Source organism: Phoca vitulina, unplaced genomic scaffold (assembly GCF_004348235.1).
Source record: "Phoca vitulina isolate PV1807 unplaced genomic scaffold, GSC_HSeal_1.0 scaffold9, whole genome shotgun sequence".
Taxonomy (NCBI): domain Eukaryota; kingdom Metazoa; phylum Chordata; class Mammalia; order Carnivora; family Phocidae; genus Phoca; species Phoca vitulina.
The window spans coordinates 51414997-51559175 of NW_022589712.1; the positions used below are offsets into that span (position 1 = coordinate 51414997).

Genomic DNA, 144179 nt, shown 5'->3' on the forward strand with positions numbered 1-144179 from the left:
CCTGCTTGTGTTCCCTCTCTCGCTCTCTCTCTCTCAAATAAAATCTTTTTTAAAAAAAGTTATGTATAAGGGAAATCCCATAAGGTGATCAGCTGCTTTTTCAGCAGACACTTTGCAGGCCAAAAGAGAGTGAGTGGCATGATACATTTAGTGCTAAAAGAAAAAACCTATAGCCAAGAATACTCTACCTGGCAAGGTTATCATTCAAAATTGAAGGAGATAAAGAGTTTCCCAGACAAAAGTTAGAGGAGTTCATCCCACTAAACATTAGAAGAAATGTTAAAAGGATGCTTTTAAATGGAAAAGAAAAGGCTATAACTAGAAGTTAGAAAATTATGGAAGGAAAAAATTCACTGGTAAAAGCAAATATAAAAAGATATAGATGAGGGGCACCTGGGTGGCTCAGGCGTTAAGCATCTGCCTTCGGCTCAGGTCATGATCCCAGGGTCCTGGGATCGAGCCCCACATCGAGCTCCCTGCTCAGTGGAGAGCCTGCTTCTCCCTCTCCCATTTCCCCTACTTGGGTTCCCTCTCTAGCTGTCTCTCTGTCAAATAATAAATAAAATCTTTAAAAAAAAAAATAAAGATATAGATGAATCACTTATTAAACTAGCATGAAGGTGAAAAGACAAAAAGTAGTAGTAAAATCAATTATATTTATAAAAATTAGTTAAGGGATACACAAAATAAAAATATGTGAAATATGACATCATATACATAAAACATGCAGGGAGTAAACATGTAGTGCTTTTAAAATGTGTTTGAACTTCAGCAACCATTCACTTAATATAGACTGCTATATACAGAGGATGTTCTATCTGAGCCTCATGATAACCACAAACCAAAAGCCTATAATAGATACACAAATAATAAAGAGAAAGGAATCCAACCACAAGACTAAAGAAAGTCATCAAATCACAAGAGACAAGAACAAAAGAAAAAAGGAACAGAACTACAAAAACAATGAGAAAATAATTATTGATAAGTATGTACCTATTGCCATGTTAATTAACTGTAAATGAGCTAAATATTCCAATCAAAAGAATGAATGGATTAAAAAAACAAGATCCATTTATATGCTGCCTACAAGAGACTCATGTCAGATCTAAGGACCCATAAAAACTGAACGTAAAGGGCTTGAGAAAGATATTCCATGTAAATGGAAGTGGAAAACAAAAGCAAGGGTAGCAATACTTACATCAAAATAGACTTTAAAACAAAGACTATAACAAAAGACAAAGAAGGGCATTACATAATGATGAAGGGATCAATCCAACAAGAAGATAAAACAATTTAAATATCTATTCAATTGTAACATATCTAAAACAATTGTAAATATCTAAATATTTAGGAGCACATAAATAAAGCAGATATTAACAGATATAAAGAAAGAAATTGACAGCAATACAATAACGGTAGGGGACTTTCATGCTCTACTTATATCAATAGATAGAGGATCCAGACAGAAAAGTCAATAAGGAAACAGTGGCTTTGAATGACACAGACCAGAACGACTTCACAGATATATACAGAACATTCCATCCAAATACCGAATACACATTCTCTAGGACAGATCACATGGTAGGCCACAAAACAAATCTCAGCAAATTTAACATTTAAATCCCATTAAGCATCTTTTCTGACCATAATATTATGAAACTAGAAATCAATTACGAGAAAAAAACTGGAAAACACACATATAAGGGGAGGCTAAACATTCTACTAAATAACCAGTGGATCAATGAAGAAGTCAAAAGGAAAAAAAAAAAATGCCTGGAGACAAATAAAAATGGGAAACAATGGTTCAAAATCTTCGGGATGCACTAAAAACATTTCTTTTTTTTTTTTTTTTTTTTTTAAGATTTTATTTATTTATTTGACAGAGAGAGACACAGCAAGAGAGGGAACACAAGCAGGGGGAGTGGGAGAGGGAGAAGCAGGCTTCCTGCCGAGTAGGGAGCCCGATGCGGGGCTCGATCCCAGGATCCTGGGAGCATGACCTGAGCCGAAGACAGACGCTTAACGACTGAGCCACCCAGGTGCCCCCCAAAAAACATTTCTAAGAGCGAAGTTTATAGCAATTCAGGCCTACCTCAAGAAACAAGAAAAACTTCAAATAAACCATCTAGCCTCACACCTAAAGGAATCAGAAAAAGAACAGAGCCCAAAGTTAATAGAAGGAAGGAAATAATAAAGATCAGAGTGGAAATAAGTAGAGACTTAAAAAAATAGAAAAGATCAATTAAACTAACAGCTGATTCTTTGAAAAGATAAAATTGATAAACCTTTAGCCAAACTCATCAGTTAAAAAAGAGAGGACTCAAAAATAAAATCAGAAATAAAAAAGAAGTTACAACTGACAGCACAGAAATACAAAAGATAATTAGAAACTATTAGGAAAAACTCTATGTCAACAGATTGGACGAACTAGTAGAAATGGATAAATTCCTCGAAACACAATATTCCAAGACAGAATCAAGGAGAAATAGATAATTTGAACAGACTGATTACTAGTTACTAGTCAGTAATCAGATAACTCCCAACAAAAAGAAATCCAGAACCAAATGGCTTCACAGGTGAATTCTACCAAACATTTAAAGATGAGCTAATACCTATCCTCAATCTATTCCAAAAAACACAAGAAGGAATGCTTCAGATTCAGTCTATAAGGCCAGCACAACCTGATACCAAAACCAAAGACACCACAAAAAAAGAAAATCATAGACCAATATCCCTGATGAACATAGATACAAACGTCCTCAGCAAAATCTTAGCAAAATCTTAGCATTTAAAGGGTCACTTATCACCATCAAGTGTACTTTATCTCAGGGATGCAAGGATACTCAATATCTGCAAATCAACATGATACATCACATTAAGAAAATGAAGGATAAAAAACATTTGACAAAATTCAACATCTGTTCATGATTAAAAACTCTCAACAAGAGGGTGTAGAGGGAACATACCTCAAGATAATAAAGGCCATATATGACAAACCCACAGCTAATATACTCAATGGTGAAAAACTGAATATTTTCCTCTAAGATCAGGAACAAGACAAGGATTTTCACTTTCACCACTTTCTTTCAATATAATACCAGAAGTCCCAGCCACAGCAATCAGACAACAAATAAAAGGCACCCACATTGGTGAGGAAGAAGTAAAACTCTCACTATTTGCAGATGACATGATACCATATGTAGAAAACCCTAAAGACTTCACCAAAAACCTATTAGAACTAATAAATGAGTTCAGTAAAGCTTCAAGATATAAAATATGCAAAAATCTATTGCATTGCTATGCACTAATAACAACAAGCAGAAAGAAAATTGAAGAAAACAATCCTATTTACAATTGCATCAAAAAGAATAAAATACCTAGGTGAAAGATACGTGCTTTGAAAACTATAAGACATTGATGAAATAAACTTCAGACAACACAAATAAATGGAAAGATATACCATGCTCAATGACTGGAAAAATATTAAAATGCCCACACTACCCAAAGTAATCTACTGATTCAGTGCAATTTCTATCAAAATACCATTAGTATTTTCACACACCTAGAAGAAATAATCTTAAAATTGTGTGGAACCACAAAAGATCCCAAATAGCCAAATCAATCTTGAGGAGAACAAAGCTATCACAACCTCAGATTCAAACTATACTATAAAGTAATCAAAACAGTATGGGACTGGCACAAAAACAGACACATAGATCAATAGAAAAGAATAGAGAGCCCAGAAATAAACCCACACTTATATGGTCAATTAACCTATGACAAAGGAGGCAAGAATATACAATGGGGAAACAACAGTCTCTTCAATAAATGGTGTTGGGAAAACTGGACAGCAACATGCAAAAGAATGAAACTGGATCATTTTCTTACACCATACAGAAAAAATAAACTCAAAATGGATCAAAGACCTAAATGTAAGATCTGAAACCATAAAACTCCTAAAAGAAAATATAGGCAGTGAACTCATGGACATCAGTCTTAGTAATATTTTTTTGGATCGGTCTCCTCAGGCAAGAGAAACAAAAGCAAAAATAAACTGCTGGACTGCATCAAACTAAAAAGCTTTTGCACAGTGAAGGCAACCATGAACAAAATGAAAAGGCAGCCTACTGATTGGGGAAGATACTTGCAAATGATAGATCCAAAAAGGAGTTAATATCCAAAATACATAAAGAACTCGTTCACCTCAACACCAAAAAAACCCAAAGAATCTAATTTAAAAATGGGCAGAAGACCTGAATAGACATTTTTCCAAAGAATGGACATACAGACACATGAAAAGATGCTCAATATCACTAATCAGGGAAATGCAAATCAAAACCACAATGAGAGATCACCTCACACCACTCAGAATGGCTATTATCAAAAGGACAAGAACTAACAAGTGTTGGCAAAGATGGGGAGAAAAGGAAACCCTCCTGCACTGTTGGTGGGAATGTAAATTGGGGCAGCCACTATGGAAAGCAGTATGCAGGTTCCTTAAAAAATTAAAAATAGAAATACCATATAATCAAGTAATTTCACTACTGGGTATTTACTCAAAGAAAAGGAAAACACTAAAAAAAAAAAGAAAGAAAGAAAAGGAAAACATATATGCACCCCTATGTTAGTTGCAGCATTTTTCACAACAGCCAAGTTATGGAAGCAACCTAAGCATCCACTGATAGATGAATGGATAAAGAAGATGTGGTATATATACGCACACTGGAATATTATGCAGCAATAAAAAAAATGAAATCTTGCTATTTGCAACAACATGGATGGACCTACAGGGTATTATGCTAAGTGAAATAAATCAGAGAAAGACAAATATTGTATGATTTCACTTACATATGGAATCTTAAAAACAAATGAATAAGCAAACAAAAAAACAGAAGCAGACCAATAAATACAGAGAATAATCTGGTACTTGCCAGAGTTGAGGACATGGGGTGATGGGCAAAATAGATGAAAGGGATTAAGAGGAGGGCGCCTGGGTAGCTTGGTTGGTTAAGCATTCCCACTCTCAGTTTCAGCTCAGGTCATGATCTCAGGGTTGGGAGATCAAGCCCCATGTTAGGCTCTGTGCTCAGCAGAGTCCGCTTGAGATTCTCTTCCTCTCCCTCTCTGCCCCTCCCCCCACACACACACGTGTTCTCTAATAAATCTTTTAAAAAGGGGGATTAAGAGGCACAAACTAGTTATAAAGGAATCATGGGAATGAAAAGTACAGCATAGGGAATATAGTCAATGTTATAATAACTTTGTATGGTGACAGATAACTACACTTACTTTGGTGAGTATTTTCATAATGTAAATTGTTGAATCATTATGTTGTATACCTGAAACTAATATTGTAGGTCAACTATATTCCATTAAAAAAAAAAAAAAAAAAAAAAAGGGTGGAGGTCTCACATGGCCTGATTTCAAAACATATTACAAAGCTACAGTAATCAAAACAGTGTGGTACTGCCATAAAGACGGACATATAGAGCAATGGAACAGAACAGAAAGCCCGGAAATCAACCTTCACACATATAGCCAAATGATGGACAAGGGTACCAGGAATGTTCAGTGAGGAAGTGACTGCACTTCAACAAATGATGCTGGGAAAACTAGGTATCCACATGCAAAAGAATGAAGTTAGACCCTTACCTTACATCATACACAAAAATTAAAATGGATTAAAGACCTAAATGTAAGAATTGAAACAATAAAATTCCTAGGAGAAAACGGGAAAAGCCTCAGGACATTGGATTTGTCAATGATTTATTGGATGTAACACCAAAAGCAAAGGTTAAAAAAAAAAAACTAGACAAACAGAACACATCAAACTTAAAAACTTCTGTGCATCAATGGGGTGCCTGGCTGGCTCAGTTGGCAGAACATGCAACTCTTGATCTCGGGGTCATGAGTTTGAGCCCCACGTTGGGCGCAGAGATTATTTAAAAAAAAAAAAAAAAAAGCAAAAAACTTCTGTGCATCGAAGGGTACAATCAACAGAGTGAAAAGGCAACCTATGGAATGGGAGAAAATATTTACAAATCATATACCTACCTGATAAGGGGTTAATACCCTGAATATATAAAGAACTCCTTCAACTCAACAACAACAAAAAACCCAAATAGACCAACTAAAAAATGGGCCAAGGACTTGAATAGATATTAATCCAGGGATGATATACAAACGGTCAACAAATGTATGAAGAGATATTCAACATCACTAATTATTAGAGAAATGCAAATCAAAACCACAATGAGATATCACTTTACACCCCTTATGATGGCTACTATAAAAAAAAATAACAGGTGTTGGCAAAGATGTGAAGAAATTCGAACCTTTGTGTACTGTTGGTGGTAATGTAAGACAGTGCAGCCTAAGTGGAAAGCAGTATAAATATTCCCCCCAAAATTAAAAATAGAACTACTATATGATCCAGTAATTCCACTTCTGGATGTATACCCAAAAGAACTGAAAGCAGGATCTCAAAGAGCTATTTATACACCCATGTTCAAAACAGCATGATTCACAATAGCCATGAGGTAGAAGCAACCCAAATGCCCACTGATCGAGGACTGGATAAACAAAATATGGGATCTACATACGAGGAAATATTATTCAGCTTTAAAAAGAACATCTTGTCACATGCTTCAACATGGACAGACTTGGAGGACATTATGCTAAGTGAAATAAGCCAGTACAAAAAGACAAATACTGTATGATTCCACTTATGTGAAGTATCTGAACTAAGCAAATTCATAGAAACAAAGTAGAATGGAGGTTGCTAGGAGCTGGGGGGGGGGGGGGGGGAAGAGGAAATGGAGATTTTTTTTTTTTTTAACAGATACAGAGTTTTAGTTTTGCAAGATGAAAAAGTTCTAGAGTTCTGTTGCAGAGCAATGTGATATACCTAACGCTACTGAACTGTACACTTAAAAATAGTACGGTCAATTTTATGTTACGTGTTTTTTATCACTTTTTTAAAAAGGCAGGGGCGCCTGGCTGGCTCAGTCAGTAGAACATGCGACTCTTGATCCCAGGGTTGGGAGTTCGAGTCTCATGTTCAATGTAGAGCTCACTTAAAAAATAAAATCTTAAGAAGGGGGGGGGGCAGATAGATGGCTCCAAAAGGTCCAGCTTGCCTATGAGTCTGACCATGAGGAGTTTATATGAAGGAGAACAGGTATAGTAGTATTCCACCATGAATTATATTAGTTATAAATACTGAGGGGGCTCTTTTAGGGGGGGAAATAGTTTAATCTTTTTTTTTTTTTTTTAAAGATTTTATTTATTTATTTGACAGAGAGAGAGACAGCGAGAGCAGGAACACAAGCAGGGGGAGTGGGAGAGGGAGAAGCAGGCTTCCCGCTGAGCAGGGAGCCTGATGTGGGAATCGATCCCAGGACCCTGGGATCATGACCTAAGCCCAAGGCAGACACTTAATGACTGAGCCACCCAGGCGCCCCTAGTTTAATCTTTTTCACTGAAAGTAGAATATATAGCCTGCCATGGATAAAAAAAAAATTTAAAAATTGTAAAAACACTTAGATCCTTAAATGGTTTTGAGAGATGAGCCCATCACGCTATACAATAAGGCGTGTCCCCAGGGGATTTTGCTGAGTCCTCACCAGAGACAAGCCCCAGACTAGAAGGGCCCTACGAAAGTCTATTTCTTCCTGGAAATTTAGGTATTTTCTACTGGTCTTTGAGAGCCATCCAGTCTGGGGTACCTGCATGCCTGCCTTCTTCCCATCAGTCTTGGCATTTTGCAGGGTGAAGAGCCATTAATAACAGCTTTTCTCCGAGCAGAGTAGTATATCTACTTTTATTTCCAAATCTTCACTTGGCTAATATAGGATAATGTCAGTTTCTTTGGTTTTTATCATTTATTCAATGGCCAAACTTACCCTGCAAAGAATGGCAAACTAATAAACTAATCACCATCATAATGTTATTTATTGAGCACCTACTAACCACATCAGACACTGTGCTAGGCAATTTGCCCATTTAATGTTTTTTTTTTTTCCAAACTAAACTATAATAAAATATTCCCATTTTACAGTTGAAGCTAAAGAAATTAAGTTGTTTGCCCAAGGCCGAAGCAGGAGATAGCTAAGATTCAAACGGAGATCTGCCATATACCTAAGCCTAGACCCTTTCTAGGACATTATATCACCTCCCTAGTCACAGAAAATTACAATTAGGAAGGACGGTCTGGTCTGGTCATTTTATTTCAAATGAGAAGAAAGAGGTAAGATACTCCCTTTTCCATTTATTTTACTTATTTAATAAAGAGTAGATTGCCCAAAGTAGTCTTTTCTAAATGTTTCTGCTTACTCTTGCTCTTAATAAAACCAGAAAAATACTAGTACCTAACCAGAAAATTATTATTGGAGGATGTAAGAATTAGTACAGATGTTTATGCAGGAATGTGTTCCTCATAGTGTTGACCACCATTCTTCCTATATACAAAAATCTAATTTCTTCATCGCATAGTTCATTTAACTACTGAACTGAGAAACACTTAAATTCCAGAATTGTTAAATTGGGATTTTAAGATTAGAACTGAAGTATTGACTAGAGAATAGAAGAAAAAGTCATTTACTTAGAAAAACCATGGATATATTTTCATCTTACATTTCTCGTAGCAGAAAGTACATTTATATTCATTTTTCCATAATACCTAATGAGAAAAAAATGCTTATTTCTTTTAAAATCCTTAGACTACTCCCTAAAATCAGTATCTGAAAAACTTTCAATATTTGCCAATACAGAAAAACAAATGTTCGTGTTTGTTACCACTGCTCAAGAATGAAGGAGACCTGACTTCCTGTTTCTGTTGTTAAGCTGCATCTGTTAGAAAGAAGGAATAGGCAGGGGTTCCAGGAAGGTGTGATGACTCTGAATTCTGTTTAGAAGCTGCTGTGCCACAGGTTTGAATTCTGTTTCCCACTGGAGTTTGTGATAGTTTTTTAGGTCTTGGTCAAAACTGCCATCCAGTGCTAGGTCTTCATCTATATCGGAAAAATTAAAATTACAGCGATTATTCAGAAATGTAATCCTATTGGATAAAGTTTAATTTTTGTTGGCGTAAGTTAAACTTATCCTGGGTCATCTCTGATTCCAATAGGACACAGATATGATTTGGGGGTTAAAATGTTGTGTTATAGAAGGAGTTCTTTACTCTCTTTGGCGCTTTAGACTATACTTATTTTAAAATATTCATAATCTCTTAATAAAAAAGGACAATAATCTTCTCAAAAGAAAAAAATCCTAGATGGAATTGAGCTCTTATTTCAGCTAATCCCTAAGTGTTTCTATGTAAGTGCACATCCAAAAGTCAGATCACAATTTCTCAGAAGAGACAAAATATTAATAGTTACTTCCTTATCTGCACATTAGAAAAGTTAATTACTTTAACGATTGACAGATATAAAAGAAGTCAGGAAATCTTTTGGGAAAGTAGCACAGTTGAATTTGGCACTGTAAACTTGACTTGAAAATCAATTTTGCTGGCTTCAAAGTAGCCCCAACGTGCTGCTTGGAAAAGGCAATCCCCCGCGCTCTTGCCAATAACAGTGAATAGTAGGAGACTCTGAGAATCCCAGGAGTATTAGAATCCCAGGGACTCTACGCATAATTCAAAAAACACTAGTAAAAAAAAAAAAAAAAAGCAGCAAAATTACAACCTTAGCTTGCTTCTTAGTCCAAGGGCACCCTGAGTTCTGCAAACACCGTAAGTATGTCCAACCCAAATAGGAAGATAAATGGCCACAAAGGTCTCTGTGCCAACCTGCCACGGCATTTTTACTTGTTTATATTGGGCTTCACGCCCCATGTGAAGGACTTCAGGAAAATGCACCGGCCTGCCACTCAGAAAATCGGCTCCACCACTTCCAAGGTCTGTGGCAGAGGCCGACTTTCTAAGTGGGAACCACGAAGCCCGAAAGTGACCACAAATATGGCTCCTTACAGAACGAGCAAACTTTTTTTTTTTCCATGGGGCCAATTAAAATCCCATTATAAAATGCTTTATTACTGTCTACATCAAATTTTCTACACTATTTTCCTTGATCCTGTGTACTTTGGCACTGCTGGTGTTAGTGGAGGCACTCAGCACGAGATAAGGGGGCCTGGAATCCCCCGTTTGTCCCCTCCCCTCCCCCAAGCGAGAGGACAGCTACGTAGTGCTGAGAGAAGTTCTGCACAAACACTCCAGCAAGGTGCTCCACGGAGGCCCGGCGAGCAAGCCTGGATCCCCCCAGCCACGCGCTAACCAGGCCTTGACAGGAGGATGCAGGTGGCATTTGGCGCCTTCAAAGCCCTTCCCACCGGGCTACCTGCAGACAAGAGGAGCCTGAGAGACACAGCACTTTCGGATTTCTAGATCATCTTCTGGCTCACTCTTTTCCAGGTTTTCTGAGCACAGACTTCTAGGAGACAATGAATTCTCTTATTCAAGAGGCTTGGCTTGGCACTTCCTTCCTCTGCCGGGGCTTTGGTTGGATTTAGTAGGTTTAGCAAATCTCGATTTGGCCGTTTTGGGGCTTTTTTCAATCTAAGGTCAAGACTATTACTTTTCTTGAGGTTTGGCCTCGAGTTAGTTAATCCACACTCGGACCCTATTAATTTGTAAATCAGGTTAGACAAGATAACAAAAGTGGCCAAATAGCTACAGCTAAGAGAAAAGCAGTCTGCAGTTTCAAAGTAAATAGGCAAATACTTAAGAAAGTATTACATTTTGGAACTTGACTGCCAAGAATGGCAGAGGTGAATTGAGATCTGTGATTTTCAAACTCTTGACTGTGACCTAAAAAACACGTAGGTCATGACTGTACATTGTTACTTACAAACTTATGTACAAATAACAACTTTTTCACAATAGAATACTTCGCCTTGCTACATGTGATATATTCTGGTATTTTCTTTCTTTGCTACCTCATTTTTTTAAAGATGCTGGAAACAGCGTGAAGAGCACTGATTTAGTAACCAAACATTCTTAAGCTTTCTTCGTGCACAGCATACTTCTAATACTAAAATTTAAAGCAAGGGATTAGAAAGGTATAGAAAGGGGTAAAGAACTCAAAACAAATTTCTCAGTGATCATTATATCACAATCTCTATTATAGCTTAAGTATCCTGCAGCATCAATAAAAGCTTCTCCTACTCACTACACTATCTTGCAGCTTGCGGTCAGCACCAGGTAGCTCTTGAGGGTTTAATTATTGCCCTATTATAAGGCACAGTCTTCATGGTCCATGCTGTTTGGAATGGGCTTATTAATGCGATTTTTAAAAAATTTATTTAAGTAATCTCTACACCGAGTGTGGGGCTCGAACTCACAACCCTGAGATCAAGAGTTGGCTATCTTTGTGCAAGAACTGCAATTCAAGCCCACTCTCACCCCTCATATCCATAGGACTTGCTGCTGCCCAACTGGTCAGACGCAGCTACAGCCCTGTCAGAAACAAGGGTCTGTGGAGGGAGAAACCAGGAAACAGCCAGTCCTTAGGGTTGTAAGGAGGGCCTTGTGATCACCCGGGAAATCCCTGACACACACACAGTGCCGGTTGCTTGGCTCCCTGATCAACTGGCTTTATTTTTGTTACCCATGCCACAGTCCCCTTCCAGGGGTTGGGGGTGGGGGGGGGGGGGAGGGTGGATTTAGAAAGTTAGCCAGTCCACAGGCATCTATCAAGGACCTTCGCATGAGGCAATATTCTTTCCCTAACGTGGCTCAACTAGAGTGGGGAAACAAGATAAAAGTTACAAAACAATAATACAGGAGAAGTTACAGCGTTCATGATTGCTATTTAAGAAGTACAAATTTCCTACGACTAGACCATGGGCTTGAAAAGGGATGTGGAAAGGGTCCGCCGGGACAGCAGCACCTGGCTAGGCGGGTAAGGGGTACGGCACACGCAAAGGCTCAGAGGTTGGGGAAGCACAAGGAGAGGCCCAACCTGGTTCTAAGGGAAGGTTGATGGAGGGGGAGCAGGCACTGGGCCTACTAGAATGAAGCACCTGCCAGGTTCTGTACCTGCCGATGAGCTGGCCGTGCCCACACCCGCTTCAAAGGGGCCCTTGTGTCCCACGCCCCGCCATTTTGCTATTATGGTTGACTGCCCTGGACCTAAGTGCAAAAGGAAGCCAGGGACAGCCTGTGGTGGAGGCAGCTGCTGCCTAAGCCCTGAAGGCCCTATAGCCCCAGGGAGTGAGGCACGGAACCAATCACACCTCTTCCCCAAATGGGAGACAAATAGAAGGTGAGCCAACAGCGGGGGAGACTCCTGCCGTGGGCAGCAAGCAGCAGCCTTGAGCTACTCGGAGCCAGGCCCGAGCGGGAGCCTACAGGGACTTTGTGCAGACCAGCAGACACAGAGCAGAGTTGCGTCTCCAGCAGGGCGGAGCAGCTGACGGCCTGCTACTGTAGGGGTCAGTCGCGGACTCTGGTTTCATCCAGAACGACCTTCCAGTGCCTCTCCAGCAGGCTTTGGGCAAGGTGCATCCTTCCCTTAAAGTCCTTCATTAACCGGGGAGGGGTTCTCAAGCCTGGCTGCAGAGCAAACTCACCTGTGGGACTTTGAAAAAAAAAAAAAATGCAGACAATGGGCCTCACCCCAGAGTTCCTAAATCAGAATTTCTGGGGATGGGGTCAGGACAAGTGTGTGTTCTTTAAATTCCACACCTGATTCCAATGTTCTGCCACACCTGAGAACTGAATTAAGGCAAGTTGAGCACGGACTTCTGTTCCTGGCAACCTAAGAAAGCTCAGCGGTCACAGAGCACACTGTGAACCTCAATGATTTAAAATCATGTTCATTTTTTCTCACTCCTACACACACACAATTATTTTTACCGGGGAAAAAGCAAATTTCACATCAATTTAGCAATCCCAAGTCTTTCAGATAACTTCTGGTTCTGAGCTCCTGTTTAATAACATTGTTACAACACGTAGAATTTACAAAGCACCTTCACGGTCAGGCTGTGGGGCCCGGACTCTATCAGGCTCTCTGCGTACATCTCCTGTACCAGTCCAAAAACTCTGCAAAGTGCCCATCGATTGTCCCTAGCTTGGAGATGAGAAAATATAAATTTAGGGAGGTTAAGCCCAACGTCAAAAACTTAGGAGTGACTAAAGCAAGGTTTTAAACTCAGAATTGTCCGGCTATGGTCCTCTGGTCTTTTCCTGATGCGCTCTATATGATCCTCACTACTCCCTGGAGCGAGGCAGGAATTACCATGTCCCCATCGTAGATATGAAAAGACCGGTCCTGAAATTCTCTGGTCGAATCACACCACAGGAGAGCACGAGGGTTTGAATCCAGGACTGCTAAGTCACACTGAGCCTCTCCACTTAGCCTTGCTGATCCAACACAGTGCCTGGGCAATGGTAGGGACATTGCCCCCATTTGGGGGAAAGGATTATAGAAAACGCTCATTTACTTACTCAAACCATTGTTTTTAGACCTAACCCAGGATGAAAAAAAATTCTCCTAAAAAACCTTCTTTTTTTTAGTGTAAGAAATTATTCTCTTACCTTTGCTTTGTATCAGTGATTTCCTGCCTTTCAATGGTCTGAACCCCACTGTAATATCAAAATTGTTTCACAGATGCTCCTCCACATTATAATTAATATAGCTGCTAATTAAAATGTATGGATCTGGAGGCACCTGGGTGGCTCAGTCAGTTAAGCTTCTGACTCTTGGTTTCAGCTCAGGTCATGATCTCAGGGTTGTGAGATTGAGCCCCACATGAGGCTCTATGCTCAGGGGGGAGTCTGCTTAAGATTCTCTCTCTCCCTCTGTCCCTCCTCACCCCCCATGCTCACTCTCTCATTCTGTTTCTCTCAAAATAAAGAATTCTTTAAAAAAAAATAAAATGCATAGATACATTAAAAGCATGACTTAATTCAGAGTAGCTTTTAGCCATATTTTCTCAATTGCAACATCTATATGTTTTTAAACAGTAGCAATAATTTATGCTGAAATCTTGGAATTAGGCAGTCTATAAAAATGCAAAAAAAAAAAAGCGACAGAAATCATGACAGTATCCAATGAGTTAAACGTCCTTGTGTCCCCACTGTAAATAATATTCAGCCTCTTCCAGATATGTCCAAATTTACACAGCTACTCAAACACATACCAATCTTTATTCATGCAGGTCACAGAAAAAAAAATTCTCTTACTCTGATAAAACTCACAGACTCACAGTCAGGAGTCTTACCTAAAAATGATGGCAGCAGGACTAAGAGCGTGTTGGTGTCTTCATCTCCAAAACACGATGAAGCATTGGTGATATTTTCACTGAAGTTCCATAAAGTTTTGCAAACCAAGCAGGCCAGCTGCCAATCGGTAGGACCAAAATGTCTTAAACAATCCACCAACCTGAGTTTTAAAAAAGTCAAATTGAGAAGTCATTAGGTCAGAATCTCTTTTTTGTATTTTTAGCATAATGATTATCCTTCTGCATTATTTAATATGTATTATATGTAATTCAGTGATTATTTTTAAAATTTTCACATCTACAAATTTAAGTAGCTACAAAGTAATAATAACCTACTTCTGAATTATTTTAAGAGGCCAGTGGAACTTAAATTCCCTCTTTAGCCGTAGCTTGGCGGTTCCAAACATTGAAATACCTCCACCCTGGGAGAATGACAAGAGGGACCCAAGCTCCCTGGGAAACTATGAGAGAGTCAGGACTCCACACCTTGAAACTTACTTTTTAATGCCGCCTCCTTCTTTCAGGATGACACGCTTGTCTTTATCCACAGTGAGATTTAGGAGAACACCACAGGCAGAAAAGCAAATATCCTGATGCTTGGCATCCAGCAGTGCAATCATGAACTTATGTACTGGGAGGGTAGAGAATAAATGCAGACTAGTAAAGCTCAGGGTTCCCAGATGTGCCTTATTTTACAAATGGCAAAGGGGGAAATGGGGAGTGGCTCACAAAACTGGAAACTCTGCTAGGGGACTTAATCCATTCTTCCTAAGGCTTTCGCCATGCCCAGCCTCGGGTTTGCCAACATCCACTGCATCTAGAACCTGCTCCCCATCCTCCAGGTCCTCGGTCCCCAAGTAATGCTGTATCTGACCCAGACAGCAGCTCCCTCTCCAGGGCAATGATACAGTCCCTTCTGGTAGAAAAGGGGGAAAAAAAAAAATCTTGGGTCCAACCACACGGGTGGCATTCATCTCTAACATCTGATTCTTCTTAAGGGCCTTTTTGAACCTTCACCAGCAATTTTCTTTAAATACACAACCCCGGGGGAGGATTGTAGGCTCCCGTTGAGATCTTCTCTAAAGTTTTCCAGGGTTTGTAAGAGAAGACTTGCTCAGGGGGCTGGAAACCGGCCCGTAGCAAGGCAGGGCTTCCAGGGTAGAGCGCAGCTCAGGTCAAGACAGGCCCCCCACCTTTGGGAACCACTTCCCTTTACTTCTAGGAAATGGAACTCTTTGTCCTGTTTTCTTAACACCCCCAGCAGGGGCCGGGCAAAAGTTTGGGGGAGGTTGGATAAAGTGTGTCCTCTGCCTCCTCCTGTTCTCCGCCACACCTGACATGTGGCCATCCTGCTCTGACTTTGGCCCCATGGATCGGTCAGACACATATATGTGTGTGTTTCAGAGTCTAAAGAATGGGGGCGCCTGGGTGGCTCAGTCGGTGAAGTGTCTGCCTTTGGCTCAAGTCATGATCCTGGGGGTCCTGGCCTTCGGCTCAGGGCGTGATCCCCGGCGCGGGCGGGGGTCCAGGGATCGAGCCCCGCGTTAGGCTCCCTGCTCAGTGGGGAGTCTGCTTCTCCCTCTCCCTCTGCCCCTCCCCCCACTCATGCACATGTGCGCTCTTGTCTCTCTCAAATAAATAATCTTAAAAAAAAAAACAAGATCTAAAAATGTACACCGAAACGTTAACAGTTTATACTCTCTGGGGGAGTGAGATGATGAGTGACAGTGTACTGCTGCTGCTTCCCCCCCTAATATTGGTATTATCTAAATTTGCTATCGTGGATAATTAGGAATTTTTAGTTATTCTTACATGAAATATTTAAGACATATAGAGGATGGTTATTTGGGTACCCACCACCTAGTTTAAGAAATAAAAAGTTATGAACCCAATTTTATATCTTTGGGCATCCCTTCCCCTCCAAAGGTGACTTCTGTCTTATTTCCAAATGCCATTTGTACCTTATACCATTACTACGTAAGTACCTTACATAAACAATACTCATGATTGTTATGCATGTTCTAAAACCTACTTAATGGCATTATTCTTTTTTTTTTTTAAAGATTTTTATTTATTTATTTGAGAGAGAGAGAATGAGAGAGAGCGAGTACATGAGAGGGGGGAGGGTCAGAGGGAGAAGCAGACTCCCTGCCGAGCAGGGAGCCCGATGCGGGACTCGATCCAGGGACTCCAGGATCATGACCTGAGCCGAAGGCAGTCGCTTAACCAACTGAGCCACCCAGGCGCCCCGGCATTATTCTTTATCTACCCTGCTATCATTAGCTTTTTCGCTCCTGTATTACATGTTTGAGGCTGATTCATGTTGATCCGTGAACCTCTAGTTCATTTATTTTAATTGATGTAGAACTTTTTGTTTTGGTAAGTAGACTCCACTGCCCAGTGTGGAGCTCAAGGCAGGGCTTGAACTCACGACCCTGAGATCAAGAGCTGAGCTGAGATCAAGAGTTGGACGCTTAACCAACTGAGCCACCCAGGCCCCCCGATATAGAACTTTTTGTTGTGTGAATGTCATAATGTATTTACACTTAGGCTTTTTCCATTTTTTGCTATTACAAGCTGTACTGTTATGGACATTCTAGTACATGAAGGAGAATGTCTCTTGAGTCTGTTCTCAAGGACAGTAATGGTGACTGTAGATTACTTGTTTCCCTTACACACACACACACACACACACACACACACACATGCCGTCTCAGAGCTCTGAAGACCACTCACAGATGAGAGAGGAACAGGGAGAACACTGTCCAGGTCTATCTCGGCATGTGGAGCTGAAGGCCGTAAGCACGGGTGGAGGGGAAGGTAAAGCACTGCTCGTCCGAGGGCGGAGACAAGTTGTCATGACCCACGCTCAAAACTGCTTATCTGCTTACTGGCAAGAAGAACATGCTTATGAACATTAAGTGTCATCAACTCACCATTTTTCTGCACAATGAAATCGCAGATGTCCTGGTCCTGGGAGAGGTTTCCAAAAACACGCACAGCCTCTAGGATTCCATCCATGTTATTACTCACAAGAAGCTTTATGAGCACTGGGTTTGGGGACCAGAGACATAAAATCAGTGAATTTAACTTTTAATTTCAAGGCTGTTAGACATCAGATCATACTAAATATCAGTAACTCAAAATTTTAAAGTGACAATAACACACAAACTATAAGGGACTTTAGCAAGAACTAAGACCCTACCTTTCCCCCATATTCTGATTTCTTAGAATCAAATCGGGCTCTTTGATATTGTACAAGAAATCAGAAAATATGAATGACACCAGTTCTGCGTTTCGTTAATAAAGTCGAAATCTTAAACATTCATCTACACAAACCCAATTCTGAAGCTTACATTCAGCAATATATAGCTTTTTGTCTTGAATTATGGAATTCTTCACTTGGTAGTAAGATAAGTTGTTGATTGTGGCCGTAGTATTGATCACCAGCTCCTCACAATCCTCAATTGACTTGTGTTCTGAAAGAAAGTTAGGAAAAATGTATGAAGACTCATCGCTGGGGCAGAAACATGACCTCCTAACTGTCCCAGCAGCAGCGCCAGTGTCAAGCTGTTGTCCCCGACGAAGTCCGTGCAGGGACATTGTTTCCTGCTTTACTTCCCAGGACTCTCCCTACAGGGAAATGCACCAAACACAGGGGACCACTCCTGACCAGGTTCTAGAACACTCTAAGCTCAATCCCTCCACAGGGGGTCTGGAAAAATTGGGCTGATCTAGGTTCTGTGATTATAGTCAAGTGAAGGTGCCAACACACCGGCAAGCCAAGCTGTGTCTCATCCCCACTGGTTTGCAGTGTTCCTGAGCTCTCCTGCGTGGTTGGGTTCTGGTGAGAACCCTTCCTGGCTTACAGATGGCCACCTTCTCGCTGTGTCCTCACATGGTGGAGAGAAAGCAAGAACAAGCTCTCTGGCGTCTCTTCTTATAAGGACGCTAATCCCACCACGAGCACCCTAGCTTCATGACCTTGTCTACACCTAATGATCTCCCAAAGGCTCCATCTCCAAATACTACCACACTGAGGGTTAGGGCTTCAACATATGAAGCTGAGGAGTGGCGGATACAATTCAGTCCACATTAACCTCCTAATATCCCATTCTACATATGAGACCACTGAGGCTGAGCGGCGTTAAATAGAGGCCTGACTTCATAGAACCCACATCTGAATCTGGGTGTTTCTGACTCAACCATCTGCTCTTTCCGTTGCATCTTCCTGAGTGCCCACTAGAGCCGCCTTGGGCAATCATTTGCTGCCAGAGGGCTGGAGAGAATCACACAGCCCTGTGCAGCTGGCTCACGGATGTAAGTCAGTCTAGAATTTGGAGCTTGCCGCTAAGGCGGCAAATGTCTAAATCTGGGAGCTTGCTGGAAGGGCTAGTCCTTATTAGAAACATTTTTTAAAATTTTCTTTTTTCTTTTTATTATTTTTTTAAAGATTTCTTATTTATTTGACAGAGAGAGACTCAGTGAGAGCAGGAACACAAGCAGAGGGGAGTGGGAGAGGGAGAAGCAGGCTTCCCACCAAGCAGGGAGCCCGATGCGGGGCTCAATCCCAGGACCCCGGGATCACGACCTGAGCGGAAGGCAGACTCTTAATGACTGAGCCACCCAGGCGCCTTTTTTTTTTTTTTTTAAATACCCTCTGCAATGAGACTGGCCTCTAGAGACAAGTCCTGGGGTTCCAACTCCTCGGGCCTCATGTCCTGTGTACGCCTTGCTGTTGGTGCTTATCATCAGTTTCCTGTCCAAGCACCTGCCATGCCTCCACCATAGACTTGGAGCTCCTAGAAAGCAGACACTACATGTTTTTAAACCTTGTTATGCACTGAATGTTGGCGTTCCTCTCCAAATTCATATGGAGAAGCTCCAACGTGAAGTCACCCCCAGTGTGACTGGATCTGGGGCGAGGGCCTGCAAGGAGGCGGTGAAGGGTTAAATGCATCATCAGGACGGGGCCCTCATCCAATAGGGCTCCTACCCTTACAAGAGGAGGAAAGTAGCATCTGCTAGCCAGAAGGAGCATCGTCGCCAGACGCCAACCCTGCTGGCACCTTGACCTTGGGCTTCCAGCCTCCAGAACTGTGAGAAAATAGATGTCTGTTGTTCAAGCCCCCCGTCTCTGGTAGTTATACGGAGCCTGAGCAGGCTAAGATAAACCTCCTTTAGCATAGGACTCACTGCGCACTCAGGACTCAATACGGATCTTAATGAAGAGCAGGGGCATAGTTCAAAGGCTACCCCAAAACATCATTTTCATCAGGCAGTAATGTTTCTTACAGCAAGAGAATCTTCCAGAGCTTGGTAAGTCATAGCTAAGTTGATCACTCTGTGCGGCAATTTCCCTGCTCACTGGTGGCCAGGGATGCCTGCGGGAAATGACAAAGCCTAAAAAGTGGAAGGGGGTGCTATAGACTGAATTATGCCCCCTCCCCAAAATTCATATGTTGAAGCCCTAATGCAACTGTATTTGGAAATACAGCTTTTAAGGGGTAATTAAGATTAAATGAGGTCATAAGAGTGGAACCCTTATCCAGTAGGGCTGGTGGCTTTTATAAGAAGAGGAAGGGGGACACCAGGCTGGCTCAGTCGTTAAGCGTCTGTCTTCGGCTCAGGTCATGATCCCGGGATCCTGGGATCGAGCCCCACATTGGGCTTCCTGCTCAGTGGGGAGCCTGCTCCTCCCTCTCCCTCTGCCTGCCGCCCCCCCCCCACTTGTGTGTGTGCCCTCTCTCTCTCTCTCTCTGACAAATAAATAAATTTAATTTAATTTAAAAAACAGAAAAGGAGGAAGAGAGCGAGAGCGCATGCTCTCCGAGGGCGCACGCCAGCAGAGGCCGTGTGAGGCCACAGTGAGAAGGCAGCCATCCCCAGGCCAGGATGACAGACCTCACCGGAACGCAGCCATGATGTCAGCCTGATCTCAGACTTCTGGGCTCCAGAGTGTGAGGACACGCATCTGTTGCTGCAGTCACCCAGTCTATGCTGTTTCGTTGTAGCAGCCTAGCAGACTGGGATGGGTGTTGGTACCAAGAAAAGGGGTGCTGCTGTAACAAGTTCCTCAAAGTGTGGCATCAGCTCTGCAGCTGGGGATGAGGGAGGCTGGAGGAGTCCGAGGTGCATGCTAGAAATGGGAAATGTTAAAGGCAGTTCGGGTGAGGGCTCAGAAAGAAAAGAGGAGAGCTGGAGAGAAAGCTTCCATCTTCTTAGGGAACACATCAGTAATCATGAACAGAACGTTGATAGAAATATGGACATAAAAGGCCATTCTGGTGAGGCCTCAGATGGAAATGAGGAACAGATTACTGGAAACTGCAGGAAAGGTGATCGTTGTTGTAAGGGGGCAAAGAACTTGGCTGAACGATGTTTGCAGTCTAGTGTTTTGTGAAAGGTAGAACTTGCAGGCAACGATATTGGATATTTAGCTGAGATTTCTAAGCAAAAGTGTTTGAGGAGCGGCTTGGCTTTTCCTGACAGTATAGTAAAACGTGAGGAGAGAGAGATGAATTGAAGAAAGAATTGTTAAGCAGAAGGAACTAGAACCTGAAGATCTGGAAAATTTTCAGTCTATCCCTATGGCAAAAAGTGCGGAAGCATGTGCTAGAGGGAACCAAGCGTGCGTCTGGAATATCCATCAGTACAGAGCTTCTGGGATTCCATGGGCAGAAACACGGCCAGTTTGAACGGAAAGGCTCTGAGACAGGAAGCTATCCGTGTGTGTGACAGGACAGGAGGAGAGAGCTATTGGGCTGTGAGTGGGCATTATTCTTCCAGAAGACTGGAAATGACCCAAAGGGGAGTGAGAGGTCACAACCAGGGCCACTGCCTCGGGTTCAACAGGCCAGACACCTTCACCCCGAAGCCCTGAGGACGAGCCCAGCCTGCAGAACCCCGGCACCCTGACTGGCAGAGATGTGGAAGCCGGACCACTGCCCCCGTGGGTCTGGAAGGCAGAGCGCTGAACCAAAGAAGATTGCTTTCAAGTCTTAAACTATGATGGAATTCACCTTGCTAGCTTGGAGACTTACCTGGGAACTGCCACCTTTTCCTTCTCCCCTGTTTCTCCCTTTGGAATGGGAATGTCTATCCTAGGCCTGCCCCACCCTTGTATTTTGGACACATGTAACATGTCCGGTTTCACAGGTTCACAGGAGAGAAATTCTTCCTCAGGATGTATCGCATCTTGAGTCTCACAACATCTGATTTAGTATTTAAAATGAGATGTTGCCCCTTAGACTTTAGAGTTGATGCCAGGATGAGTTAAAACTTCTGGAGCTATTGAGATGGAATAAACGTGTTTTGCATGTGAGAAGGACATGAACTTGGGGAGGGTGGCAGGAGCAGAATATTATTGACTGAATTGTGTCCCCTCCCCCAAATTCATTTGTGGAAGCCCTAACCTCCAATGTGATTGTAACTGGGGACAGGTGTTTTAGCAGGTAAAGTTAGATGAGGTCGGAAGGGTGGAGTCCTTATCTGATAGGATCGGTGGTCTTAGAAGAAGAGAAAGAGAGAGAGATCATCCTCTCTCTTCCTGAGGGTACACTCTGAGGAACCGCCATGTGATGACCTGGTAAGAAGGCAGCTATCTATAAGTCAAGAGGAGAGCTCTCGTCCCGGACCCCACTGGCCAGCCCCTCGACCTTGGGCTTCCAGCCTCCAGAACCACGGGAAACAAATTTCTGTGGTTTAAGCCACCCAGTCTGTGGTGGTTTGTTATGGAAGAGTGCTGTGGTGAATAATAGGGGGAAAGGGACTTGAATGACTGGGGGCCATAAATGCAGTTACTGTACAAACCTGAGAATAAGATACACTCTCATCAGGTGGACTAACCCAGGAAAAATTAAGGATTTTAAACTCTTTGTGCTTAGTTTGGTCAATTTTTGGCAATTTGATTGGTACACTTTTTTTTTTATTGTGATAAAATTCACATACCATAAAATTCACCCTTTTCAAGGTGTACACTTCAGTGGGTTTTAGTAACTATTTTTTCTTTTTCTTTTCATACATATATATGTATATATATATGAAAAAATATTTTTATATATTTTTTAAATCTGGATTTTAAAATTTTATATATATATATATTACTTTTGAGGCAGTTCTGAGCAGAAGAGGACTTCTCCCGCCTGCAGCTGGGAAGGCTCATTGAAGTGAGCCGAAGGCGCTCCGGAAACCTCAGCGCGCCGGGCCCGGGGCTGCGTCCCCCGCAGGCAGCAGCGGCCGGCGGCGCGGGCCTTACCCAGCGTGGCGAGCAGCAGGCCCACGGCGTACGGGTTGGCGGCCAGCGCCGGGCCGATGCCAGGGTGGATGGCTAAGTTGGCGAGCACGCGGGTCAGCTTGATGAGCACGTCCTCCGCCTGGGCCCGCGGCCTCGGCGCCTGGGGCTGCTCCGCTCCCGCCGCCCCCTTCTCCGCACACAGGTCCAGTTTGTAGAACGTACGGAACAATGACAGCAGGGTCGGGATGCTCCCTTTCTCTTTGGAAAACTGTTCGCGAGCCTGGTTATTTTTCGCTGTCAGGTTGCCCAGAATAAAGACAATACGGACGACTAAATCCTGCAGTAAACGGAAGACGGTTACAAGTGCACCGGGGCCGGGACCAGTCTTGGGAAAGAGAACAGTATTTAGTTTATTCACGAGCTACTTAATAGTAGAATGGAACACATCTGGCTTCTACTAACTTGTCTAGTACTTGATTCGGTGCAAATTGACAGAGGAGATTAAAAGCATTTGGCAACAATGAAAGAATACAAACTGAGGGATGCTATTAGCAAGGGCTATTAACTTCAGATCCTTCATCTGAAATTCTGGCTAGGCTTTTTTTTTAATCCTCCCAGAGAACTATTAGTTGAGTGGGATAGGATTACTGATAACGTGTTATGTAAATCTAAGTATTGACACTAACAGGTTTCTTGAGCACCCAAATCTTTCCCTGAGAGTTCACCTCCTACTGAAGCATTGTGTTTCCAAAAATCGGGTGTTCCGCACAATGGTTCATCAGAGAGCCGCTCTTCCCCAACCGGGCTCCGCAGACTTCTGGCGTAGAATAAGCTTTGCTGTGGGGGGCTGTGTTTAGCCCCAGTATTCCTGGCCCCTACTAGAGGTGCCAGTGGTATCCCCAGATGGCACAACCAAGAAGGTTTAACCATTGTTTTAAGAAGAAACAATGTTTAATCATTGTTTGAACTCACGACCCCGAGATCAAGAATTGCATGCTCTACCAACTAAGCCAGCCAGGCACCCCACAACCAAAAAGGTTTAAATGTCCCCTGGGGGCAAAATCACCCCCATTTGAGAATCACTGTGTCATATAAATATACTACTTTAAAGCAGTACTTTTCTTTCTCGACTAGGATAGTGGTTATGTGGGTGACACCTTTATCACGATTTGCTAAATTGTACATGTGTGTTTCATGCACTTTTCTGCATATCAGCTATATTTCACAATAAATAAATGTTTCTAAAAATCCCAAGCTGAGAACAATTTACAACTAAACAGGATACAAAAACAATTACGTTCTTAATTCTACAACAACAGACAGACAAACGAGTACAGTTGGCCTTCCCCCTACCCACGGATGGTGAGGAAATTCCTCTAGGAGGAAGAGACTTTATTTATTTATTTAAGATTTTATTTATTTACTTGAGAGGGAGAGAGCACGAGCGAGGGGAGGAAGAGGGAGAGGGAGAAGTAGGCTTCCCACTGAGCAGGGAGCCTGATGCGGGGCTCCATCCCAGGGCCCTGGGGATCATGACCTGAGCTGAAGGCAGACGCTTAACCTACTGAGCCACGCAGGCGCCCCAGGAAGAGACTTTAAAGAGACACTCACGGAGGGGCTGTAAATGATCTGGGTGCTAACTCTCATTGTGCCAGGCGCTATGCAATTCGACAGACAAGAAACTGCGGTTTGTAGAAGCTGCCTGGTCACACAGCTAGCAAGGAGTGAGTCAGGATTTGAACCCAGGATTCCCCTGACCTGGAGTCCTTTCTACAGCCATGCCCTGCCTCCCACAGGGCCTGTCCTATAGGATCTCCTTTGCCTCACCTTTTGCCGATCAGTTAAGGAATTATCTCCTTTTAAAATGCAAATATGTGGGGCACCTAGGTGGCTCAGCCCCTTAAGCCTCTCTTGATTTTGGCTCAGGTCTGATCTCAGGGCCCCCAAGTCGGGCTCTGCTCTCAGCTTGGAGTCAGCTTGTCCCTCTCCCTCCTCCTCCCCAGCTTGCAGGCACTCTCTCTCAAATAAATAAAATCTTTCCCAAAAAAGTAAGATAAAAAATAAAATAAAAAGCAAATATGTCACCAGGAGGGATTCCCAGTAAACCCGGCTTTATCAGATCTGTAGTAATTAGCAGCCTTAACCAACAGGGACAAAGGGGAGAGGCCTGGACCTGTTTTAGTCGGGGAGCCAGGTCTAGGTGGGACCTGGGGGGTGGGGGGTGGGCAGCACAGGGACTGTTTTTGCCAGAGAGCGGAGGGTCACAGACCAAGGACAAGACTTCTGGATTTGCCTGGGGCGACTCAGCCAATACCGACTTGTTCCTGCTTGTTCTTGAAAGAAAAGTTTTCCCTGGCAGGCGGAGAAGAAGCGAGGCGGCTGCTTGTGCAGCTGGGAACCAATTGTCAACATTAAGAAAGTCGGAGGCTAACAGACCAGCAAGAACCGGAGCTGCTCCAGGAGAGAGTTCACCCTGGGAAAAACCTCTGCTCAGTGCGCAACCCATGGCAGCCAGTCATCCAGTCGGGACAACTGGCTCCTGGGCCACAGGGAGCCCGAATGCCAGTCCGTGGATAAGTCTGAATGCTCCGGGCCTGGGAGAATACACTCACAGGAACAATATGAGAGAAGGGGCTCTGAAGAGCTTCTAAGCTATTTGCGAGGACGAGGCTGACATACGTGGGGTAAGAGCAGAGACCAAAAGGGCCAAGCAGGAAGCGAGACACGGAGAGGGATTAGGATCCCCAGCTGGAGAGCCAGTGAGTCTAGTTCATACATGTGAGTTTACTTAGCCACTCTGCCTCCATTAACTCATTCGTAGAATGGAGAAAATATTGTATTATGAGGGCAAACAAGACAAAACGGGGAAAGCACAAATCATGAGGAATGATTCGGGCACTGTTCTGAACCATTTTCATGTACTATCAATAACATGTTAGTAGCATTAAACTGTGAGGACAGACCCGATGGTCTTGGAGGAGTTTAGATGAGAGGACACCCAGGGAACAGTGTGTGTGTGTGTGTGCAAAATTACCTCCAATGGATTTGAATTCAACCTTGAAAAATGTGTGAAATCCGGCTCTCTGGAGGAGAGGATGGGGTGCGTTGGGCGGTCTAAAGCAGCGGGTCTTGAGAAAGAGGACGTGGGACAATCCCCTTCCTGGGAACTGGGGTCACTTTGTCTGTCTCTGATCACCAGATGGTTCCCGAAAAAAGCTGAAGTCTGTGGGTCTTATATCTAACATAAGCACACAATTTCATTGTAGTACCCGTCACTTGACATAAAACCAGTGGTTACTTCCCATAATTCCTAATGGCAGAGGCTCCTCCCTGGGTTCTGGAAGGAAAGCACTCCTCCACCCTGGCCACACCCAACAGAAAAGCAGGACGTTTTCCAAACACGACCGAGGGTATTTCTTTTTTTTTTTTTAAAAGATTTTATTTATTTATTTGACAGAGAGAGACATAGCGAGAGCAGGAACACAAGCAGGGGGAGTGGGAGAGGGAGAAGCAGGCTTCCCGCAGAGCAGGGAGCCCGATGTGGGACTCAATCCCAGGACCCTGGGATCATGACCTGAGCCGAAGGCAGACGCTTAACGACTGAGCCACCCAGGCGCCCCATGACCGAGGGTATTTCTGACAATAAGGTTCCTCGAAGGATATTCCGTTTTATATTTTCTAAGCTGAGGAATAGGAGCTTTTTGCATCAACTTTGATGTATGATTTCTGATTAAAGACCCGCCACATGAGTTCTGCCTCTGAAAAATTATAATAGTCAGCCGTAATAATAGTTGCGGCAGCAGCAATGAACACAGCGTTTATGACGTGCCAGGCACTGTTCCAAGCATTTAGACATACAAATTAATTCATTAAAAGTGATAACGTGTGGTCCTTTCATCTGAACAAAGCTGTTCCCAAGCTCTACCATTCAGGTAGTCCCCTCCCTCACACACTCGCACTCGACAGGAGCCCTGTTGACGTTTCTGGACTTCACGCTGTGCCCCAGATCGTGCCCCTCTCCCATCTCCTCAGAAGCACGGTAAGCAAAACGGGGAAGACCTTCTCTGTGATTTTGAATGACTTCTTAAAAAAATGTAAAAAGGAGTTGTATCCTTTTTGCTAAATCATGTCAGGGTACTCCATTTACCCTGTCAAATGTCACAGCTGTCTTGGGAAGGATGCTGGACCATTTCTTCTCCCTTCTCCCTCTTCCCAGGCTACTTCACCTCTGCCTCCCTGTGTTTGTTTTACTCCTTCGTAGAACGCAGCAGGTGTTGCTGGCCCTGTCGTTGCTGACCTGCCAGGAGTATTCAGACCAGATCATCCCAGGCTGGAGAAAAAGGCAGCTTGACTTAGAGATCACTGTCCTTCCAAATTCAAGTGACCTCCATCCACTGCAGCACGTGGTCTAATCTGGGGGAGACTAAGTGCTGCTTTTCTTCTTTGAGAAATTCCCTCGGCCCCTTCGACTTCTAAAATTCTTCAGTTCTCCTGTGGACCCTAACATGGCATCGATTATTGAGTCCCACGTGGGAAGGAGAGGCTCTGGACTTCAGCACAGGAAGAGTTAACGCGGCCACAATACCCCTTTCCCTGCCTTCGGATGGAAAAAGGAGGGGGTGGTTCCTGGGAGCCGGGGTGCCAACTGAAGGATGGCATGCGAGACCAACAAATGGGGGTGGCAGACTGAGCGGCTTGCAGCACTGAGCTCCCAGCGGCTGCTATGCTCACCGTGTCTGTCCTCCTTCTCAGGGTTGCCTAAGGCAGCTTTTCATCCCCCGTCAAATATATTCTCTGCAAATCTAGGGAACATGGAATAGGCCAAACTAGAAGCAGTCTCCCAGGAGATTGGCAGAGGTGGTGCTTGTCCTGACCTATCTGGAATCCTGAAAGCCCCGGTGGGGCAAGAGGGCCTCGCAAGTCCCCTTGGCTGGCCATGGGTGGTCGGCACTGTGCAGAGGACTGCCTCGGACAGTATCATAGAGAGGTTATGTATTGTCCCACAACCCAGTCCTTCTCAAGTCCACAGAGTGCCACTTACTTAAATATTCTATAAAGATTTGAAAAATTAGAGGTCCAAATTATCAATTTGTAGAGACCACGGCTTGAACCCATAGCAGAAAATCATTTCATCAGGATACAAGTCTCCTTCGAGGTACAGATTCTCTCCTCTATTCTCAGACAGTATCTGAGAACCACCTATAAATCAACCCTGAACTTTTGGAACATTTTTATTAAATTTAACACAAGGTTGCAGATTCATACCACAGCTATGAATTTTGAAACATCAAAATGAAGATGAATCAGGAGAGAGAATTTTTGTTTAAAGAAAGCAGTCCAGTATAACCAGTTCGTATGGACTTTCTCATTTTACATAAAAGTGGAACTGGGCCCAGCAACAGCTACAGCCAGCGAGAGCTCAGACAAGCAGGTACGCCTATTGCAAGAGGCCTGACCTCCAGTGTGCCTTCCAGTCATAGCCTGTGGGATATTCTCTTTAGTTTCAAATACGTCATGCCCTCCTGAGCAAGCATGGTCCTCAGTCTCAATGGGCGCCGCACTGCTATAAATGAAATTGCTTTAACTGGAACAAAGCAAGGAGCAGGACTCAACTGATCAGCCGGCAAACCCCAGCGGCAGCGGTGTGTGGATGTTACTTTCCATGTGAGAGAGATTGGCCTCAAGTCAGCGAAAGAGGCTTTCGTTCTCAGAGATGTGCAGACTCAGGTTTCACGGGGCTCACGGTGCCCAAAGTCCGACCCTGGTGAGAAGGGGCAGGACTGGGGCCATCTGTGCTTACAGACCAATTCCCAAACTCCTTCATCCCATCTCCTCCTTCCCTATAACCCTCACCTGTCCAATCCCCCGGACTTGGCCGCACAGGTATCTTTGATTCTCGCTCCCCTCATCAACCACTCGCCGAGTTCCCTTTGCTCTGCCATCTCAAAATCTCCCCCGACCTCTCCTTCCCATGCCTGCTCTGGGGGGCCTGTCTGTAGACTCCTGCCACAGACCCTTGTGGGATCCTCCCTCGGTGATCAACATTAACACCACTTCCTGAAGCACAGCTCTTATGTCGTCCCCTTGATCAAAAACATCCACTGCCTATTAAATGTCAAAGGGAGCGTCCGGTGCACCATCGGGCCCCATGTGACCAGTTCGGCATGACCTCACATTATTACTCCGGCCCACAGTCAGTCAGCCAAAGCGAACATATTCCTCCTCGAGGCCCACACCCTTCCTACCGAGCCTTAAAATAACTGGTGGGCATCATGTAGACCATAGGGAAGGAACCATATCAAACTACCACAGAAAGGATAAACCATGTTCAGCAGACTCCACTTACTTAGGAGAGAACTACTTCTACTAAGTATAGGAAAACATTTTAGAAAGATTTTTAAGATGCCCCGTTTAAAATTGGGTTAGAAACTTCACATGCAATGCGGATCTGAGAGCTGAATCAGGATTTGCAATTTGCAACATTTACCCAACTTCCCACCCTCAAACGAAACTTCAACATTAATCGAACTTATAGGTGGCTCGAAGAACAGATCAATTTTACCCATGTGGAAGGCGGACTGCACTACTGCGAAAATGCTAGTTAACCCTAGGGTCCTGAAAGTGGGTCAATAGTTTGCAGAAGTGCTGAACCCTACAAGATGGAAAAATCTGAGATGTTGGAGACTCCAAACCCAGAATCTAAGCAGAAGATCACTTAAAAACCAGTAGAGACTACACTTGATGCCTCATCTATCCATTCCATCCGCAGCCATTTATTGAGCACCAACTACATGCTTCTGGATGTGGCTCTCACTCCGAAGTAGCAGGCAAGGCTAGCATTTCACTGTGCTCTGTTCTTTTTTAAGTCCGCAGACATAAATCAGGCGTTCGGATTCCGTGCTGAGCGGGGGAAGAGCCAGTTCCACGAGGGCAAAGCAGCAGGAACTGGAAAGAATGAACAAGCCGAGGGCTTATTGTGCTGCCCGCCCGGCCAGGGGTGCAGACCAAGGCCAAGGCTGAAAAAAGGAGCGAGCTCAGCCAAATGCTAGCAGTAGCCCCTGGGAATGTGCCTGCAGCAGGGCTGGGCAGAGAGCCGCAGGGCGCGCTCCTGCCAGGCAGGAGGCAGAGGGCGAGCTGGGAGCCAAGCTGCCATATAAAGGCTCCAGGGGAAGGGGTGGAGGTGCCTTCCTAGCTAATCCTCACCGGCCCCACACAAGATGGAGGGGAGGGAGAGGTCATGGCGCCCCTGGACTGTTCCCCGCTGTGGCCACGTTACAGACGAACAGCTAGAAAGACGGCAGATGCTTGTGCTTTCAGCACACTCTGCAGACATTCCAGGTCCCACTATCAACACGACGATGTCCAAGCATTCCAGACCGACGGTGCTCACTGGGCGTACAAGGCTGAACATGATCCCTTACCCAAAAAGAAGTCTACATGGAATGAGAGAGGCAGGACTTTGAAAGCAGCACAAGCAAGGACACGTCAGGCGAGTCCCAGACCGTGTTTGCGAATGCTCTGATGACGGTCCTGCCTCTGGAAGTTCTGTTTGAAAAAAAACAAGAAACCGACCGTATTTAAAAATGGAGAGGGTTAGACGGGTAGTTAGTTGCTCAATGGGTGCAAGTGATGGGAATGTAGATAAAGGTTATTCCTTTTGGACCATGACCTCTGTAAAGTATTGCCCGTCTTACAAAGCTTATTTGAGGCCTTTTACCGGATCTCCTGCCCAATAGATATTTACAGAAGAAATGGGGGAAAATCCCTTCATGTTCTTCCAGAAAACAAACCCAAACATATTTTGCAGAGATGCTAAATGCAGCAATGCTGACGTCAGAGGCACCCCCTAAGGCCGGCCCTGATTTGCAAGGATGATATTGACCCTGCTCATTCCTGCGTTACCAGGCCCATCTGTTTGTACATTTGGTTTTGTACCAAATGTAGTTTACACCATAAAGCATCAATATGTGCACACTTCTTAAATGAGATGTGTCATTTAATTGATTTTTGATTAGCATTTGTAATAGATGTTCTACCTAATGCTAAAGTTTAGCTTTCAAACTGCATCAAGCTGACTGGATACGTTGTGTTTCAGTCTCCGTTTGTGTGTGGGGGGGAACTGGAGTTATTAGTTGTACCATGGATCTTGGACCAATTAATCTCCTCAGACATGAGCCAGAGAAGTTTCCCTTGCTCTCCCTGAGGAAGTCCTTTGTAAGAGCTGGGAGGAGTGGATTCCTTTTCTCTGAGACTGTTGATAAACCAGAAACCCTGGCTGGTACCACAGCCATCAGCCACAGACAGGCCCACCTCACCGGAGGGCTGTGTGCAAAGAGGGGCAGGGCCCACCGGGCCCTCGTCTGTATGCGCGCTGAGCTTCCTCCAATGGATCTGTTGCAAGCTTACAAAGTTTAGGTATGGGTCTACACCGAACTCTCTCAAAGCAGGACATCGGCAGGAACATATGGTGATGACTTTAACAATAAAATTTGGGGGTGACTTCACTAACTGCGAATCAACAACTCATGGTTTTTCTAGTTACCTGAGGTTGAGGCCACTTTTTTCTGAGGGTCCTGCGGGAGAAAGCCTGAACTCGCCTCTCCTAAGTGGTTCATTCTGACCAGCGTCTGAAACCTCACCAGTGTGACAGCTGTTTCATAAAGCATGATCAGTGTTATCACTGGGTGTGGTCCGACGACTCCTTTTTGGTTTGTTTTCTTTTATCCAGGACTAGTTGTTTTGACACATGTCTGGTGGAAAAAAATTCATGGAAGAGTCTAATAAACCATCTCATCTTCTCTAGCTAAGAAAGCCTTCAGCTCTTGGTGCAAAAAGCAAAAGGCACGGTCATCCCCGCTTGCTGGGGACTCCTACACCAGCCCCTGGTTTGTCTTGCTCGTTTGGCTCCTACTTCGGAAGGGAGATTCACTGTCAGCCACAGGCCCTGCAGAGGAAGATTGACCCTGTGTGGCTGATGCGATTCATACTTTAAAATCTCTTGAGGGCGCCTGGGTGGCTCAGTTGGTTAAGCGACTGCCTTCGGCTCAGGTCATGATCCTGGAGTCCCTGGATCGAGTCCCGCATCGGGCTCCCTGCTCGGCAGGGAGTCTGCTTCTCCCTCTGACCCTCCCTCCTCTCATGCTCTCTCTCTCATTCTCTCTCTCTCAAATAAATAAATAAAATCTTTTAAAAAAATAAAATAAAATAAAATAAAATAAAATCTCTTGGGAGGGGCGCCTGGGTGGCTCAGAAGTTAAGCATCTGCCTTTGGCTCAGGTCATGATCCCAGGGTCCTGGGATCGAGCCCCGCATCGGGCTCCCTGCTCCGCGGGAAGCCTGCTTCTCCCTCTCCCACTCCCCCTGCTTGTGTTCCCTCTCTAGCTGTCTCTCTCTCTGTCAAATAAGTAAATAAAATCTTAAAAAAAAAAAAAAACTCTTGAGATTCTGTAGAAACCCTCTGCTGTCAATATTGGAGAGAATTGTTTTAAGGAACAACCTTAACAATTTATACCACAGGGTTCCCAGAGCTGCCATGCATTTCAATCACTTGAGGAGCCTCTAAAAATAGGTTCTTGGGCCCCATTCCAGACCAGAATCAGAATCTCCGAAGGTGGGGCCCGAGAACCTGTATTTCTAAAGCTCCCCAGAAGATTCTGATGACCAGCCAAGTTTAGGAGCTACCACTGACTTAAATCAAGAAAGAATTAGAATCTCTCCATCTTAAGACCTACTGGCTGTTTTTATAATATCACTTTAAAAAATAAAAAAAACCATGTTCCCGGTAACAAATTCTCACAACACAGAGGTGTAGAAAATAAAAGTGAAAATGCCCCCAACCCTTCATTATCATTGACCTGATAGACACAGATTAAGTGCATTTTAAAAAGACCCATTCTTATATGCAGAAGTCAGACTTTACCTTGACAAGAGATGAATATGAATAATGTAAAAAAAAAAAAATGGGAACTCTCTCTCACTTTTTTTCCCCTTTTGGCATTTTCTCATACAATTTCCTTTTTTTTTTTTTTTTTCTTCAGTGGGAAAAACAGCAGATAGGGAACGAAATATTCTACTTCTCCCAGCAGCCGTCAGCCCTTGTGCCACCTGGGTCAAAACAGAATTTCCCCGTTGGAGGACCATGGAAGCGGCAGGCACGGTTTCCTGCGAAGCTCCTCACCAGCATGATAAAATCACTTAAAGAGGTGTGTGTAGGGGTTTTTCCTTTTCCTTCCTTTGCCTTTTTTTTTCCTTTGAGATTTTTGTTTCTTTATTCTTTGAAAATATGCTTAGCCATGAACACGATTTGATTTAAAAATGAATCTCAGAAAAATAAAATCTCTGCTGATTACCAGTGTAGCCCTCAGACTTTTAAGACAAAGTTAATACTGACCTCTCAGAACAAAGATAAGGTATATAGACTCTGCTTGTTTAATTGCTTAGTGATAGCTATGTATATTAAGAGACTACCAATCTTCCAAAGTATATGTCTACAACCCAACTTAGTCTTGGATTTTTATAAACAAAAATAATTATAGAAAGTAATAATTCTATAAGTTGCTGGAGGGCTGCTGGATTTTCCAAAGATTAGTTCAAAGCCTCAACATTCAAATAAATCTCAGCTGTAGCAGTTTTTAGCCACTGCAGATTAATACACTCCCAGCAGAACATGCATGGTGTGGGATTTCTGGATTTACTTTTATTTCTAAAAGCAAGGAAATACAAATCATATTCACCTGGCCATTTGGGAACATGAACCTAAGATGCTACGCTGGTCTGAAGTAATTTAAAATCCATTATTTCTGTTTTACTCTTGTGTATGGCAGTTCACCAATGTGAAAAATGTGGGAAAAAATTATTATTATTTCCTCCTCCAAAGTAGGAAAAAGAAAGTAAATATTTAAGGAAGAAGTACTAGAATACTAGAAGAAATATTTTATTATGCTTTACAGATTCCAAAGCATTTCAAATACTCAAAATTCATTCTTTCAGCACTTTATCATGCATCTACTACGCCAAGCATCATCTCAGGTTTATCAAAACACAAGGCCTGTGTCCTTCAGGAATTCCCAGTAGTGGGTGAGGCAGCTATACAAAAAAATAATCATTTGGAGACTCACCAAAGAAATATTTACAAAGACCTATAGAGTATGGAGCTTTTGGTTAATGATTTTAGGAAGTAGTTGGGACACATAACTACTTCCTTGTAGCCTGAACAATTTCCCTGCTCTTCTAAAATATTTTGGTCTTGAGGAAAATATAAATTACGTATCCATTTTTCTTACTAGAAAAAAATCAGAGATGGTTCAAAACTGTAACATTTCATTCTTTAGGATAAGTAAAACACAGCATAAAGTCAAAGTATAATTTCTGAAGAGTTAACGACATGACTCTCATACAGATATAAAATTAACACATTAGAAAAATTACTTATCTCATTAATGAGGGAGCCAATACAATGGTTAAGTTGGCTCCAAGAATAATCAAAGAATTGGGTGTTTACAAGCATTAAAAAGAATGTTAGATTACTAGGTTAGATACACACCTGGCTAATAGCCTACAGGGTCATAAAACCATAGCTTTTGAGGTTATCTTGTCTACCAGAGAAAAATCTACAAATTAATGTGTAACTTTATAGTGCTTGGGTTCTAATCAAATAGTAAATAGCAAGTTTAAACACAGATACATTCTCATGGAGAATTAAGCCCTGCCTATTAAACAGTTCCCCAGCATGACTTTGTCAGGACATGTAGCCTCCCAGCCCAATATCTTATTTCTAAGGTTTGGATAATTTTTCTTAATTATAGTGAAGTGGTTAAGATTAGGGAACATTCTGCTTGGGTCCTTAGCTCTGGGTGTACTAGCTGGGTGTACTGGCTATGTTTAAATCTTTAAAATGATGCACGGATGTGGGAGGAATTGAAGGTCTTGTAAGGCTTCACAGAGGAGAGGACACAAGAGCTACATCTTGTCATATTAATTGGCCCTTGAAGATGAGAAGTGACAAGGGATATTTCATCAAAGAGCCCCCTCAGGTCTGCTCACTAAGGGCCTATTCACATTCAATTTTATTTAAGACTTTTTTAGGTGATACTTTTAACAAGTTTTATTATGAGTTTCCCCTCCTAATTGCAAGCAAATAATCACAAAAGGTAAGTGAAAATTACCAAAGGCAGAGTTAACAATCAATAGAGAAGGAAGAGAGAGAAATCTACAAAAAGAAGACACAGACATTTAAAGAATCTCATCAACAGACTCGTGCTCCCAGGATGGGACAAATAGCCTTAGAGTAGTAATTAATACTTGTAATATTGATCTTTGGCATCAAGAAGAGGTTAAATTATTTTTAGTATCTTTAAGAAGGCAAGGAAATATGTAATATATCTGAATATGATTTTTACCACAATGATAAAAATAATTTAATAAGTTATACATTTCTTTGATGGTTCTGGAAACAACATGTACTGTACATAGTTTGCAAGGAGCTCTTCATTCTTCTTTGAACCAAAATAATTTTAATAGGAAAGCAAAATTATCATATAGATCAACAGAGAAAAATATGGCTTTGGAACACCAATTTTGCTTTACAGATAACTATTGGTCCAAAGTGAAAAGTAGTTCACTAAGAGGTGTGGTAAAATTTTATGCCAATTAAACTTTAAGACAGTCCCTTGAACCAGAAGAAGCATACTCTTAACTATGTTGACATCTCAAGTGTCTCATAGTGGCAAGATACCAGGATATTTGTCTGTTTACTAAATGTGGCCATCATCCGAGCTATAATCAGAAAAACAAACAGCTATTTACTAGTAATGCTACAGAACAATAGGACTATTTTTCTGTCAGTACTGGACTGATGGGTTTTCTTCTTTTTAAAAAATTACAGGTTATGACATAACTTGAAATCAAACTGTTAAGCAGAAATGTTTTCTTTCACCCACATTTGAAAATTCTAGTGCAAGCGAAGGTGTCTTCTCCAGTTACAGTTATCTAAATCATCCATGATCCGAACACCAAAACAAAAAAGAATAATGATGACAAAATAAAATTACAATGAAAGTCCATAAAATAAGATTTCAAAAGAAAATCCATAACTAAACTTTTTAAGTATAAGATCTAAAAGAATTCTTTTAATCTATAGTAAAGTATCTTTTTACCATTTTATTTTTTTCCTTAAAAAAGACAACCAGGAATAGGAGTACCTAAGCTTTTCATTGGATTAATTCACTTGTCCAAAGATTACAGTTCAGATAATATATTGTACCAAGATCTAGATATTAATAAGTGCTTAATGGACACTTCAATTAATAGCAGATTGAGAATACTTTCAGGTAGATTAATCAAACCCATTCTTCCCCTGACATAGCAATTCTTGTACCTTGAAATCTTTCAAAGTGTATAGTTTAGAGAAAATACAAAATATATAGGGAAAGGCATTTGTAACCCAAATATTCGGAATCAGAAACTCAAGTGCATATTTGTAAATCACTACTTAAAAGCTAAATAAAAACTTAACTTTAAGCAAGGTTGTATCATCTTCAAAATGTAGTAATGGTATAATATGAGCATAGAAACTTCTCTGTCATCTGTATAACCAAAAAGAGACTAGTAACCTTTTAATAAATTAGCTAATAATAGCATCAAATCTGACAAACTTCGTCATTCTCGGCAGAAGTACTTGGCTGGGTAAAAATAAGTTCATTGCTATTTGTGGCAAACAGATTATACTTTGAGGTGGTTTTGAGATGGCCAATACAAACAAACACAAAGCTTTATATTAAAATGTTCTTAGTATATACATAAATTATTTGGTTTTAAACTTAGTGATTCTGAGATTTTACCATATTTGAAATGAATATATATTGTGTTCATGTATAAAACATCTCACTAAAGAGTGGATGTCACCTTAATCATTTATAAAGCTGAATAAAAATAAACTGCATTTAATGAATAGTCAAAAACTTATAATAAAACTTAATGTTTGTACTATTATGATTTTATTAAGGTGGAGTCATTTGTGACTTCTTCCTTTTTTTAAACAACTATATATACTTTTACTGGATCCATTAAAACAAAATTATTTTCTTTCTAACACTTACCTTATTTTAGAAGAATTTCATCTAAATACTAAAGTGTCAAAGAATTAGAGAATTTCAGGGCTAGAAGAATCTTTAGAGTATACCCAGTGTAGGGGATCCCAAACTTTACTTTGCATCAGAGGTCCCCGTGGTCCTCACTGAAGTGCAGATGGCCAGGCTCCTCCCCACCCATCTGACTCAGCAGGCCTGGCGTGGGGCCTGGAAATAACCCCCATTCCACCCCAAGTGGATTCTCATGTAAGGGTCTATAAATCACTGGGAGGAACAACACTGTGCACCCACCCTCTTCCCTAAACCAGGAATCCTACCACATCAACCATCCTATTGCATCCATTTCTGCCTCAAACTACTCCCTCAAAACAAAACAAAACAAAACAAAACAAAACAAAACAAAACAAAACTACTCCCTCCTCACCTCCTACCCGTAACTATCTCCTGGGGCCACCCATTAACACATCAAATGGAAGCTTCTCATAGAAACTGGTACATTCAAAACATAAGACTACTCAACATGAGCTTACACAAATACACCAATGCAAAGACATAGTGAAGAATTAAATGCATGAAGAACTGACCTGTTTCTTCTGGTATTTGTTTATCAGTTTCAAAAACAAGGCGTAACATCTGGAATAGTTGGCCAAGGCTACACAGCAGTCATGGTAAGAAGTAAGTTTGCTGCAGAAATGCCAAATGGGAAAATAAAAATACACTTTTTTTTTTCTCTCAGAAAGTTCCAATACACATAGGGTTACTCTAAATACAGACTTTCAAAGCATTGCCCAGTGCCTGAAAAGGAGTCTACAAATACTCCACACACCAGTCCAGAGAAACCACAAGGAGGCTTGCTGTCTGCACTGGACTCTGGGGGCATGGTGGGGGCGGGGGGTGCAGGGAGGAGATCCTTTGAAGCCTCTAACGCATGTATATGGTATGAATTTACACTATCCATGTGGTTCAGAAAACACAAGCTAAGAAATTTACACAAATTCTGTTTGGATACCCAGTGTAGGGGATCCCAAACCAACCACTGAATCCCCTGGGACCCCACGAGAAACAAATGTTAAACTGCTTGAATATACTAGGATGGTAGTGATATACTAATATCAGGCAAAATAGACCTGAAAGCTAAAAGCCTTGAGAAGAGCTTCAAAATTTTGAAGGCATGCAAACAAGCAACCAACCAAAACCCACAAGGCAGTACTGACCAACCTATATCAAATTGGGAGATGTTCATAAATCTCTCATTAAGTGATAGATTAATAGGTAAAACATCATCAATATTGTGAAAACGTGACCATGTACCAGGCCATTAACAAGTCTCAGTAAATGTTCAGAGAACTGGTGTCTTCCAGCTCACGTTCTCTGGTCAAAGAACAATTAAGTTAGGAAATCAATGTAACAATACGTATCTTAGAAAACATACTTTTGAAAACTTAAAAACATAACTTATGGGTCAAAGAAACATAAAAGTTTAAAAATAAAACACTGAGACCTGAATAACTAAAAATACCACAAATCAAAATTTGTGGGATACAGCTGAAGCACTATTTAAAGGAAAATTTATAGTCTTCAGAAGGATTTTTAAAAAGGAATTGAATTTCTAACTAAAACAGAAGAAAAATATGATATATCCAAAGATAGTAGAAGAAAAGGGTTAATACATATAAGAATAAAGGAATATAATAGAAAACAAACATACAGTGGAGTGGATCAGTAAATCTGCTGGTTCTTTGCAAAAACTAATAAAGTTGGCAAACCTTTGGCGAAACTGATTGAGAAAAAAGGAGAAACATCATAAGCAATCAAAATAAGGAGTGAAAATCAGTATCAACAATGCAGAGGCAGTGTGACATAGTGGTTAAATGTATGGATTCCAGAGCCAGACCCCCTGGTTTGAATTCCAACTGTATGACACTGAGAAACATACTGAGCTTCTCCATGACTCAGTTTCTTATATATAAAATGAAGACAATAATGGTAGTACCCACCTTTAAAGTTGTTATAAGGAATAAATTAATTCATATTTGGAAAGTGCTCAGAACATTGCCAGGCACATAGTAGTCGCTATCTAAGTATTTGTTAAATAACATTATTAGTAAAAGAATAAAAGGGGACATGATTCGAAATGCAACAGAGATTAAAAGGATAATTAGAGAAAATTTGGAATGACTTTATATTGTTTGAAAACTTAGATAAAATGGGCAGATTCCTATAAAAATATAACTTTCTGAAACTAACCCAAGTACAAATAGGAAATATGACTGGATATATGACCATTAAAGAAAGTGAAGCAGTAGTCAGTGATATCCACACATGAATGTGTGCAGACACACAAACTAGGATAAAATAGCTTTTCAAGGAAGTTCTATGAATTTTTCAAGAAACAGATAAGTTTAATTTTCACAAATTCTTCTAGAAAAGAGAAAAAATGGGAATATTTCCCAACTCATTTTATGAGGCTGGTATAAACTTGACACTAAAACCAGACAAGGACAATGTGAGAAAGGAAAAGTACAGGTTAATCTAACTCACAGATGAAAAATCCTAAACAAATTATTAGTTAATTAAACCTAGCAATACATAGCGGCTTAACATGAGAGAATCTATTAATCTGTGATCTACTATATTAATGAATTAAAAAAAGAAAATCCACATAATCAAAATAGATTCAGGGCAAGCATTCAAGAAAATTTAACATCTGTTAGTGTGCGAGGATCCTTCCTTAACCTTCTGAAGGGCATATACGAAAACCTACAATAAATATTCTTTTTTTTTTAATTTTATTTTATTATGTTATGTTAATCACCATACATTACTTCATTAGTTTTTGATGTAGTGTTCCATGATTCATTGTTTGCGTATAACACCCAGTGCTGCATTCAATATGTGCCCTCTTTAATAAATATTTTTTTTAATTATAAAACCACAAAAATATTTTCTTTAAAGTCAGGAGAAAGGCAGCAGGTCCAACACTCTTACAACTTTGTATGGGACATCCTGAGCGATGTGGTAAGGAAGCGGTGGGGACAGCAGGGAAGAGTTGTAATAATTGGGAGGAAAAAAAGCCAAATTATTCTTCTTTGCAGACAAATTGCATAGAAAATCCAAGAGAATCTATAGACTAACTCTTAGACCTAAATTTCATCAAGGTTCCTGGATAAAGATTAATAAGCAAACATCAATGCTATTTATATAAACCAGCAACAACCTATTAGGAAATATTTTATGCACATATTTGATAGTTGGCATGTGCCACTGTATTAGTTTCAGGTGTATGACATAGCGATTCGACAATTCTATACATCATATGATGTTCACCAGCATCTGCCACCATACAAAGTTATTACGACTATATTTCCTATGCTGTACTTTTCTTCCCTGTGACTTACTTATTTTATAAATAGAAGTTTGTACCTCTTAATCTCCTTAAAAAATATGTTTAAAGATTGCATTCATAGTTGCAGCAAAAGCCATGAAGGAATAAATCTAACAAAAGATATGCAAAATCTCTTTGGAGAAAATTATAAAATTTTATGGGAAGATATAAAAGAAAATGTCATAAATGTTTATTGGTGGAAGACTCAGTATCATAAAGATGTCAATTCTCCCCACTTGCATCCCAATTGCTCTACAAACTCAGTGTTATTCCATGAAAAACCCTAATGTTCCTACCACAAACCTTAGCTGATTCTCCAATTCTTGAGAAAGAGGGAAGAATTTGAATCTTAAAGGAGAAAAGGGGTGAGGGATTCATCTTATCTTATAGCAAGACTTCAACCTCTAACAGTAAAAACAGTGTGGTGCTGATCTGAGGATGGACCAGAATGCCCAGAAATAGACCTACAAGTATATAGGATCTTGTCTTTGACTAACTAGGCACTTAGAATCAGTGGGGAAAAAAAAAAGACATATTTAATAAAAGGTGCTGGGACAACTGACTATCCACATGGAAAAAAAAATTAAATTGGATCCCTACATGCTACCAGATACAAAAACAAAACGTATGATTTTTATAATGCTTCAAAATGGGACTGAAAAGTACCCAGAATTAAGTACCCAGATCAGAAAGTGCAGTGCTGAAAAATCAAATCTGGACTCACATCCTCATCCTGGGGTCAATTACTATTAATAATAGTAACATCTTCAGAAAACGTTCTATTTTGTTAAACAACTACAGTGAAGTTTAAGAAAGGCCTAGGATAATAATGTATAAACACTGGCAAAGAGCAGTGAGAGAAGAAATATAAATGCATAATTTAAAGACAGTTCTGAAATTTAACATCTTGCTTTGAAGAGACCTGGATTCAGATAGTCATCACTTCTGGGGTGAAGTGTAAACATGACGAGTGAATACGTGAGCCAAAGTTCAGTCACACAACTGAAATAAAATAACCTTCTACTACAAATCAGTTCAGATCAGACTTTCAAAGCAACGCTCCCCTTTTTGAGTTATAACCCTTAAGTACTGTTTCCAAATGTACCAGAAAATTTATCATGTTTGGTGATACAGTTCTTTATCTCCAATAAGCTAAGAGGAATTTTTGTTTATTCTGTAAAAACCCTAGGATAACTCACAACTCACCAAAGAACTAAGGTGACTTACAATGGATGAGTTTAGAATCACGTTAGGAATACACAGGAAATGGGGTCATTAGTTGTACATCATTTATTGTGAACTTGGACCACTAGATTTACTTTTGCTGCTAGGGGAAGTAAGAAGCAAAAATAGGATTCCTTGCCAGCCACACACACAAATATTAAAGATAACCCAAAATTTAAGCCTTAGCATTTGTGTAAGTTTACTTTGTTTTCCTCGTCCACCTACCTGAATATTCTGGCAATATTGGTGCACACATCCTTGTCGGCCTCGTACTGTCCCATCGCCGTGCAGAGCTGGGGAAGGGCACTGATGCTCAGCAACTTACTTCTTGCTAGTGGTGAATCAACCAAGTTTCTCAGTGTAGCAGTCACCTAGGATAAAAGAGGGTTTGCGCCATTTTTTTTTTTTTTAATTGGAAAATACAGCAACACCAATCAGTACCACACAATTCGTCCTACGATCTTCATTCAATCAGTAGCAAAACCAAGCTCCTGTTAGGCGTCTTCTACTAGACAACATGGGCTTAAGGACAAATAGCATGAAATGAAAAAAAGAGATGAATACAAAGAAAGCTTACTTTGGTTCAAAGGTGAAGAATGAGAAATTCATGTTAATAAGCAATTAGTATACCAAAACCCTAGGGTTAAATAAGTCATCATCTGGGTTTGTTAGCTGTCCCTCATAAGACTTTCACTTCACACTGTGACATGCCACATCAGTTTCACAGATTAGAAACCTCTCCTTCCATAGTTTTAAGTGTAGCATCAAATAATGCTCTAGCCAAAGGATATTTAAGACCATTAGTTTCATTCTTTTCTGAGAGCCAAGTATTGATTTCTTGAAAATTTGTCTTATTTTTTTTTTAAAGATATTATTTATTTATTTGAGAGAGAGAGAACAAGCAGGGAGGAGGGGCAGTGGGAGAGGGAGAAGCAGAAGCAGACTCCCCACTGAGCAGGGAGCCCAATGTGGGGCTCGATCCCAGGACCCCAGGATCATGACCTGAGCCAGAGGCAGACGCTTAACCAACTGAGCCACCCAGGTGCCCCCAAATTTGTCTTATTTCGTAAAAAATGTTCAGGAAAGCTATCTTTGTCTAAAAGTGGAGAAGAAAAAGGGGCGCTTGGGAGGCTCAGTTGGTTAAGCAGCTGCATCTTGGTTTTGGCTCAGGTCATGACCTCAGAGTCATGAGATCGAGCCCCACGTGGGGCTCCATGCTCAGCTCAGTAGGGAGTCTGCTAGAGATTCTTTCCCTCTGCCCATCCCCTTGTTCTCTCTCTCTCTCTAAAATAAGTAAACAAATTTGTAAAAAAAAAAAAAAAAGTGGAGAAGAGAACAGTTCCATAAATCTAATTTACTAAACGTCAAGTTTAGTACAGCTAATGCTGCAGTTCTCTAATACTTTCAATATGCAGTGTGATCTTTCCTCATGGAACAGGACAAGGCAGACTCTTGGTGAAGAAGAGTCAGCTCAGGAGCTGGACACCTGGTCAAACTCCAGCCCCACCACTCACTAGCTTTGGTTAGCAAATGAACCTCCCAGGGACCATTTTTCTCATCAGTAAAGTGGGGATGGTGATAGCTCCTTGGAGTTGGGAGGATTCAATGAGACAAGAATTGTGAAGAGCATTGCCACCTGTCCTCTAACAGGAGCTCAAACATCATGGTTGCCATCTCCACATTTGTTGTGGAGCTCCACACCCAAAATGCAGAAGAGGGATCACTGGGCTTTGAGTCAAATGATGAAGATTCAAGTCCCAAATCTCTTTCTAGTTACGTGACTGAGGCACCCACTCATTGCTTGACTTCCCGACTTTCTCATCTGTGTAAAGCATTTACCATCCCTGCTCACCTCCTGGGGTGGTTGTGTGTATCAAATGGAAACATGTAACAATGTCTCTGTGTGCTGTAAAGCGTTATATAAATATAAAGCTTCATTATAGCCATAGTTAATAAACTTTAACAACAATTATTAAGATATGTATCTTTGATTAGTTTTCCTTTGTCACAACAGCAACAAAAATATAACTGACGATCTTTAAAGCAGAGAAAATAAAAATAATGCTTCAAGTAAATGTGTTCAAGTCTTCTGAAGTCAATTCAATTATACAGCAACTCAGTAAATTATTCCCTGAAAGCTTCAGCATCCAAAACATTGGAGGAAGAAAAAACTACTTGAGCATTCCCCTTCACCGTGGATCTACAACATAGTCTCCTAAGCTAAGGAATGGTCTTCTGTGAAGGCTAATACATCATTTTAGGCTCTCCAGGCCATCACCACGATAAAATGGAAAATTCTCATCATCTGACCCTGGTTCTACCTGTTCTCCTTCTCTAGAGACAGCCCAGGCACTCAAGCGCTGCTGGATTACATCAATCCAAGGAATGACTCACAAGCGTTCCCACTTGGAGTCCAGAGCCCAGATGCCTGTGTGAATCCTGACCTGAAGTCAGGCAGCCAGAGGCTGTGGAATACCCGTTCTAACCATCACACACAGAAACCCGTCCTCTTCCTACCACGATCTATAGCCGTCCTCTTGCTCCCCTCATCCAACCTCTGGCAAGGGACACTGTCAGCAAAAGGGATGGTGGTGTTCTTAGGAGCTTTTATTTTCTTGTTTCAACCTCAGTTTTTTCCTCTCTCTTGACCATTTTCCTCATCTCATTAGAAAAAATTAAAACAGGGGCGCCTGGGTGGCTCAGTCGGTTAAGCGTCTGCCTTCAGCTCAGGACATGATCCCAGGGTCCTGATATCAAGCCCCACATTGGACTCCCTGCTCAGCGGGGAGTCTGCTTCTCCCTCTCCCTCTGCGCATTCCCCTGCTTCTGTTCTCTCCCTCAAATAAATAAATAAAATCTTAAAAATAAAATAAAATAAAATAAAAAAGAGAAGAAAAAAGGAGGACAAGGAGATGAAGGGCCAAGGGAGCAGAAAAGGAGGATTTCTCCTTTAAGAAGCCTCTGGCAAGAAAGCGCAGGGGATTAGCAGAGGCCTGGTGGTAAACCCAAGCCTAAAGCCCTGAGGGCTGAGGATCAGGAGGAGGTCACCAGGCAAAGGCAGCAGTGCAGGCCCCCCATTTTGAGAGGCTGGCTGAGAGCCACAAATCTCACTGCGGGGGTGGGGGTGGGGCTGACTGCCAAGCACAGACAAGGGGCTGTTTCTGGGAAAAAATGTATTAAGATTGGGCATGGGGGGGTGGGGAGGAGAGTCTAGTTAAATCCTGCGCTAACAGTAAAGGCGAATTTCTAGTCAACCCACTTAACTTTCAACCTTGCTCCCACTTTTAACAGAGATATATTTGGAGAAATCACTAATGAGTTTTCCTGCCCTCCCCCCAGGAAAGCCCACCCACTGGGCCTGCCCCCAAAGCAGGGGTTCACCAAAGTCCAAGCTTTAAGCTTGCAGAAGTGTACCCGGCTCTTAACTTTCCATTCCAATTTATATTGTTCCTAGCTCTGCTTAGTTATGTACTTTTCTGTTTTACTGTCTATAATCTTTTAAGCCATCTCAAATCCTTTAGGACAGAAAAAGAAGTGCAAGTTAGATGATTACATCGATGCCTGTTGAGCTTCCAAAGGGCTCACTGGAGCAGTTCCCACGTGTCATCTCACCAAGAAAGAGCAAACAGAAAAACATGTTTCGATTATTTTTCTTCCCATCTCCTAACGCACAACTGCATGGGGCAGCGAGGCAAGCAGGGGAAAGAAGCGAAAGGAGAAGAATATGGAATTGATCATCTACAAAGATGACTGATAAGAATTTAGGTGTCCTTGCTTCTTAGCCGTTGTTAGATGATGACTGAGGCGTCACCCTACATTTTCGGTATAAGCCAAGAAAGAAACATTCTGGTGTGATTCTGGTTACTAATCTGCTCCTGAAAACGGACTGAGCTACACTCTACAACTTTTTGGTGCTCATTTTTTTCTGAAGCAGCCTCCTCTCTCTGTGTCCCCAAATTCCTTGATCATAAGAGGTGCTGGCCCCCACCCTCAACCAGAATCTCCAAGCAAAACTGCTGATGAGTTTGGCAAAGCTGTCCTCTCTAGCGTTGAAAGTTCTCACTGTGTCGTCGACACTGGGAGATGCATTTTAAAGGGAAAAATTATATTGAGAAGTGATTAGATAATTCATAAAGTCTTTTATAATTTATAAACAACATTTTAATATAGCAAAATTAGAATTCAAAATATCTTTTTTTCAAATTGATTATAGGCACTTAGTTATCAATTTCCAGTTATGTTTTCAACTATTAATTGAAAAACCTTAGCAAATGCAAGAAATCGTTGTCTTAAAATATGAGGCCCTCCTGATTGATATCACGGGATTTAAGAATGACAATACAGGCCCAGCAGCTGGGGCCCCATTCCTGCAGGCTTTACTGCAATGGGGTGTGCGAGGGGTGGGGTGGGCGCAAGGTAGGAAGGGCTGGTTGGTTGACTTGAGCCTCCTCACACTGCTCATTTCCAGAGTGGTTGGCCTTCTCTCCTCCCTTTGCACTATTCCTCCATCAGAATCCTCAGTCCCCAGGGAACCCACCAGCTTCTGCCCTAGAAGGCATTCAGCCACAGAGCACAAGGGCTTGGAGCTCACAGCCCACCATAGAACTCCTGTTTCAGTACGTCAGAAGTTAAGCAGTCTTTTTTGGCAAGCCTGGGAACTTCACCATCAATCATGATATTGTTCCTTGAAGAAATATTTCCCAATTTCAAAAAACCAGCTTTCAAAGAAACCTCTGGAACATAATGCAATTAAAAACCACACCATCAATAGTCTGTAAGTTATTATGTTTCCTCTACCAAAATCAGCATGAGGATTCAGTTTTATTTATTTTTATACATTGAATGTGATTATGGAAAGAATTTGAGCAGCTTTATGGTTTATAAATCTACCCTATAAACTTGATCTCATTTGCTCCCTAAACCAGCCCCATGAGGCAGACAGGAAGGGTATGACAAGCCCCACTTTTCAGATGAGGAAACCAAGTCTCAGAAAGTCCACCAGCCACCAGGTAGGTGGGCATCCTAAGCTCCAGCTCCTTGTCTGTTGTCTCTCCCACTCCACTTGGCCCTTCTCTAAAAGCATTCATTTTATTTCTCAATCATCTGGAATATCCATAACCAAAATCCCTCGAGCTTTATCTCAACTTAACTGCCAACTGCAAAATGGTTCACTTCCCGCTGATGATGTGAAAGAATAAACACAGCCGCCAGAGACCACAAACAGTGTCAAATGATTTAAGAACCAAAGCCACACCATTTTCCAACCTCAGCAAAACCATCTCCCTCTATTAATAAAAGCACATTCATTTTCTGGATCTGTGCCCAGTTGCGACCACATATATGCCCAAACCAGAGCCTCTGTGGTAACTGGAGGAGTTTCGGATTGTCTCATAGATGGTTCATACAGTTCTGGCTGAGACAGGAGACATCAATGACAAGATGCCACTGTACCCATGAAACCACGAGTGCCCCCACATTCCTAAGCATTTTATCGGAGTTAAGAGCTATGCATTTGAAAGTCATATTAATTCATAATCCTTGATACTGCTCGATGCCTGGCTATGGAGCCCATTTGCACATTCCTACCATGGGTGTCCTCCTTCAGCAGGAAATGATTCCGTCCTTCTCGAACACCCAGTGCCCTGTTCTGAGACTCTATTTAACACTTGCCTATGTTCGTTACTCTCCGGTTACTGCCTCTATGTCAGTTACCTTGGTAAAATGAGTAGGTAGCTGAATCTGCTAGTGGTGGTTATTCCATGTATCAGCATACTTGAAATTCTGAATGTCATATAAACTACATAGTATGTCAATGCAGTAAAAGGAGGAAAATGAGTCTGGGAAAGATAATGTAACACCAAGAACTACCAAGTAATAACAACAATTTTCCCCGATTACATGTTAAAGTTAGTGACATTTCTTTATTGCCACAGCTAATATGTCTACAATGAAGAGACGAGGCTGAGGAGATATGACAGCAATTAAGAAGCAAACGTCTCTCCCTGGAAACAATAGGCATAGGAATATTTACTTCCCACGCTCGATGTTCCTTGTGAAGAGATATTCTTCAGCATGATACTCCTGGCCATGCTCCATCCCTCACTTCCTGACTGGGGAGAATAAGGTGCTCTCCCCTGCTCCTCCTGGGGCAGATGCAGCTTGTGATGAGATAGGCAGGTCTAATTCAGAGGTTCAGGATTAGAATGCCCCCCTGCCTCAGCTATAAATTACAGCTTTCAACCATGGTGATAATCTTCTCCCCCTCCCCATCTGCCTTAGTTTCTCTCTTATATCCAGGTTCAAAACCCAAGCCATTACATTACATGTCTGGGGTCTCTGAGTCTCCCCAAATCTTTAGATATGCCTTCCCTGGAAAGTCTGAGGTGAACATAAGTTACCTATTCATAGGTCTTTCCCAAGAAAAGGAGGAGTGGAGAAGAAGGGCCAGAGTTCTGACTGCCCAGTCTCTCATGCCAATTGGGTGAGTGAGTTATTAGCTATAATACTGCTATTCCTTATAGAAAAGAAGCCTCCTAAGTAATAAATAGCGGTCCCCTTCCCACAGACAAATACATCATTACAAAATTAGCAAGCCTAATAACCAATATCAAAGATTGTGACAAAAAAAAGTTGCATCCCATCTCAAAAACAATATACTATAAGAAAATGAGCAAGAAATAGTACTCTAGTTGCTGGTTTTAATAATGTACTGTAGTTATGTAAGATGTCACCATTGGGAGAAGCTGGATGATGGCGACACGGGACCTCTCTGTACTATTTTTGCAACATCTAGTGAGCCTATACTTAGTTCAGAATGAAAGTTAAAAAAAAAAAAAAAAAAAGCCAGACACAAAAAAGCACACACTGTTATGTACCATTTATATTAAATTCTAGAACAGGCAGGGCTTATCTGTGGTGAAAGGGATCAGAAAAAAATGGTTCCCTTTGTGGGGTAGGAGAGTGGGAATTAACTGGAAAGAGGTGGAAGGAAATTTCTGAGGTGATAGAAATCTTCTGCGTCTTGATAAGGGTGTGGATTACATGGCTGTATGCTTTTGTCAAAACTCATCAAACATGTAAGATTTGAACATTTCACTGTATTAGAAATTATATGCAATTAAAACAATAAGAAAATAAATGACCTCATTTGCTCATTTCCTATTCAAACAAAACCTTCAAAAAAGATGCTTTAAAAAGATTTTTTTTCTGTTTATTTTTTTAAGATTTTATTTTTTTATTTGAGAGTGAGAGAGTGAGTACAAGCAAGGGGAGGAGTAGAGGGAGAAGCAGGCTCCCTGCTAAGCAGGGAGCCTGATGCAGGGCTTGATCCTGGGACTCTGGGATCATGACCTGAGCTGAAGGCAGATGCTTAACCAACTGAGCCACACAGTGCCCCTATTTTTTTCTGTTTAATCATCAGATCTCCAATAAAATTGTAAGAATTTAAGAAATATTTAAAAAAAGAATTCAAGAAATATAACCATGGGAATATTTGCTCTCATGGGTATGCAGTTTATTTCCCCCAATAACCAGAGCAAGTTTCCATCAGGTGGAAGTTATTGCCTTGGTTCTGATTTTATGGTCTGAGAGGTAGGCTTCCCATAGGCAAGGGTAAGGCAGAGAAAGGGAGTTAACATACTTTCCTACTTAAGTATGCATACTCATAATAATTAACTACCTAAATAAGCATTAATCTCCACATTTTAAAACCATAAAATATAACTAAAGCAAGATTTAAAGGACACCAACCACCTTGCTACAGTCGTTAATTACTAACATAATGTAAATCACTGCTTCATTGAATCTCCAGACTTCAGTCAAAGGCATCTCTTAAATTCCCCAGATCTTGAAGCAGGGAAGAGTCAGCTCTGAGACTTGGGCTCCATTAAGTACCCAGAGTCCCATGCTGCTGATATAACACCCCCTTCCAACTTTAGTTTCTATTCAGCATGGTTCTCCACATAGCCTCTCAAAGACAGAAAAATGAAAAAGATCCAACATTTGAAATCCACCTCTAACTCTGTCATTTTAATTTCTTGTGATTAATTTTTTTTTCCTCATCAGAAGAAATGGCTCTTTGAAGCTTCAGGTTTTGGTAATTCTGATCTTACTTTGTTTAACAAATTTCTGCTGAGTGCCAACCATGTACCAGCTATGTATCATGCCCTATTCTATAGTGCTCTCATACATCAGCTCATTCAATTTTCCCAACTACCCATTAAGATGGTCCTTTATTGGGCACCTGGGTGGCTCAGTCGGTTAAGCGTCTGCCTCGGGCTCAGGTCATGATCCCAGGGTCCTGGGATTGAGTCCGCATCGGGCTCCCTGCTCTGTGGGGAGCCTGCTTCTCCCTCTGCCCCTGCTCCAGGCTTGTGCTCTCTCTCTCTCTCTCTCTGTCAAATAAAAAAATAAAATCTTTAAAAAAAAATATGGTCCTTTATTTTTTTAAAGAGATTTTATTTATTTATTTGAGAGAGAAAGAGTATGTGTGCATGAGCCTGGGGAGGGGCACAGGCAGAGGGAGAGAATTTCAAGCAGACTCCAAACTGAGTGCAGAACCCAGCCTGGGGTTTGATCTCATGACCTTGAGATCACGACCTGAGCCAAAACCAACCAATGCTCAAACGACTGAGCCACCCAGGCACCCCTAAGCTGGTCGTTTAAAGATGAGGAAAGGAAGGTTCAGAGACTGAGAAGCACTGCTGGGGTCAGAGCTGAAAGGCCAGCTCAGGCCTTTGGCCTCTTCACTAGAGAGCCCTGTCCCAGCACCAGGTACGAAGCCAAATGGACCATCAGGCTCTTGAAGACATGGTAGAGGAGAAGCCAGACACAGAATACAGCAGTGAACTCAAATCCGTCAAAGCAGGGAGTTTACTCTAGGGTTTAGAAATGATTTTTAAAAATCAACTGTATCAAAACACATTTTAATTAAAAAATACAGAGATAGAAAACTCCTACAAGCGTCAAAGAGAGCATGGACCGCTAGCAGCATGACTCCATCCCGCCTGCCTACTCAAACTTCTCCAAACAAAGGATAGAAGTCCTCTTCCCATGGGTGCTGTTGGCCAAAGCTGACCAACCCAATCCATGCTTTTAAGATCTCTACTCTCCTGTACATTGTCCTTTCTTAGTTTTCTGACCACTTTTTTTCCCCATTCCACATTTGGCCATTTTAAAGAATCTGTTCTCAGATTCTAACACCTCCATGCAGGTGACCCTAAATCTGTTTTCTTAGCTTTACTTTCTCTGCTAAGCACTAGTTCATAACTCCAGTTGCTCACCAGACAGCCCCAGTTGGCTATTCTGCTGGCAACTTAGAGTTTTCAATAAAGACTAGTTACATAATTTCATCCTCTCACCAAATCAGTTCCTTGTATAACTCTCTAATTTCTCATGGTAATAGTATCATTTTCTGAACCATCCAGGCTCATAATGTCTGAGTCATCTCTCTTTGTTTAATTCACTTGCCTTTTCCCCAAACTCAAGCCAAGGTGAAGGAATGGAGTACGGAGTGGCAAGGGCCAGGAGGACTGACATTACCAAGAAATTTCCTCTTAGAAAAAGGAGAAGATGACAGGGGAGATGTACTGAGCAAAGGAGGGGGAAAGACTAGGATTTGAAGGACCCTCCGGGGTGACACTTGCAGACCTCAAGAAGTGAGCCCAGCATGAGAGGCGGGGATAGAAGCAAACCATGGTAACTGGGTGCTGCAAGACAGTCTAACTTCAAAAACGTACCTGAAGCAGGGAAAGAATATACTTCTCTATGGATTTAACTCAAAATCAAATGAGTCAGGCTGTAAAGAAGAAAGGTTGGAAATACAAAGGACTAAAAAATAGGAATGTTAGTTCAAGACAATCTGGGTTTTAACAGTTACATTATATACCTATAAATTACCTAACTACAAATGTGATACCTTGAGATTTTCTTCAATGACAGTAAAGCAGCTTTCTGCATGGTGTTCTCGAAACACAAGAGGATAGACGAAACACCAGGGGAATCAGGGCTTGGTTGTGATGATGACTTATACAGAAGACTCTTCTCCATTCCCCAGGTAGGGGGCATGAAGGAGACCACAACAGACTTTCTGATGGAGGGGACTCTAGCAGTTTTCCTGTGTTATGCCTTCCCAAATGTTAGCCTTAGGAGTCAGAAATGAACCCTAACACCTCCTGATAATCCATTCCAGATCGACACTGACAAATCCCTACTTCTGTCTGTCACCTCCTTGGGTGATGCAATCCACTACTGACATGTAGGGGCCTTTGCCTTTTACCTGACCTTTCTCTTTTTCCAGGTTTTGGGGAGCTCTCCTGAAATTCTAGTATTCTGGAATTCAGTAAACGTGCACTGTTTAACTTTCCTTACTCTTGCAATTTTACAGACAAAGTTGTATCTCCAGACTGGGAGTATTAATACTTCCACTTGGTGCACAGGTAGGGGCCTTCAGACCTTCCGAGCAGCAACACTCATCCTCTTAAAATGCTATTAAGCATCTGATCGGCAGAACTGAAGGCGGCATTGCATGTGTGGAAATGCCATGATTTTGTAGAAGAATAAGGCATCAGAATACTATTATCTGGACATGGGGATCTCCAAAATGTAGGCCCCCACTGGCAGCTGTCCCATCCTCCACTATCTTCCTCACCACCCAGAACATGCCTGGCACACAGAACAGCCCCTCCATCAACACCTGTGAAATCAATGTCTCTTGATTTCGGCCACACAGTGATAAATATACACATATATGTATATGTATATGTATATGTATATGTATATGTATATGTATATGTGTGTGTGTGTGTGTATATATATATGAAACGACATAAAGAAAAGCTTCAAAAATTTCAACACATCAGTATTTTTTCCTGTAAGCCACGTTAGCCCAGATGCTGTGGAGGAGCTTTTCTTCCACACCCATTTCTGGATCTCATTCCTTTAGCTCTATTATAATCTGCCTCAAATCTAATAACTGTTAGTAACACCTCTTAACTGGGGCTACTGTGGGTGAGATCTTAGCCCTCCAATCTGTTGGTACCCCTGATACATTCTCCTCCCATCACTTTTCAGCTTTGTGGTCTTGATCAATTTCCTATCTCATGCACATTCGTCCTTCTGCCACTCTGATCTCACCTCCTTCTCCCCGCCCCCCACGCCCACCTCCAACGGCTCCTCCGAGTCCTCACTGCACAGCCTGGTGTGTGAGACTCAGGGCTGTGGCCTATGACTCTCACAGACTCTCATGGAACCCCTCTGCTCTGGATCAACCTACCTCCTCAGCATGCCCCAAACACACCTTATCCCTTTCCCTTTGTGCCAGTTTCCCAAATCCTATACAACTTTCAGGCTCCAGCTTCGGGACATCCAAAAGGGCAGCTTTAGGGAAACACAATGACTCTAGCATTTGTGCCAGATGCTGGAATGTACAGTTTTGTAATAGGAGGTCCCCAGACAGTGTGCTAAAGTTACTGAGGTTCTCCGGGTTGAAAGTCATGAAAGAGAGGAACTTACAACTGTCCAAACGTTGCCTGCCTTTGTCTTTTTAGCCTTGCCATGTGCTCTCTGGCTCATAGCCACAGTAATTTACTGATTTTTTTTCTACTGAACAAAGTTGCTTAAAAAAAAATGTCTCATGAGCTACAGTTACCGAGTTCTGCAAACTAGTGTGAACAAACGATTCTGCACATGGCCAGATCTGTTTGGTTGCATGTGCGCATGAGCTGGCTAGCGAAGAGCCAGTCAGTGTTACACGTTTACAGGAGTAGATCTTCATCTGCTCTTCTTGTGACGCCATGTGGCTTACATTTTATCAATCATGTGATATAAAACAGCTTTTCTTCAATTTAATGAAATATGAGGGAATATCCAGTTCAGGGTCCCTGCAGATGAAATAGCCTCAAATGATATCTCCTCCCCCCACCAGGTCTGTAAACACACACACACACACACACACACACACACACACACACACAGTGACACTCTATAGCTGATGCCAATGGGGCTTGGTGACCACAGCAGGAGCACATTCTCAGGTGGTGGCCCTTCCTCCTGCTGAACTGTGCTCCGGGGAGAAACCTCAGCACGTAAGGCCTGCCCAAGCCAGATCCTCGGCAGCCTCAGAGGAAGCCTGGAGACCATGACAGTGCCTGGTGAGTGGTGGCGGGCAGTGAGGAAGAAGTTTCTGCAGTGTCCCTTGTCACACCACCTATGCATGGATTTTGGGAAAGGAAAAGGGCATCTAACCTAGTGAGTCAGTTTGCACCTGAGGATGTTGAATGGAGGGAAAAGGGAAGGAAGAGAGGAACATTGGGAGTATGACTGTACTTACTGCCATACCAGAGGTCCCAGCTCTGGATTGGATATATTTTAGGTCACAATAATACTCAATGTTCCTTTATACCAACTGACCTTATTTCTATATATTATATATTTTGTTATAAATATATAAATAAGTATAAAAATAAAAATAAATAAAATACATATATAAATAAATTTGTATATATTTTATTTATATGTGTGTTTTCTTATAGATTATAATATAGATTATATTATATATTTACATATATATTTATATGTGTATTATATGTATATAAGTGGGTTGGAAAGAGCTTTTTTTTTTAAAGATTTTATTTATTTGTCAGAGAGAGAGTACAGGCAGGGGTGCGGCAGGCAGAGGGAGAAGCAGGCTCCCCGTTGAGCCAGGAGCCTGATGCAGGACTCAATCCCAGGACTCTGGGACCATGGACCTGAGCTGAAGGCAGCCGCTTAACTAACTGAGCCACCCAGGTGTCCCTGGAAAGAGCTTTTTAAATCAGACAACAATTTTAGAAGCTGTTGCATAAAAATTAAAAAGAGTGAACACCCCAATGGGAGAACAGTTCAGTATTTGAGGTATATCCTTATCACAGAATATTACACAGTCATTAAAAAATGTAAAATAAATCTACAAGGGGTTCTTACTATGTATTGTTACATGAGAACACAGAAGTGCATGGAATAACCCATTTTTGAAAACCTATGATTGTAAAAGGTGCTGAGCACGTCAGTGTGAACAATGTTGGCTAACTGGTTGGAACAGGAGAAATGAGGAAGGAAGAGAGTAATGGAAAATAAGCAAAAACAACTATTAAAAATAAGACTCCATGATAAAAATCAAGAATTATATAAAATTATGCATATGTAAGTATATATTTGCATGAAAATGCAACGGAAGAACGGTTACTAAAATGTTGGAGGTGTGCTATCTCAGGGTAAAAATATTTCAGGGGATTTTACATTCTTCCTTATACTTTTTTGCATTTTAATAAGGAAATATAATAATTATATAATCAAAATAATTATTTCCATTGAGGAAAATTTTTGAATAACTCACTAACACTGACAGCATGAAAATAAGGTTTCTAAGTCTTCCTAGACAAAAGATGGCACATCCAGTAGAATTTTGAATCATTCACGACTAAAAGGGGTTTTCACAATCTTTTTTCAAAATGGAGACAGACCGCAAAGTCCAAAATTAATGATCATCATAAACACTTTAAGCATCTTTAAGGCAGGGCTTAAATCTAATTTTTAACACACTTTCCCAAAGGCTCCAAGCACTCTGAGTGCTCAATCAATCCTCATTAATTGACAAGCACATTTCAAATCTCATGAATTATTACATCAAAGATGCTATTATCTGATATACAAATGCTATTAAAAAGTAGAATCTCATCTAAAAATGAATATGAGAGCTGAAGCAGCTCCAGTGAAAATAATTTAACTATGAAATTTAATCTGCCACAAAAGAAGTAATAAAAGTAACACATAACACATTTTTTTCATCTTGCCCCTGGTCATATGAAATGTATCTAGTTTTGCTACCTTCATTCCTATAGTCTCAGGCCTGAAGGTCATCTGCACACCCCCCAATGACTGTCCACTTAATATCATTAACTTTTGCTTTTTATGGCAGATACAAGATTCATGACATTAGTTACTCATCCTCATGAACAATAGCCAGTCTTTGAAACTCTGAAGATTAAAACTCTGCCTGTTAAAATTCTGATGATAGCCTGCAATTGTTTTGCAGAGCGAGGCTACCTTTTTATTCTACTAGGCCTGCCTTCCCTGTGGAGTAGCAGAAATGGACGTCGAAGCTGTGTAGAGAGATGCTCCATGAATAGGCATGGAATAGCCTTTCCAGGGGAAATGGGCACACATGGGGTGTGGGGGGGGCAGTGGCTGCTTCTCTTGATCCCTAATGCCAGGTACCCCTCCCTGGTTGTTGGTGACAGCCCACCTGTTACCTGTTACACCCACCTGGCAGGTAACTGATACTAGGGAGCATGAAAACTATTTTACACATATAACTTGTTCAAGTAAAATACTTACTTGGACTAGCAAGTGGCCTGAGTTAGGCAAACAGGTACCACATTTGTTGGTGTTCTCATTTATTTGCTTTATCAAATTCATCAGTATCTCCACAGCATCTTTGCTGATCATTTCATTGAGAAATCGTGGATTTCCAGAAATGAATTTGATAGCCCCCATACAGTATAAAAAAGCTTCAGTGTTAGTTTGCAGATCTTCACTTCTCAGGACCTCCAATAATGATTCTGTCAAAAAGATGAATTATTACAAATGTGTAACAACTCGAGAGAGACATTTTAAAGTACTTGTATGTGAACGTCAAATACAATTTGTAAAATGTTAGTACTACATTCAAATGCTTGTTAAGTGTTACTCATGTGGTAAAAAGAGATAAGCTTATTTGTAGCTAAGACAAATCTCTGTAATAATAATGACAGTGAAAGGATGGGATTATTGGGGCGCCTGGGTGGCTCAGTCGTTAAGCGTCTGCCTTCGGCTCAGGTCATGCTCCCGGGGTCCTGGGATCGAGCCCCGCATCAGGCTCCCTGCTCGGCGGGAAGCCTGCTTCTCCCTCTCCCACTTCCCCTGCTTGTGTTCCCTCTCTCGCTGTCTCTCTCTCTGTCAAATAAATAAATAAAATCTTTAAAAAAAAAATAAAGGATGGGATTATTAATATATAAATAAGAACACGTTCTTTTAATTAAATGCCACTTCTTGTCTCTTACTAATATTTACCAACCTTTATTTTTATTTTATTTATTTGTTTTAAAGATTTTATTTATTTATTTGACAGAGAGAGAGACAGCGAGAGAGGGAACACAAGCAGGGGGAATGGGAGAGGGAGAAGCAGGCTTCCCGCTGAGCAGGGAGCCCGATGCGGGGCTGGATCCCAGGACCCCGGGAGCATGACCTGAGCCGAAGGCAGACGCTTAACGACTGAGCCACCCAGGCGCCCCAACCTTTATTTTTAGTTACAAAAATGTTGAGTTATTATAGGACAATTGATAGTTGAGACAAGTTAAGAGTTAAATTTCAACAAACTTTTGAGGATATACTGGTTGCTGTACAATGGGAAATCAATCAAGACAGGGTCTTTTAAGAAATCTCAATCACCGGGCGCCTGGGTGGCTCAGTTGGTTAAGCGACTGCCTTCGGCTCAGGTCATGATCCTGGAGTCCCGGGATCGAGTCCCGCATCGGGCTCCCTGCTCGGCAGGGAGTCTGTTTCTCCCTCTGACCCTCCCCCCTCTCATGTGCTCTCTCTTTCATTCTCTCTCTCTCAAATAAATAAATAAAATCTTAAAAAAAATAAAAAAAGTAAAAATAAAAGAAATCTCAATCACCACAGAAAGGGATACTTCGAAGATAACATCCACTGTTTCCTGAGACAACTTAAGAACATCCATCTGAATAGCATACAACTACTTCATTTTAGGGGTAACCCAGGCAATTCTGATAAGGTTAATCATGCCTCTTTCACATTTAATTCTATTAATGTCAGTGTGATCATTTGTCAGAATCTTTCTTTGTCCCTGTCTGCTGGGGTCAAAAAAGAGATCATTTATCCTAGGTCGCAAAAAGAGAACTCAGGGCATTTTCCATGTTGCTGCCTGGCCTTAGATCAGCAATGCGAATTCATAAAAGATTTCTATTGACGTAACTATTTAAGCATCTTAATTATTTAAGGGTGTATCAAGACTTAAACAGTATTAGCTAGGAAGGTAGACTGTAATCACATTTCTCTACCAACATATCTGAAACACATCTGAGACACTTTGATGTCAAATGTCTATAACGGCTGTCTTCCAGTTTGTCTTCCAAGTTTGAGTCATTCCTACTCCATCAAAAGCCCCAAAATTCCAATTATTTCAAATACCATTAAATGTATTTTGTCTGATAATCAGAGACCAGGAAATGGATTTTTAAGTAGGGAATACTTGATAAAGTCACATAATGTTACTACAGTCTCTCATGGTTCGTCTCCCCCTCCGATTCCCTCCCTTCATTCTTCCCCTCCTGCTATCTTCTTCTTCTTCTTCTTCTTAACATATAATGTATTATTTGCTTCAGAGGTACAGATCTGTGATTTAAAACAAACAGCCAACTATCCTTCTCGGCTCCAAAGGATACATTAAACAGAATGTGGAAAACACAGAGAAGGACAGAGCAAAACTAGGCATCACGTAACTTCTGGATATTACAAGAAAATAAAATATTCTAGCTACCATTAATGATAACTTTGCTCCACAAACTTCTCACTTGTACTCAAGGGCAACATTTACTCAGTGGTAGCACTGAATGATACTCACCTAGAATGCTGTCACTTTCAATCAGAGAGTCATTCTTCTCACTCCTGCTAATTTTAAATATAAGTTTGCAGACATTAAGAAGATTCTTTCTACTCACTTTAAGCTGCAGAGAAAGAAAACACATTTTTATTGCAGAGGGAAATAAAGACGCACCATCATTTTTTAACACAAACATCTATTTTTAAAGTGCTGCAAGGGTATTTTTAAAACATAAAGAACAAGTCTAAGCTTAGGCTCCATATTTGCCAACTATAGTATTTCATTAACTTACGGTAAATACAGTATAAATGATCCTTAGGGTACGCACATTTTACTGATAAGCATTTATTTCTTACTTCATAAAGTCTCATCCTTATACATGAGATTATTAGTTACTTTTTAAAGAGTATATGAGGATAAAAGGGGGGAGGATGTTGATAAGTTTAATTAAATGGATTAATTGCTTTAACACACAAGAGTAAAGGAAGACGGATACCAAAATTTCAGATTAGACTAACTTAGAAAAGAATACCTAGTAGGGGTGAAGGAAAGAAAAGAAAGGGGGAAGGTATGGTTCTCTTTATTATTTGTATAAAAAAACCAAAAAAGTAATAATTTTTTCATTAGATAATACATATATATTTACTTTTCAGGCTATATCTGGAATGCTTTGAGATAATAGCAAATAATGTTCAAAATTTAAAATTACCTTCTAAATCCTACAAAAATATTCAAGTAAATTAAACATAGGGGCAATAAGGAAATATACTTTTTAGAAAAAAGCACAGTAGAGGGGGACTAGCTACATCAAATAGCCTCAATTCACTGTATATTTATCTGAAGTGGTAAAAATTAAAAATTAAAAATATCCTAAGTGTCCGATATTAGAGAATAATAAACTGTGGAACAATACCATTCATATCAAGCAGTCATAGAAAGTGTAACTGTGAATACCATGTTTTAAAAAAAGACATTTATGTGGCACCTGGGTGGCTCAGTAGTTAAGCGTCCACCTTCGGCTTGGGTCATGATCCCGGAGTCCTGGGATCGAGCCCCGCATCGGGCTCCCTGCTCAGTGGGAAGCCTGCTTCTCCCTCTCCCACTCCCCCTGCTTGTGTTCCCTCTCTCACTGTGTCTCTCTCTGTCAAATAAATAAATAAAATCTTAAAAAAAAATACATTTATAACCTACTGTAAGATGGGAATATTATATGCCCTCATTGCAAGAATGTAAAATATGTTTGTAGGAATGAAGTTATCTGAACAAATAAATATATCTGTGTGAAAAAGATGAGCGTATGGGTCATTATTTTATCATTAAAAAGCATCTTTAAAATTATCTTCGATATTGTTTATTAATGACTTGCCAGTTAGTTAAAAAAAAAAAAAAGATAATGGAATTTGTCAGACATGTTTTTAAAGATTCATTCTGTGTTTGATCCACAAATGTTAATGAGCTCCTGCTGTGTACCAGGCACAGTGCTGTTCACTGCAGGAGACACAAGGATGAACACAGTCAGCCCGGTGCCCGAGGGGCAGAGGGAGGGAAGCATTATCCACAGAGCAGTTTCCATCTGCCTTCCTGCTCTGGGCCCTCGACAGGTTATCTCAGAGCAACCTTGCAAACTAGGAGTTCTTTCCATTTTGCACCTTGGGAGCCTCTGTAAGTATTAGAAATGCAGACTCTCAGGCCTTGGCCAGCTCTGCTGGATCAGAATCTGCATTTTAACAAACTCCCCAGAGATCCAGTGCTCGTGCAAGTCTGAGAAGCTCTGTTGTGGAAGCATCGGAAACTGTTACATGTGGCAGGATGGTCATTCCTTCTGTTCTCAGGAGGAAAAAAGGAAATGGAAATTAGAAAAAAAATGTAATGCTTAGGGGTTTCAAAAAATTATTTAAAAACCCAGAAGATAAGCTGACTAAAGAGAATAGAAATAAAACCTATATCAATGGAAATCAATGTTGCCCTTAATACTCGGGAATATATTTTAATCAATTAACTATCTTCTGCTACACTGTGAGCCTGTGTGTGTGTGTGTGTGTGTGTGCGTGCGTGTGTGATAGTAGCACGGGTTACGTACTTAATAAAATGTGCTGAATAAATGAATGACTACAACTAACCTCACCCCCCACCCAAGTCTTCTATTTTTAGTGAAAAGTGACAAAGGGAAAATGACAACAACTCATGTCCGGGTTCTCATTAAAGATCAAACAAACAAAAACCCGACAATTTCCAAGCCTGCTATAAGGTCAGTTTACATTCAAAGCACATTCCTATACCTTCTCTTTTGGTAACTGTAAAAAGTATGACTCTGAGACATGAAAATATAATAAAATATTAAATCATATGCAAGGAACATAGACAACCTTACATAAAAGAGCTCTTCCCCCCACCCTGACCGTCCCCTGCACCGTGCTTCATATTCTGCTCTCAGCAACACCCCCGCCGACACCCCGGTCCCCCAGGTTCTCTGCGTGCTCACAGCCTCCTCTGCTACAGCGCCAGCCGGGAAGGCAGCGGATTTTAGGCACTCGTATTCCCAGCATCAAGAGTCCCTGGCACAGAGTAAGGTCTTGTAGAGGGTAGTTTGCTTCTTACATTAAAAATAGCAGTCTTTTCTATTTGAAGCAAATTTGGAAAATTAAGGAGAAGTTTAAAAACACTTATAATACTACTACTACTATATATAATCACTGTTGACAGACTGGTGGGGTTTCTTTTCTGGTTTTTTTTTTTTACCCCTGTATAGGGTACTAGATTTTTTTTTCCCCGCCTGAATATAGTTGCATTCATTGCATATATGTGTGTACTCCAAAAATTCTTAATATAGACTGAAACATTTTTGTAAGATCCTTTGACACAAAGGTTAAAATTAAACGGCTGTCTGGCAAAACCCCCAACTTACTTAACCAAAAAAATGCAAGAAATCAGAAGAACTGACATTATGCTCACTGAATGTTTTTAACTATAAATAATTTTTTTTAAAGATTTTATTTATTTATTTGACAGAGAGCGAGCACAAGCAGGGGAAACTACAGAGGGAGAGGGAGAAGCAGGCTCCCCATTGAGCAAGGAGCCCGATGCGGGGCTCGATCCCAGGACCCTGGGATCATGACCTGAGCCGAAGGCAGATGCTCAACTGACTGAGCCACCCAGGCGCCCCTAACTATAAATAATTTTAAATGTCTGAATTTTAGTACTAAACTGGTAGGGAAAATATTGGCAGAAACTAGAGAAGATATTAAAAACATCTTAGTTCCATATATCTTTTCTGTTTGTTTGCTGATTTTTTTTTTTTTACTTTTTATGATGTGGTCTTTTTATTTATTTATTTATTTATTTATTTAATTTTTTTTTTAAAGATGTTATTTATTTGACAGAGAGAGAGAGAGTGAGAGCAAGAACACAAGCAGGGGGAGTGGGAGAAGGAGAAGCAGGCTCCCCGCCAAGCAGGGAGCCCGATGTGGGGCTCGATCCCAGGACCCTGAGATCATGACCCAATCCGAAGGCAGACGCTTAGGGACTGAGCCACCCAGGCGCCCTGATGTGGTCTTTTTAAAACTTATATAGAATTCCATTCACCAAGGCCTATGCGAAAACAATGTCTTGCCTGGAACGTTAGGGCAGATTCAGGTAGCAGATGGGAAGTTGGGCTTGATGGCCTTGAAGGTCCCTCCTGACCTGGTTCTGCGGTTAATCAGAAGGAGCAGCCTGCCCATCTCTGCGCCCTGGAGGGCAGCCTAGGCAGAATCGCCCCTGACTCAGCAAGGCAGCCAACGTCACACAGAGAGCTCTATCTAATCAGATTGAGTTCAGAACGCGATCACTGCCTGGGAGATCACCTAGCCTTTCACCCTAAAGTAGTTACATTGTGTCGTGTATATTATTGATTTGAGTGGCACCTTTAATAACCAAAATAATATTTTCTCGGCAAAGCCCTGATGAATCAATGGCATTTTCCTCCTCTGTCTCATTTATCTATTCTCTGGCTTGGCATGGAGCAAAATGTCTGGGACCCAGATGAAAACCCACGGACAATGGATCCCTCAGCAGTTGGTAGCTTGGGTCTCCCCAGGGCAGCTACACTGGTAGGGCCTTCCAGCCTCCCCCAGGGGCTCTCCTGGGCCAAGGGGCACCCCAAATCCAGGGCCAGAGAGGAAATGGGACAAGCATGCGATACCACCTTTTTTTCTTTTTCAAGTTTTTATTTAAATTCCAGTTAGTTAACATAAGTCTACCTACCACTTTTAACTTCAGCTATCTCTGTGGCTTATGTTCTTTTTTGTTGCATTAAAGCTGATGGATCAGTTAACCCCAATGAGGAGATTAAAATACGACTCAAATCACTATTTCAAAGAAGTATTACTTTCTGAGTCATATATCAGTTTTTTTTTTAAAAGGGGGTGAATAGTTTGTGATGACAGCTAAATAAGAATGTAGGTTCTCCAAAAAAATTACATAGAGTATGTAGTCAGAATATTCTGCTTCATGAAAGACATCAAAATAAGGAACAGTGGGCATTCTTACTGAGCTCTTAGTAAGTTTGCCAACTCTTACCTTCACTGTGTACTTTCAGATTTTAAATTATATGTGTTAACATAATAGCTTTTACTTTTATGAAACCAGGTAAACAAAGCTTCATTCATTTGTTTTAGCGGCTCTTTTAGAAGGTTCTCTAATAACTGTGTCTTATCTTTTGTTTCCAACTGCTTATGGCTATGACAACAAAGTGTTCCCCTCAAACAATGATATCATTTTGTTTGAGACAGAGTTTATACAGACTTTTATTTGGTGTCTGGCCTTTTCTTCTAACACCTCCCGGAAGCCTTCTGTTGCCACCTTCCCATGACCACATGTTTCTCTGTTTCACACTGGTTCATAAAACACCTGGCCAGTGTGTCCATGGCCCAGGTTAGCCTCAGTTATTTATTAAATCATGGGGCAGAATCAAGCACCCAGCAGAAACCACAGGTTGTGTTCTCTGATACCGATCTCCAGTCAAGTTACTTGAGAAACTGTTTTGAATGTATTTGCCTGTTGTCACCTTTTTTTAAAAAACCTAGCCACAGTCCAAATGTAAGAGTTTATTTGAATATTTTCCCCGTAGCCTTCCAGGTCAGCCTTCGTTCCTTAGATAGGGTTCCTAGTCAAATTCGGAGATGTCAATTTATTACCTTGATTTTTTTTCAAGATTCTAAATGAACACACTGCATTTCTACTCTTCTTTGTAATATTTACAAATAAAGCATTCAATAAAACTTTTATGTGCTACAGTCTACTAGACCAGAGGAAAGAAAAACTTACTGCTAGAATAATTTTTGCAAGTTTAAGGCTGAGCAAGTCTGAACCAATATCAACTAGTTTATATAGGGTCTTCAGGAGAACACTTCTTCTCTTAAATTTATTTCCAAGCATGTTTCCTTCCTCTAAAGCGTGATGAAGTTGTGCGCAAGCAGCACAAATCGTTTCAATTTTTTCTTCTGTCAGAGCAAAGAGAGTAAAGCAGCACTTACTAATTAAGGTCAAGTTTTCAAGTGTGTCAAACACAGTGTAAGTAAAACCCCGTAATTATTTCCCCGAACATCTTCAAATTCCTGAACTATGTTTTTTCCCTTCTCTTGCAATTTCCATCTACCTGATCTTTTTTTTTTCACCTCATTGATCCACCTCCCACCATGTTGACTTATTTACCCATCAGTCAGCTTATCTAGAACACACGGTCTTTCAAAGAGCGTATTAAAGAATGGAATTGCACCGATTCCAGATGGCCTGCTTTATTCCAAATGCCCTCCACCTCACAGGGCTCGCTTCAGTCTCAGGGAAGCCCACCACTGTGTCTCCACCTCCAACCCTTTGGGGCATAGTTCCTCTGGCCTAGAATGTTCTCCTCACCTTCATTCCTACTGATTTGGGTCCATCAAGGCTCTGTTCACATTCTGGCTCCTCCAGAAAAGATGTACCATTCCACATTCAACAAACATTACTTGGTACTTTGTTATTTTTCACATACCTATGTATATTGTGTTCCATGTCCAGTGCCCTCAAGCAGATGTCATGCTAAGTGAGGAGGAATCGTGTCTTTGTATCTTTGTATCAACAGAGCATGGTTCAGTGAGAATACTGTACTGACAACCTATCACATAGTTTAATGTATATTCGTTTTCTAATATATCTGCTGATGAAAACAATGATCAATATTTTTCTATGAGAACAATGCTTACTATCTGAGAAACAAGGGCTCAAAGGGAACAAAAATCTCAAAAATGCCACCTCATCCACTGTTACTTGCAGGTGGTTATTACAAGAGAGGAGAATAAAAAGAAGACTTCAGTTGGGAAACAGGAGAACCCTAGAACATGTTATTTTATAGTGAGAATTCTGAGGACAGCAATCTTTGAAAGTGGTATCCATACCAATAGGCATGCAAGGAAGAAAACTCGCACACAAAATGGAACCTGAGGGGAAATCTAAGAATCCAAGTCTGAGATATTCAGTTGAAAAATATTATCTGATAGATCCATCACAAAATTTAAAATTAGGAAACCAATCTTAAATAAATACCATAATGTGCTTTTAAAAGCCCACATAGAGGAAGTGTGCGCCTGAAGAAGGAAATGACTCAGGCCATTTTTAGCTCTTTTCAACAATAACATCTAAGAAAAAATGTTAAACCTCAATAGCTCGGTAACCTTCAATGCCTTTCGGTTATGCACTTAAATAAATGAATTTTTGGGAAATGACTTAGACTAACTTTAAATAAAAGGAAAAACCTGAGCTCTATTGTAAGAACACTTTTGTTTTGTTGTTTTATTCTTCTGTTCCTGGCAGTTTCTTCACAAACCCCAAGTCCAGGCCGTGGGCCACTCTCTGGCAATGGGGAGACCTCAAGGCATTTTTCTAACACTTCCCTCTACAAACTCTTCAGTCTGGTGGGTTCAACAAGGAGTAGCTGTCTTAGTTTAAAATAAACTAAAAAAGGAAGTTTCATGGGTCAAGTTCTAAACTGTTGATCAAATTAACTCTTTATACCAGTTGGTTTGTTATAAATGCTGTAGAGCCTCAAAAGACAACTTGAACTTAAGAGCTTTCAACATTCTCAAGGGGCTAAAGCTAGTGGGTAAAAGTTGGATACGTAATAGAAAGCAATGTAGCCTCAAAGTAACGTCTCCCCATAAGATACTTATTAATTACAAAGGGGGAAATAGTAACTTTACAGTGGAAAAGCCTGGACACCACCTTCCCCAAGTGATCAAAATTCCCATCCCCAGGAAGAGATCAGAGCAGAGTCACGTGCCTACCGCCATGGGGCACTGAGAAGGACACAGCACCACGCATGCCGTATACCTGGCCCAAATGCCTTATCTGGGTCTAAGTGGGAGAAAATACCAGACCAAACTCATTTGTGGGGGCAGTCTATAAAATAATTGGCCTGTACTCCTCAAATATATCAAGATCATGAAAAGAGATATGACAAATAACTTGAACTTATGATCCAGGATTTTCTTTTTCTATAAAGGAAATTATTAGGATAACTGGCAAAATCTGAATAAGGTTTGTATAGTATGGTATGGTAGTTTCCAGATATGTAACAGAATGTCCTTGTGTCTTAAAATATATGTTAGAGTACTAGGAATATGGGACATCATGTTGGCAACTTGTTCTTAAATGGTTCAAAAAAGGAAAAAACAATGTGTGTGTGTGTGTGGTGTGTGTGTGTGTGTGTGTTAGGGGGGGTTACAGAGAAAATGAGAGCAAGAGGGTGGAAGAGAGAGAGGGAATAATGAAGCAAATGTGGTAAAATATTAATATTTGGGGACTCGGAGGGAAGGGCATACAGGATTTCTTTGTACTATCCTTGACACTTTCTTATAAGTGTGAAATTATGCCAAAATAAAAAGGAAAATAAGAAAGGCAGACCCTCAAAAGCTCAAGTAACCCAATCCTGCCACCATTCACTGTTCTTAAAGTTGAGGGGAGAGATGCCATACTTCAGGGCCAACAATCCTCTGAGAAGGGAGATTCATCCACATTCCAAATCCCAAACCCTGGTTCACTTTTCTTTGCTGGTGTCCCCAGAGCTCTCTTAAAATCCTTCAGGCTGAAGACTTCCTCTGGGACAGGCCTTCATGCTGCAGGCCATCCTCCCCACTGTGTTCTTCCTAGCATGTTCTCTGTTTTAACCTTTGCTCAGACTGACTGCTCTCCTCACTAGTTTTTGCCCACGTCTCCTAAAATAAAGGGTCCAAAGTTAAAATTAGGAACTCCAGAAGGAGAACAGTCATCCATCGGGGTTTTGAGCTGCCATGAACAGTGATGATGGTCCAGTCTAAACCACCCTCACCTGCCATGCGAACACTGCCACGCATAGAGATTAGGTGGCTGCCCATAGCCACGTGCTTAGTTGGTAGCAATACCAGGACCAGAACCCCTGCCTGGGGCACCCACAGGAGCCACGAACATGGCCAAGTACTAAAAGGGAGCCGAGGAGCAGGGAGGTTGTTTGAACCTTTTAGGGAGTAGGTCTTCTGCAGGACTTCCTTGCTTGTTGGGGAGGACCTCTTTACCATGCTTCTCCTAGGGTCTCTTCTTGAGCCTATCATGTTGGTTTGCTCATCCATGGAGTACTCGTTCCACAATGCCTAGTGAGGGCTCTGTGTGCTCTGTGCCGGGCTTAGCTGGGGGCCATGACTGTGGCTCCAGAGGGGCCCATCTCAACTCCAGAAATGGAATCCCCAAGGGGTGGCAAAGGAGAGAAAGCAGGGGCCATTCTCTTGACAAGCTTTCCGTGGGTCACCTTTGCAGAGACCCATTGATCATGGGCCTTCCCTGGGGGGAACCTCACAGTGCAAGGGCTGGGCACACCCCAGGCCACCTCCAGCTCTGAGTGGCATTCCCAACAGGTGAGGTAACCTTAGGAGAGTAGGACATATACATTTGGATCTAGAAAACCATGGGCACACCTCCCAAGGATGCCAGTTTATGAGACTTAGTCAAAGTTTCAGGGACCTGAAATCTGTTTTAATCTTTCACTATCATGTATTAACTGCCACCCCAGAGAGTTCAAACCAGCATTTACTTGGGCAGACAGAAGGTGATAATTAATATGTATTCCATGGGGAGTTTTAGAAGTAGGCTCTCTTCCTGAATTTAAAGTATAATTTTTACCCACTAAAAATTAGGTTTACTTGTATTTCAAACGTACATTACTGGATGAATAAAGAGATAACTTCATTTGTTTCTGAACATGTTCACAAAAATGGTAGTCAAAGCATACCAAAGATATCAGGGCAATGGAGAACATAGAAATAGTTAAAGATATTCTCAATTTAAAAGAAAAACTTTTTTTGTTACCCTTTTCTAATTCTTGCAAAATTGGTACGATCCTTGTATTCCAAAAGACTTCGTCTACTTCTATTTCTGTCTCCTTTTCTTGCATGTCGGCTTTTGAGACTGCAAAAGAAATCCAGATCAGGAGAAAGCCGTGAACAAGGAGGTATACCTGGAGTACCATCACAAGTCTTTGTTGTTCATCACTAAAATTAATCAGCTCTGGAATTAAACTACACCTCACCCCCTAAGCCCAGCTAATTCTAATTAGAACTACATGTCTTTTAATCAAATTATCCCACATCAAACTCAGATAAGATCATGTAAAGAAATCAGAACTTTAAACTCTGGTTAGGACACTGCATGATGTCTTAAGCTTCAGAAATGTTGGAATTGTTGTCAGTAAGGCAAATTAAATAGTTGGTTGTTTTTTTTTTTTAAAGTAAGCTCTATGCCCAACGTGGGGCATGAACCCGTGACCCCGAGATGAAGGGGTCACACACTCCACCGACTGAGCCAGCCAGGCGCCCCGTACTGCAAATAGTTTGAGTTATTTTTTATTTAAACTTACCACTCTGTAATGTGGGATAAATAGAAAACTATAAATATGTAAAGAATAAGGATTTTGAAAGTGTTTAATGAAAACTTTTCTGAAAAGGAAGGCCTTCAGAGAGGCTCTCTTTCCTACACAAAATGAAATGGCCACATCATTTTAAGGCCACTGCCATTAGTGCCAAGTGAATTTGTGTGGGGTAGTGGGAAAGGCCTGTGCTTGGGGCGCTGACCGATTTCAGTTCAAATCACAGCTATTGTACTGATGCACTGGTTGGCTGGGGTCTGGCTTCTTATCCTTTCTGAGCCTCATCAGTGAAACAGAGATGAAAATCTTCGCCTTCGGGGCTCTGAGAATTAAGAGACATGATATAGGTAAAGCTCAGAGCCCAGGGTCTGGGATCCAGGAACACTCAATAAATGTGAATTTCATTTTCCTGATTAAAAAACAACAGGCCACCACTGTCTGAAGTTCATCCGGCTGCACGATACCACTGAGTCATCAAGATTCGATGCTGCCCGGGAACGTAGGCTCTAGAAAAGGAAAAGCTAGTTGCCACTGGCTGGGTCCTTTAAGAGGCAGCGTGTCTCTACTTAATTTTGATAACATAACAAGGAGGTCCCCAAGTTGTCTCCATTTTCCAGATGAAGAAAGTGGGGCTCAGGGGCATTAGGCTACCTGCCCAAGGTCATACAGCTCCATGGCCCTTGCTCTTGACCTCTATGCCATTCCACCCCACAGCAGAAACAGTAAACTGAAAGTTGACTTTGGAGGGCAATGTGCATCATATTAGAAACTGCAAATCATGATTACATTTCACACAGGAAATACCCCACTCTCTAAAGCACAGACCATGTAGCTGGAGGGGGTACCGCAGTGCGGACTCTCAGGAGCAATGCTAAAGACAGCCTCCCTTCTCCCTTCTGCTCCCTCCCCATAGGGCCCTCTCATGGCACCCAGTCTATACTGGTTCAGAGTCTGTACCTGCCCAGAGTGGACCCGGTACCAATCATTCAAATGCCCACAGCGGGTGCCTAGATCCCAAAATGTCACACGAAGAGTTAGAAATGATAGGGACAATCAGGGTTTCATAGAAAGAGAGCAAGAGAGCAAAAGCAGTGAAAAGGCAGATGGCCTATATAGTTTTAGGTTATTTTTTCTGGAAAAAAAAAAAAAAAAAGACCAGCCGACCAGGGAGGCCTGTGATGGCATAGGTTCTACAATCACTGTCTGGGTTTGGAGCCTAGCTCTGGGGTTGACTGTGGGCAAGTTGCATCACTTTTCCTCTATAAAATGAGGTAACGATGGTCATCTCCAAGTATTGGGATGATGGGTTATTAATTTCTTTTATGTGCGCCTGTATTTTCCCAAACCTCTCATGCATTTGTGTTACTCTTGAGAAGAAAAAAAATATATAATACATATTAAACTTCCCAAGCACGTGGTGATGATGTCACCCAGGAGAAGCAGGAAAGCTATGTGATTTACCCATCCCTTCCAGTGTGTAGGCCTTCCTCTAATACTCCACGCTGGAAACAGCCACCCCAGGCGCAGTGAGTCCAGGCTTGCTTTTTCTCAAACCTTCCTGACACCAAAAGAGGACCATGCACACTGGGCGTGAGGAGCCCTTGAGCAGAAAAAGTAGATAGAGAGGGGTTGTCAACAAAGCTGTAATTCAGTAGTGTAGGTGTGCTGTCTACAGCTTTAACAGCAAAGTTTCCCATCATTTGTCTAACCCCTAAGGAAGAGTTCATGAAATGCATGGGTGCATTGTCTTTCGGACAACATCAGTCCCTATCGGTACAGGTTCACAATCCCTTACCCAAAGCCTTTGGACCAGATGTAGTTTGGGAATAAAAAAAATTTGAATTTTAATAAGGCAATAGGGTACACACACTGCGTATCATGCACCACCCCTGGTAGGGTCTTCTGGGGCGGTGCCCTGCGCCAGGGTCCGTGCATATTTTCAAGAAACGAAACAAAGACTATTCTTCGCCTCCCATCAGCTCAGCTCAGGCATTGCCACTAAATGAGTTTGAAAAACACTTCAGCTTTCTGAGCCTTCCCAAGCTTCAGTTTTGGGATTTCAGAATTGCAGATAATGGATGGGAGACCACCATCTCAATCTTTTGGGTCATTACTTTTATGAGTCTACCCTAACTTTGATAAATTACAGGTATGGACTCAAAAAGTAAACCTGAATATTCAAGCAGGATAAAACCCATGGTTGTTCATATTCTCAGGTATCTGCCCAAGTCCAAAGCATGTGAATACAGTCAACATATATCAAGGCAAGTGAAAAGCCAGAAGATAATAAGTCAGACAAATAACTTAATCACCAAATATTTATGGCACACTTAAAATTTACTAGAAGTACAGACTCCAAGTCCAGTAAGTTCAACTCAGCATTTTTACTTCCTATGCAATATGCTCTTTAATGAATAGCTCTATGAGGAACCACGATTATCAATCTGTTTCTTAGGACAAACAAAATCAATAACACGCTCACCCCAGGAAGAGTGGAATTACAGGGGTGAGCCAGAAATCACAGAGTGGTTTATTTAACCTTGGCAAAGGAAAGGCCCTTGCAGGCCCTTCTGAATGGTTCTAAGGCTTGTTCCTGCTCAGAGCAGAAGTCAGCCAGACACTGTGGCATAAGGGTTCTCCCAAGAATCTCAGGGCGAGCGGTTGTGTCCAGCCATGACCTTTTCTGTGTCTCCACCCACTCACCTACCTCCTCTAACTCTGCTTTCTGCAAAAATCCCATTTTCTATAACTAAACCACTCTCCACTCCAGCAACTGAAGCATGGAATCCTGTGACTACTCTTGAAGATCTACAAAAATTAAATAAAGTTTGCCTCAGTCTTGGGCAACAATCTAATATTTTAGAAAGCACTTTCATCTAGGTTCACAGTTTGCTAAATATAAAAATTATGATTCAACAGGAAATTGGGTAAGTCAAGCAGAAATTTCAGCATGTTTTTGACGATTTTGCTGTCTCAGTGGTTATAGTTTCTAACCACAGCTTTGAGTTCTGGACACAAAAACTTGACACAATGTTTATTGGCTGATGTTTTTAGCAAGTAAATGTAAAATCCTTAGCAACAATGCTGATGCGGAAATCAGTCTAAGATTTTCCTGAGTGTTACAGAAATTCCTATTGGCCACAAAAGTCATTTTATTGATAAAGAATTAGTTTTGAAAGTGATAAAATATTTTTTGAACCTGATATTAGTTTGGTTTTATAAAATTTCATGTGCGCAAAAAAAAAAAAGTGAAAAATATAACAAACACCTGTGTGCCCACAAATAGTTTGGTCAAATACTAATGGTATTTTTATCCTCCATTTCAAAAAAATAAACATTACAGATAGAGTTGCCTCTTCTTATCTGTCTCCCCTCCTCCCTCTCCCTCCAAGGGTTACCATCATTCTAAATCAGGTGGTTATTTTTATCATGTTGGACTTTGCATGTCACCACATAGATCTGTATCCATAAACAACATATGTCATTGTTTTTGCAACTTAACGCTTTCATGTAATATTATGTTTGTACTCATTTCAGTCAATATTATAAGTGTGACTGCTATATTTCATTGTATGAATACACTTTGCATCATTTCTAGCCTGTGATTTATATTGTTGTATATTTTTTCTCAAACCGATTAAAGCCCCTAAAGGCGGGCGCCTGGGTGGCTCAGTTGGTTAATCGACTGCCTTCGGCTCAGGTCATGATCCTGGAGTCCCGGGATCGAGTCCTGCATCGGGCTCCCCGCTCAGCGGGGAGTCTGCTTCTCCCTCTGACCCTCCCCCCCTCATACTGTATCTTATTCTCTCTCTCAAATAAATAAATAAAATCTTTAAAAAAAAAAAGCCCCTAAAGGCTGTCTTCATAGAGTTAATATAGTTTCACTTAAGTGAGCAATGATTTTGAACTCTGGTTTTGCACTCAAGAATTATGTTGATGTCAAGCTTTGCAATTTTCCAAATACCTTTACAAAATAATTTCTTGCACACTCATTAAGACAATAATCTACAGATGTCTGAGGCCCTAGAGCTGGGTCATGGTAAGAATTTTAAGACTGTTGTGAAAATAGTAAAAATTTCTAAAAATAAATGTTGACGTGCAGCCAAGTTGGATGAAGTTACTGGAGTTTTCAAACAGTGAGCCAACATGAGACATCTTCAGTGGAAATGTGAGATGCTTAAGATGAAGAAGTTCTGGAGACCTCTCAGCATACGAGCACCTCACCTGCTCTGGTTTCAGGTCTGCTCAGGTCTGAGCTGTTGAAACATGATGAGGCTCTTGAACGCCTCTTCCCCTGGTCCCTAGGAGGAAGACGAATACACACAGCACTCAGAGCAAAAACCAAAGCATTTCTCTTTCTCTAAGTATAGAGTCGGCTATCTGCAGGTTGTGAAGAAAGCATAGAGGATTGTTTATAAGACGGGGTCTGGTGCTCTATAGTCCTTTAATCAACATCTGATTTCCAGCTTAGATTTATCTATCAAAAAACAAGACAGAGCTGCTTCACAGTATTAAATACAGTTACTAGAAACAACAACAACAACAACAAATCCCAAGTTTACTTTGCAAATCAAAAAAAGGAAAAAAAAAAAAAAACTGATGAAGGATATATACCACAAGAGGTCACTGTTACAATAAGAAAGAACTCAGGTCTGAGGGACTCAAAAAAGACCAGTGTTTAGAAGCTGGAAGGGACCCTTGCTCTCTGTCTCCCTGCGCACAAGGAAATTGTTCTCAAATTGGTCAGCTGTGCCCCAGGTCACAAAGCAGGGTCAGATCTGGAGACCTGCTCTCACAATTTCCGATTCACGGCTCTTTCTATTTCATCACAGAGTGTCCTGTTTCCACTTTAAATAATTCATTAAATTAATATTCTTTGAAAAATGCTTTATTTTTTGAAATAATTTAAATGTGAAAAAATGGAAGGTGAATTCAGGCAGCCCCCAGATGACAAATATTTTGTGTTCCAAATAAAAGAGTAGCGGTTGGCCAATAGTAGGATTATATTGCCAGGTTTGTCTGGGGTTTGTTTTGTTTTGTTTTGTTTTGTTTTGTTTTAAGGTTATATTTAATGTAGAGACCATCCAGGAAGGATACAATTTTTCTTTAGCTAAGCTGACACTTAAAAGTACTCACTTTTAAATATCTGTACACAATTCCAAGGTAAAAAACACTGAGTGCAAGTTTTACAACAATTTTTTTTTTTTTTGGTCATCAAATAAAAGATTTGCTACAAAAAACCACAAAGAACGCATACACGTGTGGCCAGGGTCACTCACAAACACCCAGATGTGTGCCTGTGCAGTAAATGTTCAGTGCTCTATCCTGGCCCTTGGCTTTTACTGCTGCCCAAGGATTAGCTTCTCCAAATACCATTTTCCCCATAAACAGGCCCCTTTTTTAAACACTTGATTTAACACTTTTTATCATTTAGTAGAGAAAAGACCAAGCTAATCTTTCCCAAAATGTGTAATTATTTCATACCCTGAAACAATTGCTTTATTTTTACACAGCATAAAAACATAGATCTGGTAGCAAGAGGTCCCTGGCCAATCAAAGAAAGAGTATGGGGATGGGATCTTCTGTGTCAACACGCTCAGAGTTGAGATTCAAATGGAACAGATCTACTCTACCCTATGAGAAGGGAAAATACCGAAAGTTTGATAGGATGTGAAGCCAAGGAAGTTCTCGTGCTTATCACTCTTAGAAATAACAAGAAAGTCTGAGAACAATAGAGGCAGGGTCTTCTTGTCATTATTGTCCTCAACAACTATTGAAACTGAGGAAAATAGTTTTCAGCTAATGGCTTTCTAAAGTCACTGGTCCACACTCTCTGAGTCATGGCCGCTGATGAGGTTGCCTCCCTACACACCACATTTGTGTATCCCCACGTATGGGTGTGGGGTGGGGGGAAGAAGGGTCCCTCTTCTTAGTGTATACCAAAGCTCAACAGTGCTGGGTCCTGCTGGTTCTCAAGAAGAGCACAGGCTTGGGATTTCCTAATACTCCCTATGATCATCATCGTACAGTGGTTGAGCTTGCAGGCTCTGAACCCAAACTAGGTCCTGGGTCCAACATTTATCAGCTACATAGACTTGGGCAACTTACTTAAGCTTTTGGCCTTGGTTTTCTTATCTTGACACGAGAGCAATGCCTCTCCTTAGTACAGTGACTGGTACATTTGAAGAACTTAATAATCAATATTGGTTTTCTCTTTTGTTCTGAATCAATAAGCACCTGTCTGAATAGTCCAATGCTGGATGTTATTGTGATAAAGAACATACAAAGCGTTGCCCTGAAGAAGTCTAAAATCTACTTTGAGGAACTAAGCAACTTTCTTTTTAAATGGAAAATTCCAAGGAAGTCTCTAATCAAGTGTTAGATTGTGAAAGCCAGCAGGTTACAAGAACTAGAGGGATGCTGGGAAGGAAGTGATGAGTAAGAGGGAGAAGTGGGCCACAAAGTAGCCTTAAAAGCATAAAAGTGGAACCAGCAAGTGATAACACTACTCTCAGGAGGGGAGGAACATGAGTGAAGGTAAAGAGGAACGTGAGCAGCCTGGGACTCAGGGCAGGGGATAATTGTACAGGGCCAGCAAGGTAGGAATAGGAGGTTTCTGCTGGGACACATGGGAACAGCTGCCTGAAACTCTGGGGAGAGGCGATGGCCCTGATCTGATGGGCATAGGTTCTAACACAGGAAGTAATGGGCTCTGGAGTTGTGACAAGAGCATTTAGGAGACTTGGAGACAGGTAACAAGAACTAATTCTTTGGGGGTGCCAGTAGGACTGGAGAAAAAGGAACTAATTGAAGAGATCCTGCAAATGAAAAGTTGACAGGATTGGTGGTTGATTTCAGGCAGAAGAAAGAGCAGAAGGCAAGCCTGGAGGAACAGGATAGCAGGTTGCCATCAACAGAAATGGGAAGGTTAGGGAGTAGACCAGTTTGAGGACTGAAACACATGTGAGGTTTGCCATATTGAGTTTCGGATGAAAAATGGAGGATCAGCAAAGGAGATGTGGAAATCAGGGAAAGAGCACTTTTAAAGATCCAAGTGGCACACAGGGACTAGAGTGATCAGGTTTGTGGCTCGAAGACCAGAATCTCAGGACCAAGCCTTGTCAGATACTCGTGTAAAGGATAGAAAAGAGGAAAAGGAGTCCAAAGGAAGAGGAGAAATAAAATATGTTCTCATGCAGCCCAAGCATTCTGAGAAGGCAAGCATGATTAACAGGTCAAAGATGAACACTGAGGAAGAACTGTCCCGTCTGACCAGGGTAAGCCAAACAGGATTTCTGGGGAGCAGGGCAGCTAAAGTCCCACAACCAGAGTGAGGTGGGGAGAGAGACATCAAGAAAAGAAAATCCCCTCTCTGCCCAAGAAGAGACTAGATGGGCTTATAGTTAATGGAGATCTGTTCTCCTGTAATTTCCACTCCACGAACCTTCTCAGTTCTTAATGTACTAATTGAAGCCACATGAAACAAAGCTTTATCCTTCTTCTTCTCAATAATTCTCCACATACTTAAAAATGTGGTGTTCACCACTTAACGTCCTCTCCTAGGGTTTAAATCCCATGGTCTTATTAGCTACGTTATCAGTTAATTATGATCACATTTATTAGCTGTATGACTTCATGTCTGCTTTTCACCTAAGCTTTGGTTTCCTCATCTATATCTGAGGGGGTGGTAAATACTAGTAACCCTCTATATAAGGTTGTTGTGAGGATCAAATGATAAAATGTGTAAGTACCTTAGTAAGTACCCAGTGAGTGTTTACTATCGTTGCGGCTGCCATCACTGATGTCACTGACAAACTTCTCCAGTCCCTTTAACTCCTCCTTAGAGGACGTGGTTTCAAATCTCCTTGCCAGCCTATTCAGTTACTCTGAGCGAGTGTCACTTGGTCTGGATCCGTATTAAAGTCTGGAACCCAGCACTGAGCTAAAGGTATGGCCTGATGAACAATGAAGAGAGATTCTAAATAATGTAGCCTAAGACTATATTAGTGGTTTTGGTGGTTACATCACAGAGTTAGTCGATTCTTGGTTTTTCTTACAAATGCAGCTAAGGCAAATTTCCCCCATCCACGGTGGACTCATTAAATTTCACAGTGTTATATTTGGCAAAGGGTTCCTGTCTATCAGATGTGTCTAGATCTTGATTCAGTCATACAATATAATTCTTCTTCCCAGCTTCCTGTTCCAAGTTGTCAAAGACCATAATTAATTTTTGTGCAATGATTTTTGATGTCCAACAATAAAACCATTCCAGAAATTATTCTTTAAAGCTCTTTTGTGAACTTCTTCTTAGAGGCAGAATAACACCATTTAATTAGTTAGGGTATCTTCATCTACATATAACAACAACAACAACAACAAAAAACTAATCCTAACACACTTAACCAGTAAATAGAATGTATTGGCTCATATAACCTAAAAGCCGAACACTAGGGTGGGTTTTAGGTGTGGTGTGATCAGGGCGTTGGCTCCATTTTTCTGCACTTCTCTCAGTTCTGCCCTTCCTTCGGTTCCATCTGTAACCAGGTGGGAGTACTAAAGACAGCAAGATGGCTATGGCATTCCCAGGCCCCTGATCTACTGCCAACATGCTTCAGAGCAAAAGCAAGTTCTTCTCTTCCCAATCACTGACAGGAGTACTACATTTCACTGAATAACCAGAACCAAGCTCTCTAGCCAAGGCAATGCCATACACAGACTGACTGAGTTACTAGTGCTCGTCCACCATTCAGTCACATTGGCAACATCTACTTCTGGACCATATATACATGGAAGAAATAAAGTATATTTCTTTAAAAATATTCTAAAATGCAGATTTTCCTATTATTTAGACAGTTTTCCCAATTATTATGATTAAGTCAGAGGTCAGCAAACTTTTTTTTAAAAAGCCAGACAATATATGTTTTACACTTTGCAGGCCAAATGGCAAAATAGAAGCTACCATACAGGTACTTTTGTAACCATTTAAATGTAATGACTTAAAAAGATGTAATCCATTCTTGGCACAAGGGCTGTAAAACAAAACGAAACAAAACAGGTGGCTGGCCAGGTTTGGCTCCTGGGCTATAGTTTGTTGACTCCTGCTTTAAAGCAGTAACTATAAAGACATGAAGAAAGATTTGGAATTGAGGTGAAAAAAAGCAATAAATTTATTTCCACTTGGAAAAAAAATTACATGTAAGAAAATGGGAAAGGAAATCTTAAAGGTAGATTTAAAATTTTAAACACATTTAAATTTTAAATGTGCTCATTATCATAAGCATATGATAAAAAGAAAATTTTAGCAAATTGCGGGCTAAACTTTCCCTTTCCCTAAGAAGACACTTCATTTTCAGAATTAGACTCAAGTTGTATAGATTCCAGTCAGGAAGTAAATATTGTGGGCTTTGCAGCCATACAGTCTCTACCGCTCCTCGGCTCCGCTGCTGCAATGTGCCTGCAGCCACAGACAAGGGCTGAATGAATGCGTCTGTGTTCCAATAAAACTTTATTTACAAAAACAGGTACTAGGCTGGATTTGGCCCATGGGTCTTAGGTTGCTTACCCCTGCTTCATAGTCTCTTAGATACTTGGCCTGCAGTTTGAGAAGGCCACCACCAAGGACTGGGGCGGGAGAGAGGGGAGGTCCCTTAATCACGTCTTCGTGGCCTGAAGCACCAGATATATAGTTTCCAGACATATTAGCATTAAGAACATTAGCATTCTGTCTTAATAACTAAGGTTAAAGATAGAATTCTACCTAAGCAGTTACATACAAGCACAATGAAATTAGAGAATAGGATTTTAAAGTAAGGTTCATAAGGTCAAAATTTTAAGTCCACCAAGGTATCTATAGCATTGGGTTGTGGCCCAAGATTTTAAAAATACATATTTAAAAATTACACATATAATCTTAGTATCTTTTTCAGTAATCACAAAGTGGTTATTATTCAAGCTCTACTTGTATAGACCTGATTAGACATGGCTTTGTAGCGAACCATGTTAGCCTCACTTAGTTAAGCTCAAACTCCCTTGGCTTCGAGTACAAGCCCACGGGTTCATGCTTCCCTTAACTTCCACAGCCCCGCAGCTTCAAGGCCCTTCGTGTGAAAAGCCCTGTAACTTCCCCCTGCGGCAGTGACGAGGACTTCTCATCGGGGAGAGGGGCTGACACTGCCCCCTTCCCCAGCATGTTATACCCAGCTTCTGTTCTCTGCTTTCCTCCCTGCGGTCCTGATGGGGTGCTGACACATGGCCATCTTCCACCGGAACTGCTACAACCTCTGCTTCCCAACCATCTCCTCTGTCCCAGGCTCTCCCTTCTCCCGGCCCTTCACTCTGCTGCCAGAGTCAGTCTCCAGCTAGAAACTTCCCAGTGGCTCCCTGCAGCCTACAGCCTCAGGACCCATGCTCCTGCCGCACCAGCCCATTTGCCTTTCTTCAAACCTACCGCCACCAAATCAAATACCCCTCTGCTTCTGCTGCTCCTTTAGCAAAGAACACCATGTCCCACCCCTACTGAAAATCAGCCTCCAGAGGCATCCCAAACCCACGTACCCCAGGAAACATCCCCGATCATCAGGTCAGAATGAGGGGCTCTCACACCTAAATACCAGGGTAAGTGCTTTCACTCTCCCAGCATTGGAGTTAATCACTGAACAATGCTTTTCAAACTTTCCTGTGCATTCAAATCACCTGGCTATCTTATAAAAACGCAGATTCAGATCCAGTAGGTCTGGGATGGGGCCTGAGATTCTGCATTTGTAGCAAGCTCCCAGGTGATGCTGATGCAGCTCTTGCAGAGACCACCCCTGAGCAGTAAGCCCGCTGTCGTGTAAGCACCTCATGGGCAGAGTCCATTTCTGTCTCCCACCTCCCCCCTGCCCCGACCCCTCAGCATAGGGCTTTGCTTGCTTACCAAGAAATGCTTATTAAATGGAAATGGTCGAATAAGGTGGGATTCTGCAAAACCATTCTGGCCGGTGCTTTGTCTTTTCCAAATGGAAACGGTTTCTCAGCCACATCACCCTTAATTTCTTAAAATAATGACTTCATTATTTTTGAAAAAATGACATATTTATTAATTTTTAAGGCCAGACAATATAAGAAAGTACAAAGAAGATTTTTTTAAAAAATCATCCAGGATCCCACCACCCAGAAATAAATATTAATATACAGTAAACATAATTCCAGACATGTTTTGCACATATTCAGATGAAAATAGAAAAGAAAGAACAGAAGAGTGATTTGGAGGGAGGGCAGGTAAAGGATACATATATAAATAGGATCATACCATACATGTCACTGTAACTTTAAAGTATTAAGTATAAATTTTACTTGAATTTAACAGAGAAACAGAAATTGAGATGAAACTGAAGGAATTGTAGAACTTCAGATGAATGAGTCTTCCCAAGAGATATTAGTTTCTAAAAGATCTCTCTGAAGTTAAAAAAAAAATAATGAAAAACATTAGAATGCTGAAATACTCTTTTTTAAATTTATATTTCAATTTCAGACTGTAGCTACTAACAAATCTATTCCCTCTTATCAAGTGAATAATTGGCTCTCACACTTCCTCCCAGGTACCAGTTTGGGTTATTTATATTACTATTACATCATTAAGGTTTCTGTTCCATAACCATCGTTTTCAGAGTTTTAATTCACTATGAAAATAAAGTCGATACTCACCAGGAATGCCTCCTCATTTCTGAATTTTGACACATCATTTTGATGTCAAAGAGTTTTCTGGGGATGCCTGGGTGGCTCAGTTGGTTAAGCATCCGACTCTTGGTTTCGGCTCAGGTCATGACCTCAGGGTCATGAGATGAGCCCCGTGTGGGCTCTGCACTCAGCGCAGAGTCTCCCTTCCTCTGTTCCTCTCCCTGCTCTCTCTCTCTTTCTGTCAAATACATACATACACACATACAATCTTTTTTTTAAAAAAAAAGTTTTCTAGAAAGTGCACGTGTTATATAGTCCCCAAGTTCATCCACATCTGGAAATGTCTATCCGTTGCCTTTTTACTGAAGAACAACTTGGCTGGCAATCCTTCTTATACTTAGGACTTCATAGACATAGACATCCACTGTATTCTGACACTGAGAGGTGCTCTAATAAAGCCAGAGGCAGCCTGCCTTTTCCTCCTTTTATGTGACTTGCTTATTCAGCCTGGATGGCCATAGGCTACCGTCTTCCATTTATCCACTCCATCAACAATTACTAATTGAGTGTGTACTATGTCCTGGGTAGTGTTCTGGTGCTGAACATGGTTGGAAGTATCTTAGTGTGGAGTATTCCATGTAAAACTTCGTTGATGTGTCCACTGAGCTTCAGAATCAAATTTTTACTTCAGAAAGTTGTCTCTTCCATTGTCAGTTGGTTCTTGTGAATATCAAATGAGTTAACACATGTAAATCACTTGGAAGAGTGCAAGGCACTTAGTTGTTGAAAGTAAGCTAGTACTAGGAAGGGGTGGGGGGAGAGGAGGAAGACTCTCTCCTTCGGGAATACAAGTGCCATGCCTCCTGTATCTATCTCAGTTGCTTTCATCATTTTCATATCTTCGCATTCATTTCTTTTTGTAGGATTGCTTCCAGCCTGTACACCATGTCTCATTACATTTTTTACCTTTTTATTCTCACTTTATTTCTAATATGACATTCCTCTCCGTGTTTATACATTTTTCTTTCATTTCTTGAGAACTGCAAACATATTTTTCATCTCTTTAGGGGGCTTAGAATCTCTAATTTGAATTCTTATAACTCAAAGAAGAGCTCCTTTTTTTTTTTTTTTTTAGTTTTTGACACGATGGAAAATGGTTTTAATACTTGTTTTTAGAGGGCAATTCCTTCTGTAATCCATATTCTTCATCTGTCTTTTGGTTATGTTTTTTACGTATCTGTGCCCGAGTTCGATGTTAATTCTTGTCCTCCTATTTATTTATCTTTAAACAGAGCCATTTATTTGTGGAAGAATGAATAGGATCCACAGAGGGGGAGAATCAGGGTGTTCTGTAGCTTCAGCTTGAATCAGCTTTCTTGAACATCCATTCACCAAGTCTGTTATTTTTCTTGACCTGAAGTGTGTGGCCGCTTGGTCTGTATGTGGCATGTTACTGTGACTCACAGAAAAGGCCCGTTCCATGATAGGCTCCTGGAGTTCTAACCTAGCAAACCCCCTCCCCCGCCAACACATGCACGCACGCACGCACACACGCGTGCACCAGCTGGCCTACAGGAAATGAGGAGATCATCGCCCTCAGCTCCATCCCCCTGTCCTTTCATCATCTGGATCCTGAATGAGGGCTTTACAGGGGCATCTCCATGTTTTCCATGGCTGGCCCACACCCTTAAGTCTCATTTCTTGAATTACAGACTATTGGATGTATACCTTTCTGAACTGAGAGACTCACTCTTTGTGAAATCTGTTTTTTACTCTAGGTCTGAGGAGGTCAGTGTCTGCTCTCAAATTACCCCTTGTTTTCATCTATATTTCACAGAGTCTGGCAGGTTAACTAGACTCCTGGTTGCACTATTCCAAGTGACAAAAACCTAATCTAAAATACTACATGCTGTCCCTGTCAAAATAAAGAAAGAAAGGAAAGAAAGAAAGGAAAGAAAAGAGAGGAAAGAAGAGGGAGAAAGAAAGAAAGAAAAGAAAGAAAGAAAGAAAGAAAGAAAGAAAGAAAGAAAGAAAGAAAGAAAGAAAGAAAGAAAAAGAAAGAAGAAAGAAAGAAAGAAAGAGAAAGAAAGAAAGAAAGAGAAAGAAAGAAAGAAAGAAAGAAGAAAGAAAGAAAGAAAGAAAGAAAGAAAGAAAGAAAGAAAGAAAGAAAGAAAGAAAGAAAGAAAGAAAGAAAGAAAGAAAGAAACAGGAACATACTGGTTCACAAAACAGAGAAGTCTACAATGTGGATATGGATCATCCTTGAACTTGGTCACTATCTCCATTTCCTTAGCTCTGTTTATACATCACTTCCCGCCCCCACCCTTCCCCAGAGTCACCCTCCACAAGGCAACGAAATGGCCACTGTTGGCTCTAAGACCACATCATCTTTACAGCTTATGAACTTGAAAGAACACTTTCCTCAAAGGCTTTGGCAAAAGGCCCAGAGAGGAATGCAGCTGGCCTGTTTTGGATCCTGTGCCCACCTCTGAACCAACTGCTGTGGCTGGTGGATTGGAGAACTCGGAAGGCCAGTCTGGGGCCACATAATCACCCCTGGACCCCCAGGAAGGTGGGCAGGGAAGATAGAGTCAGCCCTTCTCTAAACATGGACTGAGCATGATGCAAGATGGCTTGGTCTCCAAAGGCAAGTATGCTAGGTAGACAAAAAAATCAAGCCCACACTGCAGTGTAAAGTTTACTCCATGTTTTGTTGTTTCAGGCTAGAACCAGTTTTCTGCTTCATTGATGGTATTTATTTCTGTGTTTTTCATTCTTTGCTGCTTTTGTTCAGTTTCTACAGAATGCCTTTGCTTTACCATCTTTAACCAGAAGCCCTCTTTTCTTCTTTTTGATTCCAAAAATACTATTGGCCCTTGACAGTTTACAGATAAGGCTTTCAAGCCTTATTAATCATTCCACAACCCACAGTGAAGGCTGAGGGGAGAGGGGAGTGAAGGAGCACAGTTATTTCCATTTTACAGATTAGAAAACTGAGCGCCTGAAAGTGGTAAGAGACTTGCCGAAGAGCATACAGATAAGTCAAATGGCTGAGAGAGAACCAAACCTAAATCCAAGGATCATGGTTCCCAGCAAAGAGTTCTTGGGCTTTCCTCCTGAAGGTCACATTTCCAAACCATAATAGTTCGAACCATATTTACATAGAAAGCCTTAAAAGGTTTTTAAGCAGGTATACGAAGGGGTTCATCAGGTTGGACCACTGGATGGATGAGTGCATAGATGGATAGAGATATACATACATTCCTATTTTAATGGAAGCTTTATTATTTTTCAATCCACACGGCAACACAAAGTAAGAGAAAATGGAGTGTCGCTAAGGGGCAGGCCTGCCAAAGCTTAGATGGGCCCTTAACTGGACACACAGAGACTGTCGGAGTTGCAACACTGTTTGAAGATGACAGTTGGATGAGTCCTTCAGAGTATGTTCTCTCTGGGAAAGTTAGATAGTCCCCCAAGATCTCGTTTATGATGACAGCTTGCTTAGCAAATCCTTTTTCCATCACGACCAGCATAAAGTGAAACCACACTCCATCCCAGGTCTGACTTATCCATACTCTAAATTAAGGGGGTACAAATCAAAGCTATTTCCCAGGAATAAACTGCTCCTTTTCCCCAGCCCAGAAGCAGGCAGCGTGAAGGTGGCCACTCCCCTCCCATCAAGCGAGCGGTAAGGACCCTGTGCGGGAGGCAGGTCCTCACTTCCTCTGTCCCCTTTCTGAGACCTGCTTGTGCTCCTTCTAGAGCCAGTATCCTCTCAAGCCTCTCTCTTTTCTAGTTTTTGCATTCCTTTCCCTCCCTTCTGCCAGCCAGTCTCACTGACAAGAGTCTTCATTTACCACATTAGGGTTTAAAGATGGAAAAATGTTAATTAAGTAAGGCTTTAGCATCAAAACTGGGAATACTCCACTGCATAGCAAAGATCATTTCTTGGAATTCTTCACTTAAATGTTTACGAGAAACAATTATCAAGTGTCTCAGATTGAGTCACAAATGTAATTAATGAAAGAATTGCTAATAGTTTCCATTTTCTGGTTTGTTTTAATCCTACTGTATCAACTGTTTTTTTGGCGCCACATCAACAAAACCCCATCCATGATTCAAGGAGGTAAAGATTCCTAAAGCAGAAATGTTATTGGAAGTTAAACTCGCCAGGGTGCATTGCAAGCCCGACTCAGAGGCAGTCATTACACGACACAAAAGCCGTCCTCACCAAACAAAAGGAAAACAATTAGTGCTGCCGACGCCTCATAATTTTGGCCGGTCAGGAAGAAGTGCTTCCAGTTCCTAATTGATTTCTCCTTTGCTGTTGGTGGGATAAAATATGTAACTGAAAATGCCTTTGCTGTCCCCAACTGAGGAAGACATAATGAACTCTGGCTTGCCAGATTATTCTGCAACATCTGAAGGTTTGCAAATAATAATAATAATAATAAAATAAAATGAAACAACAGCTCTTGTCTGGTTTTTCCTAGTCAACTTTAATTACTGTAAGGATGGGTGCAGCAAGATAAATGTTTCCTTTTCACTCCAGTGCTGAAGAAACACAAGCTCTTTTATGCCGTCTTTTATGTTTAAGCTCGGAGGTCTGCAGCCTATTCTTACTCACCAACTGGAAAAGATCGGTTGCAGTAGCCAGTTTGATGTTTTGTGCTCAGCTCCCAAAGTCCCAATTTGAAGTCATTCTCTTCCACTTAAGGAGACATTTCATTTTTCCCTTAATTTAAAAAATGTTCTGAATGCAAAGCAGCATTACCAGGGCTGCTAGGTTGCCTAATATAAATTCTGCGTGCACGACACTCTTCGGGCTCTGTCAGCCGACAAGGTCAGTTCAGCTAAACTAACCAGCTGCCAAGCAGCCGGTTCCGGGAAAAGTTTTAAGCACGTTGCCTGTGCACGAGCCAAAGTCAGACCCAAAATCTAAAGTGAGGGCAACAAGTCCTCGGTCTTAAAGCGGCCGGTGGAATTTAATCTTGTTAAGCAAATTTGAACCGGGCAGTTGTCCACAATGACCCAATGGAAAGTCATAGAAAAATATCTTTAACTGAATGACCCGGTCCAGTCCAAGACCTCCTGCCTATCTTAGCATCATTATTGGCCGGGGCTGGGGAACAGAGGCTGCTCTCCCCACTCCATCCCCCACCCCAGTCCCCAGTCCCCAGTCACTAGAGACTTCTTTAGGAAAACACGGGGGTGAGAATTCACATGGTCCGTACAGTGAACATTTCTCCACAAATCTTAATATGGTAAGAAAATTGCTCCCCAGTTTTCTAGGGGAAGCCCTAGAAAGCCCCGTCTAGGAACATGGTATGAAATAAAGTAATTCCCAATAATTCATTTTATGAGGGATTAGGTGAGGGATGTCACAGACAATAGAAATCTACAGGATTCTCCTGTTTTAACTACTTACCTGTTTGCAAAATAAATATTTAAATCCAAGTTTCTACTGGGGAATAAAATAAGTGTCTACTCTGTGGTGGAATTAACAACAGTGAACTAATCCAAAGGGATGGAACAAGAGATTCCAGGCCAGGCAAGAATCCCAAAAAACACACAAACAGAACAATCACTCATCACTCGAGGGCTGGCTGGAACAGCCTAACTAAAGCAAAGACTATTCTGACAGGCAGATCAACGCAGCATTTGGCCCATACGAATAAATGTTTTCCTGAGGATTAAATAGGGAATGATGTAAAACCAACTCCACTTAGCCATGAGAAAAAAAGTCTTTCCTATTGATGCATCAACTTAAAAATTTGTTTACATAAAAGGGAAAATGCAAATCACTTCTCTATATAAGATTAGGAAATAAACTAGTATATGACACAGTTATCCTAACCAGAAAACTATATCAAAAGAATACTGACCCTCCACTTCTGAGATGAGATGGCAAGGATGTTGTCCCTTTGAACATTTCTTGCTTCTTGATTTCACTGAAGCCTCCATCATAAGTTAGCTGAAGTGGGTGACTCTTTAAGTGGCCAACGGCATTTGATTCTCTTAAATAAATCCCATTGATTTTCACCATAGCATCCCCCATCACAACTGTTTCCTTGGATTCCACTGTCTTCTTTGCTGTAACAATCAAGGAGATGTGTTGTCAAAGCCGTTCTGATTTTAGGAATCACTATTTCAGTATTTTTTTTCAATCTAAGAATTTATACAATTTAAAATTTTTTATATGACTTATAATCAAGTCTGGAATTGTGTGACCAAAATCTACAAGACCTCACCATTATTTCAGGCCTGGCAGCATCAATTCATCAAAAATGAATGGGATCTCCTCTCTACTCTCCCAGAGTCTACCAGAGGACATGCACTCATGTAGGCTTATGAATAACTCAATCCACATAAACACTTCTGCATCCCAGAACAATGACTCCTTTTCCTAAATTTGATTATGTTAACAATTTTTCATTCAAATATACTGAGTGCTGGGGTGCCTGGGTGGCTCAGTCAGTTAAGTGTCTGACTCTTGATTTTGGCTCAAGTCATGATCTCAGGGTCATGGGATCAAGCCCCGCATCGGGCTCCATGCTGGGCATGGAGCCTGCTTGGGATTCTCTCTCTCTCTCTCCCTCCCTCTCTCTAAAATAAATAAATAAAATCTTTTTTTTTTTTTTTTAAGATTTTATTTTTCGACAGAGAGAGAGGCAGTGAGAGAGGGAACACAAGCAGGGGGAGTGGGAGAGGGAGAAACAGGCTTCCCGCTGAGCAGGGAGCCCGATGCGGGGCTCGATCCCAGGACCCTGGGATCATGACCTGAGCCGAAGGCAAACGCTTAACAGCTGAGGCACCCAGGCACCCAATACATAAAATCTTAAAAAAAAAAAAAAAATACTGAGGGCCTCCCTGATGTCAGGCACCAGTCTAGACACTTGGGAGGTATCAGTGAGGAAACAAAGATCCCTGACTTTGTAGGGCTTACATCCTACTAGGTATAAACAGATAATAAATAATATACCATAATAAATGAGGTACATGATATAAGATAATAAGTGCTAAGGAAAAAAGCAAAGTAGAAAAATGGAGAAAATTAAAGAGGATTGGGGATGGGGGTAGGCAGCAGTTCTGAACAGGGTGGACGTGGTAAGCACTGGCGGTGAGGCATCTAGCCACAGGCTGACCAGGGACAGAATCCCCTGCAGAGGGAAGAGCAGGTATGGAGGTCTTAAGGCAGGAGTGTGCCTGGCGTGCTTAAGGCCCAACAGGAGTGGAGGATGTGAGGGAGAAGAGGAAGAGAGCTGAGCAGAGGGGCAGCACCCAGACTGTGGCGGCCTTATACATCACTGCTAGGAGGTGAGAAGAGGAGGGCGTTGGCTTATAAGGCTTTGTAAAGAGGAATAAGATGATAAGAGTTACAAGCAGAAATCCAGTCTCTAAACTGAAACATCTATCGTGTGTATGACCGCAGATTCTTAGGCTTACGATACTACACTGTTCCTTTATCAGCCAGTAGCCATTAGGAATAGCTCATCTGTGATGCTGCTACCACACTTGAGTCTCGATAAAATATTTTTTTCAAGGGCACCTGGGTGGCTGAGTCAGTCACACGTCTGCCTTCGGCTCAGGTCATAATCCCAGGGGCCTGGGATCCAGCCCCTCATCGGGCTCCCTGTTCAGCTGGGAACCTGCTTCTCCCTCTGCCTCTGCCTCTCGCCCTGCTTGTTCTCTCTCTCCCTGTCAAATGAATAAATAAAATCTTAATTTTTTTTTTCAAAGAGGAATGTGGGGATGAGATTCATAAAGAAAAGTACTGTTTTGCAAGCTTCTCCAGAACAACTCAAGGTTTCCTTTTCTGCACTTGAACAAACCAATAAAAACCAACAAAACCACTTAGTCCACTCCAACTAAGCTCCCTGCTTTCAAAACAATGAATTTTAAAACTGAAAGGAACCTTAGGGATCGGCTAGTCTAAACTTCATTTTTCAGATGAGAAAACTGAAAACCCAAGCGTTACGTGACCTGTTTAGGTTCACTAAGCAAGTTCAGGGAGGGCCAGGACTGTAGAGTGCGAAGAGCGTGGGCTTTGCATTCCATCAGACCTAGGGTGAAGGACTGGCTGAGTGACGCAGGCAGGTCACTCAACTTCTCTCTCACCTTCCTCAGTGGTCCCCACCTCTTAGGGATGTGCTGAGAATCAAATGATATGGCTTAGTAAAGTGATTTACTCCAAACCTAGAAGTTATTGTCATCATTATTAAGGGAACCCAAGGATCCCGACTTCCCATCCAGGGCTCTCTCTGTGGCACCACGCTGCCTTAAATATCTTCACTACTGAATTACAAAGCACAGATTTTGTTTTAGGTAATGCATTTTTTAGCCTATTCCTACATTTTAGCATTGGTTTCTTTCATTCATGTACTCCATGAATATTTATTAGGCACTTGCTGCTCTGTGTCAGGTGCTGTTCCGGGTGCTGGGGGTCTAGGGACGAACAAGAAGTCCCAGTCATCAGGGAGCTCCTGTTTTAGAGGCGAAGCACACCCATACTCATGGGCAGGGTTGCTGCAGCCTCTCTAACTTCACAATCTACTGGAGGGAGCTCACCAGTTACTACTACAGTGAGGAGCTGCCCTGGGGCTCACTCTGACTCCTGATGGAGGTCCACCGTTAAACCGAGCATGAGGAAAAATGCCCTGTGTGTCCCTGGTAAATGTCTGTAGCACGCTGTACTAATTTTGTAATGGATCGTGGGTGAACTTCAAAAGTCTACAATAAGCAGTATTACTGTGTGGGAACAGTTCACCATTTCACAGACATTACTTTGGCACCTACTATATACTAGTCCCCGTTTTAGGTTCTCAGGCTACAAATAAAGAAATCCTCTTTCCTACTGAAGTTGCTGAGCCTAACGGGGGAGACAGAGAGGCAGACGTGTAAAGAGAGAAATGCAGTACAGCATGGTCTGGGCCAGGTAAGGGCAGCATAGAGAATAGGAGAGTCCTGAAGGGTTGGGAACTGGGCAGGGAAGGATTCACAGAGGAAGCAGAGCCTGAGAAGTATTCTGAAGGATTAACAGGAGGCAAAAAGGAGTTCTGAGATAAAGGCACAAAAGTCCGCAGTCAGAGCTAGCTTGATGTGTATATAAGCTGTACAGTCAAGCAGGGTCCCACACTTAGCGGGACCCTACACTTGGTTGAATGCTTTGCTGTCGCCATGTAGATATTCTCAATAATTTTTGAACAAGGAGCTCCACATTCTAATTTTGCTCTGGGTCCAGCAAATTATATAGCAGATCCTGCAAGAGGCTTGAAGCAGCAGGATAGGTGTGGGGAACCACAAGGAGGTCCATACTGTTGGTGCACGGGAGGCAAAGGACAGTCAGAGAAGGGCCTGGAATGTGAGGCTGGGGCCAGATTGCTACAGAGCTGTGCATGCGGAGGGGCAGGGACTTCCTCCGCTGGGCCAGGAGTCAGCAAACTACCCGCTGAATCTAGCCTGCCTCTTGTTTTTGTACAGCCTGAGAACTAAGAGTGGTTTTTACACTTTTAAATGGCTGGGAAGAACTCAAAAGGAGAACACTATTTTGGAACATGTGAAAATGACAGGAAATTCAAGTTCCGGTGGCCATAAATCAGTCTATGTTGCTTTCCCACTACAACGGGAGAGTTGAGTAGGTTGAACAGAGACTCTATGTCCCATTCATTTGGTCTGAAATATTTACTCTCTGGTCCGTTACAGAAAAAGTTTGCCAGCTTCCGTGCCAGGCCAGTATCTCCCAAACTGCATTCTTCAAAAGACAGATTCCCCAGTCGAGCACCTTTATAAAATGCTGGGTTGAATTAAGATTAAATAGGCATCTTTACCAGCCCTCAAATAGACCCGTGTGCACTGGGACTCTCCACGAGGGGAAGGAAGCAGGCAGACTCATTTGAGTGCTGAACCCCTCTTCCAAGGGAAAGCTGGGACTCAGTTTGGCAAACACTCCTTCAGGCATAGGGAGCCCTCCGAAGGGTTTTCAGCAAGAAGATGATGCAATCCGATTTGTATTTGCCCCCTGTCCCCTTGTCCCACATGGCACACACAGACAGTAATCATTTTTGTCCGTCCACTGGGATAAGGGGATGAGGCTGCCGCTCACAGCCCTGTGCAGTTGGCAGCTTGGTTTCTCCAGGCTCTTCGGGCTGCTCCGGCAGAGCAGGGTCCTCGGTGAGCTGAGGGTGGAGCCAGACAGGGGCCCTAGGAGACCAGACACGAGGCGAGGGGTGCTAACAGCAGTGCAGCAGTGGTGGGAAAGGAACAGGCAGAGCCAGGAGACACTTAGGAAGCCCATTTAGGGAGCCTGTCGAGGGCTCTGCGAAGGCACAGAGCACAGGGACGGTGAGAAGGTGGAGCCTGCGGTCCCTGTCCAGCTTGAGTGACCGGGCGGCCTTAGCAACACTGTCGCCTCCGGCCAATAGGCCTGTTTGAACATGGAGCGATCACACTGCCGGTCCTCTGAACGTGGCGACACACATCTCTTCCCCTTTCATTCTTAAATCGGGAATTCCGAAGCTGCCACCACACCCCCCGCCCTGCCTGTGGCAGTCCGCCACAAATGACTTCACGTCGAAGGCAGGGCGCACCCTCTGTCTCCAAGCTCAGCTGCCTTTACAGCCTCAGTCACCCAGTCACCCACCGCAAGATACCTCTGCTAGACAACAGGGACCCCGGAGCAAAGCCCAGGGAGCCCCTGCACAAATGACAATGATTCCAAGGCTGGAGCGTTAAAATATATCGTTTCAATGGGGGCAATGGGGGCTTTTAAAACGACAATGACTTTTTACTGCCATTGTTTCCTGAGTGCGGACCCAGACCTCGGGGATGAGGAGGCATGGGCACCTGCAAACAGGGGGGGTACAAGAACGGCAATGAAGACACACTTCCGACCCCCGGGAGGCGTGAGGATGGCCTCAGCGCTGGGAAATGGCGGCCGCAGATGGCACCTCCCAGAGCTCCGCTGTGCGGTGGGTGCGTGGACATGGGCCGGGGGCCCAGGAGGGAAGGCGCAAAGCCATGAGGGAAGCAAAGACGATGCGGATGGCGGGTGAGGCATCGTCCCCGCAGTCACCTGCATGGAGCCATGAACAGCTCAGTACGTAGCAGGACTCTCACCCGAGAGCTAAGAGCTAAATCCAGGAAACGCGTATGCAGCATTCAGGCTCAGAAGCCAAACATCCAGCAAAAACGGTACCCTCCCACCAGCTCGGCCATCCCCGTTTATAAGGAGTGACACTGTTCCTAGCGAGGTCTGACCTCACCCCCGACGCTGGGTCCAGATCCCATCCCTCTTATGTTGGCAAGGACTTTGCTCCTTCAATTGCCAATCCTTTCTGATTTAATTGGTCTGACTGGGTCCCCAGTGCTGGAACGTTTGAAAAGCTCCTCAGGTGATTCTAATGTGCAGCTTTGGTTGAGAAACTTAAGTCAGATGAGGTCAGTCCCTTTCTTGAGTCCCTGGCTTTTCAGGGCAGGTAGCATAGAGTCCGGGCCATTTCCCCCAGCCTGGTCCTGCTGGGCTGTGGCCTCAGCTCCCTCCATGTCCCCAGGGTTAACCATCTTCCAGCCACACTGGCCTCCGGGTCGTCCACCACCTGAGTGACCTTCCTCCCATCTCCGGGCCTTGCTGTCCCCAGTGTGGGCACGTTGTCCACAGCTTTCTACATGGCTGCCTTCTTCTCAGTCACATTTCAACTCAAGGGCCACCTCCTCAAGGACACATTCCGGTGCCACCTGAGGTCACACAGAGTACTCCTGCCACGGACATTCTCCAGCCCATCATCTTGCTTATCTTCTTCATAGCCCTCGTTGGAACCCAAATTATCTTAGTTCCTTGGTTTCCTGTTTACTGTCTATCTCCCCTCACAAGCTGTTTGAGGGCAAGACCCTGTGGGCCTAGGGTGGTGCCTGGCTCTTAGAAGGGGCTCAGTAAATATCTGATTGACTGTTAGAAAAGAAACAAACTGGGACATCGAGGTAAAGCAAGTTGCCTAATCATACATCCCACGACAGCATCCGTTATGGTGTGATCTGCCCACCCTGTATTGCCTCTTTGTCTCTTCCTTTCTTCTTGATTCTACCTCCTCGGCTACGTCAGGGATCACGAGGGATCTGAGGCACCAGGAGATGAGGAAAGCGGTCTGGGGAGACATAGGGAACTGCAGCTCACACCCTGGGCTAACGGGGGGTGGGTGCTCCATGGAATGGGGGACCAGTGTTGCCAGATCTTCCAATTTTCCACAAAAAGTCATAAATCTGGATTCTTCCATGAGATCTTCTACATTTAAATGTTGGTGACTAAAAGGAAACGCTTGTATGTCAAGCAAGTAGGATCCTCAGGCGGTGGCTTGTAACTTTTGGGATCCATCTTCGGATAATCTCTCTGTGACTGTAAACCTACCCTTCTTCCTCAATCCTTACTGACTGAAGGAGGGCCAGTTCGGTCAGCCCCTGGTAAAGTGGTGTTCCAACTTTTTGACTACACATAATAATAATAAATTCACAATATAGTTTAATATAAATATATAGTAAATTGGTAATATGACCTCAAATACACATGTCTATGACCACAGTAAGGTCTCTTTGAAGCAATACTTACCTTATTGTCTGCTATATGCCCTGATGTTTTCCATTCTTTCCTACTTCATTTTTTTTAATGCTGGTGATCCACTAAATTGATTGCCATCTCAATAATGGGTCATTTCCTACAGAATTTGAAAAACTCTTAGTATACTCTGGACAGGGGTGATTCCAATGGTTGGGGCACACCTTAGAACTTGAGGTTTGTAGCTTCTCTGTTGCCAGGTTTAGATACCCACTAGCAATTCTGTGGAAAAGAACTGGAAAAGCCCCATCCAACTTTAGCTTACATTGTCACATGGGATTGGAAAGGTGTTTTCAAAGACCTCAGCTTAGCACACATCGTATGAATCTTAAATGTGCCTGATGAAATTAACAACTGTTTGAACACTGATTTAAAAATCATTTATTTCCAATACCGGTGAACCCCTTCATTAGAAAACACCCTAAATATTCTTTTCCTACCAAGTAACTTTAAAAAAAAAAACTGTGCTGGGGCGCCTGGGTGGCTCAGTCCTTAAGCGTCTGCCTTCGGCTCGGGTTGTGGTCCCAGGGTCCTGGGATCGAGCCCCGCATCGGGCTCCCTGCTCCGCGGGAAGCCTGCTTCTCCCTCTCCCACTCCCCCTGCTTGTGTTCCCTCTCTAGCTGTGTCTCTCTCTCTCAAATAAATAAAATCTTTTAAAAAAAAAAAAAAACTGTGCTATCTAGGTATTCTTCATAATTGCCCAGAAAAATATATGAACACTGTTTCTTAACCAGGTTTGCACAATATTCACTGTTAGTTAATGTAAAAATCCTGTGGGGTTTGAAAAAAAAATCATGTAAAAATAGCTTTTGTGTGCCAATTCAAAAAAACAATGCCCGCCCCCAGATTTCAAAGGATGTGACCCAGCCTTACACTCAGCAGGAGGCAGGGTCCTGTCAGGCAGCAGGGCCCCCTGGGAGGCCGCCCTGAATAAGCGAGCCCGAGCACTGCTTATTCTTCTGATCTTCACAGGGTCCACTGGGGGTTTGGGAAAGGCAAGGGAAGGATCCTCCTCCGTGGTGGGAGATGCTGGAGCTTTCGGTTTCTGGAAAGAGATTTTTCAAATGATTGGCAAGAGTTTCCATGTCTCAAATAAGACTCACCCCCCTGGAGCTGGTGCTGACACTTCCAGATGAACACAGGGCTTGCTGCTCGGCTTCGTCCTGGCCACCTGATTCTACATCGCGCTGGCCCATTTTACTTAATGTGGGATGGATATATATATAAAATATATATTTTAAAATGATAAAAATATCATTTTAAATACTCTATTACCATGCTTAGCATGTTTGAAAAAACAATTTATCCATGCTAGGAAATAGATATCTGTATGAGACTGTAAAATTTGATATAATATAGTCAAAATGTTTTGTAAATTTTTGTGTTCTTGCCAGCTCAGATAACACTGAGTACCTGTATATGCCAAGGAGTATGTGGAATATAAGTACTCTCTTTACATATTTTGGACTCCACAAAAGTATTTTTTTAAGAATATAAAAATTCTTGAATAATTTAGATTATAAAGTCTAAAACATAAGAACAAGAAGTTGTCTTGGAATTACAATATAAAAATGTTTTATTTTCGTGGTGCCTGGGTGGTTCAGTTGGTTAAGCATCTGACTTCAGCTCAGGTCTTGATCTCAGGGTCCTGGAATCGAGCCCCGTGTGGAGCCCTGTGTGAAGCCCTACACTGGGCTCCACGCTCACTGGGGAGTCTGCTTATCTCTCTCTCTCTCTCTGTCCCCCCCACTCTCTCTCTCTCTCAAATGAATAATATAAAATCTTTAAAAAATGTTTTGGGGTGTCTGGGTGGCTCAGTTGGTTAAATGGCTGCCTTCTGCTCAGGTCATGATCCCGGGGTCCTTGGATCAAGCCCCACTTTAGGCTCCCTGCTCAGCGGGGAGTCTGCTTCTCCCTCTCCCTCTGCTCCCCGCCCCCCACTTGTGCTCTCTTTCTCACTCTCTTAAATAAATAAATAAAATCTTTTTAAAAATGTTTTATTTTCTACATCTCAAGAATTCCATGTTGATACCCTTAGAAAATGAACATTACTGGCAAAATTCCAATTCCTTAAAGACTTTAAAAAATACCAGCACTGAAGCACTGGGCACTATGCCACCCAGAGCACCCTGTAGTCTCACCTCCAGATGGTGGTAGCATCCAACCCAGGGCCAGAAACTCACAGGGACCTAAACTCCCACTTTTGGTGTTACTTAGTGATCCGCCCTTCCTCCCTCCAACTTTAACATGATTATCTGTTTATGAAAGAGTAACTTTATGGCAGCAGGTGCTTTTAGCTCTCTAACCAAAACAATTGAGTTAAAGTTCCTAAAATCACTTACATAATATGTGAATGAGTGACTTTCAATCTAATAGGTAAATCAACACATTTTTTAGAAATCCAGTGTGAGGGCGCCTGGGTGGCTCAGTCGTTAAGCGTCTGCCTTCAGCTCAGGTCATGATCCCAGGGCCCTGGGATCGAGTCCCACATTGGGCTCCCTGCTCAGCGGGAAGCCTGCTTCTCCCTCTCCCTCTCCCCCTGCTTGTGTTCCTGCTCTCGCTATCTCTCTGTCAAATAAATAAATAAAATCTTTAAAAAAAAAAAAGAAATCCAGTGTGCAATTCAAGTAAGATGATTTGGAAAAATGGGTGAGGGTGTGGTTATGTATCATATATAACACATAATTTCAAACACTCATTTTCTCATATACGTTAATAGAACATAGAACATATTAGAGTTCTCCTTCTAAGCAGTTGCTTATTTTAATAATGATATTTTTAAAAATATTTCTTGTATCCTCTTGTTCATTTCATATGAATCAATCCATAAACCAGACAGAAAAAAATTAGCTTAATGACTTTAGAGACACATTTTTCTAAACACAGAAAAAGGGTAAATAAAATAATCAGCCTAATATAGGGGAAGAGTAAATGACTCTGGGATCAAATCCAACTGGAGTGTAATCCATTTCTAGTTATGTGAACGTGGGCAGGCCATTTACTTCTCTGAACTTGCCCAGCTATCACATGGAGATAGTCTCCTTCTTGCAGGGACATTGACATCCGTACAACTCCTGTTATGGAGGCTCGAGAAATGCTAGCTCCCTTCACCCTTTATTTAACAGATTTGTTTCCAAGTTACTTTTAAGTGTCAAAAGCCAAGACCCTTAGGGGCGCCTGGGTGGCTCAGTCAGTTGAGCATCTGCCTTCGGCTCAGGTCATGATCCCAGGGTCCTGGGATTGAGCCCCAGGTCAGGCTCCCTGCTTAGAGGGGAGTCTGCTTCTCTCAATTCCTCTGTCCCTCCCCCTACTCATGCGCACATGCCTGTTCTCTCTCTCTCTCAAATAAATAAAATCTTAAAAAAAAAAAAAAAAAAGCCAAGACCCTAGCCTCTGACACAACCTTACTGGAAAAAAGGTTTTGAATTCAGAGGGGTCTCTTCTGAAGGAGACAACACTCACTTGTCTGCATAAATTATGCTATATTTACTTAATAGTCCCTTTACTTTCTAGTCTCCCTACCTTGTTGCAAAATATTCATAAGAATGTGACTTAGACCATGAAGCTATTGGTAACAAAAAAGGTAAGAGTATAATACAGGAAAACAAGCACTTTAGTTATAGTTATGAAAGATGAAATACATAAGGATAATCTCAGTATTAAATGTACATATGAGGTTGTCTTATCTCAGAATGCCTGTACTCTGCAGGTACCTTGAATCTTGAAACAAAGATTGAAAAGTCTGCCAAATAATAATAATGTGAATAAAGCAAATGGCTTCTTTTATAGATGCCCTAACCATTATAAATGTTTTGGGTACTAAGTAAAAGATCTTATAAAAAGGGAACATGTGCAAAGTTAATTTTTACCCAAAAGAAAATAACCCAATTATCTCTGGATGGCAAGATAAAACCCCTTAACTGCTCCTTGATAAAAGACATTATTTTCCAAGTGCAAAATCTGTCATTGTTTGTATAATGAAAAATAAGTCCCATGTGACTCCTGTCCTTAACAAAAATTATTTATTCCATTTAAACACATATCTCACTGGACTACGTAAAGTATAAAGTAATACATGTAAGCATTTTTAGTTCTTCAAGGGAAAACGGCTAAACAAGCCATCAATTTCCATCCTGCCAGCTTCTACAACACGTTCTTCCACTTTGAGGAGCAAATTGGCTTTTATGCAGCAAAACAGTAAAAACTTTTTTCTTATAAGATTCACTTCATTTTCGAACTCAGAGAACATTGCAAGGACGTTGAAATTTTCCCTTGAGGACCTCACCTCCCTCGTTTTGTGTGCCATGACACTAACCAGCGACTCGAGTATAATTAAGGACACTGGGAAAGTCAGATTGTAGGATTTGTTCCGGCTGATAAAACCGCTGGAGTCTGTGGAAGAATGAAAGACTGTTCTCATAGAACAACCCAATCGAACAAGATAAAATTCCTAGAACATTTAAAGAATCTGCCTGGCCTTGACTCTTACCCCAGCATGGTGGGCCTTGACCAGTTTTTGACATGGTTCCTCTGGGTCACAAGACAGAAAGGCGGAGTCTCCCCTAGTCTATGGGAAGGGGAGTCGGCCACAGCCCACCTCAGAAAGTTGCTAGGATTTCTTTTGTAGAGCAACAGAACACACACACACACACACACACACACACTAAAAGACCTTTTGGAAGTTAGAAAGCACATATTAAAAATTCCTGCAAGTGAGGAAGAGTGTTTTTGCCCTCTCTGCTTCGGCCGAAACATCCATCTTTTCCCCTTAGACACTGGTGCTTCTGGTTCTCGAGCCTTCACATTCAGACAGGGACTCACACCACCAGCTACCTGCTACTTTCTCTCCCATAGCTTTTCAGGCCTGGTTTTCCTAGGCCTCTGGCTTGCAGACAGCAGACCCGGGGACTTCTCAGCCCCCCTAATCATGTGAGGCAATCCCTCAAAATAAATCTCTTTCTATATATCTGTATATAAGTATGTATGTATTTATCTGACTACTGGTTCTTTTTTTCTGGAAAACCCTGAGTCATACAATTGTGTATCAATTATACCTTACTAAAGCTGTTAAAAAAAAAAAAAATTCCTACAAGCACATAACCTTTGGATGTGGCAATTGTATGTGCATCTCTACTACTATGATTTTCTCCACAGGTATGCTGGGCTCCTCTGTCATTCTCAGCATGTGACTCACTGTGGCAATGTTCCCATTCAGGAATAGTGACAGAAAAAAAAAACACTGCTTTGACATTCTCATTCTGCTTTCTCTTACCCTGGATTTCCCCTATCCCCAAGGTATATATGGGATTCCAAGTCCCTTTCTTTTAAAAATATATTATTTTACTTGTCAAATACTCGGAGCTTGGTTCCTGTAAAATTTTAAAAAATGGCTCAAACTAATCTATGCTGGGGGCGCCTGGGTGGCTCAGTTGCTTGAGCGTCTGACTCTTTGATTTTGGCTCAGGTCATGATCTCAGGGTCGTGGGATCAAGCCCCATCAGGCCCTGAGCTCAGCGTGGAGTCTGCTTGTCCCTCTCCCTCCACTCCTCTCCCTGCTCGCTATCTCTAAAATAAATAAATACAATTTAAAAAACCCTAATCTATGCTGTGAGATCAAGACAGTAGTCACCCTGGGGAGGCAACTTCTGGGGTGCTGGTAATAATCTATTTTTTCTTTTTGAATGCTGATTACAGAGTGAGGTGAGTTTGTGTAAATTTATCAAGCTGCACTCTTATATGTGTGTCTCTTCGGCATGTCAATAAAAAGTTTAATAAAAATATTTGGGGCCTAAACAACTAGACTTTGTAGGTTTAGGAAACACAGGGAGAATTCTGTTTGACACAAATAATGATGAAAGACAAAAACCTCCTATTTATTCGCAGGGTCACATCTCTTTTCCTACTTCATACAATCCAAAGTAAGAGAGCAGCTGTTCCTGTGTATATAAATCTGAACACCAGTTAACCAGGGTAGCAGAATGAAAACAGAAATAACGACTGCCACCCAACAACAGCTCCATGTGTCAGAGCTGTCGTGGGAAGGTGGGGAGCTGCTACAAAAGAAAACAGATGTACAGGGCCACACCGATATAGCAAGTAGGTATACATGTTTCCCTCCTGTCTGACAGGATTACAGGAGCTCATGGGGACCTTGCCCAGCCAGTCAGGCCAGGCAGCCAAGGCCCCAGCGGTCAGGGGCCAGGGCACCCCTGAGGGGAGGCAGCCCACCACCTGCTAGAGGGTATGGGGGTGGGGGAGGAGCACAGTCCGGACCCGGGGGTGGGTGGCTGGTGGGGTCGAAATGGGGAGAGGGGAAAACATAAAAGCTCAAAGAGGTGAGCTGAATGGGCTGCTTTCTTGGTCCTTCTTCCTTGACTGGCTGCTAGCTGAGGAATTATTAAAAGGCAAACTCGCCTGAGAAAGTAACCCAGAGCCAGAAAGTGCTGAAGTTCAGTCCCTTAGGTCTTCACAAATTCTTTCAGCAAATGAGCCCCTTAACTAGGAGATACCCCAGTCCAAGCCTCCAGCTGTCTCCTGGTTCCCACTCCCTCTTCCTGCACTCCTCCTTCTCTTAATCTCCCTCCCTTTGCCAGGACAGTGGGTCTCGGAGTCAGACGGCTCTCTCAAAGGTGAAAGGGAAAAGAGGAAAGAAGGTGGAGGGGCAGGTAGTATAAGTTCACTTTCAGAATTTTTTGACTGGGGGCTCCAAACTTTAGTTACAGTTTAAAATGAAATATATACTTAAGACCCTTACATAATCTCCTATAACAAAAGGAGTTCAAACAAAGGAGTTATTTTACTCAACATGGGTTACTAGGTCTACTTTTACTTTGCACATAGCACCTAACCATTCTGCAGTAAAGAAATATAATTAAAATGACCATAAACAGAGGCAAATGTCAATATTACTCTGCCTAATACCTAATCCTGCAGTCCAAAAACTGTACCAGTTTGACAAGGACTGGCTTTGACTAGGTTAACTCTAGAACTAGAGATTTTTAGGATAGAATAGGCCCAAACTGAGTGAATCTCCCCAAACTACAGAATATTTAAAACAATTCAAGGGGGTCAAATGCCAGAATCATAACACAGAGAGCCACTCTACAACAAGGTAGACCCATTGGGCTTCTAAACCAGGGGCCCTCTTGTAGCTGGCTCAAAACCCAAGTGGTTTCCAAGATTGCAAATGTAAAAAACTATGTGTCAACAATGGCTGGCAAAGTGTTTATTGCACATTGGTCCGTGCTTACTATATTGGAACCTTATTTTTGCCATCTACAATACGAGAACAAGCATAACCTTCCTCATGGCGGCATTTTGTTGAGTAGTTCAAGAATATAAGATACATTTTGAGACAACTGGGGTCATTTGAACATGGACTGTACATTAGATGATATAACCAAGTAATGTTAATTTTCTGAGCTCTGATGATAATATGGTAGTGATGTAGGAGATTGTCCTTGTTCATATGAGATGCACACTTAAATTTTTATGCATGAAGGCTTAAAAGATCTGCAACTTACTTTCAAATAGTTCATCAAAAACAAACGCACACACACACACACAGAAATAAGCACACATATATACGGTAATAAAAATCAAGAAACAGCTTGACTAACACCCCCCATTCCATGAAAGTCTAAGGGACTGGTATCACCAGGTACTTGTGGCAGCAGAGCTACAAGGGGAAGAGACTGAAATAACAAGGATTGGCTGAAAGTCTGTGTAACTCCTTCCCTCCCAGCTCCATGTAGTCAGGCTACATGGTTGGGAGATTTGCTCCATAGAGAAGGTAAAACAGAGGTCTCTGAATCAGGCTAACCATGCAGAGTTAAGTGTCAGGGTACTTATGATAAATATAGATATTAACTGAATATTTACCTACTGAATGCTAGGTATTCCTACCTTCTTCCTCCAGCTGGTTCTTGGAAGTTAGCAACCAGCATTTATCCTCTAGGCCAAGAGCTTAGAAGATACTTCTTTAGAGAATTAACTAGCCACAGGGAAATCCCTAAAGACACTGCTAATCCCTAAAGATACTACTACTGGGTTTCACAAACAACACAGCCCAGCTAGTCCTCCCTGATGTGGGTAGGTACCACCTATGGGTTGACCAATCTATTCCACATGCTTCTACTTTCAAATAAGAGCAGCCAAACTAGCAGCATGAGCTATCAGAGGAGAGCCTCTGAAATGAAAAAGAGAAACCAAAATAAACATTAAAATGCAACAGAGACACAGAGGGAAGACCATGTAAAGACTCAGGGAGAAGATGGCCATCTACAAGCCAAGGAGAAAGGCCTCAATAGAAATAAACCCTAATGCCCCCTTGATCTTCAACTTCTACTCTTCAGAACTGTGAGAAAATAAATTTCTGTTGTTTAAGCCACACACACACACACACACACACACACACATTCACACACACACACATTCACACACACACACACATTCACAAAGCACAACAGAGATTTTAAAGAAGGGAATAATTCAAAAATCAAAATTATCATCAATATACTCAGACAAGATGCTATAACCACGAAACACAAGAATACTATATATAATAAAAGATAACTTAGAGCAGGGAAAAAGCTTTTAGGAAATTAAAAATAATTAAATAATTTAAAAATACAGTAGCAGAAAGAAAATAACTCAATAAAAGGATTAGAAGACAAAGTCTCTTCCAAAAAAAGATGGGAAATAAAAATTTAAAAAAGAAAAGAAAACTGAAGTACCAGTCCAGGGACTCCTACATATTGGAATAATAAATTCCAGAAAGAGCAAACAGACCAAGGAGGGGAAGACACACCAAAATAATTCAAGGATATTTCCCAGAGTTGAAGGGCATGAGATTTCATTGAAAGTGCCTAGCACAATGGATGAAAACGAACTATCACAAAGGTCCATTACCATGAAATGTCAGGACATTGGAAACAAAGAAAAATCCTACAAACTTCTAGAGAGAAAAAACAGCAATCAAGGTCTCAAATAAAGTACTTCCCATAAACCCTTTCTCTAGAAGCTACTGGAGGAAGTACTCCAAAAGTAAATCAAGAAAGAGAAAAACTTGGGATACAGGAGACAGGAAAGCCATCACAAGAGGGAGAAGCAAGCTGTGTGCAAGTACCAAGGGTAAATGGTTTGGGAGAAAGTGGGGAAAGTTCTCCAAAAAGATGAATCAACAGAATACCTCATGTACCTGAATATGTGAAGGAGATTTGGAGTTGAAATGGTAATAATACAAAACACAAAAGCAAGGCAATTATTAACACCAGGGAAAACAAAAAGTGGTGTGGGGAAGGAGAAGTAATCATCATTAGTTCAAGACTCTGTTGTAAACAGGATTTGTATAATCATAGTCAGAGAAAAGGGATCTAACCAAAATTATGATATATCTATATTGGGCATAGCAGTGGGGACAAAAAGGATGAATGTGTTGTGAGGATGTGTGGGAGGACAGATAAGAGTTAAATCCTCATCTTCCTTAGTGAGAAGTCATTAGATAATTCCTCAAACTCATAAGTCAGAGAGGAATAAGACACTGTTATTTAAAATTTTGGATGTAAACTCCAAAAGAAGGTGCCAAAAGAGTTTAAAGTGAGAGTCATTGGTAAGGGTAGAATGAAGAATAAGGGGAAAGGAGACCCCTGGAGTGTTCTGGGTAACAAACCTTTGACTCTTTATGTACATACATATATAATTTATTTGTATATGTTACTATTAAAAATAAAATAACATACGCATAAACTTAAAAAAATTGTGAAAAACAAAAAATGTAAAACATTCTGTTTGCCAGGTTACTATTTCTGATATTCTTATTATTAAATTATAGGAAAATAATAGAAGTGTTTCATTAGATTCGAAACATTAAATTTGAAAAAATATAAAAGAAATTGTTTTTATATTAAATTATCAGTATACTTAAGTCTATGTGATCCTTTTCTTAGCATATATAAGTACTGATTCCCAGTATGTTGGGCCAATTCCATTTCACAGCATTCATGGTAATATAAAGTACTCACAAGCTCTAGCGGACTGAGACGAGCACCAGAGATGGGCCTGGAATCAGATGACTCAAAACTGGATGCATGGAGGCTAGCAGAGGAGATGGAACAGAAATATTAGTTTGTGAAGAATCATTTATTTCTAGTATATGTTATTTAACTCTAGCCCCAAAACAAGTAAAAGCATTTAATGCATAAGCCTTGAGGAAGAAGCAAATTTAAAAAAAATCATAGTACTTAAAACATTTTATTAATTTTTTTCATTGCTTTTAGGGGAATTAAAAAATACTGAATAATGAAAAGAAGAAATGTATATAGTGATTTTTTTAAAAAGCTCTGTTCATATCACTTCATAGAGTTGGTATGACAACCACTATTCACCATTTCAAACCAAAGCAACTTCTTGAACCCAAGGTCTGGACTTATCTTTAGGAATCTTGAATAGATACAAGAGGTGTAATTAGCAGACATCAAACTTAAAAAAACAACTATTCAGGGGCGCCTGGGTGCCTCAGTCAGTTAAGCGGCTGCCTTCGGCTCAGGTCATGATCCCGGGGTCCTGGAATCGAGCCCCGCATCGGGCTCCCTGCTCCGCAGGAAGCCTGCTTCTCCCTCTCCCACTCCCGTTGTGTTCCCTCTCTCACTGTCTCTCTCTCTCTGTCAAATAAATAAATAAAATATTAAAAAAAAAAAACAACTATTCATAACTAGAATTAAGGGAAAATGTCATTTGGTGGCTTACATATCCAAGTGTACAAGCAAGAGAAATGTCATTACCTGAAGGAGGAAGGAGGTCTATTTTCCAGTGTTCTTGAAGATGCAGGCCCGAATAGTTTTCTTTGGTCTTCCCGTGGTGTAAATGGTCTTTGGGTCCCAACTGTTCTTAAAGCATTTCGTGCTTCACTTATGATCTCCGCACTGGTCTTCTGCTTGGACATAGAAGGTCGATAAAATGGATCCAGCTTTTCTAACTTTTTATCATTTGGAGATAGCATCTTTCCTTTTAACGTAAAATGTTCTTCAGGTAGACACCACACGCTGCAAATATATGGTACAAAATATTAACTATTTTCATCCAGGAGTTTAGAAAAGAGTACTTAAACCCATCTACATATGCTTAAGCCATTCCTCTATATTAAACTAGAAAAAGTCACAATTTTTTTTAAAGATTTTTAATTTATTACTTATTTGAGAGAGAGAAAGAGCCTGTGAGCTGGGGGTGGGGGGCCGAGGGAGAGGAAAAGGGAGAGAATCCCAAGCCAACTCTGCACTGAGCGTGGAGCCCGATGTGGGGCTCGATCTTACAACCCTGAGATCATGACCTGAGCTGAAATCAAGAGTCTGTCGCTTAACTGACTGAGCCACCCAGGTGCGCTGTCACAAACAATTTTTATTTTTTTAAAAAAGATTTTATTTATTTATTTGACAGACACAGCAAGAGAGGGAACACAAGCAGGGGGAGTGAGAAAGAGAGAAGCAGGCTTCCCGCAGAGCAGGGAGCCCGATGCGGGGCTCGATCCCAGGACCCTGGGATCATGACCCGAGCCGAAGGCAGATGCTTAACCGACTGAGCCACCCAGGCGCCCCTCACAAACAATTTTTAATTAAAAATCTACCAGGCAGTTACAGTTAGAAGATCAGGGTGGAAGAAAAGCTTTCAAAAATACAGGTTGATGTGCACAGTTATGCCTATGGGAATACATGCACTCAAGGGAAATGATGTACAGGGAAGAGAGCCAGGATGAAAGCTAAACCTGGAGAGAAAGAGGATAAATCATGAGAGAGGACAGACGAGGAAGAGAAAATCATCTCGTATTCTCCATTCTATAAAAAAAAAAACCACTGGGGGGGTTCTGTTAAAATTTTAACTAAATTTTCCTTTTTTTCCCCTCTATTGTCCTGCACACAAACTGCGAGTTTAAGGTTAGATTTAGATAGATGGGGCCTATTTCCAAGCTATTTTTGCTTTTATAAATGTAGTTTGTAAACTCAGGGAAAGGTTCAGCCCCACATTTACCCATGATGTATTTGAATGAATGGATTCAAATCACCTTCCATGTGAGATAGTGTCCTAGATGAATAAATATCAAATATCAACATCAAATATTCTTTCCCAGGCTAGCTTTCTCAGTTAAAGTCATGTGCAAGGGCCATGAGAAGGCAGATTCTTCTTAAATGCTGGTGTGTCCCCAGGGACGCCTGGTTAACTTGGCAGGACACCTCTATAGCTCTAAATTTGAAAACAGTCCAGATTTAGAAAACATAATTCTCATTACTATATGGTATTAGGTGTTCATTAAAAAAACAACAACAACCCAGATCCCTGAAAATATTATATCTCTAAGGAGAAAGAGGCCTGGAAATTTTTCCTATATTTCAGTGCCTAATTTTAGAATAACTTTTGCAAAAAAGAAACATTTTTTTGTGACATATGCCCAAGGAAACTAAAAAGACTTCATTTCCATAAGTGGAATCAACAGACGATTCCTTAGACAAGTAAAGAGGATTTACTATATTATGATTCTATACATTAAGTTGTTATATAACAACAGACAACAAGAACATTTGTTTAGTTCTACCCAGGCCCTACCCTAAAAGTTTTTGAGGTAAAGAGTATGATGAAAACTACAAATGATATGCTATTCCTTTCTTTTCTTTTCTTTTTTTTAAATGTTAAATGTACTTTATTACTTTTGAAAATTGGTCATGTACATGATTATTTTTGGTCAGTCATAATACCTGATTGGCCAGCACAGATAAATATTTACAGAGAAAGACTAATACTTTAAAAAACTAGCCTTTGGAGCACATTTTTTAATTTAAAATTTTTTAAATGTTAAAACCAACATGAGTTGCAGGTTTTTATGCTATTCCTTTCATATGGAAAGGCCAGGTGAGGTAAAACAGTAAAAAAATTACTCGATAAGCAGTCCTATTCTAGGTATTTTCTTTCTAGGAATTTTTGATACAGGATTTGGAATTTAAGCAAGGTCTCCAAAAACCATGTACATTAATACAACTAACAAAAACTATGACAGGTCGGGTGCCTGGGTGGCTCAGTTGGTTAAGCGACTGCCTTCCGCTCAGGTCATGATCCCGGAGTCCTGGAATCGAGCCCGGGATCGGGCTCCGGGCCCAGTGGGGAGCCTGCTTCTCCCTCTGACCCTCTCCCCTCTCATGCTGTCTCTCTCTCTCTCTCTCAAATAAATAAATAAATAAGTAAAATCTTCAAAAAAAAAAAAAAAACTATGACAGGTCAAGTACATTTTACTTCTAGTGCTTCTGATATGACTGGCTGTTTATTTTTAAAATATTCAAGGCTAATTTTTTAAAATACGTATAAAGTGTTTTTTGTAGAGCTATATATGCAGGTTTTCCCTGCCATCTAAAAGCTGAGCATTCCTATTAAAACTCTGGTAAGCCGAAATGGTGTGAAGAGTACGGTATCCCCCCACTTTGCTTTTATTTTTTTTAATTATTTTTTTAATTTATTTTTTTGACAGAGACAGCGAGAGAGGGGACACAAGCAGGGGGAGCGGGAGAGGGAGAAGCAGGCTTCCCGCCGAGCAGGGAGCCCGATGTGGGGCTCGATCCCAGGATCCTGGGATCCTGACCTGAGCTGAAGGCAGGTGCTTAACGACAGCCACCCAGGCACCCCTGCCGCTTTGCTTTTATGCGAGACCTACATTAATAACTTGTTTTCACTCACCAAGAAATCTGAAGAGGACTTCTGCTTTTATAAGACAGAGCTATTGCAGGTCTTGCATAAAAGCAAAGTGATATAACACGAACCTTCAGAAAGAAGGGGATACCTGTATTATTTTTGGATGCATAATTCTGTAAATTCAGTCCCATCACAACTAACTCAAGTGGCCATATCAGTTTTGTTTGCTTGTTTGTTTTTAAAAGGCCCACTGCAGTAAGAAGGTATACCACTTAGTGAGAAGTTCCTACACAATGAATAGGTTTCTCCCAGAGCCCAAATCAGGTTTGTGATTCCTTTGGCCCCACATAGCACTAATAAGTCTAGCAATGTCAAAGGTGATCTGGCAAACCTAAAAAAGATTAGAGAAAGTGCTTTGGATGAACAATAATGGACCATCATTCCTGACTGAGAGCCTGTGTTTTAGTTTGCATGGAAAACGATACTCTTTCATGGAGTAATGAAGCAGGAATATTTACTCAAGTTGAGTGCTAACAATTCTGTACTTTATTTGGGCACACAGGAATTTAGATTGATCAAATATTGGTGGAAATAATGTAGAAGAATGGGCTTAAAAATCTTTTTGTTCATATATTTTTACCACAAATTCTAAAACAACTTTCTCTCTCCTTCTTCCTTTCTCTTTCTCCCAAACCTTAACAGTTACATTGTGAGAAGCAGTTTCAATAATGTAAGATCTGCAGTTAATCTATTATTATTATTATATCAATATTAATATATCATGAACTAAATCAAATATGGAAATTTTCAGTGACACAAGTGAACTGAGTTAGAAGCATGTTTTTAGGGGCGAGGGAAGGATTTTTTCCTTTGTTAAATTACAAATTCTTACTATAGAGGATTTTTGCCAACTTAAACAATCACTCAGAGTTTGAAAGCTTGTCTGTTTATAGTAAAGTACGCCTGAACCATGACACAATACTATCACTATTTTAACTTTTATTTTATAAAGAAATTTTAACTTTACAAACTCTCTTGACAACTGGAACAAATCCACTGAGCTAGTATGGCTTAACTGTTTCCTATGTGCAAAGCCCTCGGGTCTCTGGGAACACAGGAATAAATACTGTCTTCACTCTCAGGCAAGAGGGACCACCAATGCTAGTTAAACATTTGCCTTCATACCAAGCACTATGCTCAGCAGTCTCAAGTATATCATCTCAGTGAATCCCTACAACAGTTTTGTGAAGGATGAAGTCTTAGACAATAGCACAGAAGCTGTGACATGTGCCCAGACATGACATTCAAGCTCCTACTCATGAGATGGGGTGGAAGGAGGCAGGGCCGTCAGAGGCCTTGGGGCTGCAGCTATTTATGCACCAATACAGACACATGCCAATATTTTCATACCTGGAGCAGCTTTCTTGGGGTGTACCCGCTGAATGTCAACTCTACTTGTACCCAAATGATTTTAATACAAGCTAGGAACTGATGGGGGCAATGAAAAACACTGAAATAACTCCCATGTGGTTACAAAAAAAAAAAAAAAGGAAGGGATTTCTGATTGGGAGAAGGTGTCAAGGAGACTTCTTGGAGGAGGTGATGCTTGAGCTGGGTTCTGAAAAATGGGCTGAATTTGAAGCATGTGGCTGACATTAGGTCTAGAGTAGAGAAGGAATTTCAAGCGAAGTCAATGAGTGAGCCGAGGCAGAGTGCCAAGAACATTTGGGCTGTGTGCTGGAGAAGAATGAGCTCTGGAAATACAGATTGGAGTTGGACCAGAGAGAGAACTGAATGGCAGGTCAAGAAACACAAAAAGCTGGTGAGCAATTAATAGATTTGGAGGCATGATGTGATCTGGCAGGAGTGGGCAGGATGGGAAGGAGGGAAAAGACTGGAAGGGACAAAATCAGGTAGTTCTTCTATTTATTAAACACTGCAAAAGGGGATTTTCTACTTCGAGGTATCTTAATATCTAAATCAGGTAGTTCTTATGTAATCAGTCAACTAATTCTTAAAGGTCCTCAAGGAAGTATTCCTGGATATGCCTCTCCCTGTCCTCCAGCCTCAGTTAGGTGCTCCTCCTCCATAATCTACAAGGTCACCGGCTGGCCTCTGTCAGTACACCCTCCCCCTACACCCCTGGTGCTGCTTCACCCGACTCTGAGCCACAGTTCCCTATGTGAGGCACGGCTGAAGGTCCACATTTGTTGAATCGCTGAACTCCATTTCCTCTCTCTCTCCCTTTTCAAGACTTATTTATTTTGAGAGAGAGAGAGAGAGCACCCATGAGCAGGGGAAAGGGACAGAGGGAGAGAATCTCAAGCAGACTCCCCGCTGAGCTCGGAACCTGACTTGGGGCTCCATTTCACAACCCTGAGATCATGACCTGAGCTGAAATCAAGAGTCACCCAGGTGCCCCTGAACTCCATTTTCCAATACAGATCTGAGCTAAGCAATATCAAGCTGAAGACAATATGGCTTCTTTCATTGGAGACATTTGTTACAGTGGATTAGGAAGGCCTATGGGACTTTATTTCAATGGCATCTGATTCTTTTTTTTTTTTTTTTTTTAAAGTAGGTTCCAAGCCCAGTGTGGGGCTTGAACTCATGACCCTGAGATCAAGCATTGCATGCTCTACTGAGTCAGCAGGGCACCCTGTCAAATGGCATTTGATTCTTGATGCCAAGTGGTAATATGAGATCAAATTCAGCTCCCTTTTCCTTTCTTGCCTTCACTGCAAGTTGCCTGGCAGGGAGTAAGACTTGCTTAACAGTGTGATCTGTGAATGAGGCATTGAAAGCCTGAGATGAAGGAGTAAAGGTGAAACAGAGGTAAGAAGAGAGATGAGAACAAGTGAGGGGCAACAAGAGCAGAAGAACCAACAGGATTTAGCAGCTGAGAGGACAGCAAGAAGCCAGAGGTGATACTTTATGCAAACCTGGAGGGGGAGGTCAGAGGGCCCGGAGACCTTTTAAAAGAAAACAGGAGAAGTAGACTTTGAAGGGAAAGAAGAAAAAGGCTATGAGCTGCCTTGCATCACTGTCCTGAGTTTATGATGTCCACAGGACCTCTAGAGGATGACCATCACCAGCAGTAGAAAATCTGAAACTGGAGATCTTCATTTTTAACAAAATATTTCTTACTCATTGGGGGAAAATTTCAGAGTCCTCATTTGTAAAAATTTGTATCTAATTATCAAGACCTGTCTTTCTCTTTGCTGCTAATAGTTACCTGAATTTGTAAAAATTTGTATCCAATTATCAAGACCTGTCTTTCTCTTTGCTGCTAATAGTTACTGAACCAGTCTCCCTGCTAAATGCAGCACTGCTCTTTAAAGATATTTTGCAACAAGAGAAAGGCTGACCATCTCCACCCTCTATTCCCTGCAAATCAAATACAGATCTTCCTCAACTTATGATAGGGTTACATCCTGAAAAACCCATCCTAAATTGAAAATATCATTAAGTCAAAAATGCATTCAATCCACCTAACCTACTGAACATCATAGTATAACATAGCCTAACTTAAACATGCTCAGAATACTTACATTAGCCCACAGTTGGACAAAATCATCTAACGTTATAATGAGCGTTGAGTAAGTATCTCGTGTAATTTATCGAATACTATGCTTAATGTAAAAACCAGAATGGCTGGGGCGCCTGGGTGGCTCAGTTGGTTAAGCGACTGCCTTCGGCTCAGGTCATGATCCTGGAGTGTCTGGATCGAGTCCGGCATCGGGCTCCCTGCTCGGCAGGGAGTCTGCTTCTCCCTCTGACCCTCCCCCCTCTCATGTGCTTGCTCTCTCTCATTCTCTCTCTCTCAAATAAATAAATAAAAAATCTTAAAAAAAAAAAAAACCAGAATGGCTGGGGGACACATGGGTGGCTCAGTCAGTTAAGTGGTTGCCTTCTGCTCAGGTCCTGATCCCGGGGTCCTGGGATGGAGCACACCCCCCCCCCCCCGAAGTCTGCTTCCCCCTCTGCCCCTCCCCCACTTGGTGCATGCTCGCACTCTCTCTCTCAAATAAATGCATAAAATCTTTAAATTAAAAAAATTTTAAAAATAAAAATACAGAATGGTTGTGAGTGTATCATAGTAAGTGGCTGCCACTACCCAGCATCACCAGAGAGTATCATAGAACCTATGGCTAGCCGGGGAAAAGATAAAAATTCAAAGTATGGTTTCTACTGAATATATATTGCTTCCTCACCAACGGTAAAGTTGAAAAATTTTAAGCTGAACCATTGTGAGTTGGGGCCATCTGCACTCAAGACCCTTTCCACAATTTTGAAAAACCTTTCTGTTAACATGAGCACCTAAAGAGGCAGTGGTTAAGTGCATTGCTGGAGTAGAGGTTCATATACCCTCTTGGCAATTCACAGCTGTGTGACGTTGGCAAGGATTGTATGCCTCTAAGCTTCAGTTTCCTCATCTGTAAAATAGGGATGGCCATAATTGCCTTATAGGATTGTTCTGATAATTAAATAACATAATTCATGTAAAGTGCTTTAGCATCTGGCCCTTAAGAAAAAGTGCCTGACCCAGGCACTATGTCATAAAAGGATACAATAAAAATTCTCCCATGAATAAAAAACTGCATTTTAAAAAAGAAATTGTGGGGCACCTGGGTGGCTCAGTCCTTAAGCGTCTGCCTTCAGCTCAGGTCATGATCCCAGCGTCCTGGGATCGAGCCCCGCATGGGGCTCCCTGCTCGTCCGGAAGCCTGCTTCTCCCTCTCCCACTCCCCCTGCTTGTGTTCCCTCTCTTGCTGTGTCTCTCTCTGTCAAATAAATAAAATCTTAAAAATAAAAAAAGAAATTGCAAATGAAAGGGAATGACATTTGTTTAGTGTTTCCGTAAATTTTGTAAGTTAAATTTAAATGGAAGGTGTTTTTTTGTGAAAAATAATTTTTATTAGGTATTTTATTGAATATCAGGTATGCCAAACCAACAACTAATCAGAGTTTCATAGATTCACAAAATAGGATACAAATAAAGCGCTTCTTGCTTTTCTACCAAGTTAAAATAATTCTAAATTAGAGTGGGATGGAAGAGCCGCTGTGATAGTCATGGGAACGGACGATAAAAGGCATTATATGTATATATGATGTATTTTAATGTATACTGTTACCTTATTTATTTATTGGGGCCCTCCCTATCTGTTGCCTAAAAGAGCCCAGGTACAATCTGTGTGACCGTGGCGAGGTCGCTGTCTGCCTAGACAAAGCCCCTTGGTTTACCACTTTCATTCAGTAAATATTTCCAAGCTTCTGTTAGGCTCCACGCACTTGACTAAACGCTCAGTGTACAGAAATAAGGACAGCCGCGGCCCGACGCCGAGAGCATGCACCCTTCTGGGGGCAGAAAGGCGGACGACAGCAGGAGAGGTCCCCGGTGACGCGGCGGGGGACGCCTCACCTCCCGTGCGGACAGAGGCTTCCCCGCTCCCGGCAATGCCCCCTCCTCCACAGGTTCAGGCCAGGACACAGCACAGCAGCGCGGTCACTCTGCCTGCCAGCCCACCCTCCTGCCAGCCCCCTAGCCCGCCCGCTCAGCCGGGCCGGCCAGCGTCTCCATGGTAACCGTACACAAACTACCTACCCCGGGCGCCTGGGCCGCCTGCCTGCAGAGCCAGGTCGCTGCTGGGCGGGCGGAGCGGGACAGGAAATGAGCTGGGACTGGGCGCAGGAAAGGGGGCTTCCGGCCAGACCCAAAGCCGCTGTGATTAGCGCTGGTGACAGTAACAGCTGCGGAGGTTCAGCTCATCCTTTAGCTTTCCCGAGGCAGCGGCAGCCGCGAAGGAGCAGCAGGGCGGGGCGGGGCGGGGCGAGGCGGGGTGGGGCGGGGCCGGGAGAGGAGAGACGGGGAGGTTTCCCGGCGCGGCCGGGCCACTGGGCCTGCGCCGGTCCCCCAAGCGCATGCGTAGGAACGCTGAGGCCAGGAGCGGGCGGGCAGGCGAGCAGGCGGGGTGCGGGGAGGATCCTGGGCGAGGGCTGGAGGCGGGGAGTGCGAGGGAACCGCTTAGAAGACAGGTGTGGGGCGGAGTTCCCTTTTAAATTAGCAGCTTACCGAACCCTATTTGTTGAGAGTCTACGAGATCTCAGCACCTCTATTAAATAACAATAAGCAGGATGGCAGCTTAGTGCTTAGGGTTAAGAGTCAGGATTTGCTGATTCAAGTTACAGCCTATATAGCCTTGAACTAGTTGTCTTAACCTCTTAGTTCCCTCATTTGTAAAACGGAGATAATTAGTAGTATCTAGCTAGGTCTTGTAGTTGTGGCAAAGACTGAATGAGAAAATGGATATAAAGCGCTATGCACGTGGCAATGAATGAATGTTAAACTGTTGGCTGTTTTTAAGCCCTTGGACGGGTGCAGCACTTTAGAGTTTACAAAGGGTATTTTATTGTATATTTTCTTTTTAAGTGTCCCTACCACTGTGCGGTAGCAAGCCTGGCATCCCCATTCACAGGGGACAAAACAGGGGTCCGAAGTGTAATGAATGACAGTGATAGATTCAATCTAGGCTTCCCATGGGCAAACATTTTTTGTACTTACTGCGCCTTCACAGTTGATTGGCAAAAAAAAAAAAAAACAACCGTTTATGTATTTCCGGTTTAAATTCCTTTCTCTCCTATTAGACCATTCAGCAACACTTTACAGTGTGAAATACAAGTGAGACCATAATCACACTCCATTCAAGTTTATACCACGTTTTATAAATATAGGGATTTTTCAGCTGAAGTGTTGTTGTCAACATAAAAAATGCCACATGCCTTAGTGCTAAGTATCTTGTAAAGAATAATTAAATTGAAAATATTTTTGAGCACATATTATGTGTAAGCCAACATGCTAGGTGGGAAATGATACTAACCTAAACTAAAGGAATGTAAGTATCCTTCAAAGTATCCAAGAGGACATACTCATTAGTTGATTGGGTCATTTTAAGGCCTGAAACAAAGCATTTGTGTTCTTCCAGGTTGAAATTTTTTCCACTGAGTCAACATGTCATCACATCATCAAGTCCCTTTTACTGGCCACTGGACTCCATTACGCAAAGGGAACTTTGCCCATTTAATATAAAAACATAACTAATATTTTGAATTCACAACTTGTGAGATGTGATTAAAATGCAACTTAATTTTAGTCTCTCACAGCTGTTTTCAGGTATATTCAGTGTTGGTTGTCTTTCCCTGCCCCTTGATGGAAAGTTGGGTAGAGTCCATGTATTTTCTGCTCATTTTTAGGTAACTGATAGTCCTATAGTAATTAAATCTCAACCGCAGCTTCATTCCAAAATTATAATGTTGGATACAAGATATAAACAAATGCATCAAACTTTACTTGAAAATAAGACTTCGTCCCCCTCTCCTGTCTCAGGTCTCCAGATAACTTTCCCAGCAGGGATGCAGTTGGTTTAGGCTCAGCACTCCCCCATTCACTAGAGGCCACTTTAGGACCCACCCTGGGTGGAGGTGGGCAGGAAGTGCGGAGAAAAGAAGCCAGGAGATGGAGCACTTCTTCCTGGATATGAATAGCTTTGAGCTTACTCTGCCCGGGCTATAGTTAAAGCAGCCCATATGGAGCCCTCCTGGGTTCTTCAGCATTTCCTATTAATGAAGACCTCTTTCCAGGGGACTCTTCAGGTGAATGCTGAGCTATTCCTCTGCTTGTTTATAATTCCTTCTCTGACCCTAGAAATCCAGGGTTTACTCCAGCCCCTTTAGATGGGTCCTAAGATGGTGCCATACCTTGTCAAAAAAAAAAAAAAAAACCCACAGACATCTCTTTCCCTGGTGACTGTGAGAATGCAGGCCCATCCCAGTGCAGCACTCCCCACCCACTGTGCCCCCCCATCCTGTCACAGGATGGAGCTTTAGCTTTCCCAGAGTGAGGTGAACTCCAGTCCTCTGGACTACCTAACTGCAGTCTCTGGCAGGCTCCTCTGGGAAGGCCTCTCACTGGATTTGAGATGAAGGGGGTGGCATCCCCACACTCCTCTCCAAAGAAACTTCCTCACCCATCTTGCCCCTGCATTCTCTGACTTCTCACTTTTTAGCCTCAGCCTGGACCCTTTGGTCCAGGGAGTCTATATATTTCTTTGTAACTTGCCCTAAGGAGACTTTGCCTCGCCTTCACTTTGGAACTGATGATTACTCACTTACCATCTCAGCTGAAACTGCAATTTAAAAAGCTATTGTGCAGCCAATTACTAACTATGGTCTTGCACCCAGGGTCTTGGTCTAAAAGAGACAAGTAAGCTCACTACTGGAACCGGAAGCTAGCCAACTCAGTTGGCTAGGAAATGTCTGCCAGGCAAATTAGAACAATTGAAAAGAGTGACAAGGGCAGAATTATAGGAAGCAATTATTTAAAGCAATAAATCTGCCCAGCTTACATTACTGAAAAACACGACACAAGAAAATATTGAGCCTATCATAGCAATGGCCTATTATCCTGACCTGGCTATTCCTCCATGCTTACCTGATGGCTATTTAACAGAATTTGACATAATGAAATTTGTAAGTGGAATTATTTTAGAAACAAAATTGCTATTTTTTATACCTTAGAAAGATTAAGGAGGAAAACAAAATATTAATTGTAAGCATCTGACATTTATAAAGCACTTTATAATTTCCAAATTGCTTCCATTTAGAGCATTTCATTTTCATTGTTTTATTTGCAGTTTACAACTAGCCTGAGAGGTGATTAGTTCAGGGATTATTATCCCAATTTGAAAGTGGAAAAAATTGAGGTTCACAGAGGGTAAGTGATCTGCCCACAGTCACAGAGCTAGTAAAGTGATGTGAGACCTGGTGTTTTTGATGCCCAAGTCCCAAGTGCCACCTGCCATTGTACATGGGTAAATACAGTTTTTCAGGCTGAGGCCTCTCATTCACAGCATTGAGAGGTACTTCCTAGGCTGCTGAAACTGTTAAGATATGCCCTTCATTTTCTCCTTTCACTTATCTCAGACTACATCCTATGTGGGGCTACAGGGATCAAGAGGAACTTGAGAATCTTTACATTCACTTGAAAATGCTGCTGCACTTTTGGGTTTTGAGTTAAGATGAGAATTACACACTCTAAGATGGAAAAATGCAACAAAATGTTGAACTCATAGATAGTTTTATCCACATACTACCAGTGGATTTTATAGTTTATATTACAGTCTATATCACACACATCTCATGTTTAATATCTGTAAGCTTATCTGGGTTTATATATTAGATATATTTTTGAGAAGATGATGTTAAATAAATAATGCTCACAATTCCCTCAATGATTTTTATGACCATAACAGAGATGGACTCACAGAGGGAAAAAAAATTGCTTCTGGCATAGAATAAAAATCACCAATTTAGAATTCCAACATTCACTTCAAGACACTTTCTGCTTTTGTCAATATGGAATCTCGGTGCTTTAATTATATTTATCACATAATGTCTGTGAGGAGTTCATCAAATTGATAGCCTATGCAGTCTCTGCATACAAATTTCAAGGTACCAATACATTAAAATGCAACTTGGTGGAAATTTACAATGCAATGAAAATTAACTAACTTCATGGAACTGCATAGATACAAGACTGTAGAATGGTCCTAAAACTTACCAGCTGAAAAAAATTACATGAAAATTCTCTATTTAATGGGGCTCAGCCTTTACCAGTGCATCTGAAGTATTACTTTGCCTTTAAGCACATTATCCCCACCACAGCAGCCCCACCACCCCAGGCCACGCTCCCAGGAGAAGTCAAGTCAAATTGTTGCTAGGGATGCTAATGAATGGGGGTTCATTTAATTACCAGTTTATTACAGAGTCTCTGACTACTTGGTATTTCATTGGAGGGGAGAGGGTTCTAGTTTTCAGGGATTGAGTCAGTAGGAGTCTTAACTCCGAATTGCTTCATCTTAAACAACTGCTGAGGTCCCTCTTCTATGTTGGAAGAGACCTATTGAGACAATCAGAAACTGGCTATTTTCTTTTTTTTTTTTCTTGGTCAGCCTCACCTGTGAGACCTTTCTAAGTGAGCATGTCTGGGAGCTTGGGGCTGCAAATGACAGAATACCCCATCAAAAGTAGCTTAAATACCGAGGACATTTATTATTTTAACAATCAACCTCAAAGCGGGCTGCTTTGGGGTTGGTCCTGCAACTCAGGGCTGCCATTAAGAAGTGTCAGTGATGGTCACAAGATGGTTGTGGCAGCACTGAGCTGTGCCTTCTCACAGGACGGCGTCTCAAAGCAGGAAAGAGAGAGGAGGGGCAGAACCCTCTCCATGTATACCTCTTTACGCGGGAAAGGGGGAAATTTCCCAGAAGCCTCACATCTCACTGTTCAGAACTGTGTCACATGCCCACATGCCAGGCCCTGCCTGAGATGAATGGATTACTATTACTATGATCGGCTCACATCAATCATGGCTCATCCTCTGGGGCTTGGGGGGAGGAGTCCATCTTCTCTGCGCTCTTTACTGCTGCAAGCTGACCCAAACTGAAGTTCTTGTCAGCATCTGTTGGGTAGATGCTGACAACATCCGCCGCGATGGTCTGGGTGAGTTTAACCGAATGAAGAGTGTCTCCTAATAAGAGGTTTTGAAGTCTGCTCACTCTGATTGCAACAAGAGAGCTGAAAGTAATGCCGAGGCCAGGGGCTCTAGTCTGGCGCTAACTCCGGAGGCGGAGGCCCTGGTCCCTGGTCTCACCGCTGTTCGATCCTAGCGGCCATTTGAATCACCAGGGGAGCTTCAAAAGCTGTCTCTGCCCAGCGCCCCCGATGTTCTGATTCCGTTGCCGGGGAGGAGAGCGCAGGGGAAAGGGTTTCGTGGTTTTTGGAGCTGTGGAGGATGCTGTAATGTGCAGCATGGAGAACCCCAACCCTAGTGAAGGCCAGGGCTCTCCTGCCTGAGGGCCTCAGCCAGGACCCAACAGGAAGCAGAGAAGTAAAAAGAATCCTTGGCTTTAAGAGCAGAAAGACTAGAACTCTGCACAACTCAGAGATGAAAAAAACGGATCGCACTGACTCCCGTGCTATCCTTGATATCCCTCCCTTCTGGTCCCATGCCATCTTGGGCACTTTTTATATCTACCCTCCAACTGGCCTCTCGGACCCCACTCCATTCTCCCCCCACTCCGAGGCCACCCTACACTCAACAACCAAAGGAACTGTTGTAGACCACATTCCTGGACGTGCCCGTCTCTGCTCGCGACGTCTGCCTTTGACCAAATTAAATCCCGGATCCTCTGCCGTCTGTCCTACAGCCTGTACTGCTACCTTATTATAATAACTAGGGTTTATTCAAGGGTCCTAACAGACCCTGGGTTAAGTGCTTTGATGACTTTGAATCAGTAAATCTTTCAACACTAAAAGCACAGCTATTATCCTCCCTTTACATGCAAGGAAATTGAGGTTTAGTGTCCTCACTTGCTCAGGTCACACAGGTGGTAAAAGTGGCGGATCTAGGAGTCAAGTCCAGCTAGTCTGACTGCGGAGGCCATATCCCTACACGCACCATGTGCTCAGCCAAACCGACTACTGCCATCGCCCGGACTCTCCCTGCATCTCCCCACCTCTGTGCCTTCCCTTTGGTTGGTGCCTCTCCCCTAGAAAGCCTGGGCACTGGGCAATGATGTTTATAGAACCCTGGAAGACTGGCAAGGAGGCACTTGTCTTGGCGTCGTCCACAGGAGAAACAAAGAAGATGCAATGTATCCGCCCATTCCCTCCTGCCTCCTGTTTTTCACTGGTCAAGTTCATGGTGGATCTAGTTGGGACACGTCTATGGCTTTCTATACAGTGCCCCACAGCCCCAGAAGAAGAGCAGTGCCTAGGCCTGGGGAGGGCCCAGAGGGTACAGTCGGAAGGGGCAGGCTGCAGGCCTGGGCTGCATGGGGAAGTAGAGGGAGAGGAGAGTGTGCTGGTCTGGGAGGCCTGGGAGAGGGTGGAGGTCACACAAGGGCCCAGAGCAGATGACGTGGTTTAAGGCCGGAAGTGAGAAATGTGCTATGGTAGCAAGAGTCCGGAACTGGGAGTCAGGAGACCTTAATCCAAATGCTGCTTCTACCACTGCTCAGCTGGGTGCCTATGAGCACATCATCTAATCGCTGCAGTGTTCCCACCTGTGAAATGTGGAGGTTAAACTAAATGACCCTCAAGAGACAGCCAAGCTCTAGAATTCTCTAGAATGGGAGAGGCTGTCGTCAAAGAGGGGGCTGAGGGTTAGAGATTTGGGGGTGGCTCTTTTGTGACAGCCAGATAATGAGGTCCAAGGTGTGGCTGACTGGCTGCTTCCCTGGAGAAGGTCCGGGTGGTGGCGGGCACCGACAGAACGGGAACAGAGGGGCAGAACCCGACCTGTCAGTAGTGCGTTCCTCAAGGCTCTTGCACTGTGCTAATGACACCTGTTTGCTGGTACCACCCCCCACAGAACCTGCAGCCCCAGAAAAAGCTACCACTCCCCAGGGCTCGAGGCTCCAGGAGAGAGAGGCCTCCCGCTTCTCTTGGGGGGTGATAGCAGGCAGTTGCCCTGAGAAGGAACTTACTAGTCTGGAGACCCTGTGGGCTTAGAGAGGGTCACCCAGGATACTGACTTGGCCACTCCTTGGGGTTCTCCAATTTTAAACAATATACTTATATACTATTGAGTTACCAGTCCAAGAATATATTATCTTGGCAATATTAACAAGAAGGAAATGTAAATAGAGAAAAGTATAATTTAACTGTGGAAATTCAGGTGATCCAGGAAATAGAGTCCAGCTTCAAGCTTAAATATTCAGACAGACGGAATCCTAGCAGGTCCCAAATCTAACTGAAAGTATTTGGGCTTCTAATAGCAACATCTTTAAGAGCTAAAGATGTTAAGCACATCTCATTGGAATGAGAATGGTCATACAATTCTTTATCTTTTTTTTTTTTTTGAGATTTTATTTATTTATTTATTTGATGGAGAGAGAGCGCAAGTGAGCACAAGCAGGGGGAGCAGGAGAGGGAGAAGCCGACACCCCGCTGAGCAAGGAGCCGGATGCGGGGCTTGATCCCAGGACACTGGGATCATGACCCGAGCAGAAGGCAGGCGCTTAACCAACTGAGCCACCTAGGTGCCCGGGTCATACAATTCTTTATGCTATTCAGACAAAAGTTATTACATAAATAGGGTATACACAATATTACCTACCAAGAATGCAAAAGTAATAGCCACAAAAAAATTAAAGCCTCCTGATATTCACTTGTGCACACGCAAAGCACTTTTCTTCATCAGAGCTCAAAACACATTTCATAGAACTAAATACACACCTACACACATGCACATGTGAAACAGAGGAAATCCAAACATGGTGATGAGCTATCAATGTCAATGTCCTGGCTGGGATATTGTGCTATAGTTCTGCAAGATGTCACCGTTGGGGAAGGGGGGCAAGGGGTACGTGGGACTTCTCAGAACCTCTCTATATTATTTCTTACAACTGCATGTGAATCTACAGTGATCTGAAAATAAAAAGTTTAAAATAAACCACTTCACTCTCTCACTTCCTATTTCATGTCTGCAAGGCTCCTCAATGCAAACATAGAAGAAATATGAGTTGGGAAATAAACAGGATGATTATTTCACAATGCAGTCTGGATAAAACAATTTCTGTCTGGAACTTGGAAACCAGTGGACTGGCCTTAACTGACCAAAAAAAGTGGATTTCAGCACTGAAAGTCTCAGTGAAATTATTCTTTCCTGGCGTTTTTCTAAGTTCACACCCAGAGATTGTTAAAATGAACACTGTGTCAATCACAGTTTTCTTAACATTTTGTTCTTAAAAATTTCAGCTTCATTGAGGTATAATTGACCTATAATTTTTTTTTTAACATTTCAGTGCCACAGTTTTTATTAGGGTATAGAAAGAAACAGAAAGTTTTCAATTTTTTAAAAGATTTTATTTATTTGAGAGAGAGAGAGAGCACAAGCAGGGGGAGGGGCAGAGGGAGAAGCAGACTGAGCAGGGAGCCCAATGCAGGACTGGTTCCTGGGACTCCCGATCATGACCCAACTCAAAGGCAGATGCTTAACCAACTGAGCCACCCAAGTGCCCTAAAACTTCAATTTTTAAACTACGCTTGATGTTGAGAGTTCAAGCTCAAGTTAAGAGAAGGAATTTTTGGCATAGACAGCAGTGTTCAAAGCAGCTCATTTTCTATCAGGAGTGGAGACCCCCTGACTCCCGCCCGCCCCTCCTCCCCCTCCCCCCCTCCCTCCCTCACCCCGCCTCCTGCTGCTCCAGGCCGCACACTGTTCCCACCTCCCACGCCCTTTAATTAAGCTGCTGGGGCCAAGCCCCAGCCAACCGTGGCTGACCACGCCACGCACCACCTCCCATTTCGGCCTAGCACCCACATTAAAGCTCTGCCAGCCTTTTGCACTAAGCGGCTTAAGGTCTTAAGAAGCCACGTGACCGCATCTCGTACCAGCCGGTCTCCTACAACAGCTCCTGGCAGAGTGCACTGCGGTTCCCCAGCCAGGACCCTCCCTGAGGTCCTGAGGAGCGCCGAGGAAAGCTCATCCTGAAGGGAAGTCATTTCATGTCCCCAAGCGCTCAGTACAGCAGTCCTATGCCAATGCCCAGTCCTCGCTTTCAAGGACCTTACCAAGAAAGATTATTGCCTCTGTGGGAAGTTTCACAAGATGCTCCAAAGCATCTCTTTCTTTGGTTATTGTTTTTTTCACTGTGTATTATACTTTTTGTTTATTTGGGTCACAGAGAGGAGAACCCTGAGAAAAGGAGAATGGGAATGCTAAGCTAAATGGAATGGTAAGCGCCTGAGAGCAGAGATCTTGTTCCTCTTGCTCACCTTTGGGTGTCTTCAGTACAAGCATGGTAGCTGGAACATAGAGATGTTCAAGAAATATTTGTTGAATAAGGGAACAAATGAATGTGGGCTTGAGAATGTGATACTTGGGGTCAGAAGATCACAATATGGAACGCTTATGATCCAGGAGGTCTTTCCATTGACAGTCACCCCCAGTCTCCTGCCAGTTATTTCTGGGAGTGCCCACGGCTCTGCCATCTCCCTGTGTTTAGGAACGAGCCCACTCATGCTCCTGCACTCCCACCATCTCAAGAGCCTCTTGCTGCCCCAGCTGCGGGAACCCTTCCTTGGTTCTGCCATCCTCCCTATTGGTGCCACTTCTGGGATGAGGCAGGCTCCCCTGATTCCGTGGCACCTGTCTCAGTGCCCTGAGGCTCAAAACCAGTCCACAGGCCTGGCTCAGGATCAGACTCTCCTCCATCTCTCTCACTTCCCTGTCACTCCATTTTTTTTCCCTCTCCAAGCCAACAAATTCCTTCAGTTTCCATCAGCCAGAGCCAAAGTTCTGCACTCAACTTCTGCAAATGGGTACCTGCAGAGGCCACCATCCTCCCAGATCTCAGCAGTCCAAGGTCAAGCCTCACATCTTTCTCTCAACCACTTTGTAATTGTGAGCGAAATCACAGGAGCTCCATGGCCTGTTTCTGGGTCTGCAAAATAAAATGGGTTTTAGCAGTCTATGGTGCTATGAGATTTATGAGAGAGAAGTGAAGACAAGAAGCACAGGAAGGAAACCTAGTGGTGGGAAATCAGTGGTTAGCCAGGAAAGGCATGGGAGGGAGTGGTCCTCTGGGCACAGGGAGGAAACAGCCCACCCAGAAGCTAACAAGGGCAGCCCATGTAGCAAGTGCAGAGGTAAAAGACGCCTCTTAGGGTAGGTTCACCCCTTAGGTTCCCGGAGCTTCCATAGGTAGGAGAGCAGATGTGGCTCTTTTGTGCAGTCATACAGGATGGCTGGCTACACTCCAAATTTTCTTTTATTGCTTGTGCTTTTGGTGTGTATCTAAGAATCCATTGCCAAATCCAAGGTCACGAAGATTTTCTCCTGTTTTCTTTTAGGAGTTTTATAGTTTTAGTTCTTTAGTTAGATGTCTTCAACCCATTTGGAGTTAATTCTTTTTTTTTTTTTTAAGGTTTTATGTATTTATTCATGAGAGACAGAGAGACAGAGAGAAAGAGAAGCAGGCCCCCTGCTGAGCAGGGAGCCCGATGCGGGACTTGATCCCAGGACCCTGGGACCATGACCTGAGCTGAAGGCAGACGCTTAACCGACTGAGCCACGCAGGCGCCCTGGAGTTAATTCTTATATAGAGTGCTGGTAATGGGCACGCTTCATTCTTTTGGGGGTAGTTCTCCAGTTGTCCCAGCTGTTGAGGAGGGGGAAAGACCTTGAGGCAACAATACATTGTGTCACTTCAATGTCCTTTGCTCCAGGGCCAGGAGAACTTGGGTAGAGTGTTTCAGGATAAGATCCTGAGGGCATGAGCTTATCAGAGTGCCGCCCCCCCCCCCCCCATTGCACTGAAGAAACAAAGCCTGCTCCTCCCTCAGCCAGAACTGCTCCAGTGGACACCTGCGGCTGACCTGAGGGTGGGGTGGTGACAGAGAACAGGTGGCTTTGGGGCAGCAACAAGGTCAAACGTATGGAAGCAGCAGCAGTGCTGGCCTGAGACCACCAGGGAGGACGGAGCCGAGGAGGGGAGCCCGTGGGAGCCCGCCAACCGGCCACCGCTGCGCAGGTTTTATCCAGAGGGGCCTCTGCCAGCAGAAGGAAGGATTTTGAGGACAGGAGTTTCAGCATTTCCATTGGTGGGCCCTTGGAGCCAAAAACTATTTTTGTTACTTTTTGCCTGTCCTCCCCCAGGATGGCGCAGCTTGGAAATGCAAGAGTTACAATTAATTTCCCTTTTCAAATGTGGTTCAAAAAAGAACATTCTGTTTCCAGGACCCCGGCTTTCTGTGAGAAATTCTATACCAGCATTCAAAATTAAGCCACATTTGCCAGAATGTAAATTTCTTTCAATGGTTATTTTTTTTGTTTTTAAAGTGACTGCTTATGTCTCTAGCAGAGAAAACAAGAAAAAAGGAGGAGTAATTTATCTGAAAAATAGCGGTTTTATTTTTGGGAAGGGATTTCAGAGAGAACCCTTGTAGTTCTGTAATATTAATCTATTTTAAATTTTTCAAATGTCAAAAATACAGTTTACATTTGCTGCTGCAAATTCGGTGAACGTTTTTCATTATGCACGAAGCAGAAAATTTGAAATTAAATGTACAGCAATGTTCCGACAAATGAAGAAATCCCCTCCCCCAGGCCATCCCTTGACATAACTAGGACAATCCAATATAATAACCCTCTAAAAGGATTAATTCTGCCTAAAACCAGCTCCTGAAAAAAAAAAAACCACATGGCACTGTCTGAAACATTCTTGATAATGTGCACATCTTTATTACATTTGCAATCCATGAGCCTGGTGCTGACTCTGGGAACATTCTATGACAATACTGAATGAGGGAGTCTTTACCCCCAGAATCATAGGAAAACCTCAATAATAGTTAAAATTGCAAAATAAAAGAGCAATAAGGTTCCATTTTGCTTCTATTAAATTAATAAAATACTTAAAACATACTCGTTGCTAGAAGTGGTGTAGTCAATCTGGTTCACACATACATTGCTGTTGGCAATGCAAAACAGCAGTTCCAGGCAAATCTATTCCAAATATTCATAGGATTCAGTGATTTGCATTATCCAAAAGAAGGACAATGTTTTATACTTGTTTAATACAAAATTAATATAAGAATGTTTATAAGCTGGCAGCCTCCTAAATATCTAGTAGGGGTGGTTGGTGGTTAGGTAAAATATATTGTACCCACTTAATGAATATACAGGCCCAGTCGAGATATGCAAATAATGCAATGGTAGGAGACACAGGCAGCTCTGTTAAGGGGGGAGGGACAGAATTGTAAACGCAGTTCCCTCTGTTAGTGGAAGTTGCATTAACGTTTCCATGATGGCTTTTTGTTTTGTGTGTGTGTGAGTTTTGTTTTTTTGTTTTTGTTTTTGCTTAATAAAAATGTGAAATAAATTGCAGGCAAGGTTCATTTCCTTTTAGTTATTTGTAAGAGGATACAAAATGGAGCGTACACAGTACCTCATTTTTTCAACCTTTTTATTTACGCTTGGTTTGACTTGGCTAGGCTGGTCTGTGATGGCTCCCACTCAGTATTGAGTTACACCTACCCATGAGGCCAAGGGGAAAAATTCTCAGGGCATGAAGGCATTCACTGGAAATGCTTAAGGAGAGCACTAGGAAGAACAGATTCATCCCGAAGGAAGCCGGGTTTGGCAACAGGGCACCACTTCTGGGGCATTGTTCACATTTTCTTCTCTGTAAGTGGGGTGCGCCCAACAGAATGCAGCCCAATGGTGCGTTATAAAGCACCAGAAAGGCTTAAACTAGCTCGAGTTGGTCCTGTTGTTTATTACCAGGAACTCTGCAAGGAAGAAGTGGAGGATGCTGATGGTAGGCAACACCACGTCTCCTCCAGGAGGGGCTCAGCACAGGATTCCCAAGGAGGGCTAGAAAATCAGGCTCGAAAGCTACATAACCTGGAACAGTACCCAGATTATACCACCACACTGCTCCAGTGGAGACGCGTGGCCGTTGCCACCTATAACATGGACGCCGTGCGCAGAATGTCACCACACAGTTGTCTCCAGAAACCACACTGTCTTTCTGCAATGCTCCTCCACCTTCACTGGCAAAGGGATTCTGCCTGGCACCTAATTCCTCACTTTGTTCTATTCTGAATTTCAGTCTTACAGAGGTGTGTCTGATTAGGGGAGCCCAGGCAACATACCTGCACCCAAAAATACCTGCCTGCTGGGGAGTTCTGCTTCCATCCTGGGTATCCAGCACTCATAATGTGGGGAATTTCTCAAATATAGGGAGCCACAAATAGGACAGATGTCCACAAAACTTCACCTAACTTTGTCCAGTGGACAAAAAAAAAAAAAAAAAATTTGATTAAGCCGTTATGGAAATTCCATTTTCCTTGATGCAAAAGAGGCATATGACCCAATTCTGACCAACAAGGCATGTAGAGATATCTGCTGAGGGACTTCTGAGAAAGATTGCTTAGCTCTTAAAAAGAGACACAAGGGCACAATAATCCCCTTGTTCTGCCTCTGGATAGTGGTGTGTGGGGATTGAAGCCTGGAGCTGCCATAGCCATCTAGTGACTGACACAATTGAAATGGCAAGGCGGAAAGATGGAATTAATCTAAATCCTTGACAGCATTACTTAGCTACTGACTCAACCAACCCATCTTATCTTGTTATGTGAAATAATACTTTTCTGTATTATTTAAGTCAATGGAATTGAGGTTTTCTTTGCAGCCCGCAGGACCCAGATCGACCCACTCTGTCCAGTGTTGCAAGGATGGCTGAGATAAACAGGAACATAGGCATGATCATCTTTGGGGGCTGAAGGAGCCTGAGGATATACCAGTGAAAATGAAGTGGATGGGTAACATGGGGCCAAATTAAAAGAACCCCTTCTAAACAGCTTTCCCTCTCAGAAGTGGACCCAGTCTCCACTCCCCTTCTGCAACAGCGCCCTATTTCCTTCTGTGGCATTTCATTTCCTCCATTATGTTCAGTAATTGGAGACAACCTGCCCTATCACTGAGAAGGCTGAAGGAGTTTTTGGAAGTTCTTTCTGGCAGAAATTTCCCGTCACTCTCCCAGTACAGCCAGGGGCAGGCTCAAGACCTAAGCTCAGTCAATTACACTCTTTCCCTCGAGACTTTACATCTCCAACCACATGACTTGAGGACAGAAGATAGCAGTGGGTGTTCATTCATTCCAGAAAACTCCCACTCCAGCCCTACTACCTGGCCAGGTCAGCCGAGTTGTTCTGGCTGCCTGGTTGCCCAAAGTTGCCCTGGAGGAAGATCTGTTCTTTTTCTAAAACCACCATGTTCCCAGGAAACAGAGATTTCAAAACTCCCGGTAGCCCAGCCAGAGACATTCCAGTGTGAAAGTTTCCACACTTGAAGAAAATCTAAATTAGAACCTTGTGAAAAGTCAGTTCTACAACTGCACCTCTTTCTCTAAGGATTGCTTCAGTGAATTTTTACGGAAATATTCTTTATACATGGAATCCATCTATTTCTTCTTCTTGCCCCCACCCCAGAATTGGGGTTTTTAAATTATGAAATAAAAAGGCTTGTATGAAACAGGCTGCTAAACTTAAATTCATCTACAAATTTTACAGATGAATCAACTCTTCGTGAAACATTTATGTTTACAAATTTCAGAGAATATTGGTATCCCAGATCTTTGCTTGTTGGGGACTTGACAATTATTTGAAATATTTTTAAAAGTATTTTATTTCCAGGAACTCTAATAATGAGTACCATGTGACATCTGAGGGCAAGAGAATAAATATTGAGTATGTGGAGGAAAAAGAAAAACATTTCCTTCATGTGGAACTTTTTACTTACATAAATATTTTTAAATTGTGGTAAAATACACATAACATAAAGTTTAACATTCTAATCTTTTTTTTTTTTTAAGACTTTATTTATTTGTCAGAGAGAGAGAGAGCACAAGCAGGGGGAGTGGCAGGCAGAGGGAGAAGCAGACTCCCCGCTGAGCAGGGAGCCTGATGTGGGGCTCGATTCCAGGACCCCGGGATCATGACCTGAACCAAAGGCAGACGCTTAACCAGCTGAGCCACCCAGGCATCCCCATCCTAACCATTTTTAAGTGTATAGGTTAGTGGATTTTTTTAAAAAAAATTAGACAGTTTAATGTTTGGGGTTTATCAAACATATTCTCATACAGTTTGAAGCATGAAGACTTGTGAATTTTCTAATAAAATTAGATTCTCGAATCTGTTCTCTGAGGAAATGTTAGTTTTAAAGCCCAATACACTTCCTTGCAGGGTTTGGCCTGGTTGAGTGACGACCTCTCTTCCATTTCCAAACATTGAAACAAATGAAGATGATCCAAGAAATAAAGAGAAACACATTCCTGATGAAAGCCCCTTAATTTCTCATTTTTAACCTCCAGCTAATTACAAATACTAGATCATGTTCAGTGGATCTTGATATAATGGAAAGGAATTACACATCGATTATTATATTTTTAAAACTTTATTGTGGAAAATGTCCAATGTATACAAAGCAAACAGAACAGTATCATGAACCCCCATTCAACCCCCAGGTTCAACAATTGTTAATATTCTGCCATTATGGTTTCATCTGTATCTTTAACCATCCCCCACACTACACCCAATTATTATAATTTTTGCTGTTAGTTCTTTTAGGTAATCTCTACACATGAAAATACACAAATGTCAACAGTATAATTTTGACAAGTGAATACTCTCATATAACCTGCACCCCTATCACAATGTAGAACATTTTCATCTCCCGGAAAGTTCCCTCATGTCTCTGTCTAGTCATTCAGAGACAGCCACCAGTTTGATTTCTTCACTTTTGGTTATTTTTGTCTGGTCTAGAACTTCACATAAATGAAACCATACTCTTGTGAATCTGCCTTCTTTCGTTCAGCATAATGTTTGTGAAGTTCATCCATATTTTTGAGTAACTCCTTCTTTATTATTGTTAAGCAGTATTCCACTGTGAGAATACTGGTTTTTATAGTGGAAGAACCTTTGTAGGATGGTTCTTACTATCTGATGGAGGACACCGACTTGCTAAACATTCTTGTACAAATGTTTTGTGTGTGTGTACATGTATATAAGTTTTCATTTCTCTTGGATAAATAAATACCAGGAATGGAATTGCTGAGTAAAAGTGCAGTTCTATGTTAATTGTATGACACTGCCAAGCCATTTTCCAAGTGGTTGTACCTTTTTATAGTCCAACACACACATATCCAACATTATACATCAACATATGAGAATTCCAGTTATTCCACATCCTTCCTAACATTTAGCTTTATCCATCTTTTAAATTTTAGCCATTATGATGGAGATAGGGTGGTACCTCACTGTGGTTTTAATTTCCATTTCCCTGATGACTAACGAGGTTAAACACTTTTTCATATGCTATTGGTTAGTTGTATCTCTTCATTTGTGAAATGTCTGTTCCAAGTATTTTTCCTTTTTTAATAAACTGGGTTGCTCATTTTTTAAATTATGGAGTTGTAGAGATTCTTTTATATATTCTGATGCAAGACCTTTGTCAGAACATGTTTATGAATATTTTCTAGTCTGTGCTTTGTCTATTCACTTTACTAATGATGTCTTTTGACAAGCAGAATATTTTAATTTTGATGAAGACTAATTTGTTAATTATTTTCTTTTATGGTTATTACTTTCTGTGTCCTATCTGAGCAATTTTCGCCAAATCCAAGGATGTAAAGATATTATCTTGGGTTTTCTTGTACATGCTTTTTGATTTTAGCTTTTATATTTATATCTATAGTCCATCTCAAAATAATTATTGTGTATTATGTGAGGTAAAGGTTCATTTTTCAAATGTGCATATCCAGTTGTTCCAGCACCATTTTGAAAATGCCATCCTGTTCCCATTAAATTACTTTGGCACCTTTCTGAAAAAAATCAATAGACTGTATATGTGGGGCTCTGTTTCTAGATTCTATTTTGTTTCATTAATTGTTATGACTACCTCTATGCTAATACCACAACGTATTTATTGTATTTATTACAGTAGCTTCAGAGTTGTTTTTTAAATCATGAATGAGAGTTGAGTTCTGTCAAATGACTTTTCTATTGATCATCTGTTTGTTATTCTGTTACTACAGTGGAATATTTTTATTGAAATTTTAAATGTTAACCAATGTTGCATTCTTTGGATAAAACTTCCTTTGTCATGATGCATAATTTTATTAAGAATTTCTGTGTCTTGGGGCACCTGGGTGGCTCAGTCAGTTAAGTGTCTGCCTTCAGCTCAGGTCATGATCCCAGGGTCCCAAGACTGAGCCCTGCATCAGGCTCCCTGCTCAGCGGGGAGTCTGCTTCTCCCTCTCCCTCTGCCTACCACTCCCCCTGCTTGTGCTCTCTCTCTAATAAATAAATAAAATCTTTAAAAAATTTTTTTGTGTCTTGGGGCACCTGGGTGGCTCAGTCGGTTAAGAGTCCAACTCTTGTTTTCAACTCAGGGCATGATCTCAGGGCTGTAAAATCGAGCCCTGCATTGGGCTCTGTGCTGGGCATGGAGCCTACTTAAGATTCTCTCCCTCTCTCTCCCCCTGCCCCTTCCCTCCCTCCCTCTCTAAAAAAAAAAAAAGAAAGAAAGAATTCTTCTAATATTCATGAGATATATTGATCTTTAATTTTCTTTTTGTTAATGCGTTTGTCAGATTTTGGTATCAAGGTTATGCTGGCTTCATGAAAGAGTATTTTTTCCCCTTATTTTCTAAGGGATTTTGTATGAAGTTGGTATTATTATTTCACTAAATGTTTGCTAGAATTCACTGGTCAATGGGTTTATTTCTTCTTTCAGTTCTTTAAAGATTGTATTCCATTGTCTTCTAGCTTCTCTTGTACAGGAAAAATGTAATTTGTATTAATGTTCCCCTTTATGAAATGTGTTGTTTTACTATGGAAACTTTCAAAACTTTCTTTTAATCTTCGGATTGCATGAGTTTTTGTATGATGTGCCTACATATGGTTTTCTATCCCACTAGGTATATATTTATTCTACTTAGAGTTTATTCAACTTCCTGGATCTGTAAATTTATATCTTTAACTAAATTGGGAAGTTTTTGACTTTTACTTCTTTAGGTATTTTTCCTTCTTCATTCTTTCTCCTTTTCTTCTGGGACTCCAGTGTTATGTTAGACCATTTGATATTATCCTACAAGTCTAGCACTGTTTATTTTTCTTCAATATTTTTCTCTCTGTTCTTCAGAGGATTGCTATTAAATTGTCTTCAAGTCTATGACTTATTTTTCTGCCAGCTCCAATCTAGTGTTAAAGTCATTGAGTGAATTTATTATTTTAATTGTATACATTTCTGCTTTAGAATTTCCATGTGTTTTATTTGTATAGCTTATTTCTCCACTGAGTTTCCCCCATCTGTTCATTTATCATGTATTGTTTTCTTTCACTCCTTGAACATAGTTATAATAGCCACCTGAAAGTCCTTGTCTACTGTTACAACTTCTCAGCATTAGAATTTATTAACTTTTTTTCTTGAGCATGGGTCACATTTTCCTGTTTCTGTCATATATAGTGACTTTTAAAAAATGCATATGAACATTTTAAATGTTTCAGTGTGAGGATTCTGGATTCTGTTATGTTACTCTAAAGAATAATTTTTGTCTTAGCAAATAGTTAACATTATTGAACTCAAACTTCAAGCTTTATTTTCCCATGATGGAAAGCAGTTGAAATACAGGTTGTTAATTTTATTTCTAGCTGCTGTTTTTCCATCAAGGCCCTGAGATCTCTTCACGAGTGCATCATCTAATGGTCAGTCTAAGATTTTCTTTTTCTTTTTCTTTTCTTTTTACAAATTTTGTATTCACTGCCTCTGGGTTTCCTTCTCTTCCTAAATCTTTCCTCTCCCCCAAACCCTGCCATCTGACTCCTCAACCCAGTGAGACTGGATTTCTGCTGCCCCTGGAATAAAGCTGCACACAGATTGAAAAGCTTTCTAAAACAAAAAACTCCTGCATGGGGTGCCTGGGTGGCTCAGTCAGTTAAGCATCTGCCTTTGGCTTGGGTACTGATCCCAGGATCCTGGAACTGAGCTTCTTGGTGGGCTCCCTGCTCAGTGGGGAGCCTGCTTCTCCCTCTCGCTCTGCCCATCCTCCTGCTCATGCTCTCTCTCATTCCCTCAAATAAATAAATAAATCTTAAAAACAAAACAAAACAAAAAAAACCCTGCTGCAAAGAGAGAATCTCACCAGGGTAGATTCTTGTCTAGTTTCTCTCAGCTTTGGTTACTCTTCAGTGCTTTCTAATAGTCATTTCTATTAAAAAATTTTCTCCCATATATCATTAGTATTTGGGAAGGCTTGTCTAACCAATGTTCTCTGTCACTATTGGCTATTATTTTTAAATATGTTCAAAATAAGGGGCACCTGGGTGGCTTAGTCAGTTAAGCATCTGTCTTCAGTTCAGGTCATGATCTCCCCCTCACTCTCCCTCTGTGCTCTCTCTCTCTCAAATAAATAAATAAATAAAATCTTTTTAAAAAAATATGTTCAAAGTAAGAAGAAGAACAAAATGGAGGTATCACAATCCCAGATTCAAGATATACTACATAGCTGCAGTAATTAAAACAGTATGGTACTGGCATAAAAATAGACACATAGATCAATGAAACAGAATAGAGAGCCCAGAACTAAACCCATGCTTAAACAGTCAATTAATCTTCAACAAAGAGGGCAAGAATATGCAATGGAAAAAAGACTTTTCTTCAACAAACTGCATTGGGAAAACTGGACCGTTACATGCAAAAGGATGAAACTGGACCACGTCCTTACATCATACACAGAAATAAGCTAAAAAATGGATTAGAGACCACATTTGTGAGAACTGAAGCTATAAAAATCCTAGAAGAGAGCACAGGAAGTTATTTCTCAGATGCCAGCCCTAGCGACATTTTTCTAGATATGTCTCCTAAGGCAATGGAAACTAAAACAAAAATAAATTATTGAGACTACATCAAAATTAAAAGCTTCTGCCTAGCAAAGGAAACAATCAACAAAACTAAAAGACAACCTAATGAATGAGAGAAGATATTTGCCAATGACATATCCAATAAGGGGTGAGTATCCAAAATATATAAAGAACTTATATAACTCAACATACACAAAAAACAAATAATCCAATTAAAAATGAGCAGAAGACATGAACAGACAATTCTGCAAAGAAGACATCCAGATGGCCAACACACACATGAAAAGATACTCCACATCACTAACCATCAGGGAAATGTAAATCAAAACCACCATGAGGTATCACCTCATACCTGTCAGAATGGCTAACATCAGAGACACAAGAAACAACCAGTATTGGCAAGGATGTGGAGATAAAGGAACACTTGTGCACTGTTGGTGGGAATGCAAACTGGTGCAGCCACTGTGGAAGACAGTATGGAAGTTCCTCAAAAAATTAAAAATAGAATTACCATATGATCTAGTAATTCCACTACTGGGTATTTACCGAAAGAAGATGAAAACACTAATTTGAAAAGATATATGTACTCCAATGTTTATTGCAGCATTATTTACAATAGCCAAATTATAGAAGCCCTTCAAGAGTCCATTGACAGATGAATGGAAAGAGAAGAGGTGGTATGTACACACACCATATGTAGATACAATGAACTATATATGGACTATTGCCATAAAAAATAATGAAATCTTGACATTTGCAACAATGTGGATGGACACAGAGGGTATAATGCTAAGTGAAATAAGTCAGTCAGAGAAAGATAAATACCATACGATTTCACTTATATGTGGAATTTAAGAAACAAAACAAATGAACAAAAGAAAAAAGAGACAAACAAACAAAAAAACTCTCAAATATAGAGAACAAACTGGGGGTTACCAGAGGGCAGTGGGGTGGGGGTGGGGGGTGAAATAGGTAAAGAAGATTAAGAGTATAGATAAGCACTGAGTAGTGTATAGAATTGTCAAATCACTATAGTGTACACCTAAAACAAATATAACATTGTACATTGATTATACTGGAATTTAAAAAATAATAAATAAATAAGATATATTCAAAATATTGGGAATTGTTTACTGAGAAGTTTGAAATTAGCCAGATGCTCATATCTGGAAGCTGGCTATATATAGGACAAACTAAAGCAAAATTTGGGCCTTGATACAAAAAATCACACAGAATATATGTATCCCCACAAGGTGCTGTCCCTTGATAATTGCTGCTGACAATTCTACTGCAGGTGACATAGGACAAAGCAGTCTGGGGAAGGGGGCATGGGCCACCTTGAGTGGTGAGCAGTGAGTATCCCACATCTAACCCCTTGGCACAAGTAACCTGCCCTCGGGATTATAGCCTTAATTATGAGACAACACCAACTGGAATGGTTTATGTGGAGGTAGGACAGTGGAGTGATACACGGGCAGACACTATACTGTCCAGAATCAGAGCAGCTTTGGGAATGGTGTAAAGAAAAGTGCTTTCAAGGACATCCAATTTCAAGCATGAAACCAGTTGTTAATCAGGTTTGCCTTTGACAAAGGGATGAGGGAGGGAAGATGAGTGACAGGAAAAGAGGGAAGAGAAAGCATTCCTATTACTTTCATGTCCAAATTTCCTAAAATGACTTCCATGGTTATTCCCCTTTATAAATTAAGATCAAAGCTTAGTGAGGTACCTGGCTTAAGTGACTCCCGTATGTCTCATGTACTGCTAGGGCAACAGTTGTGAATTTTTAGAAGTTGGAGATCAAGTTGCTACATCCTTTGCCTTTGATGGATGACAAAGCGGTCACTGAAATGAGCAAGAGAAACAGAGAAGGTGTCATTGTTGTAAAATCTCTAACTCTGCTCTACATACTCACAATCTATTAATCAGTCAATCCTCGAGTCAGGTAATGAGAGTTTTAAGTGAGTAAAAAAGCCAGTCTTAAAAAATAAAATCTGGAGCGCCTGAGTGGCTCAGTCGTTAAGCGTCTGCCTTTGGCTCAGGTCATGATCTCAGGGTCCTGGGATCGAGCCCCGCATCGGGCTCCCTGCTCAGCGCGAAGCCTGCTTCTCCCTCTCCCACTCCCCCTGCTTGTGTTCCCTCTCTCGCTGTGTCTCTCTCGTCAAATAAATAAATAAAATCTTTAAAATAAATAAAAATAAATAAATAAAATAAAATAAAATAAAATCTATTCCTGGGAGGCTTACCTATCAGTGCTGCATATCATCGTGGCTTTCCTCCTAATAGCTATCTGAGGAAGAATGTGTCATCATTTCCCCCCTTTGGAGAAGAAAGAGAGGCAGTTGCGGAGCCGGGGCGGGGTTGGGGTGGGGTAGCTGGCTGAGGAAATTGAGAGAAGCAGACAGGGGTTTTCAGCACCAGAGAATCTCATCTTTTCTGGAGGGCAGAAACAGGAAAGTTATCAACCATCAAGAATATGTTAAAGACTCTTTTGCCCCTTTCGACTTTTCTAGGGTCTCTCTGTGGGTAACTCTCACTCCTAGGACCACGGCTGACAATCCTGCCCATGACACTGCCATGGAGGAGTGCTTCTCTTTCTGACCTTTCTCACAAGGCTGGCCTTGTTGGGTTGACTCATGGAAAGAATGGGCATGGTGCTGACGGAGCAGCCCCACAGGTGACACCGGGGGCTCCCCTCTATCCTGCAGCTCCAGACACACTGATTCACCGTGGCAGGCACCAGATTAACCCGAAATGGAGAAAACCACTGAGAAGTGGGGTGCAGTGTCTAGCATGCGAACACAAAAGAACTAGGTTTGATTTTTAAACACACTGTGAAATTCATCACCAATGGTGTTCCCTTCTTTGCTTTGGTCCCCAGGAAACTCAGATCCAAACTGAGAAGCTCAAGAATTTTTAAAAAATATTTTATTTATTTAAGAGAGAGAGAGAGTGGGAGGAGGGGCAGAGGGAGAGGGACAAGCAGACTCTGCACCGAGCCCAACATGGAGCTCAACCCCATGACCCTGAGATCATGACCCGAACCGAAACCAAGAGTGGGTTGCTTAACCAACTGAGCCACCCATGTGCTCCCAATTTTTTTTTTTGTAGGCTCCATGCCCAGTGTGGAGTCCAACACAGACCTTGAACTCACAACCCTCAGGTCAAGAGACCTGAGCTGAGATCAAGAGTGGGATGTTTGATCGATTGAGCCACCCAGGCACCCTGAGAAGTTCAAAATTTTTAACATATGTGTCTGCATACTAACTTTATCCTTGTCTTTGTCTTACTATTCCTTTTTTATTTTCCTTTTTCCCTATCTCTCTTTGTTCATTTTTAGTTTGCTATATTGTGTATATTTATATAAAGCCAACTCAGATCCTTTTGGGAGTAAGGTAGGGGAAATAAATAAGTCCTCTTTAGATTGTCTTTTTTTTAAAAAAAAAAAAGATTTTATTTATTTATTTGACAGAGAGAGACACAGTGAGAGAGGGAACACAAGCAGGGGGAGTGGGAGAGGGAGAAGCAGGCTTCGCGCTGAGCAGGGAGCCCGATGCGGGGCTCGATCCCAGGACCCTGGGATCATGACCTGAGCCGAAGGCAGACACTTAACCACTGAGCCACCCAGGCGCCCCTAGATTGTCTTTTAATAGACTGAGTATGCATCGTTATTTGGCACAAAGAACTAGAGCTTTTCGTTATGCTTTGTCAAATGAGTTACGGAGTAAGCCTTGCTTTTAAATAGGAAAACAATTTTTAAATGTGCCCTGTGGTCTCCTGCCCAGCTCAAAGCTCACTCTCCTTTGGGTTTTTGTTTGTTTGTTTGTTTGTTTGTTTGTTTGTTTTGTTTTTTGGGTTTTTTTTAAAGATTTTATTTATTTATTTGACAGAGAGAGACACAGCGAGAGAGGGAACACAAGCAGGGGGAATGGGAGAGGGAGAAGCAGGCTTCCCGCGGAGCAGGGAGCCTGATGCGGGGCTCGATCCCAGGACCCTGAGATCATGACCTGAGCCGAAGGCAGACGCTTAACGGCTGAGCCACCCAGGCGCCCCTCTCCTTTGGGTTTTTTGATTCCTTCCTACTCAGACCAAATTGCTCTACTAACTTTTGAAAATTCTGATTTTCATCGTGCTCCAAGTTTATAAAGGGTCAACTAGCATCTCTCTAACTTTATGAAAGTTAAAATTAGAGAAAATAAGAAAAACTGCAGAAACATACTCCAGTTTGCCAAAACAATAAAAGCTTGCTTTGAAAAGTGATTAAAAAGTGGGCTTCTCTGGGAGGTTGTGGAATTCCTATCCCCTATGCCTTACACAATTAGCACAATTTCCATGAATGGTTGAGGTGCCACTTTCTTGATAATGTCCTTACACAAAACTTGACCCACCATCAATCAACATGTATTTATCAAGAGTTAGCTACGTTCGAGATATTAATCTTAGCATCCAAGGAATTGCAAAGATCAGTAACTTCAGTTCTTGCCCTCCAAGAGCCTACGATGTAGGAGTTGCAAGATGGTATAGATGGAGAGGTAGACAGAAAAATAAGTAAATACATATATTGCAAGATAAAATCAGAGAGATCATATGGAGAAGGACAAACATTTGTGAATGTGGAAGAGGAGAGAGTCTGGTTTGGGAGCTGGGATGAGCACTGGCTTCTTGGAAGAAGAAGATTTGTTATTTCCACTTGGGGAACAGAGAAGAAGAAGCAATGAGGCCCACTGAGGCCTGCCATAGCGATTCTTGAATGTAGGGTAGAGGCATTTACTCTCAATTTTGCAGTAAGTGGTGGGGGGGAGGGGACATGAAAGAATTTGCAACTGGAGAATTGTGTGTTTGACAGCAAAGAGATTTTTATTTAATTTTATTTACACCACATACTTCCAGATTAGGTTTTGTGGTAGCTTATGACAAAACCATAAAACTATTAAAAAAAAAAAAAAGAAGAAGTGGAATGAAAAGCGTAAGTCCCAACGGACACTTCTGCAAACTGATAATGAACCAGTTTATTCTTGAGCCATCATGGCCTTGTTTTGATTCTACACGGTATATAAATAACCTGAATCATGGAGAGAAGTAACCAGAAGTCAAATAGCATGTTCGGGAGGGCAGTTCCCCTTAGCTAAGCAGCGTGACATTTCAACCAGCCTGCCTTCATCTGGGCTGCGTCGGTCCACCTCCAAGAGGAGTGGTGACATTTTCACAGTGTTGGTACCCAACAAGCCTCCTTTGATTTTACAGAATTCTTCCTCAGACTTGCAGCTTTCCTGACACGACTGAATTCCCCGTCAGGAATAGCCCTTAAATTAAATTGCTTCCTTCACTTCTCTGGCCCCTAAAGTCAAGCAGACAATATTTTCCAATTTCTCTTTTGGGTTCTCATTCTCCAGTCAGACCTTCTGCTCTAGTTATATGATTGATGTGGCATTTTAGGTCCCCCAAATGCCTCTGTGGCTTTCCTACAAAATAATACCTCTACTAACAAAAAGGATGATTTCAGGGACATTCTCTTTGCAGACATTTTATTAGTAGAGGGAACATTAACATAGAGGTAGAGGAGAGAAAAGGTATAGGAAATAAGGCCAGGAAGTTTTGTACAAACAAATCATTAAATATGATCTAAAATGCTGTCACTTGTATGATAATGTCTGTATCTAGGAGCCTTGGCATCAAAGATGGGCAAGGCAGGCACCCAGGTGAGGAGACAGGAGAGAGGTGGGTCTGCCTTTAGATGGAGAAGTGAATGTGAGCGTTCTCCTTTCATCGGCTCCTTTGGGACCAAGCCCCAGGCTGCCTGGGCCACCCTGGTTGGAGGAAGCAGAGGACCCCTAGGCTCTGGCTTCCTATGCCAGGGTTTCCTGAGGGCCAACCAATCACCATCCGGGCCTGGGACAATCCCAGGAGCACTTACTGACCCAGGGCCATTGCCCCTAAAATGGAACATCTCCCCTACCTACTGAGATCTAAAACCCCATTAAGGAGAGAAAAAGCCTTTCATTTCAATTAATGACAGAAGGCTTAAAATGCAAAGCCTACAGCGTTCACATTTCTTTCTTTTTTTTTTAAGATTTTATTTATTTGCTTGAGAAAGAGAGAGAAAAACAGAGAGAGACAGTGAGAGAGGGAACACAAGCAGGGGGAGTGGGAGAGGGAGAAGCAGGCTCCCCGCTGAGCAGGGAGCCCGATGCAGGGCTCGATCCCAGGACCCTGGGATCATGACCTGAGCCGAAGGCAGACGCTTAACTGACTGAGCCACCCAGGTGCCCCAGGGTTAACACTTCTTATGAATAAGCGGGTTACCTTATCCTTCCCTCTAGCCAAAGATGGCAGCGGGGGACTCGAGACTCACCTGGGGGTGTGCTACCTACAGAGAGGAGGGAGCATTTGGAAAGTGAAGAGTCTGCCTCCAAAGAGGGACCTGGAAGGCATCACGACTCTGGGGAGTCACCCTGTTACCTTCAGTGGACCTGAGACAGAACACGCTGTGCCCGGGGTTGGCCCAATGAAGGTAGGGCTGGGTTACATGGCCCCCCTTTTCTCGGTTACATAAATTTACCCATTTATTACAGCTAGCCATGTTTCCACCGGGGGAGCTTCTCTGGTTCCGATTCATTCGTCAGTCACCTAATGCCTGGCTTCACAGGGTCGGCAGAATTGGGGGTGTAGGTCCGGGCACCCCGGTTGCTCTTTCACACAGGAAACTCGTCTCTTCATTTTGATTCTGCCACAGAAGGGGTGAGTGTACTTGGTGCGCAGGTTGATTTCAGTTTTCTCGATCACCTTCCTGAGAAAGGAGCCCTAACCGGGCCTGTACCTGCGGACGCCTGGGACCTTCGTGGTGCAGTCAGCCATGTCTCTGCAAGCTGCCTCCGAGTCCCGAGAGGAAGTGACCCCTTTTTATTGCAATGTCGACCAGTCACTGTAGAAATTGATTTCGCCCCAGGAGATTTGGTAATTGAGGCAGCATACAATTTGCTATTTTAAAAAAATGGCTTATTGGCCAATCAGAGAGTGGTACTTCAGTCACTGAGACATCAACGAACAGGTAACAGAAAAAGCAGAAACTGGGCACATGGCCAGTTCAGGGTGCTGCGTGGGGACGGCGCGGGGCTGAGGTGAGGACTCTTCGGGAGCCATGTGGCCACCCCCTGCTTCACTAGCAAAGGGTGCTTCTTTCCTCTCCACCCCAGCTCTCCTGCCTCACACAGGAGAGGAGCTGCTCGCTTGAACACAAGTCTCCTTGACCATGACCACACCCCTGTGGAGCGGGTACTGTTCTGGTTGGGCAGCGGTCAAGGCCCTGGCCTAAAGCCACACCAGTGCTAAGTACAAGGATGGAGAGGAAGCCAGACCCATGAGACTGTGGAGCCCATGCTCCTGGCCACAGTGCTCACCCCCAGGACCTCTGCTGTTCCCCCAGGGCCTGACGAGGCAGCACGGCCACCTCTGGGAGGACATCCACTCCCTGCACCACCCCCCCCAAGATGTTTAGCTCACAGGTGGAGAAGAGTAATTGGCATCAGGGCCCTAATATGGCTGGGGGCAAAGTCACTCTGTAGCCAAGGCTCTGGGGGGAAAGCCTGGCCAGGGCCCAGAGGGAGAGGGTGACAGGGACTCAGAGGTAGTTTGTGATGACAAAAAGAGGCAAGGGGAGCCCAGATCCATGGGGAGGGGCAGTGGGCCCCCAAATAGGCTGAGAAAGAATGGAGTTCATAGGCAGCTGAGAATAAGAGGGCACCACCCCAAGCCAACCATAGCTTGGGGGTCATGGAGAGTGGTCACACACACAGACCAGCATGAGCCCGGGGCACCTTCCCCACCCCCAGTGGCCATGACAGCCTGTAAAGCCCTTTTTGCTACCCCCTCCACTAGACACCTTCTAAGAGAGGAGCAGAAGAGGTGGGGGGCAGGGTGGGGGAGAAGTCTAGAAAACTGAGCAAGTGAACCATGGAGGTGAAGTAACCCTAAAGACAGTATTTAAATCATTGCATCTCAGTCTTAAACTAGTCAGACTCAATCTGGCTTCTCTCTATCACCGTCCAGTGCGTAGGGGCCTCAGGAGGGCCAGGATAGACATTTTCTTTGCACGTGTGAGTGTAGGAAGAAAATCAGAAGTCCTTGCAGTTGTTCCCTGGGTACCACCCAGGCTACACTTGGCAACCTCATCCTGTTTGTTTTCCATAAACTGTGTCACGTGCCTCTCCTAGAGGAGGCCCAGCTGACATCCGGGGTACGGTGTGGGTTGTCAGGCCTTCTTTGGTGCCGTCTGCAGGATCGGGGTGGATGCCCAGCTCTCTCAGCATCCTTGTGTTCCCCCCTTACCAAGGGAGATTTGCAAAACATGGTCTCATCTTGAGACCCCGAGGCCTCTGTGCTTACCTACACTTGGGATTCCAGAGGGCGAGGGTAGAGGGTATAGAGCAACTCCAGGTTGGGAGGCAGTTAGTTGTAGGAGGCAAAAGCACCAAGAATCTCAAACCTTAGGTTTGAGGTTTGGAGGCTTAGGGCTCATCTTCAACCCTCTCGCTTGAAAAGAGCAGGAAACTGAGGCTAACCAAGTTGTAAAGTCAAGACTTGAGCCCCTGTTTGGGGGCTCCCTGTCCTTTGGGACGGAGCGTGAGTGGGGGCTTCCCAGGAGGAGGACCACATGGAGGAGACTAATTCTGCTCACCTTCTAGTTCCCTCAGGCCAGGGAATCTGCTTACTGTTCCAGTTTGTTTTTCATCTTCTTTTTTAATCGAACTTTAAAATGAACTTTACAATGTTAATTAACCTTTTCCACTGTTTGGCATCTTCCTAGTCCCTGTGCTCTGTATTCCCCCAACAACAAATCATACTGTTTGCCTATTGATCAGCTGTAAATCAAACCTTTTATAGCCTATTAAATCACACCAGATCGACTAGGCCAGTTTCACAAAGTCAGCGTTTTGGACAAACATTGTTCCTTTCTGATAACCAGCTCTCGAGAGGGGGAAGAATTCTCTGTGTAAGGGCCATGGACACTCTAGAGCTGACCATTTTTAAGGCTCCAAGCTAAATTTAGCCCTCCCAGCTGGTTGTTATTCCAGCAATTCAGTGCGGGCTTGCCCAGCTGTATTTTAAGCTGAGCCCCAAATTTCCCTCTGTTTGGCTTTGTTGTGTTCTACAGGATTTGGGTTTAGCTACCAGAAATTACAAAGGATTTCCTTGTGGGCCTTTAAGTGAGTAAGTTCAACCAGAGAGAGTAAGTGCTGACGTGGGAATTTTGGTTTTGGGGGCCTGTCCAGCCAGTGAAGGACCTTCTCTGACCCCCCGAGTTTAGACCAAGGAAGAAGGAAGGCCATGACTACAAATTTACATAGCCAGAAAACTTACTTTTTGTATGTTAATACAATAAAGTGAATTTTTAAAAAAAAACCCAATAAACTGAATTTTAAAAAAAAAAAAAAGCTTATTGTTAGGGTGCGTGGATGGCCCAGTTGGTTGAGTGTCCGACTCTTAGTTTTGGCCCAGGTCATGATCTTGGGGTGGTGGGATCGAGCACCGTGTAGGGCTCCCCACTCTGCAGGGAGTCTGCTTGAGATTCTCTCCTTCTCCCTCTACCCCTCCCCCTGCTCACGCACACGTGCTCTCTCTAAAATAAATAAAATCTTTAAAAAAACAAAAAATAAAAGATAAAAAGTCTTACTGTTAAGAAAACTTCCCCAAATTTCAAAACGCTATGCTTATGTACAAAACACTATATATAGGATGCTACCAGCTGTGTAGGGAAATAGGAAATACATGTTTGTATACGCAAATAATATCTCTGGAAACATTCACAAGGAAGTGGTGATCCTGGTTACCTCTGAAAAGAAAAATTGCAAGACTAAAGGCCAAAAGGGTCATGTTAAAGTTTTTTCCAGTGTGTATGGATTACTTACAGTTTTCATGCTTTAAAAATGTATTATTTGGACAGTGCACTCTACACTGACATGTTAAGTCGTGGCTTCATCATTCCTTTATTGCCACAGTGGTTTGTAACATAGCCCTTTCCAACTCAGAAACTATGGGGAAGAGTAAGCAAAATGCCACAAATGTGTGAGCACGGATTTGTGAGTTCACGCTGTGCACACACATGTGTACACAAACACTGACACACTTCATATTTTTCAGCACATCCTTGCACTAACATAGGTTTTAAAAAACAGAGTACCAAATGTAAAGGCTGGAAGCAAATATGCCCAAATATCAATAGTACTTAATTCTGCATGGTGAGGATATGGGTCATCACTATTTTCTTCTCTATATCTGCATGCCTTTAAAAATTTTCAATCCAGAGTTTTCTCTTAAAAATAGAGCCTGACTCTGTGTCTTTCAAAAGCAGTGTCTTTTCAGGACACCTGCATGGCTCAGTTGGCTAAGTATCTGACCCTTGATTTCAGCTCAGGTCATTAATCTCAGCATCATGAGTTCAAGCCCTGCATTGGGCTCCACGCTGGGCATGTAGTCCACTTAAAAATAAGTTTATAAATAAATAAACAGATAGATAGGTAAATAAATAAATGCAGTGTTTCTTTAAAGCAGGAGACAGTAAAGGAATCCACATAGCAGCAACTCACCAAGCATTAATATTAAGTATAAGAAGCACCAGGATTTCTTTTCATTTTCACTTATTTGACATCATTCAGGAATAACTCATATTTGCCACTGTCTCACCCTTCGAGCAGCTCATTTCAGCACAACAGATGCTTCTTGAAGGAGTATTTAAGGCTTGCAATGGGCTGGGTGCTGGGGGTACCAAGATGAATGAGACCCAACATAGTTCTCTTCATGTGGGAAGTAATTCTCCTTTCTCTAAGACTCTTCTGAAGCAAGAAAACCTTTACATTGACTCTAAGCCTTAAATAAAACACTTCTCAATCATCAGAGTTACATGTAGCCAAGGGCTTATGTTCTCCTCCTGAAGTCTTCCCACACAGGATTATTATCTCTGCTACCATCCTTGCTCAAAGTTAATTCAGGGAACAGAGAATGAAAATTCTTACCAAACCAATCAGAGTATCTTCTCCTTACTTCAGCATTTTAACCTCTTGGCAGTGTGAATTCAAGGTCGGGGTATTGACTGTCAATAACTCACTTTACACTGCCTGGAATGGGGCTAACCATCAAAGGGAGCTTGGCAAACACTGGCTGAGGTAGAGGATGAGGAAGCAGAAGGCACAGGTGAGAGAGGTCTTCGCATCTGAGGAAGGGTTGATGGAGCCACGGGAAGCACCAGGAGGGTCTTGGAGGTAGGGCGGGGGCTTCGGGGCCTCCAAGGGAGATCCTGGCTCCACAGAGAAGCTTCTGCATTGCAGCGTCCCCAGTGAGGCTGCTGGGAAGCCCTGTGGCGGCCTGAGCCTGCATCATGGCAGACTGCTGCATCGTGGTGGACCGCTGGCCTTCACAGAGCCAGGCTAGCCTGGGCACCTCCACACTTACTTTGGCTTAGTTGGTGAAGTAGAAATGTGGAAGTCAGAAATAGAAAAATGACTCTGAGTCACTTGAGTTTTTTTCCTTACCAGCACCACAGAGACTCTTGATCCTGACCTTTTAACACACCCTTTTACTATACTCTTGACCCTGACTTTTTGACACAACCAGCCCTGGGCCAATCCCTCCATCCATTATTTTTCAGACTGAAAATGGGGCACCTTATATTGCTAGAGCAAATCACTTAACTGCCAATTGGCCCCAGAGCAAATCCACACTTTCTAATCTGGCTGGCCCTGCGGCGCTGTTCAGGATTCATCTACTCAACCTACAGACTCCCTTTGCTTGTCACATACATTTTCCCCCCATTTTCTCCCCATTTTGACCTTTTCTCTCTCAAGGGGTGACATCATCTCTTTTTTTCACTAGGAGAGGGGCCCTCTATTTTGTTTTAGCTTTCTCACTTTCCCTTCTTTGTATTCAAAAATACACTTCATCCGTTTCTCTTTATCACAGATAGACTCTAGAATGGCTCCCAATAATCCCTGCCTCCTGGTATTCAGAGCCTTGTGAAATTGCCTTCCCTTTGAGTATGGGTGGGACCTGTGACTTGTTTCCAACTAGTAGAATATGGCAAAGGTGATGTCACTCCCGTGGTCACGTTACTTAACACCGTAACTTCCTTCTTGCTTGCAGACTCTATTGACTCCCCTTTGCAGGACATAATTCACTATATGGAGAGGCCCACGTGGCCAGGAACTGAGGGAAGCCTCCAGCTGAGAGCTAGCAGGAAAGGGAGGCCCTCAGTCTCATAGCCCATGAAGAACCGAATCTTGCCAACAGCCATGGGAGCTGGGAAGTGTACCCTTCCCCATTCAAGCCTCAGTGAGACCCCAGCCCTGCCTGACACCCCACTGCAGTCTCGAGAGAGACCCTGAAATACAGGACCATGCCCAGATTCCTGACCCAAGGAAACAATGGGATAATAAATGTGTGTTGTTTTAAGTTGCCACGTTTGTGGTAATTTGTTACACAGCAGAAGATAACTAATACACTCCTCCTTCCTCCTTTCTCAAAATCATAAATGCCTCACCAATTCCTTCCCAGCCCCCCAACCCATTCATCCTACTCCTCCCTCTCTCTCAGGTTATTTGTCTAGCTTCTGAGTTATTGAAATCCACACCTCCACCCATACTGTACCTGCACACCCACAGTGGAGATTAGCTCACAACCCTGCTGATCATTTAAATCCATGGCCACTGGACTTAGGGCTGACACTTCCACTGTTTCCCTAGTCCCCATGTGTCCCTCCCTTCTCAAACCCCCAGGACCTCTTCCTCCATTCTACCTTTCAGCTGATGATCTTGCTTCTGGCTTCCCAGAGGGAAAGAGAAATAATCAATAGAGAATGCACACATTTAAACATTCCTACCACTGCTTCTGCCAACTTATCTGCACCTGTGTCCACGCGCACTGGTCCCCATTTTGTTTCTCCCCACTATGGCTGGAGACCTTATCCAAGAGCAGCCTCTCTGTGTGCAGTAGATCCCACTTCCTTGCATCACTGCACGTCCATAGCACCAACATCCCCTTTAGCTCTCCTGCATTGCCAGTTTGTCCCTCCCCA

At 42.2% G+C, this 144179-nt stretch overlaps 1 protein-coding gene across 1 annotated transcript; it reads right to left on the reverse strand.

The window, feature by feature from the left end:
- Positions 1-7914: 7914 nt before the first annotated feature.
- On the reverse strand, positions 7915-111443 carry ARMC2 (armadillo repeat containing 2). The gene is made up of 18 exons (XM_032408115.1): positions 111237-111443; positions 102745-103005; positions 101986-102058; positions 92837-93008; positions 85245-85452; positions 71926-72002; positions 67146-67244; positions 63099-63274; positions 57816-57918; positions 55529-55752; positions 41381-41526; positions 37131-37230; positions 22481-22796; positions 17580-17702; positions 17160-17273; positions 14722-14854; positions 14224-14384; positions 7915-9011 (listed from the first exon to the last, which is right to left on the reverse strand). The coding sequence occupies exons 2-18, from the start codon at positions 102960-102962 to the stop codon at positions 8854-8856; spliced, it is 2601 nt and encodes an 866-aa protein (XP_032264006.1). The 5' UTR covers positions 102963-103005; positions 111237-111443; the 3' UTR covers positions 7915-8853.
- Positions 111444-144179: the final 32736 nt, after the last annotated feature.

Coding starts and splice junctions, on each gene's coding strand:
- ARMC2 (XM_032408115.1), bottom strand. CDS start 102,962: ATGCTATCTCCAAATGATAAAAAGTTAGAAAAGCTGGATCCATTTTAT. Junction 41,527..55,528: donor CAGGCCACTTGCTAGTCCAA/GTAAGTATTTTA, acceptor CTTTTATCCTAG/GTGACTGCTACACTGAGAAA. Junction 17,703..22,480: donor CCTGCTGCTCGCCACGCTGG/GTAAGGCCCGCG, acceptor ACTTTCTTTCAG/AACACAAGTCAATTGAGGAT.